General features: G+C 34.6%; 31 protein-coding genes across 31 annotated transcripts; 6 read left to right on the forward strand and 25 right to left on the reverse strand.

Moving 5' to 3' along the window:
- Nucleotides 1–6,717: 6,717 nt before the first annotated feature.
- On the forward strand, nt 6,718–9,874 carry HELRODRAFT_76071 (hypothetical protein; the record flags this gene model as incomplete). The annotated part of the gene is made up of 11 exons (XM_009015977.1): nt 6,718–6,891; nt 7,010–7,228; nt 7,435–7,506; nt 7,601–7,669; nt 8,181–8,298; nt 8,398–8,486; nt 8,684–8,800; nt 9,019–9,174; nt 9,266–9,346; nt 9,464–9,565; nt 9,731–9,874. 11 exons carry the CDS (start codon nt 6,718–6,720, stop codon nt 9,872–9,874), a joined length of 1,341 nt encoding a protein of 446 aa, XP_009014225.1.
- A 1,584-nt stretch (nt 9,875–11,458) lies between these two features.
- HELRODRAFT_75946 (hypothetical protein) lies at nt 11,459–13,613 on the reverse strand (the record flags this gene model as incomplete). The annotated part of the gene is made up of 7 exons (XM_009015978.1): nt 11,459–11,565; nt 11,643–11,741; nt 12,409–12,570; nt 12,667–12,729; nt 12,920–12,989; nt 13,104–13,146; nt 13,525–13,613. 7 exons carry the CDS (start codon nt 13,611–13,613, stop codon nt 11,459–11,461), a joined length of 633 nt encoding a protein of 210 aa, XP_009014226.1.
- Nucleotides 13,614–15,433: 1,820 nt separating this feature from the next.
- HELRODRAFT_170160 (hypothetical protein) lies at nt 15,434–17,138 on the forward strand (the record flags this gene model as incomplete). Its single annotated transcript, XM_009015979.1, has 5 exons — nt 15,434–15,490; nt 15,669–15,722; nt 15,812–15,875; nt 16,757–16,869; nt 16,938–17,138. 5 exons carry the CDS (start codon nt 15,434–15,436, stop codon nt 17,136–17,138), a joined length of 489 nt encoding a protein of 162 aa, XP_009014227.1.
- Nucleotides 17,139–18,015: 877 nt separating this feature from the next.
- Nucleotides 18,016–20,079, reverse strand: HELRODRAFT_75787 (hypothetical protein; the record flags this gene model as incomplete). The annotated part of the gene is made up of 4 exons (XM_009015980.1): nt 18,016–18,126; nt 18,497–18,618; nt 18,739–18,836; nt 19,952–20,079. The coding sequence occupies 4 exons, from the start codon at nt 20,077–20,079 to the stop codon at nt 18,016–18,018; spliced, it is 459 nt and encodes a 152-aa protein (XP_009014228.1).
- A 741-nt stretch (nt 20,080–20,820) lies between these two features.
- HELRODRAFT_170162 (hypothetical protein) lies at nt 20,821–26,911 on the reverse strand (the record flags this gene model as incomplete). The annotated part of the gene is made up of 13 exons (XM_009015981.1): nt 20,821–20,880; nt 21,461–21,589; nt 22,497–22,603; nt 22,710–22,792; nt 22,859–22,965; nt 23,020–23,096; nt 23,278–23,381; nt 23,991–24,177; nt 25,150–25,231; nt 25,298–25,411; nt 25,571–25,692; nt 25,793–25,979; nt 26,771–26,911. 13 exons carry the CDS (start codon nt 26,909–26,911, stop codon nt 20,821–20,823), a joined length of 1,500 nt encoding a protein of 499 aa, XP_009014229.1.
- A 1,356-nt stretch (nt 26,912–28,267) lies between these two features.
- Nucleotides 28,268–36,550, reverse strand: HELRODRAFT_185441 (hypothetical protein). Its single transcript, XM_009015982.1, has 15 exons — nt 36,273–36,550; nt 35,292–35,368; nt 35,008–35,169; nt 34,585–34,654; nt 33,811–33,976; nt 33,314–33,383; nt 32,918–33,073; nt 32,700–32,756; nt 32,427–32,552; nt 31,080–31,204; nt 30,897–30,948; nt 30,291–30,361; nt 29,834–30,001; nt 29,486–29,594; nt 28,268–29,089 (listed from the first exon to the last, which is right to left on the reverse strand). The coding sequence occupies exons 1-15, from the start codon at nt 36,472–36,474 to the stop codon at nt 28,913–28,915; spliced, it is 1,788 nt and encodes a 595-aa protein (XP_009014230.1). The 5' UTR covers nt 36,475–36,550; the 3' UTR covers nt 28,268–28,912.
- A 3,004-nt stretch (nt 36,551–39,554) lies between these two features.
- On the reverse strand, nt 39,555–41,987 carry HELRODRAFT_170165 (hypothetical protein; the record flags this gene model as incomplete). The annotated part of the gene is made up of 4 exons (XM_009015983.1): nt 39,555–39,914; nt 39,985–40,491; nt 40,643–41,160; nt 41,978–41,987. The coding sequence occupies 4 exons, from the start codon at nt 41,985–41,987 to the stop codon at nt 39,555–39,557; spliced, it is 1,395 nt and encodes a 464-aa protein (XP_009014231.1).
- A 1,869-nt stretch (nt 41,988–43,856) lies between these two features.
- On the reverse strand, nt 43,857–44,030 carry HELRODRAFT_148581 (hypothetical protein; the record flags this gene model as incomplete). Its single annotated transcript, XM_009015984.1, has 1 exon — nt 43,857–44,030. A coding segment is annotated over one exon (174 nt), but the record flags the coding sequence as incomplete, so codon positions are not given.
- Nucleotides 44,031–49,275: 5,245 nt separating this feature from the next.
- Nucleotides 49,276–51,699, forward strand: HELRODRAFT_76128 (hypothetical protein; the record flags this gene model as incomplete). Its single annotated transcript, XM_009015985.1, has 4 exons — nt 49,276–49,404; nt 50,525–50,744; nt 50,828–50,973; nt 51,574–51,699. 4 exons carry the CDS (start codon nt 49,276–49,278, stop codon nt 51,697–51,699), a joined length of 621 nt encoding a protein of 206 aa, XP_009014233.1.
- Nucleotides 51,700–52,593: 894 nt separating this feature from the next.
- On the reverse strand, nt 52,594–64,792 carry HELRODRAFT_98395 (hypothetical protein). The gene is made up of 29 exons (XM_009015986.1): nt 64,676–64,792; nt 64,505–64,569; nt 64,069–64,144; nt 63,640–63,740; nt 63,048–63,281; nt 62,750–62,831; nt 62,337–62,486; nt 62,089–62,226; nt 61,690–61,878; nt 61,316–61,429; nt 60,794–60,858; nt 60,638–60,686; nt 60,067–60,156; nt 59,523–59,685; nt 59,162–59,315; nt 58,779–58,853; nt 58,527–58,625; nt 57,893–58,020; nt 57,382–57,467; nt 55,807–55,930; nt 55,568–55,726; nt 55,332–55,467; nt 54,918–55,061; nt 54,588–54,654; nt 54,257–54,362; nt 53,915–54,011; nt 53,440–53,637; nt 53,216–53,305; nt 52,594–52,994 (listed from the first exon to the last, which is right to left on the reverse strand). The coding sequence occupies exons 1-29, from the start codon at nt 64,733–64,735 to the stop codon at nt 52,862–52,864; spliced, it is 3,372 nt and encodes a 1,123-aa protein (XP_009014234.1). The 5' UTR covers nt 64,736–64,792; the 3' UTR covers nt 52,594–52,861.
- A 1,506-nt stretch (nt 64,793–66,298) lies between these two features.
- Nucleotides 66,299–69,623, forward strand: HELRODRAFT_170169 (hypothetical protein; the record flags this gene model as incomplete). Its single annotated transcript, XM_009015987.1, has 4 exons — nt 66,299–66,491; nt 67,742–67,863; nt 68,520–68,624; nt 69,384–69,623. The coding sequence occupies 4 exons, from the start codon at nt 66,299–66,301 to the stop codon at nt 69,621–69,623; spliced, it is 660 nt and encodes a 219-aa protein (XP_009014235.1).
- Nucleotides 69,624–71,990: 2,367 nt separating this feature from the next.
- HELRODRAFT_170170 (hypothetical protein) lies at nt 71,991–77,083 on the reverse strand (the record flags this gene model as incomplete). Its single annotated transcript, XM_009015988.1, has 11 exons — nt 71,991–72,140; nt 73,395–73,537; nt 73,946–74,004; nt 74,078–74,175; nt 74,294–74,395; nt 74,481–74,633; nt 74,895–74,958; nt 75,029–75,147; nt 75,241–75,347; nt 76,437–76,511; nt 77,035–77,083. 11 exons carry the CDS (start codon nt 77,081–77,083, stop codon nt 71,991–71,993), a joined length of 1,119 nt encoding a protein of 372 aa, XP_009014236.1.
- A 3,244-nt stretch (nt 77,084–80,327) lies between these two features.
- Nucleotides 80,328–81,387, forward strand: HELRODRAFT_75842 (hypothetical protein; the record flags this gene model as incomplete). The annotated part of the gene is made up of 2 exons (XM_009015989.1): nt 80,328–80,409; nt 81,170–81,387. Coding segments are annotated over 2 exons (300 nt in total), but the record flags the coding sequence as incomplete, so codon positions are not given.
- Nucleotides 81,388–81,443: 56 nt separating this feature from the next.
- Nucleotides 81,444–81,710, reverse strand: HELRODRAFT_76116 (hypothetical protein; the record flags this gene model as incomplete). Its single annotated transcript, XM_009015990.1, has 1 exon — nt 81,444–81,710. A coding segment is annotated over one exon (267 nt), but the record flags the coding sequence as incomplete, so codon positions are not given.
- A 3-nt stretch (nt 81,711–81,713) lies between these two features.
- On the reverse strand, nt 81,714–81,983 carry HELRODRAFT_76093 (hypothetical protein; the record flags this gene model as incomplete). Its single annotated transcript, XM_009015991.1, has 1 exon — nt 81,714–81,983. A coding segment is annotated over one exon (270 nt), but the record flags the coding sequence as incomplete, so codon positions are not given.
- Nucleotides 81,984–82,809: 826 nt separating this feature from the next.
- On the reverse strand, nt 82,810–83,223 carry HELRODRAFT_76036 (hypothetical protein; the record flags this gene model as incomplete). The annotated part of the gene is made up of 1 exon (XM_009015992.1): nt 82,810–83,223. One exon carries the CDS (start codon nt 83,221–83,223, stop codon nt 82,810–82,812), a length of 414 nt encoding a protein of 137 aa, XP_009014240.1.
- Nucleotides 83,224–83,255: 32 nt separating this feature from the next.
- On the reverse strand, nt 83,256–83,486 carry HELRODRAFT_128338 (hypothetical protein; the record flags this gene model as incomplete). The annotated part of the gene is made up of 1 exon (XM_009015993.1): nt 83,256–83,486. A coding segment is annotated over one exon (231 nt), but the record flags the coding sequence as incomplete, so codon positions are not given.
- A 3,229-nt stretch (nt 83,487–86,715) lies between these two features.
- Nucleotides 86,716–87,420, reverse strand: HELRODRAFT_137404 (hypothetical protein; the record flags this gene model as incomplete). Its single annotated transcript, XM_009015994.1, has 2 exons — nt 86,716–86,861; nt 87,231–87,420. Coding segments are annotated over 2 exons (336 nt in total), but the record flags the coding sequence as incomplete, so codon positions are not given.
- Nucleotides 87,421–87,582: 162 nt separating this feature from the next.
- Nucleotides 87,583–88,080, reverse strand: HELRODRAFT_76126 (hypothetical protein; the record flags this gene model as incomplete). The annotated part of the gene is made up of 1 exon (XM_009015995.1): nt 87,583–88,080. The coding sequence occupies one exon, from the start codon at nt 88,078–88,080 to the stop codon at nt 87,583–87,585; it is 498 nt and encodes a 165-aa protein (XP_009014243.1).
- Nucleotides 88,081–88,199: 119 nt separating this feature from the next.
- HELRODRAFT_75927 (hypothetical protein) lies at nt 88,200–88,472 on the reverse strand (the record flags this gene model as incomplete). The annotated part of the gene is made up of 1 exon (XM_009015996.1): nt 88,200–88,472. A coding segment is annotated over one exon (273 nt), but the record flags the coding sequence as incomplete, so codon positions are not given.
- Nucleotides 88,473–91,298: 2,826 nt separating this feature from the next.
- Nucleotides 91,299–92,282, reverse strand: HELRODRAFT_75754 (hypothetical protein; the record flags this gene model as incomplete). The annotated part of the gene is made up of 1 exon (XM_009015997.1): nt 91,299–92,282. One exon carries the CDS (start codon nt 92,280–92,282, stop codon nt 91,299–91,301), a length of 984 nt encoding a protein of 327 aa, XP_009014245.1.
- Nucleotides 92,283–96,600: 4,318 nt separating this feature from the next.
- On the forward strand, nt 96,601–110,879 carry HELRODRAFT_75995 (hypothetical protein; the record flags this gene model as incomplete). Its single annotated transcript, XM_009015998.1, has 2 exons — nt 96,601–96,901; nt 110,797–110,879. Coding segments are annotated over 2 exons (384 nt in total), but the record flags the coding sequence as incomplete, so codon positions are not given.
- A 541-nt stretch (nt 110,880–111,420) lies between these two features.
- HELRODRAFT_137216 (hypothetical protein) lies at nt 111,421–111,735 on the reverse strand (the record flags this gene model as incomplete). The annotated part of the gene is made up of 1 exon (XM_009015999.1): nt 111,421–111,735. A coding segment is annotated over one exon (315 nt), but the record flags the coding sequence as incomplete, so codon positions are not given.
- Nucleotides 111,736–113,229: 1,494 nt separating this feature from the next.
- HELRODRAFT_138797 (hypothetical protein) lies at nt 113,230–113,385 on the reverse strand (the record flags this gene model as incomplete). Its single annotated transcript, XM_009016000.1, has 1 exon — nt 113,230–113,385. A coding segment is annotated over one exon (156 nt), but the record flags the coding sequence as incomplete, so codon positions are not given.
- A 316-nt stretch (nt 113,386–113,701) lies between these two features.
- Nucleotides 113,702–114,100, reverse strand: HELRODRAFT_75907 (hypothetical protein; the record flags this gene model as incomplete). The annotated part of the gene is made up of 1 exon (XM_009016001.1): nt 113,702–114,100. A coding segment is annotated over one exon (399 nt), but the record flags the coding sequence as incomplete, so codon positions are not given.
- Nucleotides 114,101–114,753: 653 nt separating this feature from the next.
- HELRODRAFT_76282 (hypothetical protein) lies at nt 114,754–116,260 on the reverse strand (the record flags this gene model as incomplete). The annotated part of the gene is made up of 2 exons (XM_009016002.1): nt 114,754–115,100; nt 116,041–116,260. Coding segments are annotated over 2 exons (567 nt in total), but the record flags the coding sequence as incomplete, so codon positions are not given.
- A 1,541-nt stretch (nt 116,261–117,801) lies between these two features.
- HELRODRAFT_76101 (hypothetical protein) lies at nt 117,802–118,401 on the reverse strand (the record flags this gene model as incomplete). Its single annotated transcript, XM_009016003.1, has 1 exon — nt 117,802–118,401. A coding segment is annotated over one exon (600 nt), but the record flags the coding sequence as incomplete, so codon positions are not given.
- A 270-nt stretch (nt 118,402–118,671) lies between these two features.
- HELRODRAFT_75879 (hypothetical protein) lies at nt 118,672–119,211 on the reverse strand (the record flags this gene model as incomplete). Its single annotated transcript, XM_009016004.1, has 1 exon — nt 118,672–119,211. A coding segment is annotated over one exon (540 nt), but the record flags the coding sequence as incomplete, so codon positions are not given.
- A 225-nt stretch (nt 119,212–119,436) lies between these two features.
- HELRODRAFT_138757 (hypothetical protein) lies at nt 119,437–119,990 on the reverse strand (the record flags this gene model as incomplete). The annotated part of the gene is made up of 2 exons (XM_009016005.1): nt 119,437–119,534; nt 119,909–119,990. Coding segments are annotated over 2 exons (180 nt in total), but the record flags the coding sequence as incomplete, so codon positions are not given.
- A 438-nt stretch (nt 119,991–120,428) lies between these two features.
- HELRODRAFT_75772 (hypothetical protein) lies at nt 120,429–120,785 on the reverse strand (the record flags this gene model as incomplete). Its single annotated transcript, XM_009016006.1, has 1 exon — nt 120,429–120,785. A coding segment is annotated over one exon (357 nt), but the record flags the coding sequence as incomplete, so codon positions are not given.
- A 5,919-nt stretch (nt 120,786–126,704) lies between these two features.
- Nucleotides 126,705–126,905, reverse strand: HELRODRAFT_138599 (hypothetical protein; the record flags this gene model as incomplete). Its single annotated transcript, XM_009016007.1, has 1 exon — nt 126,705–126,905. A coding segment is annotated over one exon (201 nt), but the record flags the coding sequence as incomplete, so codon positions are not given.
- Nucleotides 126,906–129,078: the final 2,173 nt, after the last annotated feature.

The following is a 129,078-nucleotide window of genomic DNA, read 5'->3' on the forward strand; positions in this document are numbered from 1 at the left end:
GATGAGCGATACTCGTTTTAATTGAAATAAGAAGCTCATTCTCTGATTTGTATTGCGTAAATAATGTAAAAAGAATAAAATTTCAATTAGATTGTAAATAAATTTATTATATTATATCATATCCACCATTAACACATTGAGTAACAAGCCAAATAATACAAAACTAATAAAAAATTTTGAAATATTGCTATCAAAAATGGGTGTCTTTCAAGAAGTAAATCATTTAATGACAAATGACTGAATCAATATTATCTGCACATATTCATCGACGAATGCGGTAATGTTTATCGATCCGTTTATTGTTGCAACGGAAATTTTTTGCTTCCATTTGATGATGATAACCAAAACTTTCAATAACGACGTAAATTGGAATTTCATTCAAAATTTGAAGCATTTAATACGTCATCTCCTTTGCACATAGAAGTTCCATTGCGTAAATTATATGAGTCATCATTTATATTCTGTAAAAATTCTTCAATGTCAAATGTAGAAAAATTTGTATCATTTAGTAAGATCTGGGAATACTTTTCAAATCTCTTTGAATATACAGGCACAATATTTTCATTGTAATTCACCGGCTCGCTTTCAAAATAAGGGTAAAAAACCTTAACTAGGAGTCCAGGATATCTAATGAAATCAACTACTTTGATGAATCTTGAAATCATGAAAAGAGAACAAGCTTTTACAGAATTTGGTCTATAATTTACTGCAGAATTGTTTTGTTTATAGCCAAATGTACAAGTTTTACGTTTGAAAGTTGCATTTATTGATAACATCACAATACTGTTATCCACTTCTTCAATCAACCTTAGCATTCAATAGAAAATATCAACTAAAAAGTTTAAAAAAGCTTTAAAAAATGGTTACCTTGCAAATTCAACAGCAGAACAACCAAAAACAGCATCCAAAACATTACCTAACACAGAAACCTCTTGATGCAAATGTCCATCATAAACAAGAAATTTCAATTTATAATGTTTAGGAGGGTTGGTGAAATCAGTCCAACAAGATCGGCAAACATACCTTAAATAAATTTCATTAAGAAATAATATAGTTCACAAACTTTAATTCATGAAAAGCTATATAAATCAGTTATTACAAATTATATATTTAAAATTTCCAAATCATCAGTTATGTGTATGAAACATGAAAACTAATTGTCAATTTAGGGTCTAGATCTAGAATGAATATTTCAAAATATGAAATTGTTTGCTACATTAAGATAACAATCATAATGAGCATGAGCCAAAACAACCCAATCCAGACCAGTTTAAATAAAATTTAAATTACAATTTAAATTTAGTATTTGAATGAATGTTATGGCACATGTCCCAAAGGCTGTCCAAAGAAGTCCTGGTCGTAAACAATCGAGCAAGACATGAAAGCTCTAAATTTAAATGAAATGGATACAACTGATCTCCTAATTTGGCGCAAAAAATTGATGGCAAAGAAAAAACGTCCTACTTCTGGAAAACTGGGTCTCGGGACGCTAAACGATGATTGAATGATTGATTTGAATGAATAATTTAACTTAATATTTTGCTATGAATGATATGAACACATATGAACAAAACACAATTGTTTAATTTAATTTAATGTATAACAAAATCTGTTCTACTTCTGGCTCGGGAAACTTGCAGACATTATTATATATCACAGGTCTGAAATTAGACTTTGAAAAAAAAAGACAAAACTTATAGTTGAATTTAAGAAGTATAATTTAAAAACAAGGGAGTCAATTTTCAAAACTTAAGAATATTATAATTTTGGCTTTTTTTATTTGAGTGCATAATATATCTTTTTATATATTCTACAAAATTTGATATTTATGTTTTGCAGTATTAAAATTAAATTTATTAAACATAAAGTTTATGTCATAAACTGATCATGATAATTTAATTTAATGATTAAATTTTAATCAAAATACAAACTGCCAGATATTAAATTGTACTGGAGTGTACCAGATCTGTATGAGAATGCGGTGAAGTATTATTAATTTAATAGTAGTGTTATATGATAAAACATGAAACCGGTTCAGCAACTGTACACAACACAACACGCTCAGTTTGCTTTCTTTTTTTGCTAACTGGTTTGCACAAGCGATATATACAAATACATGTAATTATTATAATATATATTATATAATTACTAATTTGTACCTACAGCCCATGGATGAACAACTTAAGTATAAGAGATTTCAATTAAAATATTGCACAGTAAATAATAAAAATGATATACTTATTTGTTGGTGAATCAAAGTAGAGTTTTTTGAAGCAAAATTTACAGCCATTGTAATATAAACACCGGGCGTCCTGATTTAAAACTTCGGATATTATACAAGTAGCTGCACAAGTTTCAGAACCCATACTCTTACTTTTTCAAATTAACTTTAAACAGAGAGAATATTAGAAACAAAGATTACAAATAACCATTGGAACTGTCGCTGTTTTTAAAGTTAACGTACCATTAATAAAAGTCAAAGGAACAAAGTTTAGTGATCGCTGTATCATTGCAATTATTATTTTACTCTATTATTATTTTACTCTATTATACACTGATATATATATATTTAGATATATTTTCTTAATACGACAGGGTATTTGCGGTAACAATAATTTTGTTATGTTGTCCACCGAAACTGCAAAGACGTTGCGTCACTCTCAAGTGACATTCGGCCCTCTATCAGATCGTAGATGACTTCTAATCCAAAATCTAAGGCGTATGAATTTAAACAATTTACTTCGAGGACCAGTTGGCGTCAGTTCTCTTGATTTCGCGGCATCACTGATAAGTCACCTCCGGTAAGCAGCATTAGTCCATTCCAACAGAAAATTTGTGAGACCAGCTTTACAAATCCTCTTCCATGTTGACCGATCTTCTACACTAAAGAGGATTTGTAATGCTATATAATACTTATGTAAAGATTTATTGTTTTAAAACACGACAGAGTATTATTTCTGATAACAATTATACTTTGATTGATTGTTTGGCATGGTTGGTCGTAGTTTGGTTGATTGATTGATTGATTGATTGATTGGTTGGTTGATTGATTGATTGATTGATTGATTGATTGATTGATTGATTGATTGATTGATTGATTGATTGATTGATTGATTGATTGATTGATTGATTGATTGATTGATTGATTGATTGATTGATTGATTGATTGATTGATTGATTGATTGATTGATTGATTGATTGATTGATTGATTGATTGATTGATTGATTGATTGATTGATTGATTGATTGATTGATTGATTGATTGATTGATTGATTGATTGATTGATTGATTGATTGATTGATTGATTGATTGATAATATTTGATTCTCTAATGATTAAATTGTAAATTATTTTGGCTGTCTTAGATATGGTTGCAAAACCGATAACCAACTTTGTTTAAAAAGAAAAATAAACTTTGTTCAAGATAAGTAATCTTTGTTTCTCTTTTGATTGAAAATTCTTTTGGTTAAATTGTAAAATATTTTGGCTGTCTATGATGAGATTGTAAAACTGTTAGCTATCTTTGCTTTGAAAGAAATATAAATAAACGAGGGCAGCCGTCGGTTAAGGTGTCTTGCTTCTGATTTGATTGTTCGAATTCGTGGTTTGTTTAATTGAAGAATTGATAATTGATTGTCAGGTTCAGATTTTGAAAGTTAAATTTCAAACATGTCCGCCGAGGCTAATCTCATCGATTTTGAAAGTCAAAATGAAATCAATCTCAACAGAGCTGAAAAAAGAAAACTAATGGACAAATTGTTGGAAAAGGTGGTATTTTGTATTTATTTAATTCTTTCTTTATTTTTAAAAATTATAATAATTTATGTGTAAAGTTTTAATGCATACAACACAATTCAATCACATCTTTGCTTTTTAAATTTTATGCTATTAAAATTCAAGTAACTAATTATGCAATATTATGATGTTTTATTTTTTATTTTATAATTATATACTAGCTTTAGTTTTTTAGACTTTTTTTAGTTAGATATAAAATAAAATTTATTAATTTTATAATAATTTCTAATTCACTAATACTAAAATGAAAAAACTTATTTTTAATAATTTGGTTGTCTGTAGGACAAAACTAAATAAAACATGAATAAATCAAAGTTTAGTAAGGGTATGCCTCTGCTTAACTTGGCTTGAGTGTTAATCTTTTTATCTGTTAGGTAGACCTAAGGCAAGCAGTCAGTTAGTTAAGCAGTTAGGGACCTAACACTGAGAAAATGTTAAACTAACTTTCTTAAATAGCAATAAAGGCTTATTTCAACAATTGATGAAAAATATATTCATTTTGTGCCTTATGTTATTTGGTAATGGATCAATCAAACACTTGAGAATAATAAAGTTATTTATTTATAGCTTGCAATAATGTATCCTATTTTGTTTTGTTTTTAATCTTTGATGCAATGACAGGCACAAAGGAAATATGAAGCCAAAGAGAAGTTGAAACAAATGCAAATTGATGCCATCTTACCAGAAGTCCATCAGAAAGTTGCAGAAGAACAAAAAGTGAGTCTTGTCTTATATTATATGCTCTTGTCATATTTATTGATTATTTTGGCTGTTAATGTTGATTGTGAGTAAAAAAGCTTTTAAGGTTTGTTGTTGGATTTTTGAAATGACTTCAGCACGGGTTTCATTTCATGATTTCACATACCTGAACTTACCTGAATTTATATTGATTTGTAGCAAAAAATGAGCTCACAAATTTTTGTTGCAAATACTGTTCAAATGATTTTACTTGAGATTTTTGATTGTTGCAAAGTTTTTTTTAACAATTTTTTTTACATTCTTCAAGTTTATAGAAAATGCTTTGAAAAAGAAATTAAAAAAGAACAAAAAGTCTAAAAAGTCTAAAAAACATCACTCTCGTAGAAGTTCTGATGAAGTGAGTAGTTTGCTTTCTTATCTACTGTTTTATTCATTAAACATGAGATTTTTTAATAATTTCCACTCAGGATGAAGATAAGTGGGTTGAAAAACCAAACGATGGAGATGTGGATGATTCTAAAATAGAAAGTGCAACAAATTCAAGTACATCTCAAGATACAAAAATGGAGGTAAGCAATGTCAATTACTTTATAAACGTTTTTCTTCACTTGTTTTAAATACTTTGTATAAAATTATGCTCATTAAATTTGTGCAGTGTTTTTTTAGAAGGACCATTGTCATTGTGAATTATATAAAAAGCCAGTTGATTTTATAATTAGATCTTATAAATGAAACAATTTTAAAAAGTTCATTATATGTGCTAATATATGTAATCATCCTATTGAGTCAACGTTTTAAATCACAACCTAGTTAGTTATCTGATTATATGACTGAAATAACAATGCAAAAAAATTAGATTGCTAAAAAGGCTATTGACATTGAATGTACTTTTTAAGAAGGGTAATTTATTGGAGGCATTTGATAAATACTAAATATGCTCATTTATTTATATTATTTCCAAATTTTTTTTTTAACAAAAGAGGCAAAGTTGGATGCTGTCAAAGGAATTTGACTTCTTGATACCTCAAACAAACAAGAAAAATTCTGATCAACAAAAGCGAGAGGTTTTATTTTTCATTTGTTTCTTTTTCATGTAATGCTTTCAATCAAAATCAATTGAAATCATTTTTTGATGAGCTGATTGAGTTATTTGTTATGTAATCAAGATATATGCAATTTACATATATATAGAGCATCATTTTTCAGAAGGTGTGCATTTCAGCATTGGTAACATTTACAACTTTTTTATAGAAACTTAATGTTGAACTTCTTTTTTAAAAAAAAAACATTTCAATATTTAATTAGATTTTATTTCATTGCTTTTCATAGGACAACGCATCCGAAGAGATGGGTCAACACGCTCGTGAACTCAACCCTTACTGGAAGGGTAGAGGAACAGGTCTGCCATCTTCATCATCGTCAACTGCACTCACTAACAAACCAGAGATGAGCAAGACCATCTCAGCAGGCAATGATGGAGGGCTGGCCTGGTGGACCAAGGCCCTTAAAAGATGCAAAGAAATGGCAGAGGAACAAAATCGATCTGTAGAAGAAGTTGCTGCTGAGAGATATGGGGTAAGTTGAGAGTTGTTAAGTGAGTTGAGTAAGAAAGTGAAGAGATGTAGAGTAAGTTGTGGGTGGTGTTTTTTAATCTTAATTTTGAATTTTTCATCAATCTTCTAAATTAGCTTTACTTTATAATATACTTTACTTTATATGCATAAAAGTCCTTGGATGTATTAAAGAATAGAATCAAAGAGGCTGAGTTGTTTGTTGCATCCAGTCAGCCATTCCACACTTCTAGAAAATCCATGTATCCCAGTAGAACTTTCCAGAAATCAAATTATGATTATGATTACGATGTCTCAACTCGTAAATCTAATTATTTTGACAATAAAGTGGATAGTAACAGAAAACGTACCTACGATTCTGAGAGGAAAGTTTCACCTCGCAGATGGAAAAAAGATGCCACTGGAAAACGTGAACCTGATGATGTCATGGACAATAAAAAATACAATGATGCAAACAAACATGTCGGTATTTGCAAAGACAGCTGCAGCTCTACTAAAGTTAGAAAAGGTAATCATCCATATTTATTTGCTATTTTATTTCCTCTGGATGCATATATTTTAATATTATTATTATAATTAATATAATATTAATATAATATAATAATTAATATAATTATTGATAATTTGAATTATTTTTTAACAAGTGGATAGAATGCTAAAGGCGTTATCGTCGTCATCATGCTCATCATCAGATGCTGAGGAGGAAGTAAGAAACGAGAAGTCAGATTCCTCAACGGCCAGCAGTGTTCCCGTTAAGATTTTGAGTAATGAGGAGAAGAACAAGTTGTCGGCCAGCATATTGAAAGCTGAACTACTAGGAAACATGGTGATTGTTCTATTTTTGTGATTTCGTTTTCTATAATTGCACAGTCAAATTTGTTTATTCAATGTTATCATTATTTCACACCATCTAAATTTTTTTGACACTGTTTCTTTTTTTGTAGGAATTAGCATCAGAGTTGAAAAAGCGTTTAGATGCTTCAAATAAATTATCTATTGCTTCCCAATCACCTGGTTCTAAAGAAAGAAAGAAAAATGTGGGCAGAGATGAAGATGAAGATGAAATATTGATGATGAGAGACATGAAGGGTAACGTCAGACCTTACCCAGAGCAAAAGCATCATGCAGAAATTGATGGTGGGAGAAGGAGGAAGAAGCATAAGGTGATGCAAAGGATGTTTGTATGTGTTTGTGTATGTTTGTGTGTGTGTAAGTGCGTTTGTGTGAGTTCGTTTCATTTTACCTGTTGGCAAATAACCTGAATAAAATGATTTCTATCGTTTATAATGGTGCCAATTATATTTAAATAAGAGAGATTTTAACCAATTAGAAAAGTTGACAATGTTGAACAAATTTTAAAAACATATAGGTGGAAACTCACAAAGATGGAGTGAGAGTGAAATATTTTGAAGATGATGACAGGCATACAATGAAATCATTGGTTAGTCGATATTTCTTTCATTCAAATAAACAGTTCAGTTTCAATGTAATTTTTTAAAAATTACAGTTAAAAGTAATGTTATTTTTGCTTTCAGTATGAACAAGAAAAATTGAGAAGGGACTGGGATGGTGATGCTGCTATGTTCAACAAACTGGCTAGCAAGGTTAGTCACCAATTTACTTATGCTTATTTTAAAATAAATTTAATAACTTGATGCACAATGCACTCTATGCACAAACTTGTCTGTCTAGTTTAGTGCATTCGTATCAAAATCCCTTTGATGCATGGGTGAATACTAGTGAATCACATCAAAATCCCCGAAGCATCGAAAATATTCCTATACTAGTTTTTTTCTTTTTTCCTTCTTGACAATGAATTTTTAATTTTCTTTGCATTGAATTTTTAATTTAATCCCATCTCCAATTGGCATCAGGATACCCTACCTGAATCACAATACTGAATTAGGAGTTTTTTTGTTTCTCAATCGAAAAATACTTTTTGTTGATTTATGCATAATTTGTAGAAAAGATTGTTTTTATTTGTAATTTAATTTTACAATCACATATAAATGACACATATTTTGAATATTTCTTTCAAATGTCAATAAGAGGTGGCCCGGCCACACGTTTTTGCACATTTACCTGGCATAATTGTGATAAAAAATGTTTCTTCAGGCCATGCAACAACTTGATGATGACGAATACGCCATAGATGATGAACTGTTGGCGAAGGAATCGAGAAAGAAATCTGATTTGTTCATAGAATCAAAGCAAAAACAGAGGGCAATCATTGGTATAAATATACATTTTGTTTCACTTCAAATTTATTAGATGTTTGCCACTATTGTAGTTTTGCTAAATTGCAAATATTTAATTCGATAAAATAACGCAGATCAAAAGAAAATGGCGCAAAAGATTGAGAGTTGCCAGTCATGTTTTAACAACACTGAAAAACACCTCATTGTATCCATTGGCAGCAAGGTTTCTAAAGTTTATCAACTCGACTTTATCCTTCATAATTCAATCACCCTAGACTTTGATACATTAATTTGTTTCGATATAACTTTCGTCTTATTAACTAATATAAATATAATCATTTATATATGTATGTACACTTTAAACGATGTTCATGGCTTGTTTACATATTTAAACTTAAGATGAGACGTAATATTTTGTAGGTGTACCTCAGTTTGCCACGTTCCAAATCAATGGTTGATGGTCACTGCCTTATTGTTCCCATGCAACACACTTGCCAGTCCAACAGCTGTGACGAAGATGTCTATCAAGAAATAATGGTTCGAAACTATTTTAATATTGTGTTTTTCTTTCAAATTAGAATTTTCAATTATGCAGTTAACTTGTAATATTCAACAATCTTAAAAAGTAATTTAATGATACTCTTTAAAGATTGTTTTAAGCAGTGCATATGTTCAAGAGTTGTTCGACATAAATGTATAAATGATTGAAATTTATTTTACTAACAAGTAAAAACTTATCCAACTCTTATCCCAAGGCTTACAAAAAAAGTTTAGTTGCTATGTTCAAAGAAAATGATGAGGATATTGTCTTCATGGAAACATGTAAGAACCTCCCATCTTACCCACACTTGACGATTGAATGCATACCATTGCCTCGAGAGGAAGGTGACATGGCTCCCATTTACTTCAAAGTCGGTTATCCTGTCCTTATTTCTGTGCTATGGCTAAATTGAATTCTTACTCACTTTAATTTAACACTTCATTTTATAATCTTTGTCACAGAAAGCGTTAATGGAATGTGATTCAGAATGGAGTCAAAACAAGAAACTAATTGAAATCAAAAATAAAACCATCAGACAATCGGTAAATGCAATTTTATATTTTACATTTTGATGAGTATCAACGTTTTTCAGCCATTTTTTTATTTTGTAAGTTTGTGTTATGGCTAATTAATAGTATATCTATGCGTCGTATTTTCAGGTTCCCACGGGATTTCCGTACTTTCATGTTGCTTTTGGGCTAGACGAAGGTTATGCTCACGTTATTGAGGATGAAAACAAGTTTCCTCAATATTTTGGAAGGGTAAGTTCACCAATCTTTTGTTTCACAAACTTTTGTTGATTTTGTAAGCAATTGAAACCATTCTGTGTAGAGTTTATTTTGATAAATGTATTGTATTATACGGTGTTAAAAAATAACGAACATACGTCAATGTGTTGTACGATTAAGATATATTTTCTCATGCAGGAAGTGGTTGGCGGCATGCTGGACATCGATGCTACTTTATGGAGAAAGCCAAGAATTGAAAAGATTGAAGAACAGATTATTAAAGTCACGAATTTTGCCAAAAGATGGAAACCGCATGACTTTTCATTACCGAAATCTAAATAACTTTTGTTTGTTAAATATTCCATTATTTTGCGTGACTTTTTAACGTCAAGTGTGTTAACGTGCTTTTATGTGTGTTTGCCTGAATACAATAATTTATTTCCTGAAGTGTACTTTCTCATCATTTATTATCAACGTACAGAGCATTTAGTTCGCTTATCAAATTCGGTTCTAATATTTCACAAAATGAGTCGTGAAATGCTTGCGAAGTTGCGAACGCCTTTTAAAAGAAAGTAACTATTAATTTTTTTGTGCGTGAATCAATAGGTTCCAGGAAAACCTATCAACATCTAATCAGTCTAGTGACAAAGCAGTCGGATCATGCTTTAATTTCTTTGGGCCGTTGTTCCAAACTAATTATTAGATCCTTAACATGCCAAGGCTGCGATGTCGCCAACCAAGCAGTGGCCTTTCTACTTTGTAATCGACATTTGCAGCATATTCACAAAAGCTTGCTTTTTTGTGGGTTTATGAATTTATGTTTCAAAGATAACACAAACTTACAAAAATTGTTTTTTGGGCTGGTATTTAATGTTATTACATTTAATAAAAGGCTAGACGGTGTAGTGGTATAGTATAGTGTCCGTTTGACCGGATTGAGATGCAAAAGATCTCAGCTTATGGTACATGTACGATGCGTCGTTTTGCTCGTATACTTATGTATACGTGCGTCCTGTGAACGTGTTAATTTGAATCCAGTAGCGCCTTGGGGATTACGTTGTAGGGCAAAATAACTACAAATGAAGATTTTCCTTCTCATTTTGCGTTGAGATCGCGATGGGTTATGGTGCATTATTGTCTACAATTTGGCCATTGTTGTTGTAGCATTTGTTGCAAGAACCAGTCCGAGATCTGGTAACAATATTACTTTACCGACGGCGTGTCCGCAGGGCTTTACACTTTGCAGATGATCTTCCTTTGATAACAGACTTCCTGTCCTGTGGAAATACCAACTTGTGTTGCATCTTCATAATTCGCCTCAGGTTTGCCCTCAGTTGCTTACATCTGATTTACTTTTTCTTGATGGTTTCTAAATAAATGCTGACATCCGCCGCCAATATTCGAAGATTTTCAGTGATATTTAACGTCGTCGATTAAACAAGAATCACAATAATTGATTGATATGGTCTAAATAGCGCATTTTTTTAATTTTAATAATAAAAGATTTGTCACTACGTCTCTACATATTATTTCAAACGATACGGGACAGATACGTAGAGAAAATTTTACATATGGTTAATACATTAAGATTGGAAATAAACGAATCTCCAATTCATCCCATAAGGCACAACAAATTTGAAATTACTTATTCAGTTCGGGAATGCGTTAAATAATAATAAATGATTTAACAATCCGTGAATAGAAACGTGGTGGTCAAACCATCCTAGGTTAGCATGGCAAAATCAACATATTACTACAACATTCGCTTCGCCTCTTGACTAAACTGCTTTCACATTTGCCAATTGTATCTAGCGCTCAAAATATAAATTTGAATCAAAAGCGAAATTCTTTTTGTTTGAAGATAAGAATCATTGTCGAAATATTGCACTTTAAAGACTAAAGATTGTGAAATGCATATCTTGGATATCAATCAGTTCCAAAATATTTCTGACCAAAATGTATAGGCGGATGTTCGTGAACCTCTGAAGTAATTAACTTTACATTGGGAAAACTTTTAAAAACTTTTTGGATACCTGTAGGATGAAAATAATTAAAACTTTACAATATTAGGAAACCTAAAAATTTAACAATACAATTTCAACAGTGAAACCTTCTGGAGTAGAAAATAAAGTGAGCACAATTATTTTATCTTCAGAAACAGAATTTTCTAGAAGTACTTCGATAGCACTCAAAACAGAGTTACCCGAATCTGTAATGTAAACAATCACCATTGTCAACTCATAATTTTAATATTATCTAGTGTGCTGTGCAAGTACCATCCAATGCACTGAGAAAATTAATTGTAGGAATTAAGATCTACATGAAATCAATCAAGATCCACATAAAATCTTAGCAATTTCTGTATTGATTTTTTTTTTCATTTGTCAACCTACACTTCTAAAACTAGATATAACTAGAATACAAAATTGTTTTTCTACAAATCGGTGTAAGCCTAGATAAAAGACAAATAAGGCTCATTATTAAAATTTATAGTGCAGTTCTAAATAACAAGAACCTATTTTTTAAATTATAAATCCATCATTTAAATTTGAACATAACAAATCAATTGCATTTTAGCATTTGTACATATAATTTTATCTTATTTTTTGGACCTTAGAAATTGCTTATATTTCTTAGGTAGTGCCAGCATACTTAAGTTTGCAATCTTCCCATGTATAAATAAATAAATAAATCCTCAGTAACATATTAACTATTTATTAGGCTTGTTAGAAAATTTCATTTTAATCATGTTATTGTTGTCATTATCATTTAGTTGATGGTTTCATACAAATAATATTCTGCAATTTTTTTTAATGAATTGCTTGGTTCAATTTTAAAGTAGTTACTGAGTTTAATGCAATTGAAAAACTGCTAACACAAAATAGGATACATCAGTAGAACTTTTCTTCTATAAATATCAGATGGAAATTTCGCATAAAAAACTTTAGCTTCCCTAGTGTCCTCGTCTTTACTGACAAGTATCTTGCCTATTCTGATAGATCTACAGCAATCACGAAGTCCTTGCTCCATTGCTTCACCTTGATAAATTAACAGAAAACTAAAATGATATACAAACTTGTATAGCACATTATGATTTGACGTCAAATATACAATTTAACAGCTACTTCTCTAACCACTTCTCATTATGCTGACACCACAGTTGCCTTCTTCGTAAACAAGTCCTTCATAATTTTCACCTACATTGAAATGTTCGAATGAACATAAAAGAGTTTAAATTAATGACAACACTAATGAGAACATGAGTTCAATCAACCATCACATAACAAAATTTAAAAAAATTAAAATCATGGTGCAAACATGTTCACATCGATATTGTCATATATTAACTATCTGCTCAAAAACTAGAGTTATTAAAATAAAACAAACCAGTGGGTGTGACTACAACATGTCTATTATATGGCAGTTGATTGAGGCTTTCTTCTACAATTAAGCGAATCTTTTAGAAACAATTTTTTTTATACTCTATGGTTAGTTGTAAAACTTTTCAAAAACAAAAGTTAACAAACCACAAAAAAACAACACTTAGAAATTTGATGATCTAAATTCTAACCAGTCTATCAGCATGAAAAATAAAATCGCTTCTTGTTGAATTCCTGTTTCAAATACCAAGTAATAGTAGTTATTAAATTGTAATACATAAAATGAATTTTTTGAAAATCTATTTAGGACAGTAGAAATGTTATAAATTATTAATGAAATGACAGGCAAGCAAAATGATATGCAGTGAAACAGATTATTTTGAACAATAATTTAATACTGAAATATTTAAATTTTAATTTATTTAATATTAATTTTTATTAACATTGATTGAATTATCAGATCTAATAATAATAATAATAATATAATAATAAAAGATAATTTTATATAAAAATAAATATATTAATTTCTTCTAATTGATATACATTAAATTTTAATGTATATCAATTAGAAGAAATTAATGATTAAAAAAGATAAAATAAATAACAGAATACCTGTCTCTTATAACAGTCTGCAACTCTTTAATTTGGTTTGTTTCTTTCAAAATTATAAGGTTGTTGGAGAAATCAAGAGAAGCATTCATTTTGAAAATTTTGATTAGGTTGGTATCTTATGAAAGTAAAATGAATAACAATAAACATAATTAGATATTTAAAAAAAACGATTATTCAATCTACAGCTTTTTTTAATTTTTTTATCTAAAAATTTGAAAAGTAGACCCAAGGTTTGATTTAATGTTAATCTTTAATTAATTTATTAATCATGTTTAATAAAATTAGATTTTGAATTTCACAAATTTAATTAAATAACTTTTTTGGATTAACATACTTTGCTGATACTCATACAATAATTTTATAATCAATTCATTTCTTTTTTTACTAAATCTTTTCCTCTGAAAGTTCTTTTATAATTTATTATGTGCGCGTGTAAACAGTATTCATTGAAAATTTGTTTTTAAATCAGGATATTAAAATTCTTCAGAAGTAAGTAATAAGTCTGGTGATGAGTCTCTAGCCTAAATCAAGACCTAGAGTAGGAGAGACAACCCCCTCTATCTCTCTAACTAAGCCTAACTAATTATGCCATAGTTTATATTATTATTATACCATAGTTACTATGGTATAATAATATAACATTATTTATATTACTACTAAAAAAACTAACCCTCAAACTTAAAACAACAGGCTTAACTACGCTTAACTTTTTTTATTTAAGTTTCACCCAAGGTTATTAAAGTTAAAAATAAACATAAAATTAATAAATTAACAAATAAACTTAACAAATGGATTAAAAAATAAAATAAAATAAATTTATTTATCCTCAATGAAAGTGAGATAGGCGGACCATGCGTAAAACTACGACGATTCTACAAAAAATTCAAAAAATAAAAAACAACCTAATTCACATTTCGCAATCGAAGAGTGATGTGACGACCACTGAAGTAATCTGATTTAAATATACACTGAAAATACAACTATCTGATTTAAAGAGCATATATCAGATATATATATATATATATATATATATACGTGGATAGGTGTTTGTGTATATAATGTAGATATATATATTTATGCATATTTATTTATATATTATTTAAGGCCGTTTGAGTACGATAATAAAAAAATCTTATTGCTCATTAGCGTGACTGAGTTGGCTCGGCTGCTAGAAGCGCCATGCTTTGCCATGATGTTAATTACATGAAGGTCTGGATCAAATCCTTATCATGCCTGTTCGAAACTCTGAGACTACAAAGATTTGCAAAAGCCGCTCAATATACTTTTTTTTCAAGTTGCATGTGTTTGATAAACAACCACAAAAATGGTTTCCCCAATGATCGTTTGCATCATTTTGATTACGCAACAATCAACTACTAAAAGCACATTACCTAATAAACTTATAGTACAGAATACAGAAAAAAGTAATTGAGCTGGTACAAGTCCATTTTATCTTGTTTATTTTAAACTTTAAACTTTATTTGCTTGACGTCTAACTTCATAATTAGTGAATAAACCTTAAACACAAATATATGCATATAATCATATATAAAAATAAAATAAACAAAATGAACTTAAAAAAATGAAATCTGCAACAACAATTAAAATTGAAGCCAGTGAAAAATAAAACAAAAAATTATTATGCAAACTATAAATAAAATAAAATATAGCACGTCTTTTGTTAAAGCTTAAAATGACAAATTAAGTTTTTAATTATTTGTTTAATAATAAGCGCTTTTCATTAATTTCAAAACCTAATAGGCGGCGTTTTGACATAAACCAATCAAAAATGACTAAATAATCACGTGACTTGATATTCGCGTTAGCTAAAGTTGTAGCGGCGTCGTTTAAGGTTCAATAAATATTAGTTTAATTTGTTAATCTCGAGTTGGATTAGCTTATTTTTACAATGGCCACAAAAGTTGAAGATAAACCAGTTTCTAATGATTCCAAAATAGCGAAAACGGTTAGTTTCCATCGTTTATCATATTGACATCAAGCTTGCCATTTAGTCCCGGTTGTTCGAGGAGCGCCAAAAGGCGAAAATTTCCATTTGGCATCCGCCGTATCTAAACATTTCATAGCGTAATTTGTTCATAACTTTTTGATCTTTCATCATTAAATCTCATTAAATATTTTGACAGAATGATGTCGAAGATGCGGATGCCGAATCTCCAACAAAAAAATCAAAACTGGAAGTGAGTTTCCACTTATTTACTTTTCACAGTTTTTTGGGTATTTACTTCATTCATTATGTTATAATTTGTAAACATTTTCACAATGTCAGGAAAATACACCAGGAAAAAAAAGTGGGCGAAAGAAGAGGTCAGATACAGACATGATTGCAGAAGGTGACAAAATTATTTATTATTTTTCATAATAATCAGTTATAAATATTCTAGCCAATTAAATTAATAATTTGCAATTTTAAATTATTTATATGATAGCCAACAACAACAACACCCATTAGACAACATTTTCCCTGAGATCGGGGGTTGCCGTTTGGCTAACTATGATGAAACTGAAATACCCCTTGACGCCATTCACATCTGTCACTCGCCTCAGTATCACGCAACTCCGCTTTTACTCTGTCCTCCACCTGCTCTCTTCATCCCAATCGTGGACGACCCCTTCCTATCATTCCTTCGAACTCCAACACTCGCCTAATCCCGAACCTTTCATACCTTCTCAACACATGTCCATACCACCGCAATCTCGATTTCCTCCTTATCAATGTCACAATGTCCTCATTCAGTCCTATCATCGACATCATTTCTTACATTTGAAAGTGCCTTCCACCTTTTCCAGTGCCCCCCCTCACATCACTACATCTCTTATGCACCCACTTCTGACATCCTATATATACACAATACCGAGTTAGCCTTCACTCTCCTGTCACATACCCCACAGGGGTCTATTTTACTTATCACTCGCTCCCCGCCTTCCCCACTCACCATTACCTTCGTCTTACCAATATTAACTTTTAACCCTTTCTTTTCAATAACACTTTTCTATGATAGCCAATTGAATAAAAATTTATATTGTATATGATAGTTGGGTAAAAAATTTTAAATTTGCATCTTAGGATTGCTAGATAAACTTAGAACTTTTGAATATAAATTGTCTGGTGGTCAGTTAAATAAGAATTTGTAAATTGAATTTGTACTAAGATTAAACTAAAGATTTGTAAGTTTGGCAATGATACATGAATAAAACTTTTTTCAAATGATAGCTAAAGCCTTATATGGTGAGCTGGACACTTCTGGAGGACGAAGCTTAAGAAGAAGATCAGAACCCAAACCTGTCGAAGAAAAGAAAAAACCAACTCCTAGGAGGGCATCAAAAGTAATATTTTTTGTTAAATCGTTAATGGTGTAAAGCAAAAAGTAATATATAACAAATTTTCATTTTAGAAAAAGGATTCTGAAAAAGAAACAGCTGAAGAAGCTAAAGACAAACCAGAAGAGAATGATGATAAAGAGGAGGCTAAAAATGGGGATGAGGGCAAAAATAAAAAAGAGGAAACTGAAGACAAGCCACAGAACAATGATGAAAAATCTGATAAAGCAACAACGGAAGATGATAAACATAAGGATGAAACAAAAACTGATTGATGGACCTTGGCAACACTTTATTTTAATTTTTCATTTAATTATATTAAACATTAACTGTTGAAAACATTAAATGTTTTTATCTTATGTAATTTTGCAGCAGTTTACTGTTTGTTTTTTAAAATTTCCCTTTCAGGACATTCTGATAATTTTATTGTTAAAAGTAACTTATATTTTTAACTGGTGTGACTGTATTATGTACTTGTTTATGCATAAATATGTTACACGTGTAACTAAATTCTGAAGTTTGAGTAATAAGTCACAAATGGCTTGTGTATATATTTATCCATTTAGCCCTGTTCATTTAATGGCCATTTAATCAACGCATCTGTGTGCCTGGGTTGATTGATAACTAGATTCGAATGAATGGTGGTTGGTGTTTATTTAAATAGATAACATTTAGGTCCTATTAACATTTACAATGTTTTTTGAATGAAATTTTTTAATATAAAGTTAATGGTGTTGCCGTGTTCTTCTAGTTGTTGATCATGCTAATCAAGTAGCCATTAGAAGTGGTCGCGTTCATCTGAAAAAATTTATTAATTGCATTTGTTTACATAAACTGGGTGTGCTGGTGATTACCTCATTGGTATGGTGGTTGAGTGCTAGCCCTAGCGTTGTCTCGGCGAAGCCTGATATCTTGGATGCAATCCCTTTTGTTCTAATGTCATACAATACAACCTGCATTCAATTATAATTTTTTATCACATAAACATCTCTTCATAAATCTCGCTTACACATTTGTCTTCAGATCCTGTTGCTACGTAGTTTTCCGTATTAAATATCGTCTTGCAGGAGTGTATTTGATTTTTGTGCCCTTTGAAACATCTGATGCATCTGTGAAGAATTGTTATAGTTAAAGTAATAATGATCACTAATTTTATGTACTAAACTCTCTGGTCCTCAAGTCCCACAACTTTATGCAATCACTGGCAGCTGATGTTAGGAACAGGTTGTATTGGTGATCAGAAGATGATCCATTGTTTGGTTCCTGTATTTGTCAAGTATAAGGTGTTGAATTTACAAACATTATTTTCTTAAGTAGTTCACAGAGTTGCTCCTTTGGTACTCAATGTTTACGACAGCTGAATACTTTATTTTTATTATTTTTTGGTTTCCATCCAGCCAAATTTTAGAAAATAAAACTCTTGGAAGGGGATTAAATGAAACAAGCTGTGTTTAGTTGTTTCACGTTTCGTGGTAATTTTTTGATTTTTAAGGTGCCTTTTAAAACAAACTTTACATTTTGATTAGTTTGGTTTAAAGCTACAGTGAATGTATATTTAGCATTTATTGTTTTTCATTTACCGTATACATATACCAAAAGATACATATATGTATCAAAATGATAATAATTAAACCGTAAATTGTTCTATGGTATGTATGCATCTTTCATGGGTATTGGATTTCTGGGTTATGACTGAGCCAACATTAAAATCTATGACTGCAATTGATTTATTTGAGCCACAGCAAAGGCCAATATCTGAAATGCAAAAGGTTTTGATTACAAATTAGGTTAGCGTATCCGCCAAAACAAAATTGTAAATATGTTGCTTTATCTTTGTAAATGTTAATGCTTAACTCATTAGAAAAAAAACTCAACATGAATAGAAAGAGTTCACTGCACTAAAAGCTGAAATATTTTGAAATTCCGACATTTTTATTGTCTTTATTTGTTTATATTTGGAGTTCGTTATTTGTCTGAAAAATAAAAGTTTAATTATTGATATTATTAAGAAATCTCAACGTTATTATAACACATTTATATTAACCAAATTCAGCATCCATTGCTATTAATATGAATTAATTTTATAACAAACAAAAACACATAATCAATCATTCAATCAACTAGATTTTAAAAGAATCATTTCCGCGATGTTCAACAGCGCTCCTCATTGACTTTTACAAAAAGATTGATTTTGATTTTTGAAATCCGCTCTGAACTTCGTAAGTGAAGAAGTAGTTAGAGAAGGAGGTGAAGATTTCCAGAGAAAAGGGCCAGAAGAAGCAAACGCAAATTTAACATATGAGTGCTTGAAAGGAATTAAGAAGTAAGAGAAGAACATCGTAAACCGTAGCATTTAGGTTTAATTAATATATCTAATAAGTACTTGCGAAATAATTTAGGTTGAGACCTGTACATCGATATGCAAATTTTTTAAATAATTCCATATTTTATAGGTAGCCTGTGTAAGACAAAAAGATATGGAGATATAAAGAAAAAAGTGGGGTACGAGCAAAAAAAATGGTATGAGTTAAAAGCTTTATTTAAAGGATAGGATCAGGAAAACAATAGTAGAGCGAGTTACAATTATCAATCCTAGATAAAACTAATGAAAAGAGAGGATCGTCAAGAAAAGACAAAAGTTAAAATCAAAGATAAAGCCTATACAATGAAACTTATGAGAAAAACCAAGAGTTTAAAAATCAAATAAGATAATGGAAGGAATAGTAATAGTAATAAAGCGCTTAGTAATAAAAAATTTGTGGTTGTAAAAACTCTCTTTGGCTTGGTTCGAAGAAGTAACAAATTAATAAAAATTTTATTTTTAAATTTATAGTTTTAAAAGCGAGGATTTTATCCAAATTTTTTTCTCACAAAAACCGCTTCATTTCGCTAAACTTGATGAATTTCAATTAAGTTACAAAATAGAGCCATGCGGATGCGTTTTATTGATTACCTTACATTGAGAATACCTCAAAAGTTATCAACCATGGAAAAACTTAATTTGTTTTAGGGCGGAAGCTTAATTAACGCAACGTAGAAGCTGAGAATATAAATGATGAATGAAACATATCTAGCTAATATTTTTTACCTTTTGAGATCAGATTTGATATTATCAATATGGTAGCTGTAAAGAACTATTTCATTTCCACTAGCTATGATAATAAATTTGTCAACATAATAAAACTGACAGTGGCTCAGAGATTGGGAAAATGACATCTGATCGATGAAAAAATTAACATAATACTAACAATTATTAAAATGATAAGATAGTGCTTATCTATTGGAAAATTTTACAAATGAACTTGTGATTTAGAAGAAACATTATCGTCTTTCAAATTTCCGTGGGGCGAACTAATAGATAACACAGGTGCATCGTTTATGGTTGAATGAATTTGAGCTGTTTTCTCGTTACAGATGATTGCTAACGTCGATGTATGACTCAAATTCATTTGAATAATTGGCGTTTTGTAAACTGAAAAATAATTTTATTTTCATTCATTTCTTGCATACATTATGTAATTATGTAGTAACTTACCAGGAATAGATTTCTCAATAATCAATGCGTTACCTTTGATATATTTGAAAAATGTAATAGTTCCACTAGCATCACTACAAACGCCCACTTGACAATTATCTGCAAAGTATTACTGCTATTTATATAATAAATATATATTACATAAATCTATATTGATAAAGCAATGAACGTTAATGATATACAAAATAGACAAATGAAAAAAGTAAAATATAGCCGATGTAAAAAAAAAAAACTTCAGTGGAACGTGCCGCAGCGTAGAAAAAATTCAGATACAGTAGCGAATTCAGAATTTTACGGTAGGAGAATGATATCTAAAACTCTAAAATGGATGACAATTTTTCGCTAGTTACGTAATGTGGAAAATACGGAATTATGACGTAAAATATTTTACATAGTCTTCAATAATTTCTATCTTTTATTGTCTAGTGGGGAGATGCATCCTCTATTCTTCCAGGATCGCACTGGATAGAGTAAAAAGTAGGCTGATAGTTTTGTCATCATTGCCATCATTATCATCATTGAGTCGGCGTCAAAAGATGTGACATGGTATGAGAGGCAACAACAGTTAAGCAGGATAACATGAAGGATGAATTTTAATAAAACAAAAATATTTTAAGATGCTAAATTAACAAGAGTTCTCACTGAAATGATGTTCTAGAACTTTCTGAAATCAGTGTATAATTAAATGTGCTGCATAGCAACACCACTAATTTAGAATTTTTTCAATCTATTAATTTTTTGCTGATTTTGTAAGACTTTTATATTTCTAATACTTTTCCAAGGTTTTAGTAGGAGAAAAACAATTAAAATCATTCACGAAAAATAATGTTTTTAAGCATCATCTAAATCACATTTGTATATAATTTAAGTTGATTGAACACTCATAAAAGCCGATAAATTTAAAGTGGTGAATCAATGTAACACTCCTAAATATAAAAAATTCAAAATTGAAGTAAAAATGCTTTTTAAAAAACGCTTTTAATTTATTTATCTAAAATCGAAATTTTCTTACTCACATTAACAAATATTAAAAAAAGTTATCTACTTACTAAAAATGCGAACATTGTTAACAGCTGCATTCGTGTGAGATATAAGCAAGGTCGATTTTTTGCCAGTTGAAGAAGGGGTTGATGGTTCCCGAACGTCTGCTCTTTTCATCTTCGCACTAAACATGTTGTTTATTAAGATTAACTGTTGACAGAATAATGATAATTAATTGTTAGTGAATATAAATAATATAACGGGAGATAACGGAGCATTTTTGAGAAAAGTTAATTCAAGGAAAAATTAACTTTCATAGTTTTAAGAAAATTAAATAAGAAATAAAAGTTTTGATACTACCAACCATATATCGATGAAATAAAATATTAAAAGTGCTATCATAAAATTTAAACTCGAATATCATAAGTGAAATAAACTAAAATAAGTTATTGGTTAAATTCAAATTGTTTCAAACATTTAAAATACATTTAAAAGATTGAATAAGACACAAGATTGTGTAGAGTTCAGAGAAACAAGTCAAAATTATTGTTGTCATCAAAACGATTTGTAGTTCGAATTATGATGAAAAAAAATTTCTAACTCATTAGGTTTTCTACTTTCAGATTTCGATCTCTGAAAAACGTTGAATTTCTTCATCCTGCAACATAAAAAATATAACTATTTTATTTTAATCCATGCCGCGAACTCAACTATTTTTATAAATATTTTTTGACAGGCTTCAATGCAAACATTTTATACAAAAATCATTACACTAATTTTTTTATTTATATTAATTCAAAATTCAATTCATTAGTGAAATTATTTTGATTGGTTTAAGACAGTGGCGGATCTAGATATCTTTGACGGGGGAGGGGCAAAAATTTGAAAATGTTTAAATTTTCACTAAGGAAGCCAACATTTTCCCGAGAGGGGGCAAGATTTGTGGTAGTGTGGCTGACGACTTTTTTTTGCTTATTGCTTATCACGTTACGTTCAATTTTTGGTTGATTTTACGCATAAAACGGTCCGTTTTCTGACTTTAATTAAAAAACTGCTCCCAACAGGGAGGGGGCAGGCCCCCCGGCCTCCCTAGATCTGCCACTGATTGAAAACGAACATACTGCTTGTTGTTGTACCCAGATGACTTGATATTATTATGGAATGTTAAGGGAAGTTTTTCTACAATTCTACCTTTTTTATCTAATCCTCCAAATTTATTTACTGCTGCAAATGACATTTAATTAAAACTGAATTCAAAAGAATGTACTTGTAAACGTTGGTAACAATGATGTTGCTTGCTTATATGATATATATAATGAAAAGTACGTACAACGATGGTTGTTTCCGATGCTGTTTGAGGAATTTTTAGGAATTAAATGACATTTCAGTATGGAGTTACTTGTTAGCGATTGTCTGTGGAGTGGGAGGATCAGAAATGATAGTGACTTTCAAACTAATAAATTTTAGGTTCCCATTAACCTTGAAACTGTTGTCAAGCGATTGTCACCCATTCCATTATCAAATTCAAAGTTAAATGACAATATACAAATTTCTTTCTTGACAAATTTGCTTACCAAAATCCAAAACTGTAAAGATTTCATTAAAAAAAAGTAAAAATGATAATGTCAAAAAGCACAAACTTTGTTTTGGACACGTGGGCACTGCGTTATAACTAAATTTTTTACAGAAGACAAACCACAGCTTTTACCAGCAGAGTCTGAATGAATTGTATCTGATCATGAAAATTAATTAATAATGGAAAACTTTCAGATGTGCAAAATGTGCGAACTGTTTGTTTATTGTGTAATAATGAACAATAACTTTATCATTTTTATTAAAAAAAACAATTTTATCGACAAAAGTTTATTGAAAAAATAAAATTAAAGCCATAGAATAACCTTCGAAAAAGAGATTGACGACTAAATCAAATGACATTGCGTTAAATATTAACAGCCGGTCTGCCAAACCAATTATCAAACAAGTTTTCACACACGTTAATTCCCTAACAATGATAAAGAGAATACAATGATGATGACAGTAATTTTTTTAAATCATTCAATCAGCTAATGAAAAAAAAAACTATTAACGTTTAAAAAATTTAATATTCTGAAGATGTTATCATCAACCATAGGTGATAATTATGACAGATTTATGCATGTATAGAACAATAAACCTATTTTTTTTGTTCTTCATCATGCAGCTCTGACATACGCAGAACCGCTTACTTATCATTCCTGTATATAAACCATCGGGCCATAAAGACTATACTATCCACACCACACGATGTACTACCCATTATACATGCACGCGCAAGCACCGCATCATACACACATGGCTTATGATAGTCTTTGAGTTTCGGACCGACAATGTTCGAAGCAGGCCATTGCGTAACTGCCCGAGACATGGCACTTTTACCGATTGAGCTAACTTGCCGACTTGAATGGTAAATTTTACCGAGGTTTTCACTCGGCAATTAGACTTATAATGGCACCACATATCCTAATTACTCACTGTCCTATATGAATAAATTAGCATAACTTTCGTTTTACGTTAAGTATACACTTAAATTGCACACAGAGAACGTTTGAACCTTATTAAGTATAAATATTACCTTAACAATTCAGAATCGCATTCTGGATTGTTTCGATGATCCTCATCAGAATTAACATTCGACTGTATGAAAGACTGCTGCCATTCTTTGAAAGAAGAAATTGTGCAGTAGTACATGAACAGGGTGGTCGGTTCACTAACCATCGGCTCTACAGGCTCGTCATATTTCAGTTTGTCACATTTTTCAACTGAGAAGATTAATTTTTTTAAATTGATCGATGATATATTTGATACTATTAATTAAATGCAAACTTTTTCTTGCTGGGTCTTGAAAAGGTAAGGAGATATTGATGATTTTATTTAAATCTAATTTGTGAATGCAAATATATTCCCCAGAATCAGTTATCACAAAGAACCGTACCTAAAATATATATTGAACATTGTAAACATAAACCTTTATCGAGTGAAGATATTCAATGTGAATATATCAATGAAATTCACAAGTTGAAAACCCCAGATAAAGACGAGACCGGCTTTAACCTGGTTAAATTACTTGGAACAGATGATGACAAGCCGGGCTCCAAGTAGAAAATGTGTTTGAAGAAAATGGATTTGCAATGAAAACGACTTTTTACCAACTCATTGATTTGTCAATACATATCTAACAGACCAGGTCTGATATTAAATGATTTTGCAGTGGATTTAAAGTGGAATTATGTGTTGTGAATTTTTGCGGTTGCACGGCTGGACCCAAAAAAGCAGCACAAGCACAATGCAACGTCACTGGTGATGTTCAAACACACATAACTAGAATAAATGATTCAAACATAAATCGGCTTTAAATATATAATTTGAATTATGTATATAGGTTAACAGATTGTTTCGTTGAGATTACCAGTAAAATTTGTAACTGAATTAATAAGATGTTTAACTACAATGTGTGTCGTGTTGAATTGAAAACATTAAGAAACATTTTGGTTATAAACCACATTTCAGGAATATTTCTTAGTTTTTATTGCGTTTGTCTTGTTATTCTTGATTGATTTTTTAACATCTGTACTCGAGCTAGATTTAACATTTTTTAATATTTAAAGTATACGAGATTATATTTTTCAAATAATTGTTCAAATAGATGTATTCGAGAATTGAAAAATTTGTAGCACTGATATAATTAAATACCAATCCATCCTTGGAAGCGATAGAGAATTGATTATGAAGACCATGCATGCAGATGCACGTGAGAGGTGATGATGAGATGATAGCAGATGAGTACAACAACGTCATCGAATTCACTCCCCACACCTGCATGGCGTGGAGATGACCAAAAATAATTTCAAAATAAGTTCCAAATGCATTTTCACAACTCACCTTGAATGTTCTGTCATCAGATATAGAGACCAAAGTTTTTGAATACGTCGGAATGAACTCTGAACAATTAACGGTTTGCAAATGTCCTTCAAACTTTGCTATTTGTTTCCTTAACTTCAAAGTTAATATTTAAGAACAATAATATAGCATTTATAACGTTATTATTATTTATCAAAGTTTAAACAACTATTTAAATTCATAAAATTACTTTAATGCATCAATATATTCAGAATTTGACCAAAATTGGACAAAAATTAGACTTTTAAAAGATACCTCGATAGAAAAAACAAGAACATCGTTGACTGCACACACAGCAACTAATGATACATCTCCGTTAATAGAAATGTGGCTGACAGTATCAATCTGGGATATCACAACACCTTTCATAGACCTGTCTGGAATACAGGAATCCTAAATTCTTAACATCCAATTAAATTATTATAATTTCAAAGTAATTTGTTAACATGAAAGAATATTGAAAATTGTCTTAATGACCTTTTTCTGGCAATGAAAATGTTTGTTTTATCTCTTTCACTTTCCACATGATTAAATAATTGGAATCGGCAGATACAAGAACAGTGTCCCCATCATCAATAGCATCTTCGTTTGAACTTTCGAATCTACCACTATCACTAAATCTCAGACAAGTTACTTGGTTGAAGTGGCCAATGAGAGCAAGTGCCTGAAAATTATTCAATTGGAATGATTGATGTAGTAGCCTATGTATGTATCGATTTTCTGTCGTATTCTTGAAGCACTATTTTCGAGTGAAATAAATTTTACTAGCAGCCTGAGTTCTTTATGATCTAATTTAATTTGTTGATGTATCTTAACATATGAATGTCATATGCAGACTTAAAAACAATTACACAATCTTGTACACACTTTAACAAAGAGATGCAAACTCACACCAACTAATACAAATTTTTGTAACTTATAATTCAATCGCTCTTTAAAAATATACACAAATTTCTAAGCACAAAACCGAAAATGAACATTAGAACAGAAACTTTACAGACCTATACAAAATTATACAAACTTACAGAAACTCGAACAAAACTCGTTTTACAACATTAAGCTCATTGCCTCGTCTATCAAAAAGCGCGCACACGCACTCCTACAATCTTATGTTATTATTTTAATATAATTCAAAGATCAATTTCTATATATTACACCAATTCAATGTTTTAAGTATGCGTAACTGTCTCGTTCATGAGCATTAAATGTATGCAGAATTGTTCACGATTTTGTTCAGTTAAGATTTCTAATGTGTTAATGTGCGTGCGTGTGTCTGTGTCTGTAAGGAGAAGAAAAAAGAAAAAAAAGTACATTAAATGAAAAAAAAGGAAAGCACCATGGCTAGTTGAGGTGAGTTGCAGAAACATTTATGCGGTTGTTTAGGAGATTAATCAAGAAAGAACAATACAAAGATGGAAAAAAAGTCTTGGATTAATAACTGAATTAAGAATTTACTTTAGTATCAAGACAATGCATGTTCCAAACTGATATATCATTATTGTTGCTTGGAAAAGCTGCCCATTCTTGGTGGCATGCCATTTGCATATTGCTCAGAAGTTTTGATATGCCAACTGTTAAATGCTTTATTAGTGTCATAACGATCAAAATAATTAAATGTTAATTTATAACTAAATTGTAACAAACGCCTATGCACTTAATTTTAGATAGTAAAACTTAAAACTATGAAAACCCAACAGTCTAGAAAGAAGTGTTTACACAAATTTCACAAAAATTTTTTTTATGTTAGCACATTGAAAAATGTCATCTGTGATTGCATGTTTTCTATTTATAATTAAAAAATTTCATGTATTTGAATTGGCATGGTATGATTCTTATGTTGATTTGTTCATTTCACTTCAATAATATTATTCTCATTCAATAAAAAAACCATTATTTAACGTAAATATATTGTATTTAAGATTTAAGAAAAAGTGACTTTTAACAACAACACAAAGCAGACAATCAAATTATATAATATTTTAGTTTTATTATTTATATTTATTAATCTTTATTTTGTAATTTTTGAACTTTTAAATGTTGATGTGCAGTAGAAATGTAAATTGGAGCTTTTTAAATTAATCTTATAAAAACTGAAACCGGATAACACCACTGATTACAAAAAAAGAATATTGGATCTCTTATTTCGTCAGTCTTTAATGTAAATTGACATCGATAAAAAGATAACGTTGCCATGGAAACGAAGAACTTTTTAATTCGAACATAGATATCATAAATATAATAAATCATAATTCGATTTTGATGGTGAATTAGTAACCGATGTCTAACAACAAACTAGTTAGATTTTTGGCAGCCATAGTAATCTGCACAAAGAAGCCCTTACACACAATGATGAAGCCATTGCATCCCTCTTTAGTTTGGTGGTTCGAACATTTGGTTACAAGCTGTTACAAGCTTCAAGTAGTGATTCTTGAATGTCTAAGTTTGTGAAATATAAATTAAATAATATATGTATATATATATATATATATTCTTTTTGTAGTTTATCATCATGGTCATTTATGATGTTGCTTTATATATATATATATATATATATATATATATATATATTCTATAAATTCTACCAAATGTTTGGCTGGCGTTAATGTTTGTAGTTCGTTTTTTCGATTTTTCTCACTAAAGTTTTTTGGAGAACGTTTAGTTTATTATTAAAATTCAAAATTAACTTATTTTCCGAATTCATGCTGCAAATAAGGTCATATTTCGATTTCGATTGAATCATCATCAGTGTAATTTAGTTTATACAAGGAAATATTCACTTTGTCAAAGTGAACTTAGATGGAAATTAGGTGTCAGATATATATATATACATATATATTAGAATAAGGTGATGAAAATGAACACTAGATGCCTATGTAGATTAACTTATCCCAAGTTTCAAATTTTTAAAAATCTATCGGCCAAAATTGTTGGTAGTTATTGAATAAAAATAGGAACATTTTTCAAATTTCTGTATTTTATTTTCAGTTGTTTTATTTTTAACAAACCAGGTGAACATGATTCACAAATAATTACATAGGTACATAAATACATTAGTCCCTTTCTTCAAAACTGTGAGGCCGTAAGTATAAGATGAACAGAATTTCGAGCAGAAATCATCAACTAGCAAGCGCCAAAATGATTCTATTAGATTCTAAATTAGATTCTATATGTACATGTCTATATAAACAGATACCTCTGTGTGTGAGTGGGAGCCTGTACCATTACATAGAAAAACCAGAAAAGATCAAAATAAAAAATTTGACGAGGAATTGCCTAATTAGACATAATACAAATAAATGTTGGGAATGGTAGAATAAACTAAAAAGATCATGAATCAAATTGACGGGTATAAAATTAGTGGCATGACGTGGAGTGCAGTAGCATCATAACTGGAGAAAATAATTAATTAAGGTAGAAACGGTAATAATAGAGAATAACAAGTAAGTTTTCACGACAACAAATCATTCGACAGAATAACGATGAAGTACTGAAACATGAGTCGTCAATAAAGAAGAGGTATTAACGCCACTTACAAACAACAATATCAAGAACATAATTACAATTATAATACAACAGGCAGTTAATATTTTATCAGCATTAAAACGGGAAAGCCGCCGAGTCCTTGGCAGATTTGATGGGTGCTTGTTCTTCTTCAATTTTTTCTTGCTCTTTCTGCCACACTACCTTCTTTCTGTGGGCAATAATAGAGTCATTCACTTTGCTGTCAATCATCTTCTCTGTCAGTACGCCGTCATCTGATGCGTATGCTGCAGCCTGTACGAGCAAATTAGAAAAAGTCAGAAACAAAATTAACATTTAAGCACAGATGAAAAAAAAGATAATTTTATTGAGCGTAAATGCATTACTGAGGATTAAAATAAATTATTGCTAATAGATAGTTTGAGCTTTGAAACAAATACATTCATTTAATAAGCCTATCTGCTTATCTATTTCATTTCAGTAACAGAAGTATAACTGAAAATATATAAGTTGCCGTTATAAAATAAAAGATAAATTTTAAAATAACAATATTTCATGCAAACAACAAGCTACTCGATTTAAGACTCATATATGACAGAACTAAAACGAAACAAAGTTTGCAATAAAGTTTAAGTTTTCAAAATTACATACGAAATAGGATATAAATTCAAATTAACGCAGCAAACAAACCTGCCAGGCAACACCAAGTTTTGATATTTCTCTACCAGACAATCCTTCGGTATTCTTGGCAATTTCCGAACATTTTGCACCATAGTCAAATAGAGCAACTTTCAGCCGCCTGTTTATAAAAAACAAATTATTGATTAAGTTTAATAACATTTTGGTAACACGTGGTACATTCCTATCTAGCTAATTAAAAATTCGTCCACCGTTTAAAAATTTCATCACTCAATTTAATATGAACAACATTTAAACAATTTAAATATAAATCAAGGAGAAGCATCAACAACTGCAATAATATTTATAGAAGGAATAAATAATATTCAGATGGTATCAATGAAGTAGCAGAGAAGTTACTTTTTGCCTTCAGCAGCAGGTTGCAGAACAAACTTATCAAAATACAACCGCACCATTCTCTCTCTCTCTTCTAATGACGGCTTGTCGAATTCGACCATTTCATCAATTCGATCGTTGATTGCCCAATCAAACTGCTCTGGTTGGTTACTGGCCAGCACCAACATGAACCTTTCAAGTAAAGTATTAACATCAAATAATCACATGCAAATTTGCTATTGATCGAGTCCAACGATTCTATAACCACAATCAATCTATTACAACAAGGTTTTACATAAGTTACAACAACAACAACACACGTTTATACGACATTTTCCCCGAGATCGGGGGTTGCCGTTTTACATAAGTTAATTCGATATTAATTGAAAATAAATAATAAGCAAGCACACAGCAGAGCGCTCATGATGATGAGCACCAGATATGAACAACAACGTAAATCGTGAAGGGGTATGGAACAAACTTGTTTGATTGTTCACCAGTCCGGTACAGGAAGGCATTCAACGTGGCCCGCAAGTCCTCACTGATCTTCTCCTGATCATATAAAAATTAATTATGCAATACAGAAAGAAAATTATTATATTTCATCAGAATAAAAATTATTATTATTATATAATTCAGACGAATTCATTCAGGTAGGTACACATACATACACCACACACACACACACACACACACATACACACACACACATACATATATATATATATATATATATATATATATATATATATATATATATATATATTTTATTTATTTTCATAATAGATTTCTTTACAGTACCCTCAGCAGTTCAATGTTAAAACATGATAAGAATTCAACATATGAAAAAATAAATTATCGTCCACATAACTTTACAAAAATTTTAGCTCTCAAGTAATCTAGTCATATACTTGATTGTCTAGAGATTATCTTAAAAATTCACAAATTATCAAATTAAACTATTCTTTTTTTTTAAATTGACCAACAAATGATTTCCATTGCATTTAATGTTACTAAGATTTCATATCATGAATTCAAAAAGGCCAATGAAAACTAGAAAGGTTCTAACTAAAAGATTTCATCTCACCTGACTTCGCTTCCTCAAGAAAGCATCAGCCTCGTCAACAAACAACAAGACACTGTTTTCAAATGAATAAGTCAACTTTAAATTATCAATAAAAAAAATTTCACTAAAATGAAACATGATCATAAAACTCATCCCTAACGAAAAATGCGGAAAAGAGAAAATAACAAAGAAGAAAGCACAAACCCTCTCCTGCTGCTACCGGCCCACTCAAAGACCCGGTGCATGGCCGTCACGCCATCCCGACCCATTGGAGCAACATCACCACCCGTCATTATGGCGTAGTCCATCCCAGAATGCTTTGCCAGGCTCTGCAAATGACAAATGTTTCTGCATATCATTTATATATAAAAGATATATACGCATTGCATGTATTTAACAATATGTATGCAACATAAACGATAAATAACGATATTTAATTACAAAGAGCCATTATAGTAGTTATAGTAGCAGTAGTAATAGTAGTGGTAGTAGTATTAGTAGTAGTAACAGTTGTAGTAGTAGTTTTAATAGTCGTAGCAGTAGTTCACTAATTAATTAATAATTAACTATTAATTAAAGTAATTAATTTGAATTAATTAAGCTAGAATTCAAATAATAAAATTTAAAGTTTAAAAAACGTACATACAGAAGAATTATTTAAATAAAAATCTATCTGTTTCTGCTTTGTTTTTGTAATTAAAAGTCATCTCTCTACAATAACTTCGAAAAAAACAATTTTTCATTGTGAACTATAAGTTCAAACAATTAATAAGATTTGAGTTAATTATGCAAAAATAATTTAATGAACAAATCGAATCAAACCTAATTTCAATGAAATCGTTGTTTAATTTTTCTAACAACTACTAAAACTGATATTGTTGATAATCGTTGAATAATTTTCAAAAATTTGAACTAAATTCCTAAATCTATAAAGTTTAACTAATAATGAGAAATAAATTTATAATTTCGATAAATCGTTAAATAAATGGATAATTTTTTTGACGTTTGCAGATAGGAGTATGAAAAACTTGGCTAAAGAGGTTAGTCCTAGTCCTTTCTTAATTCAGTTATATTCAGTGGACGATCTGGGGAAGAAGGCGGGGCTAAAAGTCAGTAAAAGTCGGTTTTTAGACAACCGTTTTGAAGTACAAGATCAATCAAAAATTGGTGTGATAATCATAAAAAAAAGTGTCGCCAGTCTAATTTTGACCGCACTAGCGAACATTTGGTTAATTTTTAGGTTCCCCGTCAAATTTTAACATTTTGCAAATTTTGGCCCCCCGTCAGTGTTTCCGCCACTGATAATGAAATATGTATTTTTTTAAATTTGTAAGAAATTTCACGCAACATTACAAGTGATATTGTAACTAGTAATAATAAAGAAATTATGAAACGGTTGTTGATTGAAAACATAAGCCAAACTAATTCATCTACCCTGATCTAAACTCACATGACATCTTTATAGTTATTGATGGGTTCTGTTTAAACTATTTTTGTTGATAATTTTATACTTAATCAACGACTTGAAAAAAATAAAACAAAATAGTTTACTTTGGCAAACATAGTTTTACCAGTGCCCGGAGGTCCATAGAACAAAATATTTCTGTAGAAACCTTGGTTGGTCTTGGTGTGCCGTGTTGCTATGGCAATATCTCTCAAGCGTTCTTCTAATGATGGCTGTTGTGTTATAATGATTATGAACCATCATAAATAAATAAATAGATCGTATGAATATTAGCTTACAGATACATCCGGCCAATTATCATAATATATAATGTTATCAAATATAATTTTGCAAAGATTGAATTAAGCAAAAATACGAGCCTTCAAAACAATTCCCTTAAGAGCATCTTCAGCTTTTAATGAGATTCTTTTGAATGTCTGTTTAGGGCAAATTAAAATTAAATGTACACTGAAAGCAAAATTAAACATCAGATTGGTAAAAATTACCATCAAATCAGAGAAAAACATCAGACCAGATTAGATATAAGAGAAGTCATGTATCAAAGCAATCCCATTATGAAAAAAATGAAGAATACAACCTCTATTGGATGTTTGACAGCATCAACAAATGTCAGTCTGGATGTTTCCCTGATAAGACTGGGTTTTCCTAATCTGTTTTCAACGTAGCGAGCTGCTACACCTGTACCAAACTTGGCAGCATACACGCCCACTGCCAAAGCTGATAAACCGGCTATCTGCCATAATTGTGTCCATAATTTTAAATGAACACGATTGTAAACTACTACATGCAGTATTCAACAGAACACTTTGAAAATGATGAATTAAAATCTTGAAACAAAAAAATAAGCAGCATCGTTATTATTAAAACAAAGATGGATCAAATTAAATGATGGCCTATGAGCATTTCTTCAATAAATATTTCTTCAATTTTAGTAGCAAATAATTATATTGAAGTAATTGTTGTTGCAACTAACCGTGGCTATTATTTTGTCCTTATCTGAAATGAATGTTTGAAACCCAGCACCCAACACATTTCCTGCCGTCCTGTGGTGTCATGAAATGAGTGGGCTATAAGAATAGTTATTAAAAACTATTCACACCAACCACATAAAATCAAAGTTTAAATACCAAATAGTGAAAGTGTTTGTAACAATGCCAAGTTAAATTATATATAATATAAAACGAGCAATAGTTTAAAATTTAAACTTCAAGTAACAAATTAAATCTGAAATTGGACTTATGAAAAGAAAGAGTTGGGATGGTGAATGTCTTAAAATTGTTTTTTAGAGAGTACTATTTGAAATTTGAATCCCAGCTATATTCACAAATACCAGCAAAAGGAATTAAAAACCTTTGCAAAAAAGTTTTCATGTGATTTGAATTTGAATTAAAATTAGCAAATAGGAAATAATACTAAAACTACCAACCCATGCAGGGAAACATTGAAACAACCAAGTACGAAGCAACTAACTGGATTGATTCTATTATTGTTTTCCTTCTCTCAGCAGCTTTAACTCGAATTTGTTCTAAATGAATATCTTTGTTCTCCCTTTCTGCCAATGCTTTTGCTCTCATCTCTGCTTCAACTCTCTTCATTTCGGTTTGTTGTCGTAGCTCCATCTCGTGCTCCACAGTTTCTTTACAATATTATAATCATTCAACTCATTGGTATTTAAAGTAATTGAGTTATAAATAGGCTGAAGAAGTTGTTCATGGTTGTAAAGTAGCATGAGTTATATTCATGACTAGAATTCACGTTAAGTCGTCATCAGGTTAGCACGCAAATGAAATAACACAACGCTCTAAAAATGGGTTATATCTCACATAATTGGAAAACAAAAAATGTTAAGTCTAAAAAATCTATTACTTAATTTATAAATTTACTGACACGACAAAAGATTTTATTATTTATGTGATGACATACTACAAACATAAATGAGACTTCCACACATACAGATCACAAATTTGAACATTTTGTATAAAAATAACAGTAAAGGTGACAATGAAGAGTGTTTATAGCCCTGTGAAAATGTCAAAATTATTATTAGAATTAAATTATTTGAATCAAAATCTATCACATTAAAAGAAATTCAAACAAGATGTTATATACATAACACACACCTAAATAAGCATATCATATCATAACATAACAAAAGATTTTAAATATATTCTGTCCTATCATATATTATTCAAAAACTGACTGGCAAAATTTGAAGCAATTATTTAAAATCTTGAGACTACAAACTTCTTCGCATAGCCTCCTGCTTAGCTACTGATTCTTCTTGCTTCCTCAGATTTTCTTCTTGCATTTTTGCCTAACCAATGAAATAAATATTATTTTTCATGTAACTCAATTAAGTATATAAGAAACACATTATAAATAATAAAAAGGTAACAAACATCATTAAATATAAAAAAGAGTTTTGCAATTTTTGAAAAATGTTAAAAGTCCAGTGATTATTGCAGGAAAATTGAATAATTAGCCCAATCGATATTCATCAAATAAATACGAAGGGAGAATTGTATAGCATGATCTTCAGAATTGCTATTAATAAAAGAGTTAAAAGAAACCTTAAAATTATGATGGGACCTTGATGGTTTTCGGAAGATAAAAAACATTTACATGTTACAAATTGAAAAACCTTTAATGGGTAAAAATAATAAATACCTGCTGGATGAGTTGGTCATCGTATCTTTTGCGAGCTAGCTGGTCCTGGTACTCCGCTCTTTTTTGGTTCTGTTTCGTTTCTTCCACCAAAGTCTTTCTCCTTTCCTCATTGGCCATTTTGATCTGCTCACTTTTCATTCTTTCAACTTCCACTTCATATTGCTAGTAGAGTATTTGTATGTTTCTTTGTGAGTTTCTTTACACATTTAATAAAATGTAAAGTAATCAATTTAAATCAATTGTATAAGAAAAATAGTATGATATATAAATTTTGATCAACTAACTTTTATAGATATTTGATTTTCTAATATTTTTACATCTTCTTGTTTTTTAGTCAGTTCTAAAGCATCTTTGGCATAAGCTTCAATAAAAATTAAATTAAAATAACAAAATCAGTCACATTTCAATTTCAGCTGTTCATCACTCAAACAGATGTTCCATAGTTTAGTCTGAGTAACATTAACAGTAAGATAAAATGAAGCCAACAGTAAAAGTTTATTACTGTCAGGCTGACATAAATGGTAGGAAGGGAAACTATGGAAGTTGCAAACTGGCAAAAATGTGAGAACATATCTCAGACAAAAGTAACAATTTGATAGCAGCATTCATATAGTATTATAATTATACTTAGATTTTAAATATTTCTTAGTCTTAAACCGAAGTTTTAGTTGACGCATGAGTGTGTGCCATAAAAAAACAATTTAAGAGTTTAACTTAACTAAAGCTTGGTGACTGATGATAAGTTGTAAATGAAGTGACCTTAAATTTAAAATTTAGCAAATGGTGTAAAAAGCATAAGTATTGACTATTGAGCATAAGAAACAAAGTGATATGCAGTAACTGTTACATAAAAATACTTGTGTTATAACTTAACAATAAAATGAGATAAATAAGACAAAATGAGATAAAATAATTTTTTATGCTCAATACTTATAAATTACAGTTTTACACCATTTGCTAAATTGATAAGTTATTTTATTTTTATTCATCAATTTTATTTTGTTTGGTTACTTTTCTAATTCTTATCTTCAAATGTTTTTGTTAATATGAAATTCAATTAAGTAAGTTACTGTTAGGACATCAATAAAATTAAGTTAAAAAATTACTTCACATCATTTTATGACTTTAAAAAAAAGCCTGATTTTTTTAAACAATTTACTTTACTACATAACAAACTACAAAAGTACACATACTGTAGTTTTTTTAAATTAATTAAATAAAAACTAAAAAAAGCCGGCAAGATCAACAAGAGAAATTAAACATACGTGATCTTTCCAATTCTTTTGCGGCTTTTGCGGCCCTTTCTAAGGCGGCAGAATCAAACCGGTAAGATTCAGAGACATGTCCTTGGCTACCCTTGTCGCCCTTGTCTTTTCCTCCCTCGTCACCCCCACTTGGGGGTGGAGGAAGAGCAAACTGCGAAAAATCAGGTGTGCTACCTTTATTTAATCCAAACAACCAAGACATTTTATGATCTTTTAAGAAGTAACACAAAACTACAATAAAAAACACATTAAAATAAAATCGTGCAATTGAACGATAATAAGAGGAATTTAAGGGTGAACATTTAAAACATTGCGTTCTATGCTGCTGATGAAACCATAATAGTGGTTCATTTATTTTTCTATGCTCTTAGGGCTACAAATTGTATAAAAAATATTACTGAAATACATTTCGTTATTGATAATAAATAAATATTGAATAAAAAGCACTTAAAAATTTTTCCACACTAATGAGTCTAAATCTAGGTCGAAGCATATTGTCTAAACCATGGATATATGGTGTATATGTATATGATACATCATGGTCTAAATGTTGATAAGCTGTGATAGGGAGAAGATGAAAAGGATGATTCTTGATCCTACATTTGAAAGATTCTTGTAACTTCTTTATTGTTGGAAATTGTTAATTATCCACACGACTACATCACTATAATACCATATTATGTTGTAATGAGATGTGGCATACATCAGTAGTATTTATACAATACACTATATATTTGAAGAAAATTATACGTATATGTATAGTATGAGTATAGGTTTTGGTTTTTGTACGTGTTAATTACATGCATAAGTAATTTAAAATGTAATCAGCAGGTTTTTAGTGCCCCTTATAACAAACACACATATACATACGCACACGTGATTTCATTTATCATTACAAATAAAAAGAAGAAGTGAGACAAGCTGTTAAGCATTTAAAAAGGAACAAGAATCCAATCAATGACAAAGTAGCTGGTAATAAAAAACGGAAGAAAAGCTCTGGTAAAAAAAACTACACAAGCTCTGTAACATGATATGGAAAGCAGAAAAGCAAAATAAATGGAAATGATCAAACCTGCTAATGCTGTATAGAAAGATTGCCAGCTGGAATGCAGCAACTACAAAACAATTGCACTAATTAGTCATCTGGGTAAAATATTGATGATGATACCAAAAGACTGAGAGCCCAAGCTGATGAACATGCCTGATTCAGACGAGATAGAATCACTATACAACAGATCTTGGTCCTAAGGCTTATTTCAGAAAAAGCTAGACGCAAAAACAAGAAAATTTACAGTTGTTTGACCGATTTCCCAAAGGGCCTTCAAAAGTATTTACCAGAATGCTGTGACATGGACAGCTCTAGAATCTTATGGAGTCGACATCAAACTATTAAATTTGCTGAAAGACACCAACGGTACCGCAGAATCAACCGTTATGGTTTGTAACGAGAATGGAGTTCAACAGCAGCAGAGGTACAAGAACAGACAACCCATTATCATCGACCATTTGTATCACTCATCAAGAATGAACAAAATACATGATCAAAATAGGTGAAAAAACAGTCTCTCTAAATGGAATAAACATTATGCGTTTTACAGATGATATCGACCTCCTCGAAGATGGTAGAAACACTAAATAATTAAGAAAAGAGATATGGCCTAGCCATGAACATTGGGAAGACAAAAACTATAGGTTTTGGAGACAAAAATATTGAACGCAGGTCTGTCATAGATGGTGTTGAGTTAGAAAACTTGGAGAAGTTCACCTGCCTGGAAAACAACATTGTAGGAATGTGAATTGCAAAAAGGAAATCGCTGTAAGAATAGCCATAGCTAGGTGACATTAAAAGCCACGGATACCATAGCACATTCGTTAACACTTTCATTGAAATGAAAGAAACCGAGACCAGATCTCGCTAAAACAATGTGAGTATCGGGTACCTAATACCCACAAAAGTTTACAGCTTGCCAGTATAAATGTTAATAACCAATCACACACGACCACTGCATAAGTACATTTCAATTATTTATTTAATATTCAAGAAATGATTGTTCCCCCTTTATTCAATTTTCATCAGTAAACTCATGGATATATATATCCATGAGTTAACTACGTAAAAAAAATGTTGAAAAATATTATTTTTAACGCGTTATACTGATAAGATCATATTTTTACCATATATGAAATGAATGATTAAATTTACGTCTCTGCCCGTTTAAAAACCAGTACAACAGAACACAATGACTATATATAAATGATGAAACTTATAAAGTAAATGTATATTGAACGAACAGATTAATGTTTAAACGGCTCAGCTAAACATAACAAAATACAAACTTAAAATTATTTAGTCATTTAAGCAATTCCGATAAATTTTCAGTTTTCATTAGTTGATTTTGAAACATATGTTAAAATCGATATTATTTTCTACTAATAACTATTGAGTCGATTCGATTTTTGTTATAATCAACTTTAAAAAAGTATTTAATCATAAAAAATTTTCGAATCAGCTATGATAACCTATGAGATTTCACGATGACGTAATTACTTGTGGAAGAAATAATTAGGGAAAAAATATAAATGTTAATCTCGATATCATAACATTATAAGCTGTTAACTAAACGATGCAGCATTGTATGAAATGAAAAAAATTAAGATCAAATATCAGATAAAAAATGTTTCAAGCGAATGATTATGCCGAGATTTATTGTATGTGAACTATGTTTCTACTGTTACCAACAATATTGAAACTCTATGTCGCCTTATAATCAGATAGGTGCATAAGATAAAATTATTAGAAATCAATTATTCCTTTATTTACTTAACCACTGAAGTTTTTAAGCTTCATTACATCATCATATAATGTTATAACTTTCTAATTACAGGAAAAAACGAAAAACCGAAAATAAAATTGAAAAATAAATTAAAAATTAAAAAAAGTAAAATAAAATCAATAAGTTGGGAAACTCAGATTAATTTCATGATAAATATAACGAATTAAAAAAGTTTTGAAAATAATTAAAATGAAAAACTTGAATATATCAATTTAGGATATATACATGTTGTAAAAAAGAATTATGTAAAAATGATAAAAAATTCATATTTAACACCAAAAAGATAATAATCTCGATATTGAATTGGTCAATGAACTTGTATTTGATTGATATGAGATTATGGTTAAACAACAAAAGTAGATCATAAAACAGAAACTCTAAAAGATTTTCGACATTTTAAAAATAACCTTGAATGAGATAAAACTTAAATAAATTTTATTGGCAGACATCATCGATGCAGTGAGTGAAGCATGGGTAACTTTTCACTATCTTCAAAATCATCAGCGCCACCCAAGTAACTTTCACTGACACTGCACTCAATCAAATTATCATTCAGATGACCACTGTTCGGCATGCTGTAATTTGTTGATTTGGAGGATACAGTAACATTTTTAGCGATTTCAGTAACAACTTCATTTCTCTTGCTGACATCATCTTCATCAGATTCTATACAGATAGCCATCTCATGCGAATGAACGTTATCAACCGATTCCTCAATATTGTTTTCACTGCACTTCTCAACATCTTCATCAGCCAGTGAAGTTATTTCGGTGACTTGATCAGTCAGTCCCTTGTACTCACTCGAATCCTTTCATTAATTTTGTTTAATAGATTAGAAATTACATGCAACTTGACTATTTAAAAAATAATTGACTAACAAATAAGAATTCCTTGAATATTTCTTGCAGGTATTTATTTGGAAAGATGCCTGACCCCCCTTGATAAGATCCATCCCTGTCTATACCATTCAGACCGACGTTATTGAGACCCTGCAAGAACAACAAGCCCACCGAACCAATGACATGCGACACCCAGCAGCCAACAGTTTTCTTTGGCAGAAAGTCATTGATCCACACATTCCAGAAACCTCTCCAGAACATGACATTAGCCCACGTTAATATGATAAAAATTGTGTCTTCATAGGCTAACTTTAGCCAATACCTTCCATCTAATGATTCAGATATCCGAGATAATGGAACTTGAAGTAGGAGAAGTGATATGCTGATGATGAATCCGACCAAGCAGCAAATGGGATCAGTCGATGGATCTTTGAACAACGTTATGTCAAAGAGCCACCACAGAGCCCACCAAATGGTGATAGATATTGTCACAACCACAAATTGTGTGAAAAGGCAGTCAAGAGCGAATTTTACAAAGTTGTCATGCTGCAAATACAATTATTATTAAATAAAAATTGAAAAAATTAATATAAAAATGTTAAACAAAGCCATTCAAAATCTTGAAACTATTTTTATTAACGGTAAGTTAAATGAATATAAAAATAATAAACAAAGCTATTTAGAATGGTAAACTAACAGATGTTTTAAAAACTACATCGGCTTCAAGAAGATCATTGCTTGTATCCAACCGAAGAGCCACAGGTGCCCCAACAGCCGACCGAACTGTTCTGGTCAGTATCATCAACAACTGGCATATTACATAAATAATTATGATGACATATATAAATTTAGGATTAGCATTGTTGAACATGAAATCTAGCAAATTCCACGTTCCCCTCCAGTAGCAAAGAATGGCCCAGCCATGTATGTAGAAATGTATACGGGTAACCAAAATGTAGATGGCTGGAGTGTCTGTGGTGATCCATTCTGCCAACTGAGGCTGCATCAACAACTGGAACATGCATATCGTTGCTCCCAATGTGAAACTCAACAAAGTGCTTATCTGTTCATTGTCAGGGAAAAAGTATTCATCTTGTAACACCCAGGTTCCATCCCAATGTAGGACTGTCAGTGGAAATATTATTAGAGTACTTATGAAGACATCTGCTATCATCAAGCCTAAACTGCAGTGCTTTCTGGAACTGCATGTTAAATCTAAAAATTAAGCAATGTAAAAATTAAATGAACCAGACTGAAATGCATTGATGTACCTTCATTTGTTATAACTCAAACACTGTTTAATCCAATGTAAAAAAAATTGTCATTCAATTTTTAAAAAGATTAAACATTAAAAAACAACATTTAAAAAAATAACTGTAAATTTTAAAACATAAAAATTATTTATTTATTTATAACTAATAAATATCTTACTATGACATACTTTTAAATATGTTCTGTTTTGACATTGATAAATATTTGGTTCTCTGATCAATGTCTTCAAAACTTATCTAAATTCTTTAGAATATTTCTGAATTGTTGAAAAAATAAATACATGAGTTAACCATAAATGATAAACCATCGAAAAGTATCTTGGATTCACAACAACTGCAACACTATGGCCAGGTTTGAATGCAAGGTAGATCTCTAAAAACTTATTTTCTAACCATGCCCAAGTTAAGAAATTTTAAATGTCATAAAATAAATGAACTCACAATATTTGATCTAACAGAAAGAATGAATTGATCAGAATTAAAATATGAATAGATTAATCACGAACAAAACCTAGGAGGCACGTTAATAATAGTAGTACTTTACAAAACAAAAACATTCAGTTCATCGGCGCTTTTCCAAATTTAAATTTTAAATGAAAGAAATAAAATAAATTAAATAATAAATATTTTAAATTTTTAATTAACGATAAAAAAATTAGATGACAAATCTCTAAAAAAAAAGTCCAAACTTAATTTTAAAAATTAAATTAATTATTATTTTATTATTATCATTAAATATTAAATAAACTAACAATACTAACTTGCTAACATTTTAACTTTTAAGATTTAACAAAATTTATATTTAATTAAATAACAATAAAATAAATAAATAAATAAAAATTAAAGTAATTGATTTTTTATGATTAATTAATTTTAATAAAAAAAATTAATTAAGGAAGCTTTAATTTCAATTCGAAGCGCCAAAATTCGGAGATCAAATCAGAGATTAAAAAATGTAGCTGACGTCAGGCCACTTCGTCATCATCCATTTCTTTCTTTCTTCTTTGAATACTTCAAAAAAAATAAAAATAAACTACATTACAAACTCGCACGGCATCATTCAGACTTGATTGACTGAGATGAAAAGTTACGAAGATTTAAAGCTGGATATTTTATAGCGCTTACTATAAATTATTTAACGACATCTGACCTGAAATAATAAGCGTATTTAGTGTGTTGAATATTTGACTGGCAAGTGAAATAGGAGTAACATAATATAACATAACATAACATAAAATAACATAACATAACAAGGTTTATTGTGGATCAGTAGATATCTCTGTGTGAGAACCGCTGGATCGATTTTGACTAATAATATGGATTTAAAATCCCAATCTTTCAAGTCTGGCTTTAAACTCCCGCGTTGTAGGAGCTGTTACAGTTTTTTTTTCGTCCAGCTTATTCCAATGTTCAATAACTCTCGAAAAATCTTTCTTTTATTGTTCCTACCCTTTCTTTGAAAAGGTTGTATTGGTGCCCTTTTGTGTTTCTATTTTCTGCAAATTGGAGGGATAGGGATGAATCTATCTCATCCTTACCCGTTATGATTTTGTACGCCTGAATAAGATCTCGATCTCCTCTAGTCCTGTCCAAGGTTATCAGTCCACATCTCTTCAATCTCTCCTCATATGAAAGTCTTTCACAACTGTTATGAAGAATTTTAAATAGGTGAGTGTTGTCAAAAAGTTTTATATAAGAAATTATAATTTTGAACCCATACTTGCCATTTTTAACTTAAGTGTGTCATACATATGCCCTTTGTGATGATCGACAGAGATTATCGAGAATTACACAACGTACCTACATACACGTGTGCATAGCATATGTGCATGTATTGCACAGTAGGTATGCAGGCACAATGGACAAGTATTTGCGCTTAAAAGCAGACACTGCAAAACAGCACGCGACGCTCCAACTATTATTTAATGCTTAATAATTAATTACTGTGTCTAACGCTAAATAGCAAATATAAAGTTAGCCAATACATTGGCTAATGTATTTTTTGGTATTTGTTATCCTGTCCAATTTCCAATACATCCAGATAACCAACAGAAATTATTTCATACTTGTGAAATACCCAATACACCCTCTTGATATCTTCGTTTATTTTAATTAATGTTTAAACGTTAGTTTGTTTTTAAATTTCAATATGAACTACAGCCTCTGCCCTCTGACAGAAGATGTTACTCTTTCTGCTCTATATTTCTGTCTCAAGACTAGTCTAGATGTTCTCCACGATCAAAAGTTTAATTTGCTTTCCCTGGTTATGGTGACACTTTTGTTAAATCAATTTTTATTTTTTTAATATTTATAATAAAAATCATTTGAACGAATTCAATAAAATTTTTCTGAAAAAATTTCAAGTTAAAATGTAAACTGTTAAAAATCGTTAATGAAGCAGTAATCCTTGTTCCAGAATTTTTAAATAAATATACAAATCAACAAACACGCAATTTTTTGAATTTGATAAAATTTTTACTGCTTGAGACACAAGCAATTTATTTTCATTCTCTGTGTGAGATCGAGGACATTGCTATCCATCAGTCCAACTGAACAGCATGGAAAATTGAAGTGAAATAATTTTCCATCGCTGTGCTGTTGATGTTGGAATGTCATTATCATCCTTCTTTCGTTCAATGCTTTCTTGAATTTGTATCGATGGTTTTGAAACCAAATCTTGATTTGAATTGGAGTCAGTCGCAGCTCAGTTGCAAGCTGCTCTCTTTCAGGAGTTGATAAGTAGCGCTGCTGGTTGAACCTCTTCTCCAGTAAATGGATTTGGCTCTTGGAAAACAAAATCCTCCTCTTCTTTTTTGTAGTGAGTTCGCGTGTTGCATTTTCATTAGCGTCATTTGATTCTTTTATTTCGGATGAGTAATCAACGAGCTTGTCTCCATCTTTGTTGTACCTTTCTATAGCGTGTGATGTCTGATAGCTCCGTGTCCAACCCTCATCAGCTAAATAATATTATATTATTCATTTATAATTTTATTTTTATTCCAATAAATCAACAAATTTTCTTCAGTTTAATAAAATCAAAGCTTTTTTAAATTTTATATCTGGTTTCATTTCAATCATTTTTCTCCAATTTAACTGAAATGTTTTTAAAATATTTTTTTGTAAGTATGAAGGTTTAATAAATATGAAAATAATGAAAATAGAAAATTATTATTATTTTATATATTTTTTAAAACTTGCTCAACAAATTTTTTAAAACGTTAACACAGTTCTCACGCGTCTTGCCTTTTAATTTGCTCAAGATTTGCGTCATGTATGTTAATAAACTTGTTGGTTTTATGTAAAATTGACAGGGATAACAAACGAAAAATATTGACTTCTGTCTAACAATGTACGTACAAAAACTTCCAAACAAGATGTGGATATTGTGTAGTGCCAGAAAGGCTTTTCTGTTAATGTAAAGTTCGACCGCTGCCAACAATTTTTTTGTTAAACAAATCAGTAAACGTGTAAAAAGTTTTAAAATTAAAATCAAGCCGTCAAAATTTGGTCCTTAGAAGGAGATTGATAGTTACGACAGTGCGAATCAGCTGCCGATTATTTGTTCTACTCGAAAAGTGTCAAGACCATAATTAACAGATCATCGGTCATATGATGAAACGTCATGCAATCATTAGAAAGAAGTGTGTACCTACGCTACACGTGCAAAACTGAATTTATTTGTCAACTGCAAGTTTTCAAATAGTGACTAGAGTGCATTTTTTAACATTCTATTTGAAAACTAATATTCTTGATAAAACAATTTTTGTTTTTTAGTTTGATTTAATTCATCGTTTTTCTTGTAAATATAAATAGTAATAAACTTTACTTGAGAGGTTCTTCGCGGAAACATTACGACACACATCCTCCCAAGGACGAATAATTTTAAAATTTTCTGTTTTTTCTGACATTCTTTCTCCAGTCAAAGTTTATTTCCACACAATATTAAACTATTGAAGTTGTTTTGATGAGTTTAATAAATAGCCTGAGCATGAGAAGATGTGTAAACGAGGGATGACGAATGGTGAACATTTGCAAATGTGATTGACAACCGACCGACCAATAAGAAGGCAGCGTATGTGAGATTGTAACAACATCCTTCATTCTTTCCCGCTTGTTGGCTGGGATGAGATTATATTAATTTCATATTTCTGCTACTTTTTACCAAACATACAAAACTCACATGACCAACAAACTTTCAAAATTTAGCAACCGCATTAAAAGATCTCTATAACGGTTCTTTACGACTTTCACCAGGGGCTCAAGTACAAAATATTTTTACTCAAACGCTTCTGCACGTACTTTTTTTTACATAAATATAACATACTCAAATATAGGTATTGTACTCAAATATAACGTACTTTCATTGATGTGTATTAACATTTCAACTGCTACTTCAGAGAGCGTTGGAAAGAAAGACAATATGAAATAGTTTAAAGATAGTTTATTCATATTGCGTTCATTAGATGATATGTATGTGTTATGCATGTTCGTCATCTCATAATATTTCCGAACTATTAAAATATTTTATACTTTAATTTTTGGTTACTTATTTTTCAAAGTAAAAAAATATCAGTTGTTTTATATGAAAAGAGAAATAAAATTGAGAACAATCGCAAACTGTAACATTCAACTGCACAAGTCGTGCAGCTAAATGCGCTTGGAATCAAACTTTTGTTGACATTGATTGAATCGGAATTTTGACAAAAATTTTATATTATGATTTTAGATTATGAAATGACGCATTTGAAGAAACCGCATCATCAATTCGTTTCTTAATATATAATATTATGCCACATGGTGCATGATGGGTAGTTTTTGCTTTTTACCACAAAATGCACGAAATGCGCTGTGCACATTACGTATGTGCAAGTTCCTTATAACGAAGTGCGACTATTTTTAATTAATCTATCATCAAAAAGCTCAAATGGCTATTTTTCTGTCTGTAGAAAAAAGTTGAATTTAATTTAGTAGAAATAGACATGAATAATCAAATGAAATTTGTAAATATAACTTAGCGATACAATATCGTTCGTGAAATGCGTGAACATCCGCGCGCGCACACATATTTATTTTCAGCAATTAAATATTTTTGATAGCCTAATTTCTGTACGGAACAAATCTTAAAAAGTTGAAAAAATGGTAAAATTCGCTTTACATTTTGTGAATGGAAAAGTCATTAATCATACATCATACACCAACACCAATATAATATATATATATATATATATATATATATATATATATACGTATACCTTTCATATAATTGGCGGCGTAAATTTCGTTTAATTTACTGTTGTGGAAAGACCTATTGAGCGAATGTCAAGCCACGCGTACAAACAAATAAATGTACCTCTGACTTTGTAAGGACAATGGTATTCTCGGCGTGATTATAAACTCCTTTCAATGCTATCGGGATGTATTGTTTGATGCAGACTGAATACGTTTAACTTTGACTGAAGAAACACATTTTTTAAAAATAAATTTATTAAATTTTTGATATTTATTAAATTTATTTATTTTGAAAGAATATAAAAGTATAAAACTAGTGTAAAAAAACATATTAGTGGTCAGTGCAAACAGTTCCCTGAAACAGCAACAGAGATATTATTTTTAATGTCAATCAGTTTTATTACATTTAAAATGTACAATTCAAATCATATCACAATAAAAAATATTTGACTTCATGCGACCAATCAGCAAGTCAAACATTGCATTCGTTGGAGATTTCATCGAGACGGTAATATATGCCGGAACACGGGCGGTCGAATGGTATGGTATGTAACTGCAATAAACGGATGATATTGGCTTTTTAAATTGCGTTTAATAAGCAGAAGAATTACAATTTGTCTGCTCGAGAATGAATGTTTTTGAGGCGTTTCGATGGAAGTTACTTCAAAAAACAAGATGAGAGATTTTTTTGAAGGGTATGGATAATTTGCAATTTATCCCATTTAACGATATATTTTTCAAAAAGCACGGTTTCATTCAACTGCACACTATGTGTCTGTTAATTATAAACATTCTTGAAGTTGAAGTTTAAAAAAATAACGCAAATGATAAAAATTTTTTTATTAATATTTCATTTTCACTTCAGAAATAGGTTCATTTAAAATAAATAAAATTCATTTTCAAGGTACATTTTTATCCAGACATGCCTGCATTTTAATCATCTAAACCCTGAATAACCGGCACACCTCAACTTAAGTGGTGACAACACGATTAACCAGCCAGTGGTACAATTTTTTCTATCAACGTTTTAAAGTTAACCCTCGCTTATTTAATTAATGCTTAGTCAGACAAGAAGATTAAGCAAGTGACGTTTATAGCCGTCACTGCCACGTTTGAAGACCGATTAAAGGGAATTTTGGAAATTTTTTGAAGTCCGACTTAACGGCTTTTTGTAAATTTTTTTTCGATCAAGCAAAATTAATTAGACTTAAAAATGGGAATAAAAATAGCGGTTGGCTCAGTTAACTAAATTTTAAAACATAATCAATTTTATTTTATCATATCATGGAATTGTTGACTGTTGACACTAGTACATTTTTCAATTTCCAAATTCATTTTCATTGCGCTAGTTATATTGCTTACACCGACTGCTTCAGATTCAACCAAATGCAAAAACCTGCTTGATGACTCATCATAATAAATTAAATAAAAAAACTTCCTTGAACTACTTCAGCCGGTATTTTTCAACTTTTCCAAATTTGTCTTATTATTTTGTGCGAATGTGTTTTCATTACATTTGTGTACTCGTTTTGCTGCACTGGAAATCAGTAGGCATTAAGTATTCCAATATTTCGAGTTTCATATTTATTTAAATCACATAAACGAAAACGAAAATATATTACTTTATAATGGATGCTGATATGAGCTGAAGTTGCTGTAAGAAACATAAAAAATACAGAACTAATGCAGAAATTAAAGTTTGTACTTTTGACGGCGTTATTGGGAGGATAGGAATGGATCTCAACTTTGTTGATGATGATGACGGTGCTGGCTCGTTAGATTCTAGCGCAGGGTGTCTACAAACGCTGATTGAGATAACACCTGATGGTGATCGTTGAAAACAAAAAAAAGAAGATTTTGAAAAAAATTTAATTTGTGCGAATGCGAAACTCCAAATAGAACTAGGATAAGATGAACAATTAGATCAGTTTGTGTGGGTGTATGATCACGTAAAACCATCAGCACCTACCGCTACGAATAAGGGTTCAACAAAAATAATTATTGCATTGAAAGTTAGCATTGTTGGAAAATTGTTGAAAAAGTTGTAACGCCTCTAGTTCAAACGTTCAGTTCAGATCATGAGGTTCATGTTAATTCTTATTTGTAATTCTTAATTCATTAAATCTTAGTTGCTCATGCTTCTTCGTTTTTTCACATACCTACTTTCACATCTTGTCCTCTTACATCGGCTATCTACAAAATATAGAATAATTTTTTAAATTTGCACATTTGTGGTACAAATTTCATTTATTCTCTTTGTATTTATACGATTTTTTTCCAGTACACACAAGTGTTTTGATCTACGAACCTTTTTTGTTCTGACCGTTCAGTGTTTCTTGATTTCTGTTAAATAGAGTATTCTAGGGAGTTAATTGATTGATTGATTGATTAATTGATTGATTGATTGATTGATTGATTGATTGATTGATTAATTGATTGATTGATTGATTGATTGATTGATTGATTGATTGATTGATTGATTGATTGATTGAGTGAGGGATTGAGTCAGTGATTGATTGTAGTAAGGGGCATGATATGAGGACGCAATTTTGCAATCAGGTTCTTTGCAATCAGGTTCGGTTTTTCCATTTCAATCATTTTCAAATGTTGCATTACTTTACATGCTTTACTTTTTGTAAAGTTTTTACGAATGGGTGTCCTATATATATTGTGGTAATAGTAGTGAATAAAAAAAACCACGTTAACACATTTAAATGAACTTTTAAATATTATAGAATCGAACGTGAAACATTGAGCTAATTTAGTTAGATTAAATTCGTATGATACACTAGTTTATATTTATTCGTTTCAGGGGATCTGTTGCGTGAATATGAGTAATTTTAATGAAAATAACTTTTCTCAGGCACCCGGTGCCTACGGATCTGTTGGGGCAGGTGGGCAATTCGATCCTGCTACGTTCTTTAAAAAGCCTCAGGTTGTTGTTAGACTTATCTCACTGGTAAGCGATTTTTATTTGTTTTCATTTTGTTTTTTAAGGTTTAGGAGAGGTGTAAAATGGAAATGCTATTCGGTTCTGTTTGTTTGCTGTTATCCAGTTATTTGTATAAGACTTATCGACATCGTCATGCATTCGGAGTAATGGGTGTTTGTGTGATTGTATGAGTGTGCGTGTGACCATGCCAACAGCAAAATTATTATACTTTATTTATTATATTTATATAGGATAGTTTATTATGTAATGTTAATATTAGTAAAATGAGACTACTAAGATAAGAGTAAGAGTTAAGTTAAGACTGAGAAGAGTAATGTAATACTAAGAGGAGTAAGAAGACTAAAATAGAATAAGTAAGAATAAGAAGGAGAATTATATTATAAATTATATTATCATTTTTGAATTTTGGATTAATTTTAGAAACTGTTTTTTGATTGAGTCTGAATACTTAAATCTAGAATAACTACAAGTTTTTTAGATCTGGCATTACACATTACACAGTAACAAACATGCTGATATTGTGTTTTAGTTTAAAATTTGTCACACTTTATTTTGTCCTTTTTAAATCTTAGAGTGCACAGTGTGTATGACGAACATTTAATTAATTGTTTGCTGGTTAAACTATATAATAAACTACACCACCCCATCTTTGTGATGTATGTATAATGATAAGCTATATTATTGAATAATTATTTTTAATTTCTATCAATAATTATTCTACCTATGAATTACTTACTCTCAATGCAACCATGAAATCTTACCAAGTTTTTATTAATTTGAATTTTCCAAACTTAGTTTTGAGATGCCATGGTTAAATCATTTTCCTGTATTATAGTTTTGAAACTGGTCATGTTCATTAGACTCAATCTTTTTAACAAATTCTTTGATAAATAAATTTGAATTATTTCTTAATTTGAGTTTTATTATTTCTCCATTTAAATTATGTTCAATAGTCACTTAATAATAAATAAAAGAAAATAAATAAAATTTTAGAACTAAATATTATAAATAATAATACTCATATAAATTTATTTATTTATTTTATAAATAAATTTATTATTATAATCTGTTCACTTATTTGTTAAATTAATTAATATAACTTGTACTGTTCTTTAATTTTTTCAAGTTATTTGCCATCATAGTAGCCGGATGTGTAGGGAGCCAGGGGTGGGAAGCAATTGACTGCAAATTTAACAAAAGTCCCAGCACTTGTAATTTTGCAGTGTTCATGGGAACAGTGACTTGCATCATCATCTGCGTATTTCTTGTCTTTGATGTTTTGTTTGACAACATTAGCAATGTCATAAAAAGGAAATACATTGTCATTGCAGATCTTATATCATCTGGTATGTGTGGATGTGGCAGTAATTTGATGAATAAAAATATGCTTACAGCAATGTCTATACATGTATCTATTTTTAATTTAAAGCTCTCACAACGTTTCTTTGGTTGGCTTGTTTCAGCAACCTAGTTGACAAATGGAAGAATGTTACAAACTTAAAAAAAACATCAAGTGAAGGTGAATCAGCTTTGCAAGCAACCATCGCATTTTCATTCTTCTCCATTATTACATTTGTTAGTCATTTCATTTTTAAATCTTTGTTTGAAACATTTATTAAGATGTTATGAAACATTTCAGCATTTCATCTAAAGGATACTAATGTATAATAACATATTACATTAATTTAAATAATTGCAGTTCGGCATTTTAATAATACTGGTGATGCATTTTATCCTAATTCAAAAAGCTTTTTGTGATTAAAAATTTAACATTTCCCATCACATCAAATTGAAAATATGACATAATGAAGTGCGCCAAATCTCACAAATTCTTGAGATTGCTCATGAAATAAGCTTCCTTACGACCAAACGTAATATTAGTAATTAAATCAGAACACCATTTATTTTAGTCTGCTGTTGTTGCTTTTTTCTTTCTATCTTATTCCCACTAATTTTATTTGATCTGTAAATTTAAAATTTTTTATTAGTACATACTTGGGGTGAGTGCCTGGTTATTCTCACTTTTTTATCACTTTCTTTTTTTCTACAGTCCATCTTATTCACATCTAATTTATTAAATGGACCAGATAATTAGTTAGAGCAAAGTCAATGAACTGATTGAGCAAATTTAAATTACAATTACTACAATTTGATTTCAAAATGTTGTTAACACAGGGCATATTAACTGGATTGGCAGTGAAGAGGTACAGGGAGGGTGTGACTGGTGGGGACATGCAAGGGCCATCTGATTACAACACTCCTGACCCATTTGCAAACCCTGAGGAAAGTTTCACTCCTTGATCACATTTGATCTACATCAAACTTCCTGGTTGAGTTTTATCATTTAAATTGTCCACATAATCTCTTTTGAAATTGAAGTAAGTAACATTTTAATGGCTCTTTTTTATCAGTGTGTAAAAATGTCAGCTACGATATTTAAATAAACATTAACACAAATCAATGATAGTGCTATGCTTTGCTTTTTAAACTATCATCCGATCATTGAATTATTTTATCAGTTCTGCACATTCTATCTGAACTAACAACCAAACTGAGTGGGTGAATAAATAATAATTTTTAAGTTTGTGAATGTAACATAACATAAACAGAAAATAATGAGGCGTGAACTGCCATTCATATGCCTCTAACAAATTATACCCCTCTAATTGAAAGAATAATTAAAAAATAATAGTAATAACAAATAATAATAGTTAATAAATTAACTACATAAAAACAAACTACATTAAAATAACACTAAATAAATAAAATTACGTCTCTATATAATTATAGAATTACATACATATAAATGAGTTAATTAATTAATCAATCCATTAATTTACTACTGTTTAGATACGGATAAATTATTTTATGTAATTTTTTTCCTTCGTTCATTAACAAACTGATCACTTTCCGTTAGTTTCTTAACCAGTGAAGTAGCCTTCTTAACACTTCAATTACCAATTACTTTAAATAAATTTTGTTATGCATTCCCATTCATAAATTTCTGACAAATTATTTATTTGCGAACAGTAATTTAATTTTGCCTCCATCATTTAAGTTATTTGCAATTCACTTTTTTGAGCTCATTATGATTGGATAATGACAAAGGCTTACGAACATTAATTACATTGGTTTCTGTTGAAGTTTATTGGAAAAATTATTTATTTTTTTTATATTTTTTTTATGAATGAAGCAATTTATTTAATTTATTAATCATTTACCATAAAGTTGTTTTGTTTGTTAACGATTTTGTTGTTATTTCGAACGTGAAAAAATAATAAAAACAGACTAGGTCGTATTTACATAGTGAAAATGCAAATGTATTTTTTCGCGTTCATCCGATATCATATTTACATGCTTATCGCTCAACTTGGACAATCGTGCTCTACAGTAATCAAGTTATTCATATGTACATTGTAAAACAGTCATTGCAGAGTTTGATAAGATTCAAGATAAGTTTTATTCAGTCTTCGTTGTATGGTTTCAAGGTCAGCCTGGGCACGATGTTCATTGATTGAAGCTCTTGAAACAACAATTTGCAGGCATATGGAATTTTGATTGATGACACATCGTACGATGATTTGCAACTTTGACACCTGGTACGTAAATATGAAATGAACAAAAATAATTTACAGACCTTCATAATCAAAATGGAATGTGATAACATATCGTATCATGCCTAGAGCCACTTTTAATGGCGTCTCATAACGTAGCTTCTCATTACCAACATCCGTGATGTAAATAATAAGTTGATAAAAAAAATATTAATAAATAAAAATTTTGATCGGGGAGATGTAAGATGTGAACAATCTCTAACCATCCTGAGTATCCAACGAGGCCACACTTGTTGCAAACGTCGATGCTGAAGGCATCACTCGAAAGCATCAGTCGTTCCAACAATAACATGCTGTTTTAAATTTATATTTATTATTTGGAAGTTTAAATCTATGCGTTGAAAAATTTCCAAAAATTTTTTTTTAATCTTTACTAGATAAAAATAACGAAATAGTGAATACAATTTAATGAACGCAGCAGACCTACCTGGCACCATACCCAATAAGGCAATCCCTCTCCATCTCGCCCAATCTCAGTCCTCCGTCACGCGATCTACCTTCGGTAGGCTGCCTGGTCATAGATACCGTGGGACCTCGGGCTCGTGCATGGATCTTGTCCATGACCATGTGCTTCAACTTTTGGTAGTATATCGGTCCAGAGAAGATGTATGCCTGCAACGTCTCTCTGATTTGTAGTTAATAATTTTTGCCATCAATTTATTTAAATAGGATTGATCGAGACCAGACATTAACTATTTTTTGCGCGCTGTTAATTTGTAGCTGATAAGATAATGCAAGGTGATGAGGAAACGGACAGACACCACTATGCATTATCACAATATAATCAATATCAATTGAAATAACAAAGCGACGTGCATTTGCGTCTGTCTCGAGAATCCTTCCTTCCGAGCAACATAAAAAATTTATTATTAAAAAAAGCGTATGAGGCATTACAAACGAACCCAGTGATGCCACACGTGAAAACATCCTTCCCTTCATAGTGGAAGTCGTGGGTGATGAGTGACTCATAAATCTCCTGCAACGGTGTCCCGTTGAAAGCTGTCAATAAAATTTAAAATTAAGTATTTTATTCTTGACTGATGAAAAATTGACATGCTTCCTCTGAAAACTAATGTTTAAATGTCAGAACAACTAATCAGATGTGAAATTGTGATAAGCATATATTCAGATACAGCATTTTAGACATAATGTTATTAATTTTAATTAAGGAATCACTTCGAGATGGCAACTAACTAATTAGTAATTAGTCAATAATTTTTAGTTAATTGAAAAACTGATGTAACCTGTGCCAAACTTGAACTCGCCATCAAGTACTGCTGCTTTGGACCCAACCAGTTCCAACAACTTACCGACCGTCATACGAGACGGAAATCCGTGTGGATTCATTATCTGATCGTAATTTATTATTTAACAATGCCCAATTAACTAAGCATTAGTTGCATGTTCTATAAGATTTTTAAACTATAAAATTATTATTAATTAACATTGTCGTAGTGTTTTGCTTTTATCTGCCAAATACAGCAGAAAATCAAAATGTAAAGTTAATGACCAAAATATGAAGTTGAAAAGTTTCTTCATAAGTTTGTTAGAAGATATGAACAATTCAAGACTAACAATATCAGGACACATCCCCCGATTGTTGAATGGCAAGTTTGCTTGTGGCACAATCAACCCGCAAACACTGCATTGTGTGTTTGTAAATTATTATTTTATAAAAAATTATGATATAACAACAATTATATGATACAACAACAATAATAATAAAGCAGCAATGTTTAAAAGTTAAATATCGTTTGATTGAACATGTCCAATTTCACATTATTTCACTTGTGTCTGAATGTTGAAAGCAACCTCGTACAATAATAATTCATGCAACAGTAACGATTTGTTGTGAATTTGGTAGATGATCAATGAATGACTATCAAATGATGAACAACCACCCACCCTTTCTGTCCATGTCTGCTACTGAATTTGTCGCCAATTTCAGGTCTTCTGGTCTGTCGGAGGTTCACCTTGATCAGCGTAGCGTCGTCCTCATTGGTCGTCAATAAAACTTGATCTACAGTTGAACTCTCAATGCCCCGGTAACTGCATGAGTTGTATTACTGTTAGTGTTAGTCAGTTCTTCATACTATTTCAGTGAGTAAATAAGAAAATCTGTAACAGATGTCGCCAGTCATTTATACAAATTTGAGGTTGCTATTTTAATGCAAAACACATGCGTATCATCATTTGATGAAAACTGACATGATTCCAATGCCAAGAATTACACCTTAAACTTGATTGATCTATAAAAGAAATAAATGAAATGACACAAATACGTCTGAGCAATAAATATATTATAAAATAAAAACACACTCCAAGGGAATTTCTTTGTACGCCGGCGGTTCTCGATGATCAGCAGTTTCAGGAGTTTGTTGCTTCTGTTGTATTGGATCTGTTACAGTCGGGACGTGCTTGTTAACTAATACTTGTCGGTTCTGGACTTGTTCCCCTGATCATTGTTTTTAATAAGTTAGCCAAATAAATAAAAAATATAAAATTAGCTAGTGAATACAAGTATAAATGCAGATTAAGAAACAGAAAGTATAAACCTGGTGAACAAATGCCATCCAAATCAAGGATGTCATGTTTCCAGATGGGTTTCCTTGTTTGTGCATCTACGAGAGCACCACTGCATTTGTCGAATGTCTGGTTTGTATATCTCTTCAACACAGCCTTTGAACTACGAGATACAACACAGCGACCAAAACCTGACAATTTAGCAGTCGTATTTTGTTTGTAGGCTCAATCATAATTTTAAAAAATCAACACCAGGGACCAACCAACCAACCTCTATCGAGAGATGCCTGATTGATGATGAGAGCATCTTCGATGTCATAACCTGAGTAGCTCATGACTGCCACTGTAGCGTTTTGTCCTGCTGGTATCTTATCAAATCCTATCATCTGTATTGTCTGTGAATAGTAAAGGCTAAAAAGTCATTTCTCTCCTACAATATTTAGTTTCAGAAGTTTCAATAGCACATCACACACATTATATAATAGGTTGGGAGATTTTTTGCATTCAACCCAGGCATATTGCAAATCAAGACCAGGCGTCTTTAACTCTCACATGCCCTGTAATTGTAATAATCTTTCTCACGTAATTTCGACTTGGCCTGTGAACCGACCAGCACTCTTTCAAATTCAAATTACGGGGTATGAAATAATTAAACAAACTTTTAACTTGAAAACGTTAGTGTTGGGCAAAATTTGCCTCGATATGCCAGCTATAAGACATAATGTAAGACATAATGGAAGGTTTTGGGCAGGCACATCAATTCATCTAAATGTGCATCAATGCAAATACATTTTGCAATGTTAAACTTAGTTGAAGTGGAACAATTGTCCGATGACTCACAACACACTGAATAAAGTCCTGCTTGCAATAAATATGATACAATTGACATCAAGTCAATACAAGAATGGTTAAAAAAAGAAATCTCTTTACTATGCATGATAGAAGCTTGCATGGTAGTCTTACCATATGCGTGTTAGCAGATTGACAATGAACGTGTTAGCTAGGAGTGTTCACGATATTAGCTCAACTCAAACGTCGAAGATATTGATAGATGTTCAATAGTACTAAGCATTAGTATCAAGAAAATTGAAAAAATTGTTACATTAGCTGGGAGAACTGTCCCATTGAAAAAAAGAATAACACTGATGCTGCTGGGTCACTGTTTAATTTTGATAATGATTGGTAGTAAAAATGATATTCCATAGAATTTTGGATATAATGAAAATCTATACTTGCCTGCATCCTTGTTCAAACTTGCATCCTTCTTATAGGGTATATTTAAACAGTATGGCCGTATTATATTTTTGCTAGCATTTTATCTTAACCATATTTCATAGTCGAAGCTGCGCTAAGGCTAAATATTAAAAACATGATTTCGCGAAAAAATGGGCATATTTTTAAGTAACTGTAACATTTTCCCTATCTTAAATATTTATCCTTAGCGTTTACCATTTCTTACTAAATTTCCATCTATTTATTCATTTGAGAATTACTTACCCCTTTATTTATCTATCTTTTTTTAATCTTAATATATCCATTTAATTATTTATTCGTTCATTTTTAATTCTGTAGAATTTATCAAATAAAAAACTGAATATTTTTTGTCTCTTTAAATCATTTTTCATTCTGTTATAAAAATTTTTTAATTTTTATAGTTTACATTATTCTCGTTTTTATTTACATTTATATTCGGATCTATATTTTCACCATTATTTCCACTTAATCTTATATTTATACCCTGTGCATTGTACCAATTTCTGAGAATTTAGAAGTTTGATTTTAGTGAAGATTAACAAATTATAAAAGTGTGAATAATGTAATGAGCTATGACGAAAACAGTACAAACTTTAGTGGTGACGAGAGGTTTTTGAGGATAGCTGAGCAGGTACATGACAGTGTCCATGCGTTTTTGCTGGTTGTATCCGATGGTACCTGCATGATTCAACACATCAATCACACCATCACAACATCGCCATCCAGCCAGCCAAACAACTAACCAACTAAAATCATTTTATTAATAATTATTTATTAATAATCACACATGCAAGCAACTGAATAGGAAATAGAGAACAACAAAATGAGCATCTGCCATCTTTCGTGTGTAACATTTTAATGTTTTCAGAGAGGTGCAAAATAAGAAAGCCATAAGGAGGCTCGCAACCAATTTGACAAACTTTTTGACAAGAATCAGAAGAACAAACAGCGGTGATGCAAAAAGGTTACCACAAATAAATTATATGTGTTGCATCATTTCAGATAATAGTGAAGAACGTTATTTTGTGAAAAAAATAATAAAAAATACAAATGCTAAAAAAAAACTACTTGTTGGATTTTAAAATTAAACATTAAAAACAAACCCATGGCCTGTTTGCCCATAGCACATTGGTAGGTGTTACGGGGGGACTGGTTGTGGTGGGGGTAGGGAATCAGACCTGCGCACACGCCCAAGATCGTGAAGGGTTCTATCTCCAAGTGAGTTGTCTTCCTGAAATTTTTGTTCGTACATTTTTTAAAAATAAAAAACCGGAATATTAGCGATATCGCAAACAACAGCAGCAGAAATTATTAATTTATTTATCTACACACACGCGCGCACACACACACACACACACACACACACACACACACACACACACACACAAGGTAGATTGAATAAAGACAATAAATTTTAGATAAATCATTCCCTTTGAGCTAAAAGAGCTAATAAAAGCAGTGATAGCAAAAGTAATAGAAAACTAGCAGATCAATCAAATTTTAATTAGAAACAAGTCGGAACTAGATGGGAAATTGTAGAAAATAAGCATAAAAACATGTACAAAGGATAATGTAACATTTATATCAATATGAAATAACCACATAATTTTAACATGAAAATTGTCTAACTCGGTTTTACAAATTTCTAAAATACCTTGCCAAAATAATATCTCTATAATAAACTATTCTAAATGATGAATGTTTGATGGAGATGTTACAAAATGATGAACCACTAACTCCGTGATGTCCTTTTCATACATGGCTATCAAGCAGTCATTCTCTTCGTTGACATCCAAGTATTCAACCAGGCCTTCATGTAGGAAGTCTTCAAACGTCCTCTTGGCAGAATTCCTGAATGTGATGACGAAAAAATATTTGTGAAATTTTTTTAAGAAAATATTTTTAATATTACCACAAAATAAAGTTTTTTTTATATAAAAATATTGTAAAATATTTCGTGAAATGAAAATGCTGATTGAAAAGTCGAACTTTGATTTGCCAGTCAAAGAATCCAGATGATCTCTCTTTACCTTTGGCTTCTTATTCTCAACTATTATGTATGGCCTGCAATGGATGATTAGCACATTCATTCAGTATGTGTGCAGCATATATTATATTATAATAATTATAATATATAAACATATAATTATAACATAAAAGATGATATAAATATTATATATACCCAATTAGTTTATTAATTATCAAAATATATGTGCGCATTTCGAATGCCTCTAAGTGCAAGAATCAACTGTACATATAAATATTTAATGATGGTACATATTCTTACACCTCCACACATCACCACAAATACATCACACACACACACACACACACACACACACACACACAATCACATGCCACCACATCATTACCTGCAAACCCTCCCTCCATCCGTGGCGATGTGGACAGTCCTCCAGCAGTGGTTCAGACTGACGGAAACGAATTCACTAATTTTAGCGGCTCTACGCAGCATACGGAAGTCCCTCACCAACCTGTCGTAGTTGCGGATCACCCCAATGATGTTACCTTCAGGTCAAGGGTCAACGTTAAACATTTAGTAATGTAATGAGAACGAATCCCAACAAATTGTAAATCACGGTCTTTCAATATTAAATAAAATCAAACAATACTGATAGATAGAACACATGGCAAATATATACAACGTGACAAACAACGAACAGCACAATCTAATAAATAAAATAGTATAACATGAATCAACGAGGCCAAACATACCATTAACGAAAACCATGTAAACTTTATGTGATGTGATTTCCTCGCCATTGAGCATGTTGATGTCCTGCACACCGCGATCCAATGCTATCTTGATGATGTGATGCTCCGGAAGGTCGGTGGTTATGTGAGTCATCAGGGCTAGATTCTTTATTAGGCCGCATCCCTTTATCAAAGTTCACGAGTTTATTACTAACAAACTTATTAACATCTAAACTACTGTAAGCTGAGCAAACAAATGCAACCAGCAGTAAGAACGTATCTATTAAGAAACTCAACATAAAAAAAATCTATAAACTATCTAAGAAAAGGTGATTGTTGATTTCAACTGAAAACAAAAGAACATGGCGCTACATGACATTGGTAACAACCAGCATGACATCACAACACATCCTATTGTTACCAACATCCCATGACACGACAACAACCAGCCATCATACACTACATAACAGCTAATGTAGCATCAGTTGTTCTACAACACAAAACCACACCATACAACATCACAACCACCCGAACCACACCACACGACAACCGCCAAACGACCCACCTCTCCTTCAGGCGTATCAGATGGACACAACATGCCCCACTGTGATGTCTGCAGAGATCGAGGCCCGCTCACTTTGCGGGTTTTTTCAAACTGTTAGTTAATTGGAAGCATTATTTAGTAGAAATGAAATCTCTGGTGTCGTTGGAAATTATATTTTATAAGAAAAACCAGAAACGGATTTGTAATATTTAAAAATATAAATTAATAGACCGTTAATTCCAGTTTGAAGTTATTTCAAGTTTTATTGAGACAAAAAATTGTCAAATGATCTACATGAACAAACAAGCATAAATACAAGCTGATTTGACAGTATATAATACAAATAAAACTGTATGTATGTGTGTGTGTATGTGTGTACTGATTTTATATGTGTGTACTGATTGTATATGTGTGTATGTGTAAGATGAAACACACAATGGAACAGATGATTGCATGTAAAAAGTCTATGAATGCTCAACCACAAAAAATTTAAAAAATAAAAATCACAAAATTAGCGAACAGAAAAACATTATAAAAACCAAAAAGAAATAAATAAAACAGGGTAACAACAATTAAATGAAAATCAAATAACCTGGCTCGATATCCTGGTCATGTGACCGAGTGTGGATATGAACGACAACCTATGAAAAGGAATAAAAATGAATGTTATTCACGAAAGACTCCAGTCATATAGAAGACATGGCAAAACAGCAACGACAAGGAATAAAAAAGAAAATTGCCTTGTAACAACCTGGTCAGGAGCTGAGTTATGCCTCCCCTTCTCATTCTGAATCTTCTAATAGTCCAATTTCCCTGCAAGCACAACCGAGAGTTATTCTTTACATTTATTTGCCATCTATTTACTCATTATTGCCACCAGCACAACGAGTTTATCAGGAAAGATTGAGTAAGATGTTAAGATTGCACCACTTTCAAAACTAAAATAAAATCTGATGGCTGAAAGTTCAGATGCCACATGAAATCGTTAAAAAATTTTCATTAAAAAATGCTCATCTTTAAAAGTGCATTCGATAGTTATAAATTATCAATTATGCTGTAAAGATTTTCTTTCCTTCAAAGCTATCTTTTTTCAACTTTTTGAAAACCTTCCTAACTTTAATGATTAGAATTTCAGAACAGAAAATTACGAAAGAGACAAAAATAGAACTACTCTGATATCAAGTACACAAAGCCTTGCAAGCAAACTGCCATTACAACCATCTCCCTCACAAAGAAACATTTCAAAATGGCAATAAAATCTGGTATTAACTGTAGAGATGGCGTAGACGAGTCCGTTGGTGATCTGGTCCTGCCTCATGTGCGTCAGGATGTCAAATTCCGTCGTTCGCAGCTTTGGAATTGTTTGGTCGGCAATTTTCTTCAACTGTGGGTTTTAAGTTGGAATATTGCATCATCAAATTTTCTACAATAACGCATTCAGCGGCGATGTGTTTTCGATGAGCAATCTAAAACCAACCCAAATATGAGTTTGTTGAATGAGATAAAATAACAATCATTTCAAATTAGATGCATATATAAAATAACCTGGGGCCTTATAAAATTTAAACAAAGCAGTAAATTACAGATTATTAGACAAAAAAAATTCTAGAATGGGCGAATGTTTGAAACATCTGAACGACAAACCTCAAAATTGAAATTCTTAAAAAGATCCTCAAAAAGAAGCGACAGAAGCTGGCCAGCAAGCTCCAATCGTTTGTTGCCGTAGTAATCTCGATCATCACCTCGTGGCTGGTCTTGGTCCTGCACGATCAACAACCTCCTCATCATCTGGGCCATGTATATGGCCTTCAACTTGAAGTTCCAATTCACCACCTGTGTGTGTGTGTGTGTGTTTCAAATAGCAGAGCAGGTGACATCAAATTTGAAATAAAGTAATAAAATGTAAACAAACGATTTAGAAATTAATTATTATTTAATACTATCCTAAACAATAAGCACCATGCTAAAGAAGTAATTTTTCAAACAATTAAATTAACATGCAAGCAATTAATTCAACGAGAGTCTTGTGCTGAGCAAACGTACAGGGACATGGGCCAGGATAGTATCCTTCAATAATTCTCGGGCCTCTTTCACCCGCCAATCTTCATTCGATTCATTTTCAGCATTGTCATTCGATCGTGACGCACGTTGCCGAAGTTTTGACCCAATGTATTTAAGAGCCTGCAGATCATTAAAATTTAAAACCCATGTTGGCTGAAATTTTTACTTTAATTTTAGTCTATTTTTAAAAATTCTAAAACGGCATAAAAATGAAAAAGATGAAGAATGACCTGAAGTTCCGTAAAAACTTCAGCCTGTTGGCATTCTTCAAGACATGGAACCATTGCTTCTTGCACAAGAAGCTCCACCCCAACCATCTGCACAATTTCCATATCGCACTCGAATCCCATTGCCTTGAACATTATCATGATGGGAATATCCTGGAAAATAATTTAAAAACGTCCCGTGATAGGTCAGCTTTCCATTACGATCAACAAATCAAATTCATAATTTAATTGTCATATAAAAATCACCAGAGCATAGTGATCATCAAAATGACACCGTGTAAAACCTGGCAGTGTACGTTTGTTACCACAAATAACAATTTATAATTACTGTCGTGCCTAACTAGTTCTTGGCTACAAATTTATATTTGTAAAAGTTTAAAAAGCTTAGAGAACAAAAAAATGAAAAATTCGAATACATCGGTAAAAGTGTTGTGCTTTAAGTAGTACTTGTCACTCTTGATGCAGACGTACGTCTTGCTCTTCTTCTCATGGGTTGAACTGAAAATAAAAAATTTAACAAAATTCATTTATCAAACTATCTCAATAGAGCCAGCTCCGTTGAAACTTTTGTGGCAAAAGCATCAAACATGTGAGCACACAAATCATGGAAGCTAAAAAAATTTGCAACACAAACTGAAAACAGTAACGCAACATTTGTAAGATTTCCAGAACTTGTATAATTAATGGTGCGGATGTAACAGGAACGTGCGTAACAATAGCAAAATGAAGACAACATGCCTGGTGACGGAACACTGAAACATTCCTTTTCGATCAGTTTCGACCATCATTCTGTTTTTAGCAATTTGTTCTTGAATGAGGATGACCTTCTCAACGCCCTTGACAATGAAGTAACCGCCTGGGTCCAACGGACATTCCTTCATGTTGGCCAGTTCCAGTGGATCCTTACCAGTAAGCAAGCAGTTGGAACTCCTCAGCATGATCGGCATCCTGTCAACAGAATTGCGAGAAATCTTGAAAATAAAAACTACTCTAGTCTGATCACTATTATTTCGTCCTAAAAATTTATTTTATAATCTTTTTTCTTCCCTAATTTTGATCAGGTCAGAGCCCCTTCAAATTTTATTTTTACACCTGCACTCCAGACACCCCCTCCCAATTTAACAGCACACCTCTTCCTCTGCAATAAGTACTAATTCATTCACTCACCTACCACAAACACAGGATGCACAAAATCTATGCACTACTTCTCAGAAGAAGCATTATACAAATTTAAATTAAAACTTAGATAGCTAACGAAAAATGTAAATATGAAAATGAAGAAAATAGATGAATAAGTGAGAAGAACCTTCCTATAGGGACACCATTCTTCAAAACTCTCTGGCTGCCTCTCGTGTACTCGACATCGACTGTGATTGGAGCCGAATACGTCATGTCTCTGAGACGACACTGTACATACAAAGTATTTTATAGAAAGAAATGTGTTATCAATGAGTGTTGTTATAATTCCATGTTGCAACTGAACTGACATCCAGATTGTTTCAAATTTTAAAGAGATATGGAGGAATATTCACTAGAACTTCAGACACACAAGTTCATTACAATTAATGAACAGGAATCCCATCACCCATTAACGTGATAAAAGACAAAAAAATTCACAATGGCTCTTAAGAACTTTCAGTTGGAAGCAGTAAAAATGTAATTTTTCTTTTATGTTAGTAGTAAAACTGGTTTGTTTGCATTCAAAGTAATGGAGGGAAAAAAATATTTTGCTTACATCATGAGGACTGATCGGATGGCTGATGCTCAGTGCTTCCTGGACATCGGGCTTGCCAACGTAAATATTTTTGTACCTGGTTGGGGCAGTTGGATGGATGGATGGTGGTGTCACTTGAATTTGTATGTTTAAAATTATTTCTTTTTCATCCATTTTCAAAATTTTACCAATGAGATTTAAAGATTTTTTGGAATGTATTTAATTACATTTAATAGAATGAGTCCATGTAAAACACAATGAATGAAACAGGAAAAAATTCATTTTTGGATGAAAATATAAAATGATCATAATAATCTTAATAATGTAATGGAGATCATTATCATGTGTTTCCCTTATTATAAAAGTATCAAACTTTAAAAAAGTTAATAACTAAAAGCACATTTGAATTTTGATTTGTAAATAAATGAATAATATAATTAAAAAGTTTGAAAAGTACTTGAGATAAAAATTTGGATCACTGTTAATGGTTAACTTTTCATTAGCTTTCACGATATCCTTGATCTGGGATGGGAATTTTAAATGTAGATTATATATATTTATGAAAATTTTTAAAAGATTAAAAACTGTATTCTCATTTATTCAAACATCATGTGGAACATTGACTAACATCTTTGTTGATGAAGTAGTTGAATGAATCAATGTGTTGGCTCACAAGTCCCTTCAACATCAAAAATGCAGGTACTAATTTGTTTTTGTCCTGATAGGAAGAAAAAATTACAGCTATTATTTTGAAAATTTCATCAACTAACTAAACATTCTATACTCAAAATAAGTTTTATTGCGATGTACAGGAAAAAAAATTGTTAAAATAAAAACTAAAAAGTGATTTGACATTTGATCATATTATTTTTTATATTCATATGCATTTGTGACATGTATGTTTTTTCACACAGAAACAAGATCTTTTATCTTATATTTGAAAATATAATTTTGGTTAAATTAGTAAGACAAAAATTAGTCACTAAATTTAAAAAAAAAGACAAATATCATGAGATCAAAGAGACAATTATATATTATATTATTATAGTTTTTTTTAATAATTTCACCAAAAACGTGTCTGCATAAAAAAATTAATAATTGTATCTATTGATCATGATGACTTTATTTAAAATTTTTTAAATAAAAAATGATTGGAATGTAATGCAAAAATTAAAAAAAATTTAAGACAAAAAACAACAAAACCTCGATATCGCTGATGGGTTTTGACAGCGAATTCTTGTCATTGAACATGTAATCTAGCAAACACTGCATCTTGAAACTAAATAATTTTCAGAATTTTCAATTTCGGCAAATAGTAAAAAAATTGTTTAAAAACGAAAACGATTTAAACTTGTTTGTAAATACACCATGTGCATAATATATATAGTAAGTATCTTGGGTATCTTATATATACAATGCGTGAATATTATCTTTTATGGAAAGCGAACAAAATTGTAGTAAAAAGATATATAAATTTTGTTATAGGAATTGAGCTATACAATACCTAAATTTAAAGTTGACCGAGAAGCATTTGAATCATTATACATTAAGTATTTATTAGCTATTTTATACTGAATAAAAAAAATACAAAAAATGCGACATCCACGCTGTTCTTGCTATTGTGAAAGATTTTTAATGGGAAGGATAGAAATTCAATCTAAAATCTTTTTAAAAATTAACATAAAACGTAACCAAGCACAAAATAATAATATGTTGATACAAGAATTGTATAACAATAGTACTTGAGCATTGACATTGATCGGGAAACGTTAGGCTTTATTTTTTACATTTTAGCTCTTGCAACCCAAGCAATGAATTACACTAATCAATCAATCAATCAATCAATCAATCAATCAATCAATCAATCAATCAATCAATCAATCAATCAATCAATCTATCAATCAATCAATCAATCAATCAATCAATCAATCAATCAATCAATCAATCAATCAATCAATCAATCAATCAATCAATCAATCAATCAATCAATCAATCAATCAATCAATCAATCAATCAATCAATCAATCAATCAATCAATCAATCAATCAATCAATCAATCAATCAATCAATCAATCAATCAATCAATCAATCAATCAATCAATCAATCAATCAATCAATCAATCAATCAATCAATCAATCAATCAATCAATCAATCAATCAATCAATCAATCAATCAATCAATCAATCAATCAATCAATCAATCAATTAGCTTATAAAGCGCTATTTCCGCGATGTTCAACAGCGCTCCTCAATGAATTTTGAAAACAGATGGGTCTTGAGATCCGCTCTGAACTTCGCAAGTGATGGAGAAATAGTTAGAGAAGTAGGTAGAGAGTTCCCGAGAAAAGGACCAGAAAAAGCAAAAGCAGATTTGGCAAAAGAGTGTTTAACACGAGTTAAGAAAAAGCGAGAAGAAGAAGACGATCGTAAACCGGGGCGTTTAGGTTCAATTAATATATCTGATAAATACTTAGGAAATAATTTAGATTGAGACTTATACATGAACGTGCAAATTTTAAAAATTATTCTATATTTTATAGGTAGCCAGTGCAAGAGAACAAGATATGGAGATATATGAGAAAAGAAAGGGGCAAGAGCAACTAGACGAGCAGCAGAGTTAAAAGCTTTACTTAAAGGATAGAGTATAGAGTCAGGAAGACCATAGTAGAGCGAGTTACAATAATCAATCCTAGATAAGACTAACGAAGTAACAAGAAGGAGAAGAGTAGGATCATCAAGAAAAGGCAAAAGTTTTTTTATTCTACGTAGATGAAAGTAAGAGCTTCTAGCAACACTATTAATCTGAGAAGAGAGAGACATAGTAGAATCAAAGATAAAATCTAGACTACGAAACTTATGAGAGACATCAAGGGTTTTAGAATCAGGTAAGATAATAGGAGGAATAGTAATTGAGTGTTTAGATTTATTAAAACAAATTAATTCAAACTTAGAAGGATTAAGTTTAAGGCACTTAGAGTGAGTCAGACCAAGCGATAATCGAAGAAAGACATAGAGATAAATTATGAAGAACACTATTGAGATTAGATGGAGGAAAAGAAGTATAAATATAAGAATCATCAGCATATAGTTGACTAGAGAAAGAAAAGTTATTAATAATACGAGGTAGTTCAGAAGTATAGAGTATAAATAAAAGAGGGCCAAGGATAGAACCCTGAAGAGTAGAGGAGTTAGAAGTAGAATTATTGAGAACAACAGAAGAAAAACGATTACAAAGATAAGAAGAAAACCAAGATAGACAAGAATCAGTAATATTAAAAGAAAGATGCAGCAGTCTCAAGAGAATAGTATGGTCAACAGTATCAAAAGCTGAAGAAAAGTCAAGAGCAAGAAGAAGAGTAAGATTACTATTGTCACTAGAGAGAAGGATATCATTGTTTATTTTAAGTAAAGAAGTTTCAGTACTGTGAGCAGGTCTGAAACCAGATTGAGATATATGGAAAGAGCAAAGAGTTAAAGTCTAAATAGGATGAGAGTTGATTAAAAACAACTTTTTCTATTATTTTAGAGATGAAAGTAATATTAGTTACAGGTCTATAATTAGATAAAGAGGTAGGATCTAGGGATATGTTTTTAAGAATAGGAATAACAATAGAATTCTTATAAGAAGCAGGAAATTTAGAGGTGGAAAGAGATAAATTAACTAATTTGAGAATGATTGGATAAAATATTGAAGAGAATTCTTTAAGTAAATTAGAAGGAAGTAGATCTAGAGAACAGGTTGTAGACGACATAGAATTAATAATTTTAGTTAGTTCTAAAAGATTTATTGGAGTAAATACAGAGAAAGATTCAGTAGTAAGTTTAGTAAAGTTATGAGAAGAAAAATTAGAATTAGATGTTCTTAAAGAAGTAATTTTATTTACAAAAAAGTCATGAAACTGTTGAGCAGAAAAAGATGAGTGAGAAGATTTTTTATGTAGAAGTTTAGATAGAACAGACCACCTATTTTTAGATGTTGAAGCAGATGTTATAGAATTTCTAAGAAAAGTAGAGTGTTTAGAGAATAGTAGATATTTATAATTAATCAGTTCAGATTCATAGATAGAATAAAGAGAGTTAGATGGATTTAACCTATAGGCTTTCTCCAGTCTTCTAAGACTTTTCTTGGCTACTACACAAGCATAATCAAACCAAGGAGCCTTACGAGAATAGAGCCTATAAGTAAAAGATTTAAGAGGAATAAGCTTATCAAGAATAGAAGTAATGTAGATATTAAAAGCACAGACAAAATCATCAACATCAGAAAATATGGTAGTATCAAAAATAGTTTCAGTAAGAGATTGAAGAAAAATATCTTTATTAAGAGAAGACCAGCATCTTTTAGAAATAGACATAGATGAATTTGAAGGAACTTACGCACTCGACTTGAACGTTGAATTGAAAGCCTTGTTATAATCTAACGGCTGGCTATTTGAAAATTCACTGCACAAATTATAATGAATGCCTGTCAGCGCTGCTCTTGCTGCCATGAAGTTATAGGCGCTCGTGTAAGAGCAGGCGATGTCCTGATGCTCGCACCTGTATTAATCAGGGCTTTAGTCGTCAAGTGGCGTATGGTGTACTGAGCGGTTTCTATACATTTGTTGAGGAAGAAAATGACGATATACGATATAGGCTATTTAATGAACACAAATCGTTCCGCGCTTATTTGTAAGATAAACACACACACATACGTACACGGACATATACGTTTATAAACCATTATAATAATTATAACAAATATATCAATATATATATATATATATATATATATATATATTGTCAGAAATTTTATGAAACTGGTGGTGTGAGGTAATCTCTTCCTCTATTTTTCTCAGGGAATTTTTTTATGGTCCGACAATAATTTTTGTGTATATTTTTATCGTGAGTTCGACCAGTCCTGTGTGGCACTGGGCTTTTTCGAATTATATGATTTTACTGAGTAACACACGAACGCGTAAAAAAATTCGATAACAATTTTATTAATCGACGGAAGTAAATGAAAAGGAATTGAACTAAATGAACTCTATAATAATGTAAAATGTCAATGAACAAACTGGAGTACAGGAATTAGAACTTCTTCTTGTTGGGTCTTCGACTTGGGATATGTTTCTTGCCGTTTAATCGTACAACCTCGACGTGTGTAACCGATAGTGATGTCGATACAACTCCAAGAAATAAATAAAATTAATGCGGAAAAATTACAAAAATCGGAGCCTATGGAAATTGGAAGCTGCGTGTGAAACTATACCAATGAGTATAGAATCCAGCAAGGAACCCTAGGTCCACAAATAGAACAAGAAAAACAAAACAACGAGGCGGATTCATTTTCACAGAATCCAAGGCCTGTTTTCACTGGGCCTGTCAGTCAGTCGGTCGGCTTTCGCACAACCCTGGCCTGTTTTCACTGGGCCGTCGAGTCTGGTTGGCTTCCGCACAACCAGCACAAAACAACAAGAGTCAGAACAACACTGGAAACAAATTGTGTGACTTTAGTAACTATGCCAATGAGCATAGAATCACGAATTAAGTCTCTTAAATACCAGAATAGGCACCGATTATTCGAAGCTGCCTAACTGGTAAACCCAAGGCGGACTCTTTTTGAGAACTTAAGACGTTTCTGAAACTATGCCAATGAGCACAGAATCACGAATTAAGTCTCTTAGAAACCAGAATAGGAACCGATTATTTAAAGTTGCCTAGCTATTCAACCCAGTCCGTACTATCTTCTCCACTCTGTTATCAAAGCAAAATTAGATTTTGTTTCGGGTGATTTTAAACATAAAAATTTCCAAGGTATGTCCAATTAATCAAAAAAGCTACTAATTAAATTTTAAAATAATTTGTAATAATTTATGACGTCATCCAAATTGCAAAACAAACAAAAAATCGTCTTGTCACCTATCGAGTAAATTAACTTGCACCATGTCCCCTATCGAGTGAATAAATTTTGCGTTGAAAACTTTGAAGTATTTTTAGTCAGTATTATTTCATAATTCTGACACTATATACATTTATACATATATACAATATTCTATAAATTCTACCGAATGTTTGGCGTTAATATGTTTGTAGTTCATTTTTTCGATTTTTCTCACTAAAGTTTTTTGGTGAACTTATTATCCGAATTTATGCTGCAAATAAGGCCATATTTCGATTCCGAATGAACCATCATCAGTGCGATTTAGTTTATATAGGAAAATATTCACTTTGTCAAAGTGAACTTAGATGGAAATTAGGTGTCATGTTTCTTTATTGGCTGGTCCATCTTCGTTGGTTTCCTTTTTTTCATCGATAGCATCATATTCTTCTTTGTCACTATTTACAATGCTAGTTTTTATTACTTCTTTGTTTTCGTTGTTGATTAAGCAGCGCCGGGTTGGGAGTGGGGTTGTCATTTTTTGTTGTATATTTATTTTTGGTTTATTGATGTTAATTATGACTGCTTCTGCAATTTTAAGATGCGTGTAGTTGCTGTTCTGGTATATGATATTACTTTGGTGTTGCTGTCGAGGATTTCACGGCTAATAGGGTTCCGAATTTTCCATTTTTTCCATTGTTCTTTCTAGCAATGCTATGAATAGTATTGGTGATATTGGATCGCCCTGTCTGCTTCCAATGTCTACCTTTATCCAATTCCCAAGTTCTGTACCTATTGTTACCGACATTTTTGATTCTTCATAAAGTCCTTTCAGTACTTTGACCTGCTTTTCTGATGTCCCCATACTTTCTTAAAATAAACAAAACAATGGTAAATTGTCTGACCGCTACCATTTGCATCCTCTATCAGCGGTCTCAACATCAGAATTTGTTGGATCGTGCTTCTGTCCTTGTTCTTCATGCAGATGTTGCTCTATGACCTTTTCCAGTTGTTCTTTTATGATGGTCAGCATGATCTTGCATATGTGCGAAATTAGTGCAATTGATCTGTAATTATTACGCTCTTTTTAGTCTCACTTTTTCGGCAGCATAACCAACACTGACTTGCACCATTCTTCTGGCCACTTTCCATTTTCCCAAATTTCTTGACAGATTGTGGGAATTTTTTTACATATCCTTCCCTGTACTTTTGTTGTTCTTCAATTTACTCATTGTTCTTGTAATTTCTTCCCTCGTTATTTAACTTTCTTCTTCATTGATTATTTTTCTACTTTTCAAAATTTCAAGCGTTTCTTTTTTGTATGTGTTCTTGTCTGCGAATAAGTCTTTAATATATTCAGTCCATCAATCCTTAAATTTTTACTTTCTGTTAGGATTTTTCCGTTTTTATCTTTAATAATCCTTGACATATTTTTCTGTTTTCCTTTAAACTGTTTAACCTGCTGGTACGCCTCTCTTGTCTTGCCCAATTATCGTCTATACCTTTTCACATTTGCCATTAATCCATCTCCTTTTATCTGCTCTAGCACTTTTTCTTTATTTTTTTTTCTGTTCTATTCTGTTCAAGCAATCCACCATCCAGCAATAGAAAAACCAAAATTAACCCACAATACCATAAAGATAAAACATCATAAAAATGTAATACTATATATAAGTCGCCAAAGATTTAATTTTCACTAACCGAACGATTCATAAAGTTCGTTCAAATAAACATTTTTTAATTATTTAATATCTGAAAGGAGATGCAATTCCTAATGTTGGGTAGCGGGGTGTTCCGGTTGAATGGAGCACGTTTATTATTTATTTCATTAAAAGTAACATGTAGACAATTTATCGAAATACGCAGGCAAACGTGATGACGGGAGTTTAATGATAACTAAACGAAAATGAAGTGAACAGAATTCTATAGAATTCATTAAGTACGACTCTGGAAGTACGATTTATCAGTCTTCGAAAAAGTATTTCTTGCTTATGAAATGTGCTAAAAAAACCCTCAAGCTACCGACCCATGAAGAAAAACAAAAGAAGACATCAACGAGAACAAATTGGATAACTGTTTTATTTTATTCTGATAATTTTCGTTTTCGAGTGTTTTTAAATTGGTTTACTTGTTCCAATTTTTTACCCTTTTTGCACGATGTTTGTTCTTGAGGTCTGGTCTTTACAACTTCCATTTTCGCCCAAATATCATTATCGGCTGTTGTTTTGTCTTCCTGAAAATGTGGTAAACAAAAAAAATACAGAAAAATCAAAAAAACATTATTTTATATTAAATCTCTAAATTTATCTTAGAATAAAAAATAAAATGGCCTCAGATGACTTGATACACAGAATTTTGCGCTAACCAATATCCAAACACACATACACATAAACACGAACGCACATTCATACATGTACGCTTATAGTAAATTTGTTAAATTATAATAATGATGAAAAGTTTTAGTTATAAATAGCGTTAAATCTTTTCAACAAAATCAAGTTGGTTAATAGGACCAGCCACTTTGACAAATCCTGCTATATATATAATATATATATATATATTAGTTAAGGCACTATTACAAGTATCATTCTGTTTACTTTATGTGTCTTTGAAGAAATGAAATAAAATAAAAAATAATATATATATATATATACCAGTATATATATATAAAGACCAAAATTAACGCAGTAATTTATGAAATCTATCAAATTTCTAGCGTTGGATAGTATTTTGTTACATTTAATAGTAGTAGCAGCAGTAATGCTGTTCTAGAGGTTATCCAGAGAGCATGCTTAGTTAGAAATAATGAGAAATATAACAGAAAACCATCCAACGCTAGAAATTTGGTAGAATTCATAAATTACTGTATATATATATATATATATATATATATATATATATATATATATATATATATATATACACATATATAATTTTTATTTGTTTTCATTTACTCAAATGTTTGCTTATAAACCAGATTTGTAATGTTTTATTCAGCAAAAAATGAAACAAATTAAAAAAAACTATAATAAACCATTGTACAAATAAAAATTAAAAGAAAAAACAGTTAGCCCTAACAAACTTGAATGTGTTTGTGTGTGTTTAAAATGTTGACGGCGGGAACATCATCTTTCATCAACAAACATGTGGATTTCGCTTTCAAATATGTCTATAAGAACAATTATAATAACTATTAAGCACTTTGTCCTTCGTAATCAACTCATTATTTCAAATTAACTTTTACTTCATTTTGTCAAGTAAACAATAATTTAGTGGAATCAGTAGCATGAAAACCACAGAGTTTTAAAATAATGTACCATCTAAATAAACAGATTATTCGTTAAATTAATAGATATAAAAATTTGTCGTAGAAGCTTTCAGATGAAACCGCCAGACTAATCAATAACAAAAAACGTATATATATATATATATATATATATATAAAACTATAAATCAGTTTGACCGTTGAATTTGAATAGAACATAACCTTATGAAGCAAGACTTTTGACTGTATGTCATGAATCCTAAGAAATCTATCCAAACCGCAAGATGCTACAATATTTTGTTGAGGACTGCACAAAACTTGCTTGATGGCGCCGTTCGCACCTTTGAACTTGTGAACCAGATGCCCTAACGAACATTGTGAAAGGTATTGAATGTTCATTTAAATGTTTATACAGTAAAAACAAACACGAAGAAAAACTCAAAATGACCTAACATTTAAATATCTTTATTATAAAATGACTTAGTTAATTAAATAACAATAGTAAATGCTTAAAAAAGTGGTTGGTAAAATTGTAGCAAAATTAGAAAAAAAAGGTTAAAATGACATTTAAAAAATGATTAAATATTTCTTAATGGAAAGCTCTAGTGGACCCTTCTATAATTCAGATGCATGAACCAACAGATTAAAATCCAAAGACAAGAAATCATAGAGAAAGAAGATTCACAAAAATGGTCAAACGTAGTTATAGCTGCTTTAAGATAAAGCAAGATATAAACAACACAAAAAAATTTGAATATTTTTTTAATTTTTACCTTTTCCTCTCATGTCCAGAAGACCCATGACACCTCGAGTGTTTCCTACCACAATTTGTCTGGTAACAATTTATAAAAAAAATTAAGTACCTCATAGCAAACATCAACAATTTAAGAATAATTAAATCTAACTTGTTTGAATTTGCGATTGAGATGGTGGTGATAGGAGTATCTTCAAACAACATCTCTGCAATGGGTCTTCTCTGACATTTAGTGTCGTACAGGCGAACCTACAAAACAATGATGAAATTCTGAATATTTAATCAAATATAATCTCTTTCTCTTATATATGTTTGTGAACATATGAGGTGCTTGGTAAACAACCAGTAAAATTGCTGTGCTACATACCTGATGAAGGCCAGTGGAAGTGAAAATTAAATTGGAATCTGGAACGAACTCGACATCACATATGTACACAGGCACTCTTAAGTCCAACCAATCATTTTTCACCTGCAAGTAAAAGTTGAAATAAAATCGGTGCAAAATGAAGCCAAATGCATTAAGTAATAGGAAATAATAGAAAAAGAAGGATTACATTTTTTGCAGTGAATAAAATAGTCGGCTGTCCCTGGCCAGCAAGGTCCCAAATTTTTAATTCATTCTCCTTGCCACCTGTTGCAAATATGTGAGCTTCCTCTCTGCATTTTTGCTTCATCACATTTACATTTGCCCCAACGGATGTTTCTAACTAAATTCCAGAAAAATGATTCAACAAAAAAAATTAATAAAAGATGATTTTATTTTGATAAAGTCAATTAATTTTATATTCAACTGAAATAGTCCTAAAAATTTTAAAAATACATAAAGTTTGAAATTTATTTTTGTATTATTGTATTAAGCATTCAAAAAAGACAATAGAAATCAATTGCTACATCATTGCTGCCCTTGGTTTATAATTTTTATTAAATACTTTGTAGAAGAAAAACATTTCAAAATTAATATCACCAACTTTAACTCCATTACAATTGTTCCAGATCTGCAATTTGCCAGCCTCAGTGCAGGTCACAAAGTTACTGAAAGTGTAGAAATAATATTTAATTTCATCAGTTTACCCATGTAAAAATATAATCTACAAAAACTTACTCATCAAATTTTGAGATACTTATTAGTGTATCACTTTCATCCTTACACAGGCTGAGAAATTCAGGCTTTTCATTTTCTTTATATATTAGCACTTCTTGATTGGCATAGCCAATACAAATCTTTAAAAAATGATTGAAATGGTGCAATTACAAATTCTAAACAATCATCATTTCTTACAAATTTTTGAACTAAAATAAAAAACCTCCTCTTACCTCTGACTTGTCACAATTATTCCAGCACATGCACTTCACGACATGAGAATTGTCGATTTTTGTGGAGGAATTCAAGTTTCTCCACAACCCAGTACTTGCAGAAACACCTGGATTATAAGATCATGCACTCGTAAACATTTTAACCCACATGAAATACATTACGTTTGAATATCATGCATAATTGGGATATCAAAAAGAAGCCATAAGAGCCAATCTTTTTAAAAAGTTATTATTAAAGAACCAATAAAAATTTATTTAAAATTTTGGCAAAGCTCGAATTAAAAAATTAAAAAAAAAACCAGAAAACTTGAGTTTGGAATCCTTAAAGATACTTAGCTAAATTTGTTGTCATTAAAAAATTATAAAAAACTAAATAAGAGAAATAAGAACACAGATAGAAGAAACTAAGTGCAGAAACAAATATACAATGAGATTACTTTTAAAAAATATTTTGCTAAAAAATTGTTTAATAAACTTTCATGGAAACTTATGAACATCAACACAAACAATTAATAAAAGCTTGAGAATAAATAGAAATAATTGCTATGGTCTCTGATATATATAATATGTATGTCATCATCATCATCATCAAGCACATTTGTAGGCACTCAACCCTGTAAGGTAGGCAGAACCACCCAGTGTTCATTCCAGAGACCAAAGCCCCGGATTGACCTTGTTACATAGTCATGCACATTGTTTTAAACATATTTATACTAAGTTTAGGGTTCCACAAAACTTATCATCAGGTAAAGATCCTACTTTTACTTCAACTAACTCTCCCCTCTTCACCTAGTGCGGTGTCCGGTGAAAAGACCGCCTGCATAAAGCTGCCAAACCATAAGATCTCATAACACAAAGGTCGCAAAGCAATTAGACTGCATACATAATAGATGATAATAATAATATAATATTATAACAGTCGACCCATAAAATATTTTCCCATTTTATTACTGACCTACAACTGACCTACACTCTGAACAACCAATCTATAAACTAATCTATAATCTATACTGTCTAGTGTATTACAAATTTCTTGAAGTTTTTTGATGGCGGCTCTATGGTTCGTGCAGCCCCAAAAATGGGTTGATATGCTAGTGGATAATGGATATCTTTTTGTGAAAAAAAATAGGAAATGAAAAGATTTTTTGCAAGTGTAGCAAATACAAGAAAGAAAAATGTACAGTTCACTGTCACACCAGGCTCAATGAGATTGTGAAGTCGATTGGTGACCACAATCATGTTCCAGATTATGAGAATGTCAAAGCCAAGAGCTTTTTAATGGTTTAATTTTTGGTTTTGTATGGTTTTGGTTTGTATGTGAAGCAGCAGAAACCAGGGTTTCAAGTTATGTTATTGTCACAAACTGCACTTTTCATCTTCCACAAGCTGTTGTTGGTCAGCTTTCTGCAGTTGACAGCATAAAAAGATTAATGCGACGTTGCTCGTCAGTAAATAGTCAAAAAATGGGAAAAAGAAAAGACTAAAGTTTCGCTTACTATGGCTATGTTTGGTTGGATTCATAAGCGATTAGATTAGCCATTAGTAAGTTGAGTTCTTTTAATTTAAATTTAAAAAGTTACGAATAATTTGTGATTTTTGATGAGAGGAAGAAAAGACTACGGTTTCGCTTACTACGGCTACGGTTTCACTTTCACGTTTGGTTGAATTCATTAGCGATTAGCCATTGATTAGATTAGAAGCCATTAGGATTAGATTAATAGTGATTAGTAGCTAATTTAGTTAGCGTTACCGTTACCCTACCGTTAGTAAGTAAAGTTAAAGGTGATTTCAAACCTTTCAAATATCCAGTTTCGGTTCCCACATAAATGTTATATTCAGCCATTGATTTAAAAATAAAATATAATATAAAATAAATAGATTACAAACAAAACACGCCTGCCACTTTTATTATTTACCAAACTAAAAGTGAATACCAAAGAAATTGTAACACGAATATTATAACTACATAACTAGAATAAATATAGCGGCCTTCGCTAACTTTTAACGGTCGAACAAGGAGTTTACTTTCGGAGAAAACTTGGCGCATTCAATTATATAAATTCCATGATTTGGCGGGTGATTTTTTATCGTTCGAGTCAAAAGTTACGATCGTATATTTACTAATTTTGGAATATTGCTTTTCTTTAAAATGTTAAAATTTTAATTTTTTTATATTTGTTATTCAATGTGGTAATTAATTACCTTTATTTGGTACATATATGTAGATTAACATATATAGGAAATTGTGTGCGTGTTATTATCGGCTGATCAATGTTACAAATGGTTAATTTCCTATATATGTATATTCTTTATATATGATTTGGTATAAAATAAAAAAAATAAAATCGACATTACCAAAAGTAATTAAAAGTTAAAAAAATTGAGGTTCTTTCCATATCCCTGCTTCAACCCATAAGAAAGTGTTGTATATTGGTAAAAAAGCCTCCCCTTGATTATAACCATAGATATATATAATATCCACGATTAAAAGAAAAGACGTTGCTGTGTTCAACTTTTTTGTGTACAATTCATAACATATAGACTGCAACGTATAATTGCGTCATTTATGAGTCTTCATGAGGGAATCAAACCCATGGATATGTATATCCATGATCAAACCGTCGTAAACAGAACTGGAAGTTCACATTTCGGCATTTCACATTCCTTCCTTGGACGACTCCTTTACTAAGCTTTCTTTTCTCAGCAAGAGCTGAAACGCTGCAAACATATTTCAACAGATTAATGCCTTTTTGCTTCTGTCTTTTGATGCACTTACATCGATATTATCCGCATAATTATGATAAGCAAACTGGCTAACCTAAGAAAAAACCAATCCATACTTAAATAAGTTCAGAGGGAATGTTGACCACACCAAATTTACCTACAAAAGAATTTTCAACAAATGGATGGACGAAGACAATTAGAATTAATGATTGCATAGTATACTCTTCGAACCAATACAAACCAACTTTTACTCAACTCATTAAATAAACTTTATTACTCAACAAGAAACTGAAAATACAAACCAACTTTTACTCAACTCATTAAATAAACTTTATTACTCAACAAGAAACTGAACGCATTTGAAACAAAAGACAATAGTTAAAAGTTATTTATTTTATTAAAAAAAGCAATCCATCCAAGGTGAACAACAATTATGCGTTTAACGTTACATCAACATCTTAAATAAACTTGAAGTGTTATCGGTAATTTATTTCAGGCACTGTTATATTGGTCACCATGTATAAAACAATTAAAAACATTATTACAAAAATAATAGATTTATATTAAAACGTAAAAATCATTAAGAAAATTTTTGGGTTAATAAATTGCAAAACAAAAAAGTAAATGGTTAAATCGAAAAGAATAAATTATTAACAATTTATTTCTTCTAGAGTTGCAGGAATATTGCATATATTTCGCGAAAGTCGACGCTTGTCCACCCTGTCACTTACACGCTCAGTATCGTTCATTCCAGGAACTTTTGCATCTGCAGTTATTTGTATAGCCATTAATGAATGAATAAATAATAGTGATAAAAAAAAATGTTGAACAGTTCAGTAACTAAACATAAAACAATATTGCAATGTAAACAAGTGAAAAATGACAACAAAATGTTGACTGATACCTTCAGCTGTGGGAGGAGTAGGGGTTGTAGCTGTTTGACTTAAACCACTGGTGGGTGCTTTTCTTCTTTTAATTATTGGTGGCAAGGCCAAACCGACTTTTGATTTTTTCAATCCTTTAACTGAAGATCTATTGGTCATTGTTCCGGAGGTTCTAGAACCTTCGGATGTAGCGTCAGCATCATCCAATGCACGAGAGGCTTTGTTTAATTGAAGATTAATGACAACAAATATAATGATAGATGATATCGTTACTGCACTCAACCAGGCACCTACACCATAGAGTAGTAAGTTTACACCACTCTTTAAACTCTCAATATCATCTTGGTCCTTTTTCAATTCTGACTTTAAATCTTCAACACCAGTTTCAAGCCCTGTTTTTTTTTAAACTGAAGTTAGAATCCTACAGATGAAATGCTGATATTTTTGCTGAATTAACGAAAACAAACTGAAACTGACCAAGTGCTGATGCTCCAGCATTGCCAGGAGGACCAGTAGCCCCTGTAAAGCCAGTGTAGCCCGTATAACCTGTTGCTCCAGTTCTTCCAGTGGGACCAGTGGCACCAGTAAATCCAGTATATCCTGATGACCCTGTCCAGCCTGCATTTCCTTGCATTCCTGAGTTACCAGAAGGACCAGAGTTGCCTATAATAATTTGTATAACTTTATTAATACTTACAAAAATATAATAAATATATAATCATAAAAAACATATTTCTAAATTATTTATAAGGCCTTACACATGATCCAGTTTACGTCCAGGCTAGACTGTGCAGGCCTAGTTTGTGTCGTTAAGCCTGTGCAAATTCTGAATTTTTTGAAATTGGGCCTGACCAAGTTGTTACTAAGTTGTTGCTAAGCGGTTGACCACACAAAAACTTATCTAGTTATTTTATTTCAAACATTTTTACAATACTCAATACTTTGATCCACGTGTTTTTGTTTTATGTTTAAATTAGATGAATAGCCAGAACTCTAAACAAAACCGTTTGTTTCGTCTTTAAGTTGACTTTCAAAACAATAAATAAAAACCGAGCAAAATACAAGCCTGAAGGAAAAACTGAACAAAATTCTGAAACGTAAGATAAAATTGGTTCAGGCAAACCCGCGTGTACTTGCCTGCACAGACAAGCCGGAACATGAAACCGATCGTGTGTAGGGTGCTTTACTCATTAAAGTCATTAGTTAAAAATCAAGGAAAATGTTGAATATTAGAACAAATGAAAACCAGTATTTCCAGTATCTCCTTGTGGACCTTGAGAACCACTCTGACCCTGATTTCCAGGTTGCCCTGAGGAACCAGTTGCTCCAGTGGCACCTACCGGACCGTCATATCCGTTTGGACCTCTTTGTCCCATCTGGCCGACCGGACCTTTTAAACATTTACGTAATAAATGCCAAATTCATTAAAATATTTTTGAAAAATCAAGGTGCACAAGAATAGAGATAAATAGAAGAAACAAACCAGTATTTCCAGGTAACCCAGTGTTTCCAGAAGCTCCAGTTGCTCCTGCCTGTCCGCGTGGTCCAGCAGGTCCAGAAGGTCCTGTTGAACCAGTAGGACCTATATCTCCAGTAAACCCATTACCTCCTGTGGGCCCTGTGGCTCCCGTAGCTCCTGTGGCACCTTGAGATCCATCAGCTCCAGAAGCACCTGTTGAACCAATTGGTCCCCTTGGTCCAACTGGTCCAGGTGAACCTGGGCTTCCAATAGTTCCAGTGTTTCCTTGAGGACCTGGGTTGCCCCGTGGCCCAGCATTTCCTGGTGGTCCTTGATTACCAATGGGTCCGACAGGCCCAGAAATACCGGTCGCTCCTTGTGGTCCAATTGGTCCTGGTTGACCTTGGGGTCCAATTACTCCTTGTGCTCCAGTAGAACCAGTTGAGCCTGGTGGTCCATCAGGTCCCTTCAAACAGAAAATATTATAAGCGCTTAATATAGCAAAACAGACCTATTCGCACTCAAGATGTTGCTGATAAATTGATAGAAAATTTATTTCTTCAAAAGAAGGTTACCACATTAAAAATTTATAGGTAAAATAAACTAGCCGTAGGTCCGTTAGGTCCAGGAAAGCCAGGTTGTCCAGCTGGTCCAACTGGCCCAGGGACTCCTGGACCTCCAGCAAACCCCTGAGGACCAACAAGACCTTTATCACCGGTTGGGCCAGTATTTCCCGGCAGACCCCTTGGGCCAAGAGGTCCTAATGGACCTGATGGACCTACTGGACCAGTATTTCCTGTTGACCCAGGTGGTCCCGGTTGACCACGTAGACCTGGCTGACCTTGCAAACCATTAGGACCAGCATCACCTGCAGGTCCAACTGGACCAGGGCTTCCTGCATTACCTGGTGGTCCCATGAAACCAGATGATCCTGTTGCTCCGGTATTTCCCGGACTTCCAGGTGGTCCTACAACACCAGCATCACCGTTATCACCCGGAAATCCAGGCGGTCCAGCCACACCAGGTTGTCCAATTGATCCTAATGTTCCTGGCGGTCCAGGGTCTCCACGTGGTCCTTGAGAACCCGGACTACCAGTATTACCCATGGAACCGGGCAGACCTCTTTCACCTACCTGTCCAGAAGGACCAACAGGCCCAATAGGACCCGATGGTCCAACTGGACCTATTGGACCTGGTGGACCAATTTGACCTATAGGTCCTTTTATCCCTTGAATGCCTGTAGCACCAATTGGTCCGGTGTTACCAGGAGAACCTTGTTGCCCTGCAAAACCTGGCTGCCCGGGTGGTCCAGTGTTCCCCGTCGCCCCGGTACCTCCTCTTTCACCAGAAGGACCAGCTAATCCAGGAAGACCATTTGATCCAATACTCCCAGGACTGCCTTTATCACCTTGTATTCCAAGTGGACCAGCCGAACCTTGCTGTCCAAGATCTCCAGCAGGACCCGGTTGACCAGAATTGCCTGTATCACCTTGGGCTCCGGGAACTCCTTGAACACCTGGTTGTCCAGGACTTCCTAAAGTGCCAGTAGCTCCTGGAGGACCTGGTGGCCCTTGTTGACCTAACGGACCAGGTGAACCAATATTACCAGCTGGACCAATTGATCCTTGTGGCCCAGGAAGACCTTTAGCACCCTGTGGTCCTTGGGGTCCGGGTAGGCCACTAGACCCTGGTAATCCAGTCGATCCTGTAGAACCAAGGTCACCATTGGGGCCAGGTAATCCAGGCACGCCCTGATTTCCTACATGATTACAATGTTAAATGATAATATTTGAAAAAAAAATTAATAAATTTTATAACTACCTGTTGGGCCCATAGGACCCCTATCTCCTGTTGCACCAGGCAACCCAGGAACACCTATTATTCCTTGACCTGGTGATCCTGGCATACCTGCAGGCCCAGGTGAGCCTTGTGATCCTGGTTGACCAGGTGAACCAATAAGTCCTTTATTTCCTTGTTGTCCAGTTGACCCTGTTGATCCAGTGTCACCAGGATCACCACTTAATCCTCTGTCTCCTACAATACCAGCAGAACCAGCAGGACCGGGTGGCCCGATTAATCCAATAGCACCAGAAAGACCTTGTGGTCCTGGTTGACCTGTTAATCATTTAACGATAAAATCCATCATCAAATGGAGCTAAACAATAAAAAAGTGTTTAAAAATTTGTTAAACCTATGGGTCCTTGAGGCCCTTGAGGTCCAGCTCGTCCTACAGGTCCTGATGCACCTTTTAATCCAATTGGTCCGGGCTGACCGGGAAAACCAGAAGTTCCAGGCGCACCAGTATCTCCAGTAGGTCCAACAGGTCCAACAGATCCTCTATCTCCTTGTTGACCTGGGCTGCCAGGGTTACCAGCAAGACCAGCAGGACCAGGTAACCCTTGAATTCCATTGGGACCAACTTGACCAGGTTGGCCTTAAAATATCGAAAAACATAAAATTTAATAGTAAAAAGAATATCTATGAAAAATTCAATATCTGAATTTAATTACCTCTGCTTCCAGGTTGTCCAGTATTTCCTTGACCTCCAGGCGTTCCTGATTCTCCTTGTAAGCCAGGCAAACCTTCGGGACCCACAGATCCAACTGGTCCTGGTGCTCCGGAAGGTCCGGTAGCGCCAGGAGCCCCCTGACTACCTGGAGAACCTCTAAAGCCTTGGGGTCCTGAGGGGCCAGGAGATCCCTTAGGTCCTGATGGACCAGCCGGTCCCTTTAAGCCGGGTGATCCTAAAGGTCCAGGTGAACCAATTGGCCCTGTTGCTCCTGTTGTTCCAAGTGGTCCCATTGGCCCAACTGGACCTACAGGACCAGGAGATCCGGTGTTGCCTATAGATCCAGTATCGCCTGAATTGAAAAGAATTGAAAAAACAAAATAGAAACTTTTTTTCCGGAAACACATTTAAACAAAAAACAAAATATACAAATATAACAACCGGTAGCTCCCGGACTTCCAGCTGAACCGGGTAAACCTTGACTTCCTTGTTGACCACTTTGGCCTGCAAGACCAGGTAGACCTGATGGTCCTGGTTGACCTGTATCACCAGGCAAACCTTGAAATCCTGGATTTCCCATTGGCCCCTGAGGCCCAGTTTGACCCTGAGCACCTGGCAAACCTGGCGAACCTCTAAATCCCTGTGGTCCAGGTAAGCCAGCATCTCCAGTGTTTCCAAGAGGTCCGGCAGGACCTAAAATCAGAAAATGAATTACATTAAGATGCTTTCAACATTGAAAACCAAAGAATATTTTAAAATTACCAGTAGATCCTTGTGGTCCTGGGCTTCCATTTAGCCCTGGTTGTCCTGTAGAGCCAGTTGCACCAACCGATCCTCTATCTCCAGAAGGTCCTTGAGGTCCAATGGGACCTGGAGTTCCAGTAGCACCGGTGCCACCAGTTGCACCTTGAGATCCTGGAACTCCTCGATCACCTTGAATTCCAGGCAGACCTTTATTGCCTTGAACACCCGGCTGACCCTGTGAACCTTGAGCGCCTTGAGCACCTGGTGATCCTTTTGGACCTTGTGAACCAGAAGAACCAGACTGTCCTTGAGTTCCAGGCAAGCCAGCCGAGCCTGGCAAACCTAATAAAAATAAAAAATCCAACATATTATTCTATATTCAATAACATCAAATTTCTTTGATAAACGCTAAAAAAATCAAACCTGGTGATCCTCGAAGTCCTTGCGGTCCAGAGCTACCTTTATTCCCGGTTGGGCCAACTGCTCCAGGAAGTCCTGTAGCTCCTTGATCACCTCGTGGTCCAGCAGGTCCTTGTGGTCCTTGTGAACCAGGCTGCCCAGCTAAGCCAGTAGGCCCAGTAGCTCCATCGGCTCCCCTTAGACCTTTCGAACCAGGTTGACCAATTGGACCAGACGGCCCAATTAAACCTGGTAATCCAACTGCACCACGATCACCTGCTAGACCTTGCTGACCGGCATTTCCAGGTAACCCTTATAATAAAGCACAAACACAATCGAATCACCATCAAAAGATAAAGTACAAACACCACAATAAATAAAATGGTACATCAATGCACGGGTGAAATTAAAAATACCTACCAGTTGGTCCTTTAAATCCTGTGCCACCAGTAGCACCTTTGTCACCAATTGGTCCAGGAGAACCAAAAAAGCCACTAGGACCAATTGGCCCTTGTGGTCCAGGAGATCCAGACTCTCCAGGTTGCCCTTGGACACCCATTGGTCCGGGTTGACCAGGTGAACCAACTTGACCTGGATTTCCTGAAGAACCAGGTAATCCTCGTACGCCTTGAGCACCAACTTGACCTTGATTACCTTGCAATCCTGTGGAGCCAGTTGCTCCTGTTGCCCCAGTATCTCCTCTAGCTCCAGATTGACCTGTAGGACCAGGAAGCCCGATATCACCTTGTAATCCCGGTTGACCTGCAGGTCCTTGGGGTCCTTTCAAACCTGAAACACCTGACGGGCCTGGCTGACCTAAGGAGCCTTTAGAGCCAGGTGAACCGGCTATTCCTCTATTCCCTGTGTCTCCAGGTTCTCCAGGTAAACCAATTTGACCGGAAGGTCCGGGTTGTCCAATTATTCCAGTTGGTCCAGTATCACCAGTAAAACCTTGACTTCCTGGTAAACCTCTGTCTCCGACTAATCCAGTTTGTCCTTTAGAACCAGGTAATCCTGTTTGCCCAGGTGAACCTCGGGGACCTGCTGGCCCAGATTGCCCTCGTAAGCCTTGAGCACCAGCTGGTCCTGTGGATCCTTTGTTACCGCTAGGTCCAATTTGTCCAGAAGGTCCTAAAAAATAAAATAAAAAGTTTGTTTATTCTATATATTAAACTTATTTTTGATGCTAACAACCTTGAGGTCCAGGAAGACCATTGGGTCCTGATGGTCCAGTGTCTCCAGTAAAACCAGTGTCACCTGCTGTTCCAGGTAAACCAATAGGCCCAGAAGGACCTTGTTGCCCAGGCCCTCCATTATTTCCTTTGTCACCTGGAACTCCGACTGGACCAGGCAACCCTATGTCACCAAGAGGACCTGCAGGTCCTGGTTGACCAGTGGGACCTGTATCACCAACTGGGCCAGGCTGACCAACTTGACCTTGTTGACCTGGGGATCCTAATGGCCCTGTTGGTCCTTGTTGTCCAAGAGAACCAGGTAAACCTGACAGCATAATAAAAATAAATTTAAACAACATATAAATAAGAGGATAAACGCGTGCTTCAAGGTAAGATTAGAACAAAATTTTATCTAGTTATTTTGTAACATATTGGTTATTTCAATTTAAAAATATGTTGTTAAATGTTAGAAAATAAACAAAAAGTTTTATTTTTTCTCTGTTTACGAGTTTATGTGCTAGTTGTTACATATTGGTATAATTAACTTTTTCGACCAGTTAATAGTTAAATAACACGCCAGTTATATTACAAAACTTACAAAGAGTTTTAAAAAAATGTGGGGGTCGCGTATTTAACAGAAATCAACAAAAAAAATCTGGGTGAATTTGATGTAAAATCAACAGCGATATGTTGGAATAAACTTGAATTCATTCATTGAGTTTGATAGAATTTTGAACACTAAGAAAATTTTATTTTTAGAAGCATTAGATTCTCATAAATAAGAGATGATTGAAGCAACATAGAAAGTATAAAATGGCAATTTTAGATAAAACTGAGCAAAACTTAGACGAGACACACGATAAGACAGCAACTGATGTTGACGACGTTGCAACGGTTGACTAACGTTGGATCAATTAAAAAGAAATACAATGAGCTACTTATATTGTTTAGACAATGTGTTTTTTTTTAAATAAGCAACGTACAAAACAACAAACCTTTCAGGTTTCAATATTTCAAGTCATAAAAAAAATAAAAAATAATTTAATTAACAGAATGCTGTTTTAAAAATTGCGTTCAGATACATATGTTCATCTAATATTTAATAATTTTAACTTAACACAGTTTCGTAATTATTAAATTTGAGACTGTGATTTCACCGCTCTTCTACCCAATCCTAATGATAAACAGATGATTTCCACTCCTTATTATAAAACTTTGATTCAATAGGGCACTTTGACTATCACATGCAGTTCATAACATTGACAAACAACGTAAAATAATACTATAACATATGTTAAAGCGTTCCTTGTTACTTGATTTGAACAAATTTAAAACAATAATTATTGAAAAATGATTACCGACCTCTATCTCCTTGTGGTCCTGGTGATCCATTATCCCCAGGTAAACCTTTATTTCCTTGAGTTCCTTGGATTCCAGGAGCACCAACTGATCCACTAGGGCCAGCAACGCCAGACTGCCCAGGATTACCAGTTGCTCCAGTCCCACCTTTAACACATAACAATAAATTAAAAAAAAAACTCAAAATACAAAAATTATTTTCAAACCTTGTTGCCCTGGCGATCCTCTTGGACCTGAAGGTCCTGCAAATCCCTGCAACCCAGGAGATCCAGCATCTCCACGAGGACCAGGTTGACCTGTAGCTCCTGAAACACCAGGCTGTCCAGGTTGACCTCGAAATCCTGATGGACCCGGTGAACCTTGAAATCCTTGAGGTCCGGGTAATCCAGCGACACCTTTAAGGCCAGGTTGGCCTTTGCTTCCTTGAGATCCAATCAGCCCTGGTTGACCTTGAGGTCCTTGTTGTCCTGGTACACCCCGATCACCTTGCATTCCTTGCTGACCTGGTATTCCCGGAGTACCTTGTTCTCCATTTATTCCTTGTAGACCTGGATCACCGGTTGCACCTCGAACTCCAGGTTGCCCAATAGGTCCTTGAGCACCAACAGGACCTTGCTGACCGGCCACTCCCTGAAGACCTCTCTCCCCTGATGGACCTGCGAAACCAGGTTGACCAGTGGAACCTATTTGACCAGGAAGACCTGGATCTCCATTATTTCCTGGAGTTCCTGGTGCACCTTTATCACCAGAGGGACCAGGAAGTCCTGGTTGTCCTGATATTCCTATATCTCCTGGTGAACCTGAACTACCAGGCAATCCTCTTTGACCAGGCTGACCAGGACTTCCATTAGGACCAACTTGACCCTGCAAACCAGGAATGCCCTTATCACCTGGCAAACCCTGAGCTCCAGTGCTTCCTTGAGCTCCAGGTAATCCTGGTAGTCCAACTTCACCAATAGAACCCGGTCTTCCAGCGGAACCTTTTTGAATTAAATAAATGCAACAAAATCGTGGAAAAAGAGAGGAAGAGCAAACAATAGCATATTTATTTACGGATACTATGTAAAATAATAAAAAACACACACACATTTATAGATATTCATTGCTATAAAAACCTTGTAATCCTGTTGCTCCTACCAGTCCTTGAGCGCCAGATATTCCTATATCTCCTGGTAATCCTTTTGGACCTTGAGAACCAGCATCACCAGTAGCTCCCTGAGCCCCTTGGGCTCCTTGAGGTCCTGTAGGTCCTTGAGGACCAGGATTTCCTTGGATTCCGTTATCTCCTAGTTGTCCTCGTGGTCCTTGAACACCTCGGTCGCCAGGCAAACCAATAATTCCTGTCAAACCGACAGGACCTGGCACACCCGGTGAACCAGTAGGACCTTTTGGCCCGGCAGCTCCTTGAGAACCTGGCTGACCGGCATCACCAGGTAATCCCGTGTCACCAGGAGCTCCTTGGGGTCCTATAGTGCCTGGAGAACCAGAAGGTCCGGGCTGTCCAGAAGAACCTGTTCCTCCAGCAGTTCCACGATCTCCAGTTGGGCCAGGTGAACCAGGTTGCCCAGCTGGACCTAAAAACCACATTGTAAACTTTAGCAAAATATTCATAAATTATTTGAGTCATCAAATCTTATTAAAATTTTCGTCATCATTCATGGAACACTATTTAGAAATATATAAAAAACAAACGTAATAGAGATCAATCAGTCTATGTAAATTAATAAAAAACTAAATAAATAAACAACATGAATAAAAATACCTTGAGGGCCTTGTGAGCCTGATTGACCTAGTGCTCCTGGTTGTCCTCTCGGACCTATCGGTCCTACGTCTCCAGGCAAACCAATTGATCCCGGTGATCCCATAGGACCACTATTGCCTGTATCTCCTTGAGGTCCTTTCAAACCTTGGTTACCTTGTGGTCCAGGTTGGCCTGGAAGTCCAGGAGAACCTGAAATTCCAGGTTGACCTCTTGGACCATCTTGACCAGGCTGACCTTCAAAGGCAAAAAAAAAACATTAATATAATAACAAATAATTAAAAATTTTAAAAAGATAATGCAATAGACTGTTTGTAGTAAATTTGTCCATCTGAAAATTTACATACTCTAAAACAGAAATGATGAATAGTAGATTTTTCTAGCATAAACAAAATTTAAATTCTAGTAAATGAATGACAAGTTATTATGTAAACAGCGGAATAAAAATAAAAAAGGAAGAGGATACAACAAATTAAAAATTCAACTTGGTGACTAGTTAACTTCCAATGATATTTAACATCAATTAGTAGCCAATAAGCGTAATGTATAAAAATAAAAACTTGTAACGCTTTTTTTGAAATGTGCATTAGCAAAAAAATTCATCATATTATTAATAATAATATAAACATTTATATAGCGCCATAGACAAAGTTGCTTCAGAAGCGCCCGGTGCATGTGTGCACATATTGAAAAAATGAGTTTTTTTATTTATTCTTAAGAAGGTTCATCGAGAATATTGCCTTAATGCGATAAGTGACTCAGTTTACTCATTCGGCGCGACACGACGGTAGCTGCGGTAAGAGAAGTGTGATATGGCGATGTTCAGGAAGATTTCTGTTCATAGCGCGATATGAGGTCTTGTAAATATGCTGGAAATATTGATATATCATTTTGAAAAAAAAATGGAATAGCTGGTGAAAGAAAGCTTGTTGAAGTATGTTTGAGCTTCCTTTTAAGTCATCTAAAGTTTTTTGAAAGATAAGCGGGATGCTTGTTAAATTGTATATCTATTGAATACATCAGATAAAATTGATGAAGTGAAGGTAAGTAGTTTATTGATTGCATACTTTGATTCCATATACTAGGAAAAAAAATATTCGCTATAATTATTGTAACAATCAAAAAAACTTTGATGTGCGGCTGATTTTATAGAAAAAATCTGGTTTACAAAAACGTTTGTTTGTTGCGTACAAACCAAAAAATGACAACATCAAAGTAAAAACTCGTAACGTTTTAAGCAATAACTTAGACAACCAAATTGTAATATTCAAATAAATTGCCAAATATTAACCTCTTGGTCCAGGAAGTCCTTGTTCTCCTCTCGAGTTTGATGTGCTTCCAGGAGGACCCGCAGGACCAGTGGCACCCGTATCCCCAAAATTTCCCATCAAACCTTTCTGTCCAGACAAACCTGTTGCTCCAGCAGGTCCGACAGATCCAGGAAGACCAGGTTGACCTCTATCTCCAGGTATACCTTGAGGTCCTGGAGAACCAGTGTTTCCTGTGGCTCCAGTTGAACCAGATGAACCTCGTACACCTTGAACACCAGAAAAACCAGGATTTCCAGGTTGACCAACTAAACCTGGAGCACCAATATTACCAGGCTGTCCTCGGTCACCAGCAGGTCCTGGAAAACCACTTGGTCCAATCGGTCCTTAATTGAGTGATTACATTTTCAACTTGAACAAACATTATGATAAACACGCCTACATGCACGCCCGCAAACACACACACACACACACACACACACACACACACACACACAGACACACACACACACATTTATTTATAATTCAAATTCACACATAAACATTTCTCGAAAAATAATTTACATAACATACAAAACATTGTTCTAAAACAGTGCACTATTTATCACAAATAATACAACTGACCGGACCAGCACATGCAAAACCAGTAATATACAAAAGACAAAAATCATTAACAAACCAGCTAGTCAAAAACAGTACCATACACGAAAAATAAGATATTAAAACACTACTAATAATTACAACAAATAATAATAACAACAATAGATTATAATCCAAATAAGCTTGATTGAAAAAATAGAATTTAAGACGACGAAATGCAAAATAGGATATTAAGTAAAAATAAAACACTACTAATAATAACAACAAATAATAATAATAACAACAACATAAGCTTGATTAAAAAGATTAAATTTTAATTAAAATAAAAGAATATAATAAAACCTTGAGGTCCTTGAGGTCCAGAAGGCCCGGAAGGACCTTGGAATCCTTTATCTCCTGGAACACCGGTAGCACCTTGTGCCCCTTGTGCACCTTGCACACCAGTAGCACCTTGCTGACCTGCTAAACCTGGCGAACCTATTTGTCCCTTTGGTCCAGCTGGACCTTGAAGACCTTTAGAGCCAGTTAATCCTTGAGCTCCTCTATCACCAATTATTCCATTCAAACCTGGCAAACCAATTGGTCCAGGAAGACCAGAAGGTCCTTTAGCTCCCTGTTGACCAAGAGACCCTGGAGAACCTCTTGGACCTTGCGAGCCTGGCAATCCTTTAGAACCAGGCAAGCCAGAATCTCCAGTAGCTCCTGTTGCTCCAGTGTAACCAACACCCCCAACTTGTCCGGTAGGCCCAATAGGGCCAGGTAATCCAATCTGACCATTTGGACCTACTGCTCCTGGCTGTCCTGGTTGTCCTTGAGATCCTGGCCGACCAGGATTTCCTTTTAGTCCTGGAGCTCCAATTGAACCAGTGGCACCTTGAGAGCCAGGCAAACCCAAATCGCCAGGTAAACCATTTTGTCCAGATAATCCCACTTGACCTTGAACATTTTATATAAAAAATGTTAACGAAATGACAAAATAATTATATAAAATGAAAACTAACACTGCTAATTTTAATATGAAAAAAATGGTTTTTAAAGCCTTTTTTCACCAAGATAAAGTTACAATTGGAAACATTTCGATGAATAAGAATAAAAAATTTCTAGTGGGTTCATACTTTCATACTTACAGTTTTCATTCAAAACTTATAAAAGCATGTAATTAAAATAAAATCACAACTTTAAACTAGTTTAATAAATAGTGAAAAAGTTAACAAAAAATAACTAAAAATACCTGGGTTTCCAGTGGGTCCAGCTGATCCGGGATCCCCGGTATCCCCAGGTTGACCCTGAGGTCCTTGTTGTCCAGGAGAACCTTGCTGACCATTTGGTCCAGGAGCTCCTGTATCGCCTCTAGGCCCTGGTAAACCTCTGATACCCGAAGGACCAATAGGACCAGGAGTTCCTTTATCTCCCATAACACCTTGGACACCGGGAAGTCCAATTAAACCCATTGCTCCATTTGGTCCTGGAAAGCCTTGATCTCCTGGAGATCCTTGCAAACCTGGAGATCCTTGAGGACCTGGCAAGCCTGGCGACCCTTGCAAGCCTCTTTGTCCTTGTGTTCCTGGCAATCCAGTATCACCAACAACGCCAGGAAATCCAGTGGCACCTTGAGGTCCACTTGGACCAGGCAATCCACTTGATCCAGTAGCACCATTTGACCCAGGAGATCCTGGCTGCCCTTTTTGCCCTTGGAAACCTTGAGCACCTGGTAATCCAATGAATCCAGCACTACCAGGAACACCCGGTGCCCCTTTATTACCTTGTTGTCCTAAATTACCATTTAGCCCTGGAGCTCCTGTTGCACCAGAAGCCCCTTTAGGTCCTTGCGGACCTGGACTACCAGGCAATCCTTTTTCTCCAGACGGTCCAGGCACACCAATTTGACCAGTGGCTCCAGTCGAACCAGGTAATCCAATATCACCAGATTGACCAGACTGCCCAGGACCGCCCGTAGAACCTTGAGCACCAGGAGCGCCTTTATTTCCTATAGTTCCTGGCTGTCCAGGTTGTCCTTTTTGTCCTGGCTGACCTCTATCTCCAACCAATCCAGTAGCCCCTTGGGAGCCTGGAGCTCCAGGACTTCCTTTATCTCCTTGATTTCCAATAGGACCAGAGTTTCCTTTATTTCCAGGTGCTCCTAGGGATCCAGGTAACCCCATTTCTCCAGGAAGACCTGTAGCTCCAACACTACCGGGTGATCCTACAGGACCTGACAATCCTGGATTTCCTGGTAAGCCTTTAGGACCAGGAGAACCAGGTTGACCGGGATTTCCATTTGAACCTGGAGCTCCTGTATCTCCAATTAATCCAGGTAAGCCAGTTGCACCCGCAATTCCTGGATTGCCATTGATTCCAGGTATACCTCGATCTCCAGGTTGGCCTGGTTGGCCAGTAGCTCCGATAGGACCTGAAAGTGTAAAAAATTGAGTTCACCACATCGTTAAAACATACAGTTTTACGAAAATAAAAATTTCAGAAAGTATATGGTAGATCAACTTTTATGATCCTTTTATTTTACGTCATCGTTTTTTATTTTAATTCAAAAACTACGTAAAAAAATATAAAAAGATAATAAAAAAATGAATGAATTCAAATTTTATAAATATGAGTAAAAACAAATACAAATAATTCAACGCACAAAAAGAAAAAAATAAATGGTTAGGAAAATTAATTAAAATTATATTAGAGAAACAAGGAAATAAAAAAAAGAAATAATAAGTTTGGTAGGATTAATGATACAAAAAATCAGTACAGTAAAAAGAAAAACATATGTGCTATGAAGTAAAGAAGTCGACTGACATAAAAAGGTTCAAATTAGGAGACAATCTTGCCAACTCGATAATTATGTCTAAAAGGTTTTTCAAATGTAGTTGCATATATTTAATATTTATTTAATCGGCTAATAAAGTAACTTAGAAGATTGAATAACAATTGTAACAAACGAATGGACAAATAGACAACGGTAATGCAACTCATGAAACTTTTGGATGATTGGACTAAAGCATTAGATGATGGCTACAGGATTGACGTTGTGTACACGGATTTTGAGAAGGCTTTTGATAGAGTGTCACATGGTATTTTAATTGAAAAAAATGAAAGAGTACAGATTGAATGATAGATTGATTACTTGGGTAAACAGTTATTTAAATGGAAGAACATTCAGAGTGAGATTGAATGATAAAATGTCTAGATGTTGTACAGTGTTAAGTGGGGTTCCTCAAGGGAGTGTGCTGGGTCCTATATTATTTCTTTTATATGTTAATGATGTGTTTAATTTGTATAAAGATGCAAAAGGTCCAGCATTGTATATGTATGCAGATGATGCAAAATTGTACAGAATTGTTAGCTCAGATGATGATATAATGGTATTACAAAATGGGTTAAATGACTTGACTAGTTGGTGTGCAAAGAGTAATGTAAAATTAAATGAAAAAAATGTGTGGTAATGAAATATGGGTATAACCTACCTGAAAATAATTTTCAATATAAAATTGGTCATCATACATTGGATAATGTCGATCGTATTAAGAACTTAGGTCTAATATTTGATAATTCATTAAAATTTGTTGATCATATTCCTAAGAATGTTAAAAAAGCATATTCTTTGTTAGGTTTAATAATTAGAAATTTTAAAGGTGTTAGTGATCATTATTTTATAATGCTTTATAAATCATTAGTCAGATCTCATCTAGAGTATGCAGCTTGTGTTTGGTCTCCGTGGACAGTACAGAAAACAGAGGTGATAGAAAGGGTCCAGAAAAGAGCAACAAAGTCGATCAAGGCCTGCGAACATATGAAATATGAAGATCGTCTAAAATTTTTGAGCTTGCCAACACTGAAATACAGACGCATTAGAGGGGATCTCATCATGATGTATAACTTGTTTAGAGCTAAAGATCAACACGACCTCCCAGTAATGATGAAAGCTGGTGGACGAACAAGGGGACACGAAATGAAATTGACTGCTCTTCCATTCCATAAGAACTTGAGGAAACAATACTTTATCAATAGATCAATTTATATCTGGAACAATCTGGGTGTTGATGTTGTGAATGCTGATAGTGTGAATGATTTTTAAAAAAAGTTGGATAATTATCTTATGAATGCCAGGTTTATGTATGATTGGAGGGCAAATGATATTTGATGTGACATTGGCTATTTGTGAGATTGGGATATATTTGAATTTTTTATCAGTATGTATCGCTATTATCGTCAATTTATTGATAAGGATATGTGATTAATTTATCTATATTTGTTTTTTTATTATCATTTTTTTTTACAAGGTTTAATATATTATTTGACTTATAAGAACATTAATTATTTTATTCAGTATAAACTCATAGGTTTATTTAATTTATTGTTTTAAAATTGTCTTAGTTTTGAGAAGGCACAGAGACGTTTCGTCTTCGCCTTTGTTTAACGTAATGGGAACATCTTTTATTTTTCACCATAAAAAAAAACAGACAATGATAAATAAATAAATATATATATATATATATATATATATATGTATATATATATATATATATATATATATATATATAAGTTAATGATAATTAAATAATGCGCAATGATAAAATTTTTAAAAATTGTATAAAATAATATTAAAGGTTAAGACCATTTTGCTCATTGTGAAGTTAAGTGCAGAACGGTAAAATATATTTAATTACCATCATAGCTTGTTCCTGTCACAGTAAATGTCATACGATAATCTTATAACAGTGTTTATCAATTTATCATTTATCATGGAACTTTAAACAGTGACAAATTAAAATTATTGTAAAAACCAATAAGCGTTATTTCGAATGAGTTTATAACTATTGAACAATGTTCATAGTCTTTATTTAAACAACAATGCAAATTATTAGAGTATTTATTTCTCTTGTATTGCCTAGAGGATCCTAGATTGGTTTCATGGCACACAGTTAATTCTAGAATCTCAATTTTGTTATTTTGAAGTATGGCGATATCGGGTCGTAAAGTGTTGAATAATTGAGATATTGGGCGAATACCCTCAGACTCTAAATCTACAAATATGCGGCAATTGGCTGGAGCGGATATTTTCAGCCAATTGATGATCACGGCCAATATCTTGTTGTGTCTTTCAGTATATCTTGCCAGAGCGGATGTAGAACCACAATTGGAAACTACATGCTTATTTGTTTGTCGAGAATCACAGAGAGGGCATTGAGGGCTTTGCGTTTTACCCCATCTAAACAAATTTGCGTTAGTAGGCAACTGCTGAACTAAATACTTCCTAGCAAATTTGTAGAGGACTCCGGCAAGATTTTCCGTGGACTCTGACCAACGGGATATGTTGTTGGCTTTGATGAAATTTTTTATATTTAAAATTAGTGAACCTTGACTCTGTAGTGAGAAAACATGATTTAAGCTACATTCAATTCTTTTTTCTTCCAAATGACTAAGACTTCCAAACGACGACTTTATTTGTCCGTATTTTAAGAGCGTATTATCTACTTTGATAAAATCGATCGCTGATTCTTTATAAAGACATAGAATCTCTTTGTTGCTATTAGTTTTAAAATAGTTCCGAAGTTTCAGTCTCATTTTTTCTGTCGCATCTTTTAATGAAATGATGCCATGACCTCCCATTGTTGTTGGCAGAGAAAGTAGTTCAGACACACAACCGCTGATTGGCATATCTATCCACTCCCTGACAGCGTTAACAATCAGATTATCTAGGTTCTCTGATATCCATGTCAGCGAAAAGTTGTAGCTGCGGAGTTCAAAGTTCAATTGAGACGGTATAAATTTTCTTAAAATTTGTAGTTTTTGCTGTGGATCCACTTTCAACTTTGAAGTCGTTTCCAACAGTTGAACAACCTTAGCTTGTATCAGAGTTTTTGCTTTGAGGTCGTTGCATTCGAAATCATACAGTTTACCAAGGTATGTAAACGCTTGGCCAATCTCTACGTTAGGTATTGCCACATCGTCGATCGTCAATCTTGGCAGAAATTGCTCATAAGTACCATCTTTCTTCCTCATTCCAAACGAACAACATTTATCGACTCTCATCTTCATCTCTGACCAATTGCACCAAGTTTTTGTGCGCCTTTTGAGCTATGTGCTATGATTGCTGAGTCGTCGTCAGCGAATTGTAGCCATAATCTAGCGTTTAAGTCGGAAGTTGGGCCCCACAGATAGCCATATTGTTTGTATTCTTGACTGTCTAGAATTTTCATGAGTGGATTGAAGCAAATATTGAAGAGTAATGGTGAACATGGGTCGCCTTGAAGCACCCCTTTCCTGACTGGTATTGCTTGCGTGAGTTCACCGTTGATTGACATTGATATTGAGTAGTCGGAATATATTGATCATATTAATTTATGAAGTGATTGGGGAACATGATGATATACTAGAATTGAAGTGATGAAGTGATAATAATAATATTAATAATAATAATAATAGAATGATTTCAAAAAGATGTAATTAAAAATCTGAAATAAAAAAAGCTGACCTGATGGACCATTGTTTCCTGGCAAACCGGGTTGTCCAGGATCACCAACTAAACCTGCAAATCCGGTATTACCAGTGTCTCCGGGCAAACCATTAGGACCAGATAATCCAGTAGCGCCTCTATCTCCCTGTTGTCCTTGTGCACCAGGTTGGCCCATAGAGCCTGGTTGTCCTGGTAATCCAGTTGCTCCTTGTTGTCCAGGATTGCCAGAAAATCCTCTCGCACCTTTTTCGCCTTGTGCACCAGTTGCTCCCGTACCTCCAGTAGCCCCAGCTACACCCGGATTACCTGCTAAACCTTGTGACCCAGGTTGACCTGATTGCCCAGCAGGACCTGTTGGTCCTTGCACACCTTGAGGTCCCGGTTGACCAATTGAGCCAGGCAGCCCAGATGCTCCAGTATCACCTTTATTTCCCTGAGGTCCAGATGAACCAGCCGCCCCAATGTCACCTAAATAAATTTTGGATTTATCCTTAATTGTTACACAATATCAACAGTTTATGGAAATAATAGGCATTTTTATGGCATTTTTTCAAACGTGATGCTTCAGTTTTCACTTTTGAATTGTTAATTTTCACAAGTAGATTACAAATTCAAGAATATTTAAAAAAAATAAAAATTCAAATTAAAGAGAAAGCTAACGGAACGTAATACATAAAAAAGTGAAAATTGAAGATGTCAGAAGCGTATAAAATGTTTGAAGAAAAAACTAGATAGGTTTAAAAAAAAAGACAAACAACAATGGGAAAACGATGAACATTACAGATTTTTTGTTAAAAAACAGAAATAGATAAAATTAGTCACAGAGCAAGGGTTAGATAAAGGATCATATCATCGCTTTTTTTTGCATAATATAACAATGAAGAAAAAGTGAGTGAAAAAATAAAACACAACATAAAACACATATATAATGAAACAAAAATTAGAAGAGATGAAAAATTTAATCAGAAATAAATTGGAACTTACAACAGCTATGACATAAAAACAAGAGTCAACAGTTTAGAAACAGCAATCATAGCAGCTGGAAAATTAGTCAATCTAGGAACCCTAAAAACCGCAAATAAGAAAAAAGAAGTTTGAACATTGGTGAGAAAAAGTGATGGAAATAAAATGAAACAAAAGGAATAACAGCCAAAAAATTATTGATGTTATAAAATGGTCTAGGGCGGAAATATTGAATTCAATATAAAAAGAGAACCAAAAATAAATTAGATTTCAGAAGATATACAAAAATGTTGAATACCATCAACCTCATCGGCCCCTCAAAAGATTTAATAAAGAGTATCACGAATGACTGAATGACAGAAGAGCAAATTTATAAAAATATTTTAATTAACAATTAAAAAAATTATTTTATGGCAATATTTTAATGGGCCTTCTAAACATACCCTGAGCTCCTTGATCACCAGGTTGACCTGGTTGACCTGATGTGCCGGTATCACCTTGAGGACCTTGGACGCCTGAAGCCCCAGTTGCACCAGTAAATCCAACCGATCCTCTGTCACCCTGTACACCTGGCTGACCAACAGGACCAAGAAAACCTTAAATAAAGTTATGTCAACAAAACTAGTGTAATTCGGAAAAATGTGAGTATTTGTTTAAACTGGTATAGTTATTAATATTTACCCGCAGATCCGGGGGTTCCTGGTGAACCAGTAGGTCCCTTGTCACCAGTAGCACCTTGATCACCAGGAGATCCAGGTACACCTGCTGGTCCTTGAGAGCCTACAGGTCCAACATCACCCTGTGCTCCAGCCGGACCGACGGGACCTGTGGCTCCTTTAGCACCAGCAGGGCCTTGTGCACCCTGAAAACCAGGTGCTCCTGGAAGTCCATTGTCACCTGGAAAGCCTGGTAAACCTGTGGCACCTTGAGAGCCAGGCAATCCATTCACGCCTGGTAAACCAGCTGGTCCATTATCTCCAGGTATACCAGGATTACCTTTTATTCCCTGTGCCCCTTTGTCTCCTTGTGGACCTTGCTGTCCAGGCTGACCTAAAGCACCAGGTTGTCCGGAAGAACCAGTAGAACCTTGGCTTCCAGATAAACCAGTTGCTCCAGTAAAACCTTTATCTCCTTGCAAACCGTTGTCTCCTGGCAATCCAATGTTTCCCTTAGGTCCTGGCTGTCCAACAGATCCAGAAGATCCTGGCTGACCAATAGGACCAGTGTCTCCTTTTGCTCCTGCCGGACCTATAGCTCCTTGCAGGCCTGGATTTTAGCACACCATCATTATAAATAATGTTATGAGCAACAAAATCAGATTTTTGATGTACTGGTAAGTTTGTTGAAAAAAATATACCTGGTTGACCAGCTTGTCCATTTTGTCCTTTGTTACCTACACTTCCTTTTGCCCCAGGTTGACCTTTTGGTCCTTGAGGTCCCTGGTTTCCTGATAATCCTGGAACTCCTTGGAGACCCTTATCTCCTTGTGACCCTGGACTTCCATTGTTGCCCGGAGAACCCGGTGTTCCAATAGATCCTTTAGGTCCCTGAGGTCCTGGGGCACCTTGTTGCCCTACAGACCCTGGGGCACCTTGAAATCCAGAAAACCCAGTAGCTCCACGGTCACCAGATTGTCCTGGAGAGCCAGGTTGTCCTGATGGACCAAGCAATCCAGTTGCACCTTGAATCCCCTGAGCTCCTGGAGCACCATTGTTGCCAGGATTTCCTGGTGAGCCATCCAAACCAGGTTGACCAGTGAAGCCTGTACCGCCTGATGGTCCACGTTGACCCGGATTTCCAGGAGATCCAATTTGTCCAGGTGTTCCTAACATTTATAAATAGATTTTGGTTAAAAAATTACTATTGAGTAATAAAAATTATGTTATTTACCAGCTGAACCAGGTTGGCCAGTTGATCCCGTTGCACCTTGATCTCCTTGTGGACCGGGTGATCCAGCAATACCTTTTTCTCCTTGATTACCTGGCTGTCCTGGATTTCCTTGAACACCAGGACTTCCAGAAGATCCAGTGTCTCCTGAAAAACCTGTAGCTCCAGTAAAACCTGGTTGTCCCTGAACACCCAATTCACCTCTAAAATTTTTTTTCAAAGTTTATATATTAGTAAAAAAAAATCGGAAATTTATGAAATAAATGTAAGTAATTGATTTATAAATTTTTGTCACAAAAATAAGTGGATTAATTATGTCAACTCTGTAAACTTCAAAACAATTAATGAGTTTATAATGCGTTAAAATTATTAATAATATGACTTATTCGAGTAAATTTTTTTTTCAAAACATACCAAATTTTTATTTCCATATAACTATATGATATAAAATTACAACTATTTATATTCAATTAAAAAACCAGCTTTACTAATGCGTTAATATGAAAACTTTTTAACATAAAATGTTACAACGAGATAATACAACGCAGGATAATCTAAAAATCTAAATTATTAATAATAAATTGTATTATAAAGCTCGTTTATGAAAATTTTTTTAGTTTTTCTGGTTTATAAAAATTCTACAGCAAAATTTAATATATGGTGTAACATAAATTTTGAAATTAAATGAGCCATTATTATTCGGTATAAACTAACACAATAATCGTAAAATTAGTGTCAACAACACTACGAACACCAATCTAAAAACTTCCTTTTTTGTTTATTATAATTCTTTTTCACATAAAAAAAACAATAATGGATTTTTTAAGTAATTTAATTTCACTCTCTTTTCTGAAAAAATATTCTAACGCTAACAAATGATTATGTTCTGTGGTTGGTTAAATTTGACCGGCCAACGGAATTATTTTGGCTTCACTTCATTAAATTTATATAAAACGAACGTAAAGAAAAAAAAAGTTTTCTAAGATCTAAACTAAATCAATATAGTCAACATTTAAATAATGAAGTCATCTTCAACATGGCCGTCTATTGCATGTTTATTTTATTTCATTTCCACTTCAAACTTGCTCAGAACAGGTGTTTACAAGATCAAATTAATTGACAAAAGTTGAAGTTATGAAAAATTTGTTATATTAGTATTTAAAGTTTAAATTTTATTATAGATAAAAAGACGCCACATTTTCCATAGCAAAGGGTTTTTATATGCAAATAAATACCAATTTGAATTAAAAAGTTTAAAACATCTTTTCTGAATTTATGGTTTGTCTTGTCTTTCACATTTTTTTTCCAAACAAGGCGTGTAATCTGATAACGGTATGGCACGACATAGTTACAAGGTGGGCGTTACGCTATACTGATTGCATAAAATTTCAAAATATATAGCCTGAAGGTTTTGCACTAAACTACGTAGAATCATACCAGATAAGGTCATTTCATGGCTTCAATAAAATTTATAAAATGTGAAAAAATTAAATCAGATATTTTAAAAATGAAATTTTGTCCAAGAAGTAAATAAAAACAGAAAAAAATAAAGAAAATAGTTCAAAAAACATGCAAATTTGGTCTAACCCATTACACAACAAAAGGATAAGAAAGTTGAAAGTTTGATTTTTTTGGATAAAAACGTTGTGATAAAGGGGAAGCGCAGTGTTGTACAGGATGGCCTTGAAAAAAAAACCCGTGATACAAACACTGTTTCTCTTTATTGAATAGCTCTAACAAGTTCAGAGCATCTTAAAAATGGGTCTTCACAACTTAATTACTTTAATACAATTAAATCACAAAATCTATACGAATATCCACCCTACTCAATAAACATACTTGTATGAATACGCAGGAAATGCATAATACCCAAGACGTTATTAAAATTTGAGTTTCAGACAGAATTCGAACCAGGTCTATGCGCCACAACAACGATACGAGAACGAAGTGAAATGTATTTTATTGAATTAATTCTAGAGGTATCAACAATAAACAAACACATTGTAAATAACAATGCGTCGAATCAAAGCCCCACGCTTTTGTATGTGATCGACCGAGATATGTCATTGAATTTTAGCCCGGGCACGAAAAAGCAGGACCAGCGCCTTTTAACATTACGCCATCTTGCCGTATGACTACCTCATACTTCTTCCGTATAAGATAATTCCAGACAGCCCTTTGAAAATACATTACAAGTCAATACGTATATAAAGTATCGGAAAAAATCCGCTTACGGAATAAGTCCAGATTTATTAGGTTACCCAAAATAAATTTTATTTTGAATAAAAAACTTGGTCAATCTCAGAAGTTTGAAACAAATTTATCTTATTTGATTTCTGCTTGAGCTTTTAAATGAAATGGTGATCAGCCGATACAAAAGACAACAGAAATGACAATGGTATATAGAACTTACTGAGGGCCCATTGGTCCGGTAGCACCTGTTGAACCAGTGGCACCAGTAAATCCTAAAGAACCTGATGGGCCTGATTCCCCCCTTCTTCCTGACGATCCAGAAATACCTTTAGGCCCGGTTGCACCAGTATCACCGGCTGCGCCAATAGCACCAGCAAGTCCAGATAATCCCTTACTACCTGGCAAACCAGTGCTGCCACTTGGCCCTATTATTGATGGATTCATATAAAAAAGACTGGAAAAAAAAGAAGTGGTAATTATTACTAACCAGTAGCTCCTTGAGGACCAGGAGAACCTGGAAATCCTTTAGCTCCCTTAGCACCAGTCTCACCAACCTGTCCGGGTAACCCTATTGAACCAGGATTTCCTGTCTGGCCTTGGTCACCGGGTGCACCAAGAATTCCTGGTTGACCACGAGCTCCTTGCAGCCCCTGTAAACCTTTATCACCTGGTTGGCCAATTTGACCAGATGAACCAGGCTGGCCTTGTTGACCAGTAAATCCCTGTTGACCTTGGTTACCTTGCTGTCCTTGAGGCCCTTGAAAACCTATCAGACCACTTGGGCCGGGCTGACCTGTAGCACCTTGTAAACCTTGAACGCCTTGAAATCCCGGTAAACCCTTTCCTCCGGATTGCCCAGGATCACCTTGTAATCCCTGAGGTCCAGATGGTCCTACAGGACCTTTGTCTCCTGTAAATCCTTGAACACCCGGCTGGCCTGGAAGGCCTGTGTTTCCTTGAAAACCTTGTTGACCAGGAAAACCAATTAAACCTTTCGGCCCCGTCATTCCAGTACCACCAATAGATCCACTTTGTCCAGGAAGACCAATTAATCCTGGTTGACCTTTAGTCCCCTGAGCACCAGACAATCCAGGAAGTCCAGTAAAACCTTGCTGTCCTCTATCCCCAGGTTGTCCCAGTGGTCCAGGTAATCCTGTAGGCCCAGTTCCACCAACAGAACCTGACTGTCCTGTAGCTCCAACAGGACCAGGATTTCCTTGATTACCACGATCACCTTGTTGACCTTGTTGACCATTGGGCCCAGAAAGTCCACGATCTCCCTGTTGTCCAGATTGACCGGTTGAGCCAGTAAATCCTGTGTATCCTTGATTTCCAGGAGATCCTTTCATTCCTTGAGATCCAGGTGTACCAGGTGAACCTTTGATTAAATTATAAAACCTATAAATAAACATAAATTTAAAATTAAGCAAAAAACTCTATTACCAGGTGATCCTGGCTGTCCGGTTGAGCCCTGAGGTCCAGCTTGGCCTTTACTTCCTTGTAAACCAGAAGCACCAGTTGCACCAGGTAAGCCAGTTATTCCTCTTTGACCTGGCTGACCTACTGGCCCTTGAGATCCAGGTTGGCCGTTTTGGCCAGGTGAACCCGAATCTCCAACTTGACCTTGATCCCCTTTGAGTCCTTGTGGCCCTGGTGAACCGATAATTCCAGGTTGACCAACCAAGCCACTAACACCCGAAAGTCCTGGTTGCCCTGTTGAGCCTTGTTGGCCGACTGGTCCTGCAGGCCCCGGAGAACCTTTATTACCTTGAATGCCAATTGGTCCTGCGAAACCTACCGGTCCAGGAGCTCCTTGATTTCCTGTGGCTCCTTGTTGACCTGGCTGGCCTCTATCTCCTTGTTGACCTGGTGAACCTAAAGAGCCAGGCGAACCTCTCAAACCAGTTCCGCCAGTTGCTCCCTGGGGCCCAGGCAGACCCCTGTCTCCTAGTTGTCCAATTGCTCCAATAGAACCTGGAGTGCCTGGTTGGCCAATAAGACCTGATGAACCTTTGTCACCTTGTGGTCCCGCCTGACCAGTATCACCAGGAAAACCTTGGGCACCTGGAGAGCCAGACTGACCTGCAATTCCTGGGACACCAGTAGATCCTGTATCGCCTCGATCTCCTGCTGAACCAGGCAAGCCTGGTTGACCAATGAGACCTTGATTTCCTCTACTACCTTGATTTCCTTGTAGACCAGGTTGTCCAGGAGCTCCTACTGGGCCCTGCTGACCAGGTTGACCAGCCAAACCTGTAGCACCAGGAGTGCCAGCATCTCCGGCTGTACCCGGTTGTCCAATCTGTCCAGGTTGGCCTTTTTAATATAAATCATCAGTTATATAACAATAAAATATAACACGTTCAATATGAAACTTACCTGTAAATCCGATAGGCCCTGCTAATCCTGTATCCCCGGTAAATCCAGTACCACCTGTCGGACCTCTATCTCCTTGAGCACCTTGAGGCCCCTGAATACCTGGTTGCCCAGCTTGACCTGGTTGGCCTGCCAATCCTGACGCACCAGAAAATCCTACATCTCCTGGAGGACCTTTTGGACCTTGAGGTCCTTTTGGTCCCGGATTTCCTTTAACTCCTTGAGGACCAGTTGGACCAGGTTGCCCAATAAATCCTGGCTGACCCATTATACCAATAGTTCCTTGGTTTCCTAACAAATATATTACATGCATTAATTATTTCTTTAAAAACCAAACTTTAATTCTCAAAGTCTCTATCCTTGAAGAGCAAATTTTAAAAAATTTAACATTATAATGAATATTTTAAATTTTTTGATTTTGTATTCCACCTTTGTAATAACTTTTTCGCAAAAATTTTCTGATATACAAAAACTGATTATATGATAGCGATATTAGTCAAAGAATTAATAACATTTAAATTTTCAAAAAAACGTGAAAATTTTTTTTAATTATCTTTTTTCATCTTGAAACATTTTAACAAAATTTTGTAACATCAAAATGCATCATCGAAAATCAAATTTTGATTTTTTTACATAAATTAATCACACAAATATTTCTTAATTGAAGAAACAAAGTGAATGAGAAATAAACGGTGACAGTAGTTTGTTTTGGTAACGGGTAATTTCAAAAATGCTAACGATTATAACATGAAGAACAAGCAAGCGTCACATAACTATGCGTTTTCAATGTTTACAGAGCTTCTAATAAAAATGTACTGTGCTGTAAATGGTTACCTAGTAATAATGCCGATGTTTGATCATTTGAGCTTGATCGTTAATAAGATAAATAAAGTAAAATTTTGTTTCCTTTCATGTGTGACACAGACATGTAGTGTAAGAATCATGTTCTGAGATAAAAGAGCTCATATACATTTTCATACTGCTTCACAAAAATTATAAACATGACATTAAAAAAAATTTTTATACAATGCTCACCTGGTGTTCCTGTTGCTCCTTGTTGTCCTGGGTTGCCTTGAGGACCTGGAAATCCTTTGTCTCCTTGAATGCCAGAAATGCCTGGAGAACCTGATTGACCTCTGTCACCTACTGGTCCAGATGGTCCTGGTGAACCCAAAGTTCCTTTAGGTCCTGGAATTCCGGTTGCTCCAGTAGCACCTGTGCCACCATTTGCTCCACTAAGTCCAGTAAATCCGGTCGCACCTGTTAAACCAGGAAGACCAGTAGACCCAGCATTTCCTGGTTGTCCAGTAGAACCAGGCAATCCTTGTTGACCAGGACTTCCTTGATTGCCAGGTGAACCTGTATCTCCCGGTGGTCCGGATGTTCCCTGGTCACCATTTAAACCTATTGGACCAACATCTCCTGGCAAACCTGTAGCCCCTTGTTGCCCCTGTGGACCCGGTTGACCAGGTTGGCCTGGAGACCCAGGATTTCCTAATTCATAAAAGTAATAAAAAAGACCTCTACATATATATCGCGCATAACAATGTTTGAAAAAACATCTAAACATTCTGCGTGCCACTGCTACGGCTTTATACATCATACTTGAAAAATTTCCAAACAACTTTATTTTGGTCATCAAAATTGTCACGATAATAAAGCCGACTTTAACCTGTAGGGCCAGTGGGACCAATTGATCCTTTGTTTCCTGCTAATCCTTGCTGGCCTCGGTCTCCAGGCTGTCCAACTGCTCCAGGTAGACCAGTAAAACCGGTTCCTCCTTGTGACCCAATCGTCCCCATGGTACCAGGTTGGCCAGTGGCTCCCGTAGAACCTGTTCCTCCTGTTGCACCAATCCCAATAGGTCCTTGTGGACCTGGTGAACCAATTTGTCCTGGCTGCCCTGCATTTCCAGGTTGACCAGGAGCACCCAAGGTACCTGCGGGACCAACATTACCTTTCTGCCCCGTCGGACCAGTAATTCCTGTATCACCAGCTTGACCTTGAGGCCCTATTTCATATCAAAATGTATTGTAATCATTGCGACAATTTCAAAATTTTCATTTTAAAATTATTAATATAATTCGTTTGAAAAAAATTGTAAAACCTGGCTGTCCTTTTTGACCGGATGGTCCAGGTGGTCCTTGCTGTCCATTTGGACCAGAGGCACCTGGATCACCCTTTAATCCAACTGGTCCAGGTAATCCGATTTGACCTGGTGTTCCTTTAGTTCCTTGTATACCAGTGTCACCGGTGGATCCAGTTGCCCCTCTATCTCCAGGCTGACCATTTGGACCAGGTAATCCAGCTGCCCCAGGAAAACCCTGTGGTCCTCTATTACCAGCTGCGCCTTGTTGACCAGGCTGTCCTGTAGCTCCTTGTGGACCTTGCGGGCCATTTTCACCTGGTAATCCAGTATCACCAAACAAACCTGTATCACCTTGAGCCCCGGTGTTTCCAACTAAACCGATCGCTCCTTGTTGCCCTGGGGAACCAAGGGCACCTTTTGGACCTTGAGGTCCTTGAGCTCCAGGCTGACCATTGTCACCAGGTTGACCTGGTTGGCCTTTATTTCCTTGATTACCCTTGTTTCCTGCAGGTCCGGTATTTCCTGTTGGACCAGTTGCACCTTGCAAGCCAACAACACCAGATTGGCCAATATCACCAGGTTGTCCAGGTTGTCCTGCCTGACCAGGTGTTCCGTTATCACCTGGAAGTCCAGGAGATCCTTGAAAACCCGTAGCACCTGGCAGTCCCCTATCTCCTTGAGAACCTTGTGGACCAGGAGCACCTTGGGCACCTGATAAATTTGCATCATTTTTCTATTCGAATCATTTTGACACTAAAAGCCTGAACAATAAAATATATAAGTTGAACGAATTTCTTGATCTTTTTATTTTGAAATTTTATGCAATTGCAATTATTGAAAGCCGGTTATCTGATCGTAATATGAGTATGGTGCTATGAATGGTTATTATTACTTTGAAAAGAGTCGTGTGAATGGACATATTTATATATTTAGGAAGCATATATATGCTAGTAATGATTATGATAGTTTTTAAACATAACAACTAATAAGGAAATAAAATCCACCAAACTTGAAAATAACAAACAACCATTACCTGGCCGCCCATCTTGCCCAGGAGCGCCTACATTTCCAGAAGGTCCTTTCTCCCCAGCTGGTCCAGGTTGACCAACTGCTCCATTTGGACCGTTAGGTCCAGGAGCTCCTTGCTGTCCTTTATCTCCTTGCAAACCGGGAGATCCAGTGAGACCTCTGTCACCCTGAAGTCCCCTATCTCCGGGAGAACCTCTGATACCTGGGGAACCGATAGGTCCCGATGGTCCATTAACACCGGGTGCACCAACTGCGCCAGGATTGCCAGTGTCACCAACAGCCCCTGAAACACAAATTTTTCAAATACAAATTAGAATTCTTTAAAACGCTAAACATAACATCAATCTAACCTGGAACCCCCAAAGACCCTTGAGAACCAGGTAATCCTGTAGCTCCTGTGTAACCAACATTGCCGATAGGTCCTTGTAATCCTGGTTGGCCTAACTGCCCAGGAGATCCAGTAGCACCTTGGGGACCGGTTAAACCTGCTGGTCCTTGATCTCCGGCTTGCCCTTGAGGACCTGTTGCTCCTTTGTAATCAAACAAATATTAAATGAACGCTTTTTTAAAATAGTGAAAAATATTACATTGCAAACAGCTCTAAATAAATAACAATAAAAAATGTTAAACCTTGAGGTCCAGACAACCCTCGATCTCCTTGATTTCCTGGATTTCCAGCATTACCTCTATCTCCAGCAGGGCCCACAGGACCTGGCAAACCATTTGATCCTGGTAATCCTGGTAATCCAGGAAATCCCTTTTCACCGGTTGTTCCGATAAGCCCTGAAAACCCAGTTGAGCCAGTAAAGCCGGGTTGACCAACATTTCCTGGTTGTCCTGTTTGTCCTTGTTGCCCTGGTAAGCCAGAAGCGCCAGTAGCTCCAGGTGCCCCTTAATGTTTATCAATCATGTTTATTTTGGATGTAAGCAACATTACATTTCATGATTTTATTTTATAAATTCATAAGTTTGAAAAAGTTTATTCCGCATCACAGTCTGCAAAACATAACAAATTTAATAAAAATTCTGGCTGTCAAGATCTTATAATACAGTTGACTGTAAATGATTAAAATGTTTAGGACAAATTTCTATGAAAAACGATTTAAATATAAAACTATCAATAATTAGCTCACCATCTGCACCAGCTTGGCCAGGGGATCCAGAATTTCCAGGAGCACCAGGGCTTCCGGTATCGCCAGGTTGACCTTGCGGACCTGATTGGCCTGGAGAACCTAAGCCACCAGGGTTTCCTGTATTGCCAGTTGCTCCTTGAACACCTTGATCGCCTTTTTGTCCTTGAGTTCCAGGTTGTCCTTGAGATCCAGGCAAACCTGTGTCGCCAGTATTACCTTGAATACCTTGTGTTCCAGGCTGCCCCCGATCTCCAGGCAACCCAGTTAATCCTGGCAACCCGATAGAACCAGTTCCACCTTGAGATCCAGGAATGCCAGCTTGGCCAGGAAACCCAGTGGCTCCAACCGGACCTGGTTGACCAGACTGACCGATTACACCTTTATCTCCTTGAGATCCTGGTTGCCCTGGAGTTCCTTGAGCCCCTGGGAAACCTATCGCGCCTGGTGATCCTTGTTGTCCAGGATTTCCTGTATCACCCTGAGCTCCATTTGATCCAGGAGAACCTTGCAAACCTCTATCACCTTGTAAACCTTGGCTGCCTGGATCACCAGGAAATCCAAAAGGACCAGGTTGACCAGTAGCACCTTTTGAGCCTGCTGATCCAGGGGCACCATTAGACCCTGGTTGACCCAGTGCCCCAGGAGCTCCTTGATCTCCTTGTGGTCCAGTAGGTCCTTGACGGCCAGACGTTCCGGTATCACCAGTAAATCCCGTAAATCCAGTCCCTCCTGCTGATCCAATAATTCCTGACTGACCAGGCAAACCAGTATAGCCCGTTGGACCAGGAAGTCCTATAGTTTGTGAAAAAAATAAACAACTTATCTAATCATTTAAAAAACCGTGAAAAATTAAATAACTAAAAAAACTTTCGGTCTTAATTTTTGAGATTCTATATTTTGTCATCCAATCATTATTAATCTAATATTATAAAGATAGATTATTTTTTTGCCAACCAAATTATTAAAAGTTAAGAGGGTTTGGTTTAATCATTTGTTATACTGGACAGGAGTGAACATCTATCGACTTCATTTATACAAACACACATAAATAAATAAATACACAAAATATAAATACAAATAATGGATTAAGACCATCTAATAAACATTTGTTTTAAAATATCATAGCATTGCAGGCACTGTTCAATTTGCAATGAGTTTTTCAATTTTTCGTATGACAAATTTCAGCTCATTATCAAATGTGTTAATTATGTTGTTTATTATATATATATATATATATATATATATATATATATATATATATATATATATATATAATAAATTTAAAAACAATATATTTATACCAATCTCTCCAGTTTGTCCAGGAAAACCTGTAGCACCAACATCACCAGGATTTCCAACTAAACCATTGTCTCCTGTTGAACCTGTAGCACCGGGTACTCCTGGCTGACCCGCATTTCCAGAAGGCCCGACAATACCTTTATCTCCTTGAGCACCGGGATTACCCGGTTGTCCATTGGCTCCATTAACTCCTCTGTCACCTGGTTGTCCTGGCTGTCCTTTAGCTCCTGGCTGACCTGTAGGCCCGATTGGACCAGATGGACCAAGTGGTCCTGGAGACCCCAAAGGACCTTGCTGACCAAGCTGACCTTTAGTTCCAGTAGCACCTTGAACACCTGGCAAACCAGTTTGACCTTTATTGCCAGTTGGACCTTGAGCACCAGGCAAACCTGTCGAACCAGTTGGACCCTTAGAGCCTTGAGGACCTTGAGGACCTTGTAAACCTTGTGGGCCTTGAGCACCTTGTTGACCTCTAACACCCTGATCACCAGAGAGTCCTGGCAAACCTTGATTTCCTTATAAATAAAATTTGTTAAATAGTAATAACGTTGAAAAGCTATTGATTATTATGTAGAAAGCGATGTCCATTAAAAAACAAAAAAAATATTTTGAACTAGTAACTTTACTGGTATCAACATTTTTATATTTCATTTATACACATTTACCTTGAGGTCCAGGTTGACCAGGTTGACCAGAATTTCCTGGCTGTCCTTTTTCTCCTTGAGAACCAGTAGAGCCCTGAGGTCCAGCAAATCCAGTAGCTCCCATTACTCCAGGAATTCCTTGAAAACCTTGATCTCCCTGTTGACCAGGATTTCCAATAAGACCAATTGGACCAGGAGCTCCCACAGAGCCTGTTAAATAAGTTTAAAAATTATTTTAAAAATTAATTATAGAAATAAGAAATAAACAGAAATTTTGTTCACCTTTAGGCCCAGGAATTCCAGAAGAACCAGTAGCACCAGTAGCACCGACAGAACCAGCGGGACCAGGCAAACCATCTTCCCCGCGTTCACCAGAAATTCCTGCGGGTCCTTTAGGTCCCTTTGGTCCAGTCGAACCAGTAGATCCTTGAGGCCCTTGAAAACCGGTACCGCCTTGAGGCCCTTGGGCACCTGGTTGTCCAGCTAAACCTAAATGTAGAAAATTCCGTTATTAGTTACAATAAAAAGTTATCAGCTTCAAATCAACTCAAGTAAACGTTTCTAAATAACCTGGCAAGCCAAGCTGACCAATTCGACCAGGTGAACCAGGTGAACCAGTGTCTCCGGGAAAACCTTTTGATCCAGATGGACCAGCAAGACCAGGTAAACCTACAGATCCTTGATTTCCAGTTGGCCCTGGTGAACCTTTATCCCCTTGAGGTCCTTGTTGCCCAACTGGCCCCGACTGTCCGGCTGGACCTCTATCTCCTTGTGGACCCTGTGGACCTTGTAATCCTGGAGGACCCGGATTTCCTGATAAACCTTGTGGTCCTAATTGACCAATGGCACCAGGATTTCCCAGAGGGCCTTGCTGGCCTGGAGTTCCTGCTGGTCCAGGTGCACCAATAGATCCGGGTAAACCTTTATTACCAGGTTGACCAGGAAAACCTGTGTCACCCTGAACACCAGTTGGTCCTTTTTGACCTTGCGGACCAGAAGAACCGGTCGATCCAGGCAAACCTTGCAATCCAGAAAATCCCGGTGATCCTTTTAAACCGGCGGGTCCGGGACTACCAGATTGACCTGTAAACAATCATATAATTAAAACGTAAATAAATCTAAACTGTCATTTTAAATAAAGGTAATAATTATTGTCAATAGCCATCAGTCAATATTACCTTGAGGTCCAGGTTGACCAAGTGGACCTTTTTGTCCAGAAGGTCCTTGTGGACCAGGAGCACCTTTCTGACCACTTGGTCCTTGAGGACCAGCCAAGCCAGGCTGTCCAATTTGTCCTGGAGAACCTTGGTTTCCTGGTTGTCCTGGAGTCCCTGATGTACCAGTAGGACCAGGACTACCTCTGGGTCCTTGTAAACCTGGTTGACCCGCTAAACCGGAAGCCCCTGTAGATCCTTGTTGACCTCTGTCTCCTTGTGCTCCTTGTACACCCTGTGGACCAGGCAATCCTGATGGCCCTTGAGAACCTGGTTGGCCGATATCTCCAGGTAGTCCAGGTGCTCCAGGATTACCTTTTGGACCCTGGTTACCTTGAAGTCCAGCGTTTCCTGGTTGGCCAGGACTACCAGCTGAACCACTTGCGCCTGTTGAACCTTGCATTCCTAACAAATAAAAAAAGTAATAATTTGTTAAATAAATTTTTAAAATAACCAATAAAAATTCATTAAAATTAATAAATTTTAGCTATTTTTATATCTATGGATTGACTATTTATAAAATATTTTATAAAGTTAATTTAATTTTGTATTATATTTTAATAGCAGTAAATCCATTGATTTTTGAACTTCGTTACAATTTTTTTTTTATAAATATAAAATAAATATTTTATATTTTTTTTTATATATACAAACCACGCTCGCACTCCCACACGCACACGCAGACACACACAAAGATAGATATATATATATTCTATATATGTATTATATTTATTCATAAATATATTAACTTATTCTATTTGGTCCAAAAATTCGTACTGGTGTTATTAATATTGAAATTTTATTAAACAATGTTTGCATTAATAGTGTTCAATCAACAAAGTTTTTAAGGGTTATTATTTCTTGAAATTTATCCTGCTTAAGTCATATTCAATTTATTTCACAAAAAAATTACAAACAATTTAGGCTTAATTTATCGACTGAGATATGTTTCATCAACATATTCTTCTTACATTATATAATGTTATATTGTTTTACCATTTTTTGGTCATTGTATTTTTATTTGGGGTTTCACAGCAAAATCTAATATTTGAATTTTAAATCTGTCAAAATTTTATTATTCGTATTTTGTTTGATTCATTTAATGATCATGTTAGTCATTTGTTTCTTTCATCTACAATTTTGAAATTTTATTTTCCTATATCCCGCACAAACTTTTATATTCGTTCAGTTTTCCATGTTTATCAAATATTATAAATTTATCTTTTTAATATTAATCCTTTTCACATTTCTGTTATATTGTCGAATTGCTTGGTTCAAACTTTTATCTCGGTGGCTCAGCAAGTGAAAACTTCGGGTTTCCCAGTGAGGTTTTTTCTATTTTTAATACTTTGCTGAATTAAATTTTATTTGAAAAATTTGAAAAATTTATTTTAAATGTTCAAGTGAGTATGTCAAAAAAATTCCATAAAACAATACCAGAAAACTTCAAAAACAATATGAAAGCAGATGCTTGGTTGAGAATGATGACAATGCATCATAAGTGAATTTAATTGTATACATGTGCTTGTGCATGATTATACTCATTAAACTAGTAGTTAATCACTTTAATCAGCACCCAAACATAGATTATGAATGACATTTGAAAAGAGCGCCACAAATTAATTGATAAGTTTGTATTTACTGATCAAAATAACTATAGACTTATATAAATTTAAAACCATTTAATCGTGTAAAAATGATAGTTTTAACTACCTTGAGATCCTGGATTTCCTGCCAGCCCTTGAATTCCGGTTGCCCCTGTATCCCCTTGCAAACCAGCCTCACCAGTTGCACCAGTAGCTCCGACAGCACCATTTAATCCAGTTGTGCCTTGTGGTCCTAAATTTCCTTTATCTCCAGGTGAGCCGATTGCACCAGATGAACCTGGAGTTCCAGTAGGCCCTTTATCTCCAGGTAATCCTTGCTGTCCAACGTTTCCTGGCTGGCCAATTGGACCAGAAGGTCCCGTAATACCAGTTCCACCAACTGGTCCAGTTAATCCAGGTAATCCAGGAGCCCCATTGTCTCCAGGTGAACCTTGTTGACCAGCGGGTCCAACCGAGCCTTTAGGTCCTATAGGTCCGGGTGCACCCTGCTGACCTTGTGATCCTGGTTGGCCCGATTGACCAATTGAACCTTGTGCTCCTGGTTGGCCAGATACACCTTGCTGACCTTGAAACCCTTGAAGACCTGGTTGACCCTGAGCCCCAATTGGACCAGGTTGGCCTACCAAAGATTATGAAAATATCCACAATTTTGATATTTTGATTAAGTCAAAAATTAGGCAAATATTAAACATAAGAATTGAGCATATAATAACCAGCCGGTCCCATTGATCCTTGTGATCCAGGTAATCCTTTATCTCCAGGTTGACCTGGAACACCAGCAGCTCCTATATCTCCAGGTAGTCCCGTACTTCCAACTGAGCCAGGTGAACCCTGATCTCCTTGAGCTCCTGGTTGACCAGGTTGACCCGCAGTACCAGGTTGTCCTTTCGGACCTAGTTGACCTTTATTTCCCGGTGCCCCGGTTGAACCAGTATCGCCACGCAAACCTGTGCTACCAGCGGGTCCTGGATTTCCGACAAATCCAGGTTGACCTGGTGATCCTTGTGATCCTGGAGTACCAGGAAACCCTTTAATACCAATTTGACCAGGTTGACCAGAATCACCAGGTAAACCTCGATCACCAGGTGCACCAATATTTCCCGGCTGTCCTGGTGAGCCTGCTTGACCAGGTGGTCCTTGGAAACCCTGCTGACCTATTTATAATAATAAAAAATTGAAATAATTGAACACTAGGTCAAATATCATTATTGACATCATCTTTCTACAGCACACTTCGATATGAAATATATATCACTGGACAGATGTTTGCAGGTTTGCTATATTTGACTTGAGATTTTTGTATTCTTTGTGCTGAAGGCCAAAGTATGTATATAGACACAATATAAATGTAAAAATATAAAATGAACAAAAAATTTATTAACTAAATTTTTATTGTTTATTAAATCATTTCAAAATGCGTAATAAATTAAGTAATTAATGTTAACTTTTTAAACCATTTTCTACGATTCTTTCAACAATCTTTAGCACTATATCTGCCTTACCTATTCTATGTTTAAATACATTTCCTTTATTTTACATAACTTGAACTAAATTTACGTAATTTCTAACACTTTCAGTGCATATGATGTCAGCCAAAACTTATGTACGTTTCCCTTTTCACATTATCTAAAATTTCATGCAATTAATGCTATGGTCAAAAGTTAGTCATAAATAAAATCTTATCCACACAATGACTTCTTATTAATATAAAATATTAATACTTTTTTTAAATTCTTTCAAATAAAATACATTAACATGCATGTTTCATTAATTAGTAAGATGAAAAAACATCTACCTTGTTGTCCAGGATTTCCGGGTAATCCTGGAGCTCCAGGGTCACCTGGTAGCCCAGCTAATCCAGATTGGCCATTAGAACCTGTCTGACCTTTAAGTCCTTGTGCACCAGGCTGGCCTGGTTGACCAATAACGCCAACAGGTCCAGGAAGTCCTGTGTCGCCAACGGGACCTTGACTTCCAGAAGCTCCATCAATTCCTGGAAAGCCTTGCTGACCCGGCTGACCTTGAGCACCAGTAGACCCGGAAAATCCAGTTAATCCAGGTATTCCACTTTGACCTTGTATTCCTTAATGCAGATGAAGAAAGTACCAAATAGTTGATTGACAAAGAGAACTTACAAATCATTCATGAAAATTCAACAAAAATAAATTTGTCCCTAATTAAAATTTTAAATCAACTAAATTACCTGGTTGGCCTTGAGATCCAGGGTTTCCTGTTTGCCCACGATCACCTGTTGGCCCAGTAGAACCAGTTGCTCCTACCGCTCCAATGTTTCCTGGAGAACCTGCTTGACCTGGTTGACCTTGTGATCCAATTGGACCTTTGTTACCTTGAGGGCCAGGTAATCCTGTAGCGCCAACTTGTCCTGGCAAACCCTTAGGTCCTTGCTGGCCAGTAAAACCAACAACACCAATACTTCCTGGAATCCCAGGTAAGCCGGTAGCACCTAAAAGTAACGCCATAAATAAATTATATTTTTGAGACACAATTCTCTAACACTAACTCCATCATTCCAAAAAATGAGGCATGTACAAGTACATGTCATTGTTAAACCTTCTTCACCTTTGTCATTTTAAATCAGAAATTACCTAATGGATTAAACCAATGCCTTTATTTTAACCCTTGAACAAACTTTTAAAAAATCCTTGAAAGTAACTCAAAAAACTGAATTTTCAATCACTACAAATAATTAACATTTTAAAGTATTATGCTGGTTACAATTATTGTTTATCTATTACACTTGCAACAAGAGATCAAATCGATAACGTTGCCAATCGTCAACTGAATTATTCTCATTGACTTTCGGTTCCTTCAATAAAATTTACCACAGTGAGAAAAAATTTTTAATTTTAAAACTATTTATTTAATACTTATTTTTATCACATTTTTGATCTAATCTTTTAATCACATTTTATCAAAAAATCAATGTTATTCAAGTAAAGACAATATTTATAATACACCAAAACGCATGTTTTGCAGGTTCAAACCTTGTTGTCCTGGTGAACCAGACGAGCCGAAGGAGCCAGGTAAACCAGGAAATCCAGTAGCACCTTGAGGCCCAAGGGCTCCTTGATTGCCTATTGGTCCAGTATCACCAGAAGCACCGGGATCTCCTTGTAAGCCAGAAGGACCTTGTAAACCTTGTTGTCCTGGTAAACCAGCAAAACCTACTGCTCCCGGAGGTCCCTGTGGACCCGGCTGACCAGTAGCACCTGGATTGCCCGGAAGTCCTTAAGATCATTTGTAAATGGTAGAATATAATTATGTGTTATTTATACAAGGCAAAACAAACAATATTTGTATAATGTGCAAAACAAAGAAATCAAAAAGTTTGAAACGGGAAGTAACAAAGTCGATATATTAGACAATTAAATAAGATCAAGAACATAAAACAATCATGAACAACCATAAAATACAAAGCACATGTGATTGAGATTGTAGCTAACAAAATATTCTACCTTGACTTCCAGCAATACCCGGTTGTCCTAAAGGTCCTTTTAATCCAGGTAATCCAGTGGGCCCTTTGGCTCCTTGATTTCCAGAAGCACCAGTTTGCCCAGTAAATCCCGTGGCACCATTGCTGCCAGGAATTCCCACGTTTCCAATTGATCCAACGGCCCCAGGATCACCAGTTTGACCTTGTTGGCCTGGACTACCAGCTTGACCAGTGTCACCAATGACCCCAGAATTTCCAGGTTGACCAACACTGCCTGTATTGAGTTAGATATAAATTTTGTTTTGAATAGTTAACTCATTTTCATAAGCTGCGTGTTCTTTAAATTTGCTATATTCGTTAAATACTTTTGATATATTGTTTTATGGGAATATAAATTCATTTAAATTTATGCATCATTTATATAGAAACACGTATGCACAAAAATATAGACTAAATTAATACACTTAATTTTCAACTTTATCAATTTGACAATTTAATGTTTACGTCTGTATGCTAATTTGAGCAAGAACATTCACTACTTAATTAAATTGTGTATTGCAACATTAAAAATTAATAAATGAAAAAAATTTCAATTCAAACGCTATTTTATAATCGTTATCATTATTATTAAAGATACCAGGCAATTTTCTAAAACTCTAAAATAAACAAATAATAGCAGTTTTTCGGTTTTATTTCATCCTCACAAAAATGAACTTTGGCTTACAAAAAAACATTTTTTAAACATTTTTTTTAAAGGAATGGAAAAATGCCAAGAAACGAGTAAAAAAACTAAAAAACATAGTAACACAATTTATAGGGAAGAGAGTAGGAAACAACAAAAGAAATAAAATGAAAAAATTATCAACTTTTGACACCAATTATCAATCTTATCACTGGTAATTAACTTTTCAAAGATTAACCTGTTTTGTACATGATGTAATTTAAAGTTTCTATAATTTTTCGTTTTTCTGCCTAACCAAATTAACCTTGGTTTATGTTTTTTTAATAATTTTCATTCCATTTAATTAATTTTTCAATCTGCTTTATAAAATTTACTTGCCCTCAGGAATAAAGTCGTTAACATACAACATTCATTTCGAAGAGTATTCTAGTCCTTTTTATTTTTCTTCTCATCATTATTGAAATCTTACATAATACCATCTAGAAATTAAAATAATTAATTAATCTGTCCTCAGAAATGTAAAGAATTGAAAAGAAATGAAATGCTAATAGATGAAACCATAACAGGACTGCCGTTTTCGTCAGATATTTGAATTAAGAAATAGATTGAAGTAAATAAATAAGTAAATAGATTAACGTGCAAACAAATTCATAAGCGGCGTTTAGAATCAATAAGATAACTGCAACTATGGTTCAAAGATATCAGCCTAAAAACTTCACTAATGAATATTATGTAAAATAAATTTTTAGTTTTATATAAACATAAACCTGCAAATCCAGGAAATCCAGCAGGCCCAGCATCTCCTTTGAGACCAGGTTGCCCAATAGGACCAGTAAATCCAGGACTTCCAGGCTGACCAGTAAGTCCGGAGGAACCAGTATCTCCTTGCATACCAGGCAAACCAGGCAAACCAGTTGCGCCTCTTGAACCTTGACTTCCAGCATTTCCCTGAGGCCCTTTAGGACCCTGCGGTCCTGGAAAACCCATTAAACCAGAAAAACCGGTATCTCCTTTAGCACCAGTTGGTCCTTGAGGACCGACAAAACCAGAATCTCCGACTGGTCCAGACAAGCCTGGCAATCCAGTATCTCCAACTGGACCAGCAGGTCCTAATGGTCCTGGCTGGCCAGTGAAGCCAACAGATCCAATTGATCCTTTGTCACCAGGTTGACCAATAGGACCTGCCAAACCAACTGATCCTGGTTGTCCAACAGCTCCTGGCTGTCCGGGAAATCCAGGTTGCCCCTTATTGCCTTAAATATAAATATTGAACAATACATAAACACAGATTTCAAATTTAATATTTATTTAATAATCATTAACAATTTTTCAAACTAATCCATGTAACAAAATTATTACCGGGTTGCCCGCTTGGCCCCACTGGTCCTTTATTTCCTACAGGCCCACTTGATCCTGTTACTCCTTGTGGACCAGGTGAACCAATGAATCCAGTAGAACCTAGTTATTATAAGTTTAAATTATAATTATATTCTTTAATAATATTTACAGAAACACGGTTTATATTCTAACAAGAAAAAATAAACCTGTAAATCCAGTAGATCCAGTATAACCTTGTTGACCAGGGCTACCAGAAATACCAGCTGGTCCTGGTAAGCCTTGTAAACCTCTATCTCCTTGAGTCCCTTGATTTCCTGGTGCACCTTGTCTTCCTTGATCACCCTGTAGTCCGGGATCACCTTTCAAACCAACAGGACCAGTAAATCCTGATAAACCAGTAGCACCAACTAAACCACTTAATCCGAGTTGACCTTTAGTTCCTTGTGGTCCAGTGTTTCCAGTAAAACCAGTCTGACCGGTTGATCCAGTATCTCCAGGCAATCCTTGTAATCCACGATCCCCCTGTATTCCTTGTGGGCCTGGCAATCCTGTTTCTCCTTGAATTCCGGTAGACCCAGTGGTTCCAGCCAGACCTGGTTGACCAGATGGTCCTGAAGGTCCAGGAAACCCTGCTGCACCTGGTTGTCCAGAAACACCGGTGGCACCAGTATCACCTTGACTTCCTGGATTGCCCTGTAAACCTTGATCACCAACATTTCCCGGAGAACCTGAATTTCCTCTATCTCCTGGTTGCCCAGATGGACCAGGAAGACCAATAGTTCCTGCAAGCGCATATTATTACACAATCGTAAAGGAAAGTTTTTTCAAAACAAAAGAAATTATATTTATCAGACCTATTAACCCCGGGTTTCCTGGTTGACCTTTGTTACCTGGTTGCCCTGGTACACCAACTTGACCTGTTGGTCCTGTAGAACCGACCTGACCCGGTTGACCTTGTGCACCTGGCGATCCATCATTACCCACGGGTCCAGGTTGTCCAAGAAAACCCTTCGGTCCAGAAGGTCCTGGTGGACCAGTTGCACCTAAGAAGAAAAACAAATAATTCATGTCACATCTCATTAGATCAAAATTAAAAATAATTAAAATTTTCGACACAACCTTGTTGTCCTTGGGTTCCTGGACTTCCAATGTTCCCTGTCGAACCAGTGAATCCTGTTGAACCAGTCAAACCTTTGTCACCTTGCTGACCAGGATTTCCTGCTAATCCAGTTGGACCTCTATCACCAGGTTGTCCAGGAGAGCCTACTGGTCCTTGGAAACCTGGATGTAACAACTCATATAAAAAAGAAAAATAATTTTACACGAAAAAAATGAAACAAATTTAGTCGAGTAAAAATTAAACCTGGCTGCCCTGGTGATCCAAGTGAGCCAGTTGGTCCGGTATCTCCACTTAAACCATTTGACCCTACTGGACCCTGTAATCCAGGATTTCCGGAAAAACCAGTTGGTCCCCTATCTCCTTTGGGTCCAGTTGGACCGGATAAACCAGTGTCACCAGTTTGGCCAGGGTTTCCAGGGTTTCCCCTATCTCCAGGTAGACCATTTGGACCAGCTAAACCTTGTTGACCTGTACGAAAAATAATCTTTCATTAAAATTTTATTATTCACCTGTGATCATTGTGTGAATTCAGTTTTATCTATATAGCTTCATATGTTTAAAACATTGTTGTTAATGTGGTTTTCTTGATTACTTTTTGTTGATATGATTTGTAGTGACAGTGATGTTTGCCAACCACTTTCATAACAGTGGATTATATGTATGAGCTGAGTTGTGATAATTATTTACTATGTTTATACAACACCAATACCTATGATTAAAAAAGTAAAGGTTCGATAGCAATAACAAATTTCGATTCTTAGAAAATCTAATTGTAAAATTTCAGTAGCAAAACATTAATCTAAACATATATCTTCAACTAATAACCTGGAGATCCTGGCTGCCCTTGAGTTCCTGGTAAACCTGAAGGTCCAGGCAAACCATTTAATCCAACAAAGCCTGGCTGACCTGTGTTTCCAACTAAACCTGGAGAACCTGGTTGACCTAATGAGCCCGGAAATCCGGTAGCTCCTTGAGGTCCGGGCTGACCAATTGGTCCAGGTGGACCTACAGGTCCAGTGGCACCGGTTGCGCCGTTTACTTGTAATCCTGGAGCTCCTACAGGGCCAGGAGACCCTTGTGTTCCAGGAAGACCTGGTGATCCGATATCTCCCGCAGATCCGGGTGAACCAGGTGAACCTGGTTGGCCTTGAAATCCTGGTTGTCCAGGCAATCCTTTAATAAAAAAATAAATGAAAAAATAAATGAAAAAAAAAATATTATCAAATATAACTAGCTCAATTTTTGCTAAGCATCCTAGTCTCGAACCAGTGTTCTCGTTATCAATCCAGATTTTATAACGACACGAAATTTCTTGTATTGTTATTCAAACGAGACATATTTCAAAAAGTTTCGTATCTAAATAAAAAACATAAGAGAAATTTTGTCTCGTATCGTTGATATAATGTCTCGAATAGATACAAATGCAAAAATGTATTTAGTTATAAAAAAAAGAACTTCTAATTTATGTGAATTGACTTAGTTTAGTTTCCGTTTATTTTAGTGCAGTACATTTTTTAAAGCAAGTTAGCAAGAAAACAACAGACGATAAATGTGCCACGCGTCGTTGTTAATGCGCAATGTCTTAGTTTGAATGCTATCTCTCAAAACTCAAAGATCATCATACGCCTTGTGCACACGATGCTATGTAGATAGTCTTTTGGTATCTGCTCAAACTCGCTAAAGGAGAATAAAAATGCTTCGCCTATAAAAAGTAACGCTATCGATTTAATGATTTTATATTATTATTCAATCTAAATAAATATATTTCAGATTTTATTTTGATGTTTTTATTTCAAACTCATCTTTAATCTGTTGATAGCCAAATATTATAGTGGTAAACAAGCATCCGTAAAATAAAAAATTTCAGTTGCTTAGTTAACTGGTTCCAATTTTTAAAATTTGAATCGAGATTTCGATATCGTATCGTTATTTCGCGCTATTTTTCGGCGTCTCACATCATCCGGTTTTATTAAAGAAATGTAAAAATAGGTTGTAGTTAATTGACTAATTATAATCAATTGGTCGTCCGCCTATTCATGTTAGAATTACAAAGGATATAATAAATAAATAATATTTTTATTTATTGCATATTTAAGAGATGATCGTTTACAGGATAGGTTAGTAAGTTGTATTATACTTATATAATTATAATTCTAGAGTATGTTGCAATAACAACCTTATGTTTTTTTGGTACTGATGGTAAAACTGCATTAATTCATAGAAAATATCATTCAGATTTTGTTGTTATTGCGCTATGTCCCATATCAAATAGTATCGTCTCATTTCATTAGAGACAAAATAACGATATCGTACCGAATCGTTTAGATGGATATGCTTAATAAAAATGTATCTGGTATAGAGTAGTCAATTGAGTCTTTCATAGAGTAACATGGATGAAAAAGGATTCCGTCTGAATCTCTACTAATTCCTCACGGATAATTCAATCCAGTTTGATGTAAAAAAAGGCGAATAACTACTAAAGCAATTATTACAGATAGTAGAAGAAAATGAAATGAGAAAAATTGGTTTAACGTAGCAGAGTCTACTGCGAATCCACTTCAAATTCATTCAAAAAGTATTTCCAAGAATAATACTTATCATATCGTTTCGAAATAATAACAATTCGCAGATGTTTAATTTTTATAATAATTGTAAATGCTCATCAGTGAATTTGGTATACCGATTTTTTAGCAAACCTTTGTACTTGTAATGGAATAACCTATTACATTATACTAAATATACATAAGATAACAGAGCAATGGGCCAGGATAAAGAAAGAAGAAATGGGAAAATTAGAAGTGAAGGACTTGGGTTCTTAAGTTCTTAAACGTATGTTTAAGCTCTAATATTATGATTAAAAAAATTAAAGAGTTTCACCATAATACATATTTCTTTGAACATAATACAAATACAACAGTCAAAAGGGAAGGAATTATTGGTGTTTTAGAAAAGGAATATGAGAAAGAAAAAAAACGAATAGAAATAAAAGTGTAGCTAATAATATTTTGATGTTTTACTAAATTTACAAATTAAATTTACAATTTTATAACCTGTTGCCCCAGAAGTTCCTCGGTCACCTTGAATTCCTTGAGTTCCAGTAGCCCCTGTAAAACCCTGACCTCCTGGTTGACCATCTGGGCCAGGAGCTCCTTGTAATCCTCTGTCACCTTGCAATCCTGGTTGACCCTGAAAACCAGCATCTCCAGGTTGACCAGTTGCTCCAGTTCCTCCTTGATTTCCTGGCACTCCTGTTCTTCCAGTAGCAACCAACCACCCTTGGCCAAAGTAATGAGATATTTTTAATAACGGGCTAAATCTTAAACTTAAGCAAATAAACCTTACATTTTTTAATGTGCCTTTCTAAACTTTTCAACTTTTTAAATTTAAATTATTAATTTTGTGTAATTCAGTTTATTATTAGCTTATTTATAAACCTTCCAAAAAAAATTTCCTTTTCATCAGTAAGCTTTATTAAACACTGTGCTTTACACTACATGAACTTTTCATTTTAGTGAGCATTTATTAATTTTTTGGATTTATTAGAATAAAGTACCTTGTTGACCAGGATATCCAGGCATTCCATTTGGGCCAGGTAAACCAACAGGACCAGAAGGACCAACAGATCCAGAAAATCCAGGATCACCTACTGCTCCTGGACTACCACTCAGACCCTTATCACCAGGAAGACCTAATAAACCATTTTGTCCTGGACTACCAGGAATACCTTTGCCCCCAGCAGGTCCTTGTAACCCAGCAGGTCCTACTGGTCCTGGTGATCCCATTTGCCCTGGTTGACCAGTAGCTCCTTGTGCCCCTTGCTGACCTGAAAGCCCTGTAGAACCTTGAGGTCCAGGCTGTCCAGGCTGACCTTGAAATCCAGCTATACCTTGTTGTCCAGTTTGTCCGGTTGCACCAGTGGGCCCTTAAAAATCAAATAATTACAAATACTGTGAACATGTGAGAAGATTATCCAAGTTAGCAAATTAAGTTTACTGAGCATATGTACCTAATTTTACTAATTAACTTTACAGTTAACCATTAAAATATTACAATTCCGTATTTGTTTTAATACCCAGTATTCATCTTAAGGAAAATTTAATTTGAATCGTTTAAAGATCCATTTGTCCCAGTTCACTTAATGATTATTGTTCAGTAATAAACATCTCAATTTTTTATATATTTTTAAAAATTAATTGTCATAACCATAGTGTGTATTCATGTTTCCATTTATTAAATTACATCTTTGTGATAAATTTGCTTTTCTTCGAAGTGACAATCTACAGTTGACAATATTCTGTTCATCTCAATCAACTTGTAAACATAGCAGCTATATCCATCAAGTTGCCATGGAATTACCTTAGTCTTTAATCTTAAAAAATATAATAAGAGTCTAGTCAACTTCTTAAGGTCTAGCTGTTTTCAAATATCTGAAAAATTCACTTCTGGGCTTTGAATGTGTTGATATAACATAAATAACTATTTTTGAATTATTTTATAAACGTCATAAGCATCGGCTGACCATCACTGTTGTGAGCAAGCATTGATGTTGCTGCATTTACTTAAACTAAAATCTCTGCATCGGTTTAAGGTTAAAAAAAGGCTACACTTCTTTTGTTAGGATTATCCGGTTTGTGAAAATAGTTAGTTTTGCCTTCCGCAGCTTGCCTTTTAGAACTGTTTGAAAAGCTAGTTTGATAAAGACGCAACTAAGACTGGCGAGAAAACAGTGAGGTAATCACATTACATCCTAAAAAATATTGATGAGGTGTAGACTCGAACCAAGCTCTCTGTGTCATGATATTTTGCGACACCGATTTGCGTTAGAAGCTTTTGAACAGTCTCGTATCACATTCCTTGCTGACAATAAAAAGCGTCGTTGACAAGACGTCCGAAAATACCAGTATTGCAAGAGTGTGAGTTTGCCGGTTCTGCCCACGTTGGTGTCATTCCATGATCGGACTCTGCTCATGAAAAGATTCCGCACGAGAAAAGACTCTCGTGTTATTTTGAAAAATTAAATGCTCTTTCGCTGGAAATTAAATTAAATGTTTAATGTGTCTGTGCGATTTGATGAATTTTCACCTAAATATGACAATTAAACATCATGAAAAAAAACTTTTCAACTAATGGCAAAAATTTAATAAGTGGACATTATGCAAGCAAATATTAAGAACTAATTAAGACAAAAAATACCTTGGAGTCCAGTAAATCCACTAGGCCCTCGATTGCCAGGTGATCCTTGAGCGCCAGCTGGTCCTGGGCTACCAGAAGGTCCAGTTGCTCCCGTTGCCCCTTTACCACCAGCCTGACCCTGGCTACCACGGGCAGGAGCTCCAGGTAATCCGGTAGCACCTGGAAGGCCAGGTGCACCGTTATCCCCTGGAGGACCCTGTTGTCCAGAAGCACCTGTGGGTCCTAGAGGACCTACCAAGCCTGAAGGTCCTGGGCTTCCAGCAAGGCCTGCTAAGCCTGGGGAACCAGTAAAACCCGTAGGGCCTCGCGGGCCTGGCAATCCTGGGTTTCCTTGAGGTCCAATTTCACCAGGAGATCCTGGCAAACCTTGAGCACCTTGAGCACCTTGAAAACCTTGAGGTCCAAGATCGCCTTTTTGTCCTGGCTGACCAGGATTTCCAAAGTTTCCTGGTGTTCCAGGTTGACCCGGGTTACCCAAAGGACCTGGCTGACCTGAGAAGCCAGTAGCTCCGGTAGCTCCGGTTCCTCCTATCGAACCTGGAGAACCAGGTGCACCACTTTGTCCGGTAGGACCTTGCGGACCTCTATCACCAGGGTTCCCTAATGAACCTTGAAGTCCAGGAGATCCTGGAGCTCCTGTGTCTCCTTGAGAACCACTAGGCCCGGGCGAACCAGGAGATCCTTTAAAACATAACAATTAATTGTTACTAGAGTAAAGAATTATCATTATAAAAATTATGATACCTGGAGATCCTTGCATTCCTTGAAAGCCAGGATCTCCGGTTGGACCAGCTGGACCAGGAGATCCAATTGCACCAGAAGGCCCAGGAGGACCTTGTAATCCTTTATTACCTGAATCTCCTTTTGGACCTTGTGGTCCTTGTAAACCGGTCTCACCAGACAGACCAACTGATCCTTGAGGGCCTTGTGGGCCGGGTTGACCTGGCTGCCCAAAAGGACCTGGCTGACCTTCAAATTTTTAAAATAAAAATGTATTGATTGGTATATTTATGTTTGTGAAAATCAAATTCTGACCAGTTGATCCTTGAGGTCCAGAAACACCCTGTGCACCCACTTGACCAATAGGTCCCGGTTGTCCAACTGGTCCTATTGGACCTGGTAGTCCATTTTGACCGCTTGGACCAGCATTGCCTTGCAAACCAGGAAGACCTTGTGCACCCTTGTCACCATTTGGCCCGCTTGGTCCCGGCGGTCCCGTCATTCCAGGAAATCCAGTAGCTCCAGATGGGCCAGAAATCCCAGTATCACCAGTAAACCCTTGAGGTCCCTGTGTACCTTGATCACCAGCTTGTCCTGATGGTCCTGTTGGTCCTTGGGGACCAGGAGGACCAGGTAAACCAACACTCCCTGGTGGTCCTTGGAAACCTTGTGCACCACTCGTTCCTTGTTGTCCTTGCAATCCTTGAAGACCAATAGGACCTGAAGGTCCTAATGAACCTTGAGGTCCTGGTAAACCTGTTCTACCCTGAGGACCTTGATCTCCTTTATCGCCAGATGATCCTGGAGGACCTACGTTGCCTGGACCACCCACAAAGCCGGTATCTCCGGCAGGACCTAATTGACCTGTAAATCCTGTTCCTCCAGTAGCTCCTTGATTACCGGTAGGACCTGGACTGCCAGATGGACCCATTGGTCCTACAGGTCCGGTAGGTCCAGCTTGGCCAGGTGGTCCTTGAGCTCCTTGAGCCCCTAAAAAACCCTTTTCACCTTGATTTCCTGGGGCACCAGGTGATCCTAAAAAAAATTGAGTGTTTGTACTTTTTATCTGATGGATAACTTGTTAAAATATTGACTAACCACTCGGTCCTGGAGGACCTGGTTGAGATCCGGGAAAGCCAATTTGACCTTTTGGTCCTGTTGGACCAGGAAGACCAATTGGCCCAGACGGACCAAGTGGTCCGGCTGGTCCTGGTTGACCAGAGGCGCCAGTAGAACCTGTATATCCTTGACCCCCTTGAGGTCCCTGTAAACCTCTATCTCCAGATAATCCTTGTGGTCCGGGAGGTCCTGAAGAACCTGCAAAACCGGTAAAGCCTGTGCCACCTGTGCCACCAGTAGGACCTGATGGTCCTTGAGGTCCTGACGGACCAGGAAATCCAGTTGCACCAGAAGGACCTAAATTTCCTGGTTGTCCAATAGGACCAATAGGTCCAACCGGTCCAGGTACTCCCTTACTTCCAGGAGAACCTTGAAATCCTGTGTCACCAGAAGGACCTGGATTTCCAGGCTGCCCAGGTGGTCCTTGTTAAAAATATTAAAAAAATTAAAAATAACTTTTTGGCCGAGAGGATTGCAAATAAACATTACCTAACGGCCCTATTGGCCCCTGAGGACCAGGCGTTCCTGGTTGACCTTTATTTCCAGACGGACCCGCGGGTCCAGGAGGACCAGGCTGAAATCCCTGAGGTCCTTGAAGTCCTGGACTACCCGGAGAACCTTGCGTACCTTGCTGGCCTTGTTGACCTTGCGGTCCGGGCTGACCTTGTAAACCTGGAAGCCCATCTATGCCAGATGGACCAATAGGACCCTGAGGGCCAGATTGACCTTGAGGACCTGGAAGACCTTGTAAACCTTGTTGTCCTTGTGGACCAGGACTACCACTAGAACCGCTTTGTCCTTTATCTCCACTAGGACCTGAATTACCGGGGGGCCCTTGAAGTCCTTGAAGACCAGGTTGTCCATTTTGTCCAACTGGTCCTGGTAATCCCAACTGCCCTTGAACACCTGGCACTCCGGATGGTCCAGCTTGACCCTGCGGTCCTTGTTGACCCGTCGGTCCTTTAGGACCAATAGGCCCTGATCCACCTTGGAAACCTGTATCACCTGGAGGACCAATGGGACCAACTGGTCCTGTTGATCCAGTTTGACCATTTGCTCCTAATGGACCAGGTTGTCCTTGAGGTCCTGATGGCCCAGGAAGTCCTGTAATTTAATTATACATTTTAAGATGTTATTTGATAAATAAATACAGTTTTAAAACCATCAAAAATATGTGAAAACAAATAACCAGTGAATCCGACCGGTCCAGAAGGACCAGGTCCACCTTGTTGACCAATTGGTCCAGGTTGTCCAATGTTTCCAATTGGACCAGTTGGACCAGTAAGTCCTTGTGAACCAGTGGCTCCAGTAAAACCCTGTTGTCCATCAGCTCCTTTAGCACCTTGTGAACCTGGTAAGCCTTGAAAGCCTGTAGCACCTTGTAGTCCTGGTTGTCCTGGTAAACCTTGAGGTCCAACAGGACTTAATCCATTTGGCCCTTGAGGACCAGGAGATCCGGTTGGGCCAGGTGGTCCAACTGGTCCAATATCTCCAGGTAATCCAGATGGGCCAACAGGTCCAACAGGTCCTTAAAAAAGTGAACCATGTAACAAATTGAACCTACTAAAAGCGAACAAAAACACATACCAGATGGACCCAACGAGCCACTAGGACCGGAAGACCCAGGCAAACCTATTGGTCCTGATTGACCTTGAAATCCTTTTTCCCCAGGCAACCCTTGAGAACCTGGTGATCCTTGAGGTCCAATAGGTCCAGGCTGTCCTGGAGGTCCTGGCTGATTACCTTGAGGGCCTTGAGGTCCAATAGGTCCTGGAGCACCTGGTGATCCAGAAAGACCTGGTGGACCTTGAGGTCCAGTTGGTCCCACTGGACCATTTGTTCCTGGTTGACCCTGAAGTCCCGAAGGCCCTGTTGGACCTTGAGTTCCAGGTGGTCCTTGAAAGCCAGAATCGCCTTGTGCCCCTAAATGTAGTGTAATAATAAAACATATCCATGGTTTTAATATAAATATATGCTAATTTACTTTTACTCAATAGTTGTTAGCCTAAACATAAAAAATTTCCTGCCTTGTGGTCCACTTAATCCAGGTGCACCTGGTGCACCTTGCAGTCCTTGCATTCCTGGAAAACCTTGAGGCCCCGGTTGTCCATTTGACCCAGGTTGACCACTTGGACCCTGTTGTCCTGGTTGACCAGTTGGCCCCAGAGGTCCCATAGATCCAGGACTACCACTATCCCCTGTCAAACCTGTACCTCCCATAGAACCAGGAGGTCCAGGTTGACCTGAAGGACCAGAAGGACCTGGATTATAACTTTGAGGCCCTCTAGGACCTTTTGGTCCCATAGGACCGGGTGATCCAGGTGAACCGTTTTGACCAGGTGGTCCTTGAGATCCTGGATATCCAGGAGATCCTTGTAGTCCTAAGTTTTTTAAAACATTTAAAATATGCATTAATATATAAAATTGTTTTTATA

The sequence above is a fragment of the Helobdella robusta genome, assembly GCF_000326865.2.
Source record: "Helobdella robusta unplaced genomic scaffold HELROscaffold_17, whole genome shotgun sequence".
In the NCBI taxonomy this organism is placed as follows: Eukaryota; Metazoa; Annelida; class Clitellata; order Rhynchobdellida; family Glossiphoniidae; genus Helobdella; species Helobdella robusta.

What these genes read in the sequence shown, in the direction of transcription:
- HELRODRAFT_185441 (XM_009015982.1), bottom strand. Translation starts at nt 36,474, where the DNA reads ATGTCTTGGTTGTTTGGATTAAATAAAGGTAGCACACCTGATTTTTCG. An exon ending in AAAAGAATTGGAAAGATCAC is followed by an intron (nt 35,369 to 36,272) that starts GTATGTTTAATT and finishes TTTTTATTGAAG; the next exon opens with CTTATGCCAAAGATGCTTTA. An exon ending in ATGACCAACTCATCCAGCAG is followed by an intron (nt 34,655 to 35,007) that starts GTATTTATTATT and finishes TTCATTGGTTAG; the next exon opens with GCAAAAATGCAAGAAGAAAA.
- HELRODRAFT_98395 (XM_009015986.1), bottom strand. Translation starts at nt 64,735, where the DNA reads ATGTTGAAGGGACTTGTGAGCCAACACATTGATTCATTCAACTACTTC. An exon ending in AAGTTTTTACGGAACTTCAG is followed by an intron (nt 62,227 to 62,336) that starts GTCATTCTTCAT and finishes AATGATCTGCAG; the next exon opens with GCTCTTAAATACATTGGGTC. An exon ending in CTATCCTGGCCCATGTCCCT is followed by an intron (nt 61,879 to 62,088) that starts GTACGTTTGCTC and finishes ACACACACACAG; the next exon opens with GTGGTGAATTGGAACTTCAA.